Below are 144,179 nucleotides of genomic sequence, written 5' to 3'. Positions count from 1 at the left end.
GAAAAAAAGTCAGAATTCTGAGATTAAAGTCAGAATTCTGAGATTAAAGTCAGAATTCTGAGAAAAAAGTCAGAATTCTGACTTTAATCTCAGAATTCTGAGAAAAAAGTCAGAATTCTGACTTTAATCTTAGAATTCTGAGAAAAAAAGTCAGAATTCTGAGATTAAAGTCAGAATTCTGAGAAAAAAGTCAGAATTCTGACTTTAATCTCAGAATTCTGAGAAAAAAGTCAGAATTCTGACTTTAATCTCAGAATTCTGACTTTTTTCCCATGTTAAACTGAAATAAAATTTAAAAATCAGTTTACTTTTTTTTTTTTTTCAGTGGCCCTAATCCTCTTCCGTACTCCACTGCGCTCTGTCAGCCTGAGAAAAATCCGTCGCCCGGTTTTGCTGCTGCCGAAGCCGTTAAAGCGACTCTCCTCCTCCAATAACAAGTAAAAAAAAAAATTAAATAAAGATTTCCATATCCATTTTTTTTTTGTTTTGTTGTAGGATTTTCATCTACTTACCGCTACTGAGCATGGTCTACTTGCCGCTTACCGGGCGCAGCCATCTTTGTTTACATGCCGGCCTCATCACTACCGTCGTGGCGGATGGAATGACGTTGCATGAACCCCCCTCCCTCCCTCTGCGATTTCCAATGGATTGCAGTTGCCACACACGCACACTAAATGACAGAAAGATCCGAGCGTTTTAGTTTACCACAGATTGGTGAATTTAGATCAAGATATAAGAAGCATTATTTCTGCATAACATGGCATCAAATATCCTGTAGCTATAAGTAGCCTATAATAATCTACCAGATGAAAGTGCGCATTCAGCGTCTGCTCTGCCAATAATGCAAGCGTAGAAGAAGAAATGTGCTGTTTACCTGTGCAAAGAAAGAAACAACGAAAGAAAAATGTCTGAGGACTTCAGTGTTGAGGAAGAGCATGAGTTCTTTGCCGAGCTGAATGCGCTGGTTTGGTCTGCCGGCTTCCGTAGCGTCGTGAACGCGCATGTGCGCGCTTTCAGGAAATCCTATACACTACTGTTTATGCTCTAAAAACATTCTAAATGACTTCGTTTCGAGTAAATTCTGGATGCTACCCACTCAGGACACTTGGAATACATTGGACGAGCAGTATGGAGGAATATTGACACGTTTTTTGTGGACTTTTATGGACCTTTCTGTCTCGGGCACGATGGACCTCTATTATTTGAATGTCAGCAGACAGCAAGAAGCCTCCCAGATCTCCAGATGCATTTGAGATATCAAAAAAGTACTCCAGAGTGTTGTTCAGCATGGGGGTGAGTAGAAAATGAAGGCTAATCATGTTTTGGGTGTACTATTCCTTTAAATAATAGAGATGCAGATAAATAGAAATAAACAGTTCTCAGATAAGATCGGAGGTGTATGAAAAAAGATAATGCAGTCACTATGTTAAATTAATTCATTAACTTTATTTTATTCAAAAACATCATATCATCATAAGATTTTGGTTGTTTATGCAAATGGTCTCAATAAACTTTTCAGTTGACTGCAGGCCCGCAAACGTCACCTTTAGCACGGCAGAGCTCCCAAGTGCTGCCTGGTGGTTGTCCGGGTACATTGCAGTTCTTTTTGAAATAAAAAAACTGGCCTCAGGAAATACATCGTGATTCACGCAGGAATCACACAGGAAACCGTCCATTTCCAACCAGTGCCCACTGTAGAGCTTAAGAGATATATCTCACATGTGTCATGGTGGGATTAAGGGACCTAACCCACATGCAGAACACACTCAGACACGGAAGAAAAGTTCAACAGTTTATTGATTACACAAGTGATAATAAAGACTGATTCTGATAAACAGGTCTGGGACTGGTCACAACAGGGTTCTCTGCAGAGAGGGACAGTTTGGTTAGCTGAGATCCAGGTTCAGTTTGTTTGTAGAATAATGCAAGTCTGTACCTGTTCAGTAGTTGACTGAGCGGCAGAGGGAGGGAACCAGGAGGGTCCAGAGGCAGAGGGTGAGGAGAGGGCTTGGCAGTGGCAGGGCTTGACTTCAGACTTCTCTGTGTTCAGATCAGAGGTTTTCTCCAGTTCTCTTCTTGAGAGCGGGCACGCAGGTTCAGACAGTTTGATCCTCCAATGCTCTCCTGAGAGCAAACAGGTTGTAGCAGAAGAAAGAACTCTTCCTGAGTTCCAGGATTCAGTCAGGTTCTTCCTAAGAAGCAGAGAGGACAAAACTGGTTAGGTTCAGGTTCAGGAATCAAGGGAGTCAGATAATCAGACAGGTTGGTTGGCTCAGGCTTGCTAACCGAAACTGGCTTAACACTCTGGCACTGGAGTGTTGCGCTGCCACTGCTTATAAGCTGGTCTCCTGATGAGCAGATGAGGAGCAGCTGGTGAAGTCAGTTCCAGCTTCAGGAGACCCAGAACGACCTCTGGAGGAGAAAGGCAGACAGAACCCAGAAACCAACAGAAAAACAAATCCCCAGGAAGGGATCCTTGGCGCCCTCTGGTGAGCAAGCCTCCGGATCCCAACACAATGTTGTTTATAAGAAAACACTTGAATTCTTCTCCAGTGAACTGACAGCCATTGTCAGTGACAAGCTGTTGAGGCAGGCATAAAGTGACCTAAAGATGTTAATTGTGCTGGCTTTTGGTGCATACTTTACAGGAAAAAAATGTGGCCACTTTGAGTGAGCATCAACCACTATTAAAAACATTTGGTCCATAAATGGTTGAGCATGGTCTACATAGATGCGTTGCCAGGGGGTGGATGACCACTCCCACTCGTGTGCATGTGCTGCCTAGGGCTGGCGCTGTGTCTGCTGGCAACCTGTGCAAGACTTAACTATGTTCTCTATTTCACAGTCAATGCCTGGCCACCAAACGTAGCTCCTAGCAAGACTTTGTCCATGATGGACCCCCAAATGTCATTGAAGTGAAATCTGTATCCTTTTACATAGTAGGGCTTGTAACATATCACTGATTCCCCACATTACACATCCTTGGTAAACCTATATCTGCTCTTTACTGCTGGAGTACGCAGAGAACTGAGTGTCAATAGAACATTCGCATTCACAGTAAAATTGTATACTTTGGACAAGATTGTGCATTGACTTGTTTCTCTTTTTACACGAGCACTCGTAACAGGCAGAGGTTCCATTTGTGAAATGTGATACACAGTTTCTGGATCAGTAGTTTCTTCGGTAGTTTGTGTTTGTGGAAGGCGTGAAAGTCCATCTGTGTTTCCATAAAGTTTGGTGCCTTTAAATTCAATGTTGTAGGTGTGTGAGCCAAGGAACAAAGCCCATCGCTGTAACTGTGCTGCAGCCATGGTTGGCACACCTTTCTGAGAGTTAAAGATTGAAACCAGTGGTCAGTGGCCTGTGACCAGGGGAAAGTGTCTTCCATATAAATATTGATTGAACTTCTTCACTCCCCACACTAGACTTGACGCTTCTCTGTCTATCTGCGCTCAGTTATGCTCGGCTGCATTCAGGGACCTTGAAGTAAAAGCGATCGGTCTTTCCACTCCATCGGGCATTTTTGAGATAGCACAGCACTGATGCCGTATGGAGAGGCATCACATGCAAAGTGTATAGGAAGATTTGGGTCAAAGTTTGATTGAACCTCTTTTGATGTATGAGCTGCTTACCACTATTAAACACCTTTTCAAACTCTTTTGTCCAGTTCCACTTGACCTGTTGTTGCAACAGTGTGTGTTGCAGGTGCAGAACTGTCGAGAGAATCTTGTGGGAATACTTAATTAAGCCTAAGAATGTGCGTTACTCACTGACATTTTTCGGCTCTGGTGCCTTCAAGACTGAATAAAGTTACACCTTGATACTATCGCTGAAGTATAAATAGTATTATTGAATCTGACATGTATACTGTGGTATCTGAAGATGAGAATATGGGCTTTTTGTGTGGAAGTGAATCTCTAAGTACCTGGAGCCAAGCACCTGTAGTTGTTTGTGAGAGTGCATTTGTGCATGTAAAGTTTATCCAAAGGAAAAATGCTCAATAGTGGTTGTGAAGAACCAAAGACCCGCCCCGCCAGAGCACAGAGGCAGGCGCCGGGGATCCAAATACCCCAGATGCCCAAAGGGACCTCCAGAGCAAAGGCGCCCAGGAGGAGCCAACCCAGGAAATCTGCCCCCCCCACAAAGGGAAGAGGAGAGACAGCCCAGAGGAAATCCCCTAGCGGATGCAATGCCAAAGCCCTCAGGAGCCGCAGGGACGAGCCTGCAGGGTAGAGCCCGCAGGCAGCCGGCCAACCCGAAGTACACACACACCTACGGTGAAGGACCCGAGGCCCCAGGGGCACCCCGCCTCCCTACGGGAGCCCTGACCGGGCCCCGAAGCAGCCGCCAGGAATAGGCCAGTACCCGCACAGGCATCCACCACCAAACACTGAGCACCACCAAAGCACCAGCGGGCCAAAGCACCAGCCGGCGGAAGGGGGCAGGACGGGGGGAATGGGCTCCACACTGAGCAGGTATGATATGCTCTTGGGGGACGGAGCTGTTCAGACCCAAACCTGACAAGTAAACAGAAAAAAAAAAAATTTAGACAGTCTCAGTCACGCCTTCCTACCATGGTGTCCCCACTCGCAACACACAGACTTTTCAAAATAAAAAACAAAACAAAAAACGGTGTACTCACATTCGCACATAACACTCACATCCAATTATCCCAGGACTGAGGACCCGGCACCCCTTTGGAACACTGGTGCCCAGGATTACCGGATGACCCAGTAGGTGAACCCTACACCCAACCGCCATAATCCAATCCTTCTAGTTCCTGCTTCGGACACGACCCCCCATCCTACACTCGGACCAGATGACCCCTGGCATAAGCCCCCTGGGGACTGGCCACACAACCAGAACCTCTCCCACCCCCTAAATAACTCACAGGTCCCCTCCCTCCCCCTCCATACCCTAACCACCCCTCCCCCTTACCCATTTTGGGGAGAGCAGAATTGTGCACCCCAGTACTGGCAAGGCCCCAGGCCATGCAACAACCCCCCGCCAAGACCCCTGACCACGTGGGTCGCTCTTCTTCCATGCCTCAGACTCCAGGTGGCAACTGGAGAACAGGGGTGTTAAAAAGATCCTTATCTTTCCTACGCCCGCTCAAATGTTGGATTGTTGCTTGTTGTTCCCGAGTGTTTTATTTCAAACTAGGAGTATTAAATCGCAATTGAATTAATATGCCCCCCACCCCCCAAAGCCTTAGAGGGTCTTGATGTATTCGGGCTTTCTTGGCTTACACACCTTTTCAACATCGTGTGGATGTTCCAGACAGTGGTCCTGGACTGGCAGGCTTTGGTGGATCTCCTGCCTATAAAAAAAAAAACCTATGCCAGCATGCTGGACAGGAGAGTCTCGGTGATGGTCAAACTTCGGCTTCAGGAAGAGCAGTGCATTTTTTGTCCTGTATTTTGCAGTGGAAGAGTGGATCAGCTCTGCATTATCTACTTTTCTTGTCTTTAATGCTGCTTTTGCATATCTTGCAATTCTTTTGCCAAAAGTGCATGAGAATCAGCTTAAAATGTTTATGATATCTATAAATCAAATCAGTATTATCTTTCGAGCGTCCTGCTTAGAAACTTTATAGTTATCACAACAGGCCAGGTCTCTCTTGCAATGGTTCAGTCGCAGTTCAGAAACTCTAGGAATGCTGATTAACTTAAGTGGTTTCTTGTTTCCTGTGTACTTGGTGATAAAATGGTGGTATATTGTTGTTATCCTTATTATCTCTGCATGAGGTGAACTCAATCTGAGGTCACAAACATAATGAAAGATTTTGCAGTGTTTTATTTTCCAGGATAAGAAGCTTTGTGCCCCAACAACTGTGAGCTAAATTTTAAGGATCTGTCAAACATTTCAACCATAAACTTCACTGTTTATGTGTGAAGAGAATATGCAACAGAGCAAAACAAAGAAGCACAGAACAGTGGAGAGGGAAGAAAATAGACATATGGCTTTTGCATTTCTTTACAAATGAAAACCCATAATGTTTTGTGTACATTTGTAGTTAGCTAACCTTGCTTAGTGCTATGCATGATTATCTTTGTAGTTACAGCCACAGGTCTTCTGAGGCATGTGAGTTAAAACCCTTGCATTTGATAAGGCTCATCTATCTTCTTAACAACTTTGAACAACTTATTTTATCCTCTATTCCAGCGGTAACCAATAAAAATAAACAGGGTCTGAATAAAGAAAATCATCAACCAGTAAAGGTCTGGAGACATTTTTAATTATATGTTACTTTAAACATAATATAACACTGAAATAAAATAGGTTTTTATGCTTCCATGTTATACATTGAATTTTTAAATAAAAAGGTAAAGAAAATTTTCTGATTCACATATTTTATAAAAGAGATAAAATGATAAAATAAGAGAAGTAGGCTTTACACTGCCCTGCAACTCTTGAAACCTGGGTTTAAATGAGAGAGCCATTCTCAAGCACATGTCAAGGTTCGTTAGCCTGGATTGATTTTTATTTTTGATTATGGTCATGGTGGGGAAGCCAAACATGCTCAAAATGTGCAGGATCATCTTTGAGCACGCCATTTCACTTTTCTTTCACCTGTTCACTGCAGTTCTTCAAGCAGTCCTCACTTTCTCTGCTCTCTTTTTCTCATCGTCTTCTCTTACTTTCACATCGCCCGGCTTGCCACAGGTTTGCCTGCTCTGTCTAAAAGTGACTCGCCGCAGTGACCCAGACTGACACAGCTCATTGACTAATTTGTATCATGTGTAGCTTGGTCCCTGGCGCTCCGGAAGGCTTTACCATATTAAAAGGAGAAGCGGCACAAGGGAAGTTAGACACTGTCGTCGGACAATGGTAAACCATTTATGGTAATTCATAAATGTTTTAAATCAGGTGGCTCTGGATCCGGAACGCGGTCCACTAATCCGTGAACTCTGCTCTATTCAAGAGAACATCCCCACAGCTTATTGCTGTTGTTATCATGTTTCCATGCAAGGACTCTGGATAATTTGCAATGCTTTCTCCCTCAATTTTGATCTTAACTGTCAAGAAGTCGTTCTTCCACATGTTTCCTGTCCGTTATATAGGTATTAGAAAACTGCAAATAGGTCTTCTTATGGGTCTCTTACAATAATAAGTTTATTCTTGTCACTCTATAACTCAGGTGTGATTTGTTGAGTACACAATTGTCCTGTCAGGATATAAGATGTTGGTCTTTACAGCTCTTCCGGAGCTACCAATGGCTCCTTAAGCAACTTTCATTTGAAATATTGCTTATCTTACTTTTCTTAGCCTGTCATGTTTTGTGCGTGGCAGACATGGTTCTAAGTGAAAATATTAAAGCATGCGATGATAATGTATTTTTTAGTTACTCAACAAGTAACTAACTACTTAATATTCATACATTTTCATGTCTGTGTATGTCAGAGGCAATGCTACTGTACAAAGACATTTGATTAATTCATTTAATTTAATACAAATATTTTTTTTCAGTGCAGGTTAATTCTATTAATGTTTTGTATAGTGGTATTAGAATTATCTTTTTTGTTGGGATCCTCAGGCTTGCCCACCAGAGGGCGCCGAGGATCCTCTTCTGCTCTTTTTTGTCTCTTTCTCTTAGGGCTGGAGTCACTGTCAGGTTCTGGAGATTACCCTTTGCCTCCAGCAGAGTGCGCCGTGGGTCCTCCTGAAGCTGAGCCTCTCACACACCTGTGGCTGATCTAGTAATCAGGAGGACCACAGTATTTAAGCTACCTTCAGACCTGGATTCTACGCCGCAGTGTTGATCTTAGTTGGAATCCTGTTTCTTCGTGAAAGCTCTGGATGAGCTTAACCTCCTGTCTCCTCGTGAAGCTCTGGATGAGCTTAACCTCCTTTCTCCTCGTGAAGCTCTGGATGAGCTTAACCCCCTGTCTCTTCGTGAAACTTTGGAAGGGCTGTCTCTCTGGCAACCTGTCTCTGGCCTGCAGCTCTGGGAGAGTTGCACCACAGGAAACCAGTCACAAGTCTGAAGCTCAAGGAGAGCTAACCTGCTAACTGCCCTGGTGAGCCAACCCGAAGATTCCTACGTGGTTGAAACCTGACTACTTCTATGTGAAGTTTCCCTCGAGGTTCCCATGTGGATTTTTCCCTGATGTTCCCTGCTGATAGCTGGATGCTCAGCCTGAAGAATCCTCTGAGTTAATCCCCTGTTGTTCCCTGCTAGAGCTGGAAGCTCAACCTGAGAAATCCTTCGTGTTTCCCCTGATGTTCTCTGCTGTGAGCTGGAAGCTCAGATCCAGGACTGCCAGGCTAAGCCTGAAGCTAAGAGCTTAGCCTCACATGAACTCAGCTACCAGCCATCTCCCTTTCCCTGCACAGACTCCAGTGAACCAGCCTCCTGCCTGAACTGTTCCCTTCCCATTTCTCATGTTTGTGCCACAATAAACTCTTTGGACTTTTACCCAGTTTCTCCGTGTGTGTTTCTGCATCTTGGGCTAGCACTAATACCCATCATGACAGTCTTGTATTTTTGCTTGTATTTTATACACTGTAAGCATACACTGCTCAAAAAAAAAAGAAAAGAAACACTCAAATAAATGAAATATTCTCAATAAACACTTTGTTTTGTATGAAGTTGAATGTGCTGACATCCATTCATCCATTTTCCATCACACTTATCCCAAGTGGGGTTGCTCATTCCTGTATCAAGCTGTCTACGGGGTAGAGGCGGAATACACCCTGGACAGGTCGCCAGTCCATTGCAGGGCAACACTGAGACAAACAACTGTTTACACACACCTAAGGAGAATTTAATTATGCCAATTAACCTAAGAGTAATGTTTTTGGACCGGAAGTCGGAGTACCCGGAGAGAACCAACGCACAGGCAGAACATGCAAACTCCATGCAGAAAGACCCCGGGCCGGGAAACGAACAAAGAAGGATTGCTCCACTGCCCCATTGAGCAGCCCCAAAAACCATAAAGGAATAATAAATCTATTAACCAATGGATGGCTGGATTACATTATAATTAATGTGGAAAAACACACCACAGGCTGATGTATGTCCTTACAACAGGTCAAAATGAGGTATAGTATTGTGTGTGGCCTCCACACTCCTGATCCTGAGGGATCTCCTAAAGCATCTGCCAATTCCTGGACAGTCTGTGGTGCAATGTGAAGCTGGTGGATGGATTGAGATATAATGTGTTCAATGAATTCAGGTCTGGGGAATGGGCGGGCCAGTCCATATTGTCAATGCCTTGGTCTTGTACAAACTGCTCACACACTCCAGCCACATAAGGTCTAGCATTGTCATGCATTAGGGGGGGACCTAGTAGCCTGGGTGCCATTCCGTACTTAGTCCCGCCCACAAAGTTTGAGGTCGGGGAAGTTCGGTCTGGCTCTGCTCCATAGTAGCGCGAGTATTATCGCCCACTGTCAGGCGATCCAATCAAATTGTCAGGGTGGGCTTTATACGATGATGGACAGATGACCAACAGTAACGTAATCAACCACGTGACCAATGCGCGCTTGGGTGACAACAATATTGGCTGCCGCTGGAGAGTTTGGGTGAGTAGATTCTGCTATTAGGTCTGTTCTAGAAGATATCGACAGCAAATTAATTTTAAAAGAGGAACAGAGAAACGCGATCAAGGCTCATCTTCTTATTCTAGGCGTGCAACTGCACGCTTTGATTTTTGTTGACAACAACTATGCCTGGCTTAACATACGTCACGCACTCCGTTGCTCTTATTGGTTGTAGGTCTATCCAATTGAGTGCAGAGGCATTTTTTTTCCTGGTTCGTTCGAAACACGCCCCATAATCACAGCTCTATGGAGCAGCATCAGACTCATATTCTGACTAGAACTGAGTCGGACTACGTCAGGCTAGGGACCCAGGGCCAGACACACCAGCATATGTTCTCCCAAGGGATCTGAGGATCTTATCACAGTACCTAATTTCAGTCAGAAGCATAACCATTTATGCAGATACATACACATTTGTGGCCTGCTGGATGTTTTGCAGGGCTCTGGCAGGGTTCATCTTTTTCTTCCTTGCACAAAGGTGGAGGTGGCGTTCGTGCTGCAGGGTTGTTTCCCTCCTACAACCTCCTCCAACCTTCTCCTGGTGTACTGGCCTGTCTCCTTGTAGCACCGCCAGACCCTGAACAGTACGCTTACAGACACAGCAAGCGTTCTTGCCACAGCTCACATTGATTTGCCACCCTGGATGAGCTGCACTACCTGAGCCAATTGTATGGGTTGTAGAGTCCGCCTCATGCTACCATGAGTGTGAAAGCACCACCAACATTCAAAAGTGACCAACACATCAGCCAGAAAGCATAGGTATGTAAAGGTAAAAAAAGAACCACTCTTTTTATTGAGTGTGTCTTGCTTTTGTTTGTTACCTGCAGCACTTTCTGAAGTGTTTTTCTTTTTCTTTCTGGCTAGTATTCACACTGCACTTTTATATAGTTTATTCTTGTCTAACTTTGAAGAATTGTTTTTTTATTACGTTATTCTTAAATGCGCTTTGTATAAATTTGACGTTGACATTGATTTTTTTCTGCATTCCCAGTCATAACATACTTTGTTTACCTTATTTACCATTCTCCTAAGTCCACATTTAGGTGCTAATACACACAGCTTATATTAATAAACAGAAATTCCCCAAACTTAATGTAAATCTGTGCCGATCTACTGTAAGCTGGTGCTAGACTTCTTTCCAACAGAGAAACTCCTGGCCAAGCTGCTGATTCCCTCTGAGTAAGGTTCAGTTAGAAGAGGATTTTCCAAATGGGGATCAAACCGAGGTATGGTCAATTTAACTGGAAGGCACTGTATTCCCAAACTAGGAAATTAAAAGCTTTCATGCAAGCTGCAAATCACTTGTTTGATCCCATATTCTGGCATCAGTAAAGTACTGGAAAAAATTAAGTTTGTGCTTCTTGCACACAAGATGAGGTTATCCCACAACTCTTTTGGAGGTTTTTTTTTATGATTCTGCCCTTTGTTAGTAGGAGGAACATTTCCCCTTATAAAACTTATTTATATGTAAATATGTACAGTTATAAATTTAGGTGCACAGTCAGTGTTCCAAATCAAAATAAGATTCCACCCTAAAGCCATGCAGTGACTTAATTTTCAAAGTTCTTTTTTTACTTTACACCATATTAAATTTCTGCTGCAGTATATGGTCAGAGACAGACACTTATTAGGATGCTTCAAGCCCCTTTGTGGCATTATTCTCATTTCATGGCAAAGGGCATGCATATTTTTCAATACAGTGAAGCATTGATGAACAAGCCATTATTTCCCAACTAGCAGGATTACTGACACAATATTAACATTATCTCATGAAAAAAAGTCAACCCAGGAATGATCCTTCAAATTCTTTGCTCAAATTACTGCAGCACAGCACACTGTGGCTTCTTCTGCCTGCAGGCAACCTGAAAAGGCAAAGCACATCAGGAGAAATGCTGCCAGAATCTGTCAGGACGTTCCAACACATCTCAACACTTTAGATTAAACCCATAATTAAAAAATATTCAGAAACCCCTGAGCTGCAGTGATCCTGAGACAAAATCTCAAGTGATGGAATCACGTCAGAGAGTTTTGTTTTAGTTTCTTGTGTTATTGAGGTTGGATACTGACAGAAAGAGGAATGAGAAATGTGGAATTTTTGCACATCGTCAATCACACTGATACACATTGCAGACAGTGGTTTATGTAAGGCTTATGTAACCTAGTCATTCATGTTCCATTTACCAATTTTAACTCTGCTCTCAATTTAAAACAAAGACCTATTCATTTTAATTTGTTTAAAATGATCTGTTACTGGAATGGCTACAATAAGTGAATAACATGAAGTATTACATTTTAGGGAAATCCTATTTTAGATTTAATATGTCTCAGCACTGATATAATATATTTTTGTTGATCTCTTTTAATAGTTGACCAGAGTAGTTGCAGATACGGAGTCATTTTGCTATTCTTGATTAGTTTCACTCTTAAAAATACACACTTGTAAAAAAAATAGACCTTTCCTGAATAGTCAAAATTTAATTAAGCGTACCTGCTACATGAAAACTGTAAAAAAGACTATTTGAGTTTTTGTCCTTATTATGTAAGTATAGTACACATCATTAGTTAAATATAAACAAAAACTGTCAACTCGTATTATGGTCTCTTAGTTTTTCTTTCTTTTTTTATTTTCTTGTAAAATGTAATGTACCTGGAGCTCCAACAAGGAAAAAAAAATCCAAGGCATGCAATTAATATGATAAGTTAAGTGCATGGTAAATGCAGCACCTGAGTGCTGCATTTGCAGCAAATTAAAATCCCCTCACTCTTTGCATTTTGTATATATATATATATATATATATATATATATATATATATATATATATATATATATATATATATATATATATATATATATATATATATATATATATATATATATATATATAGTCATTTTTTATTATTTTGTTTGCATTTGCACATTTTTCACACAACAGAAACCAGAACAGCATAATTCTAAGGTTACAAGTCACAGAAAAATGGAATGTCAAGAGTTTCACACAACATACAGTTGTGAAGATAATCACTGTTGTTGTCACTGCTTGTTTTGACCTCTCAATATACACCATAGCCCCTGGATCATTCATTTGATTCTGGCTCTAACACATGATATTTAAGGTCTACACGTTGCAGTGAAACTGTTACATCTGTCAAAGCGGCACTGTTTCTTAGCCAAAATGTTTCAGAGTGGATGAAATGCTACAGAATTGATAAAGTTATCTCTTAAAAGCATATTATCTAACCTACAGTTTACTTAATTCTAATCACCCCAACAGTGGGACATTTCAACACTTCTTGTATGAGACTGTTCTTGCTATACCATTGGACCATCTCTTACTCAAGACATCTACACAGATACTAAATCTTTTGATGTACCTGTAATTGTTGTAACATGGTGTTCATTTCGGTAGTTTATGAAAGGAAAATCGACCTCTGGCTATTGATGTTTTTTGAAATTACTGTAATGGCTGAACAGAATCAGGACACCTGAAATCCAGCTGGCATAGGTAGCGTAGTAGCATTTAAAGGGTTATCAAAAGATGAACCAGTGTTGTCAGGACAGAAGCTGACTAGAACTTTAATCACTGTGGAGAGCGTTAGTGGCCAGGCACAAGTCGGTGGTGTTGAAGGTGCAGTGAATGAAAACCACTAACCTCAAATGCCAGGAGTTTGCACTGGCTCTGATTAATGATCTCAGCAGCTGTTTCAAAGAATTTAATCACTGGTTGACTGATCCAAATTTTGATGATTGAGTTTATTACTAAGGGGTACTAAGATGCAGGTACTAAGGTTATTGGGGAAGTCATTGTTAGTCTGCAGGTCAGTGCACAACAAATCACTCAATGGGGCAGAGGTTTGCAGAAGGGCTATACAAGATGGGAATCTATTTTTAGGGAATTGGTAAATGGATGCCCACAAACTGGGCAGCAATTTCCAGAGGGACAAATAAAGATCTGAGGACTAGGTTTAGGTAATAGACACAATCGACAGAACAATCCAGACAGTGGCAAAGGAGACAGAGTTGGTTGGGAGGCAAGGCAGGAGGGCAGAAGCAATCAAAAGTATCGAACAGGGGCGAGGAAGGCAAGAGAAACAGGAACGAGACAGATCAAGACTGGGAGTTCAAAACTTGGAGCGCTGGATGTCCTACTTGCACAAACATTTTTCAGGAATTTGGCTGTTACTCACTGGGGAGATCAGAAATATATAGTGCTCCTACCAGGTGCAGCAACTCCCAGTGATTGGAGCTGTTGCAGTTATAACTGCTCAGACCTGATTGCCATCACAGTAGAAGGAGCTGCGGGCGACGCCATGGGACTGCACACAGCAGCTCCACAGTCAGTAACTGTCAGGAATCATCACAGTTACAGTATTTACTCCATCAGATATTGTAGCCTTGGAAAGTCATTGACTAGCTAGCCAGGTACCCAAAAATTGTTTAAAAAAAATAATTAAACTGAATTTGTGCATTTTTATTTTATTCATTTTTTTATATCATTGCTTCTTGGTTGAACTTTAAAGAGAAGTACCATTTATGGGAAATGGATTGATTCAGCTATTTCCAAACATTCTAACCATATGTGTACTATGTGGAAGTCCTTCTTCTCAAGCCTAATCCCTGCATGTCAAAACAGTGAATAATCACCCCTGCTATGGAAAGAATGAGCACAGGACTCGTCAGCAGGGGTAGGCAATCTAATGACTTCTGCTGTTTCCCCAGGAAAGATATGCACATGCTCTGTGGCATTGTGGGGATTTAAAACATTGGATCACCTTTAGCATGTTGGCTCGTGAACTCCATGACCATGTTAAAAAAAATCTACACAGTTTTCACCTTGAGTCATTCTTCAGTGGCTACAGTAGCCAAATGAAGGAGGACAGCCCTGTCATTAGGTTGGTGTCTATTTCAGCTTCTGACTTTACTGGCAGAATATTTCAAGGCAAAAAAAATGTCCCACTGTATTTATGTTGCACCCAAATAAGTAGCTTTGGGCTTAGATGAATAAACATTTAAGCATAACAGGTCTAGGATTGACACATCTTTAGTTCACATTACGTAAGTAAGTTGTGTGTCTTGGATTAAACTTGACTTTCTTTACACATTGTCAAAATACAAAACGGACCTCATGCAGAATCCTTTGCAACAGCCTTGACGACATATTACTGGATAAAATAACACAGCTGTTCTTCAGATCATATCACCAGATCGTCCAGTCAAGTATCCAGCATTAAACCTTGACCAGTCTGGACAGCTCTTCTGAATTGCAGCTGTCCCACATTTTCACAGAGACAAATGTTTCACTCTAGACATACCACCATTTGTAAAACAACTTTTGTTTTTTGTAGCTGATCTTTAGATGTTAAATTTCAGTACCCTTCCAGGTATTTATATGAGTTTAAATGGTTGTAATAAAGTGTAGCACAAGCGTTCCCTTTAAGAATACAGGAACATGTTTTCTCTTAAGCTATAATTCTTAGTACTGATTTCGACTTATTTCATGTTTTACCTTTAGAAGGTAAAAACCTCTTTGCATTGTCTCTTTACACATGGAAAGACCAAAATTACCACTTCTTCATCTCTGTATAAAACTTACTAAGATTGCACGGAAAGTATCTATAAACAGGTCTGGACTTTGTCGGGGACATTATAATGCCTGAATATTGGATCTGAACCTTTCCTTTATCAATCTGGCTGAATAAGTGAGACCATTGTTCACAAGAAACAGAAATAATCAGCCGGTCTCGAGTCTTTTTGCAGCTTCTAACAGATCTTCTTCCTGAGGCCAGATTTCCCTCTAAGCCATTAGTACAAGTTATTTAAACATTACAGTAAAGATCTCAATCAGATACTACAGACATTACATAATACAAATACAGTTTGCAAAATGTTCCTATATTCAATCTTGGCCTGCTGGCAGGATATATTAGTTCTCTATGAATATTGACCGCAAATGTAAAAAAAAAAAAAAAGTGACGAATAATCACTGCATGACAAATTGTTTATGTTTTTAAAGCTTTTTATGTATTTCATTGATTTGCTTTTTATGTATTTCATTGATTGCTGTGTCAATAAATCTGTTAACAACAACCCAATATCAGGTCCTTTAATATGGCTTGTGATAACTGCAAATGGAACCTCTATCCTCAAACATTTCTGATCATACAGTCTTCCATAAAAGGCAGACTTGACATATTCTCCAACCTGAGCTGTTGAAATGTGCAGTTTCCCATACTGTGGTCCTTCCCTTGCTTGTCAGTTCATGTATTTACAGTAAAAGGTCCGGTCATTGGTACATTTGTAGATAAGCCAAACTCTATTTCCGGATGATGGAATAACCTGTGCTCCATGAATACTAACCTTTCTTTAAACTTCCTCACAACTTTTTTTGTGACTTCTCTCGCCTGTTCCTCAGTTCTCTCTGTTATTTATAACTGAGCACAGGTTCAGACTGGTAATCTGTGATACCGGGGTCCCAATTTCAGCGTGCGAAGGCTGGCCCTCCTTAAATCATACCGGCCACAACACTTACTCTCCGGCTGAAGCTCCTACCTGTGACAGTAAATAACTCAAGGAGCTCAAGAAGTAATACAATGTTAACTACCTAACTGATGCATGCAGTATATATAGCCCTTCCTTGTCATGCACATCGTTGTCACGGTTGGCATATGGTGTAATTTTCCATTTCTTCAGACTGTAAAATCCTTGCAACAAAAGTAAAATGCTTTCTTTAAACTAAACTACGAAGTTCATCTTATATTTGGCAAATTTATGTTCGAATATTTTGCAAAAATATATTGCGGTGCATGATGGAGTATTGCATCTAAAGGCTAACGTTTCCCGTCTTACGTGCTTCGGTTACCAAAGCCAGTTAAAAAGCATTATGGAAGTCTTGTGATGCTTAAAGATAGATCGGTTCATCCACAATGTCTATTCGTATTGTGTTTCACATTTGAGACCCACATGTTTGACTGTGCTTCAATGCTTCAATCAGATGGAAAAATGCCAGGGCTGAAAATCGTTGCCAGTCCGAGCTCGACTGAGCCACTGTATTTAGTGCAAGATAGACCTTACCAGTTAGTGTCACGATTTGGTGTTGGATTGAGGACCCAAAAGCAGAGGCAAGTAGGCAGAGGTGAATTTAGGTGGGTTTAATGAGGTTCACAGGTACAGAGGCAGGAATTAAAAAAATCCAACAAAAATAACAAACAAACAAGAACCAAGGAGACATCAGGGGAAACCAAACACTAGGAGCCAGGGAGAGAGGAGGTAAGCAGACAGACGTTAGACGAGGATCCAGCAAACAGGAACTGAAGAGGGAGGGCTTTTAACGGGGACAGAGACAAAGAGAGGGCTAACGAGACGATTGGAAACAGGTGAGGACAGAGCAGAAAACAGAGCTAGGGATAGAGGACACAAGAGGGCAGCAGAGGACAACAAATGGAAAACCTGGAAGACAGGAACTAACAAGAAAACAAAATAATAATTAAACACTAAAACAAGGAGCAAAGTAAAACTGAATACTCTAAATAAACATAACAAAAGACTGTGACAGTCAGGGGGTTTAGGCGATACATGGCAGGGTATTTATCAAAGGATATTGGAAGCTGGGATTAATGCAATTTTGTGCCAAACATTTCAGATTTTTATATCTGCTGTAGTTCAGGGGTCATGTATTTCAAAGGCTAATGTATTTCCCCTCAAAAACTAAAAATATGATTATTATAATGAGCAAAATATTCAATAGATCAAGGGGGTTCAATATTTTGTTCATCTAATTACACTCTAAAAAGTGAATGCATCTACAACATAAATTAATTGCTTTAATTGGTTACAAGTAGGTTAGTTGAATGAAGTTTATTATTTATATAAGTTGCCATGTTTAAAAAAAAAAGTTAAAATTGGAAAAATCAATTCAATTACTTGTTACCAAATGAAGCAAGTCATTTAAGCTGCATTCTGTTTTTAAAGTGTAGTTGTGCTCAATGGCATAATGACACAACAATAGGCCTGTAAGCAACATTATCTGGGTGGGCCCCATATGAAGTACATCACCCCATCCCCTAATATATGCTCTGGATTACCCATAATTCCGAGTCTTTGTGTAAGCAATGAAATACTCAAATACTTTGTTCTTTTAAGATCTTTATTGCAGTTTGAAACATATTAAATTAGTGCATTTTTTACCAACCGTCTAATGAACTATACACAGTTATTAACATAGTATTTAAAACCATCATGTTGAAATCAATCATAGTTCGGGTATAAATATGGTCCAATATGATAATATAGAATCAGGTGGGTTTAAGAGGAATGTCCTACAATTTGCTAGGGGGCCATACAGATGCCAGCGACGGGGCCCCTAAGCAACTGCAGTCTCTGCTTACCGATATTTACACCATTGGTTGTGCTGATATATTCTTGTTATCCCACATGCTGTTATATATTAATAAAAAGTAGAGACATGATTAATACTGACAATACTACAGCTACTGGGATCATATTTGTTTTTTTGTTTTTTTTATTTTAATCTAATTTAAACTTTAATATAAGGAAAATGAATAACATTTCTGTCAAACGTAATTTATGTCTAAGAAGTAAGACGTTTTTAAAGGTGTGCCACTAGGGAGTTATTAAAGGGCTGGTTAACAAAAGGGCATTTCAGGTTTATATATGTGGTCACTTGTATAATACTCAGGAGTGTAATAAACTTTGAGCATGTTTGAGCAAATTAATTCAAAGTTGGTCTTGGTTCTGGTTTGAAAGAGGCTTTTTTTCCCAGCCCCAGTCCTGAATGCAGCCTTTTGAAAATGACGGAGGCGCTGTAACATGAGAGCAGCGCAGAGGTATTATTAGTGAAAAGTGGAGCGCGGCTCTTGAAACGTCCAGATGTTGCGTTTGAGGCACCAGGCAGAGTCGGGAGCAGAGCCACGCCGGCGCAAACTTTTTCTCATTCCCCGCTATCCTGCTTGCCAGCGGTGATGCAAGCTGTCAGACTGGGTTAAAGGACGAGGAGGAGAAGCTGTGAAACAATTTGAAGCAACTTATTTTCCAGTTTGTTTGATTAGACGGACATTAAAGCTGCAGCTGCGCAGTTTGGAACCTGTTTGCAGCGCGCTGAACAAGGATAACATTTAAAAGTGCGTAATTTTGCAAATATTTAACCTCAGATTTGACACCTTGCAAGTTTCCATCATGATTTTTGTTCACTTGCTCCTAAGTGCCTGGATGTTGTCGCAGCCAGCTGGTGGAGCCTTTTACCGGGGGCCACTACATCCGGAGATGTCTAATGGCACTTTTCATCATTATTTCGTGCCGGACGGAGAATATGAGGATAACGACGACCCGGAGAAGTGCCAGATGCTTTTTAAGATGACCGACGAAAGGAAGTGCAGCCTGGATGAGGACCAGGACTCGGTCATAAAGGATGACTTCACCCTGATCAAGCGGCAGATCGAGGACTCGGCGCGGGTGTTGGAGGGGATCGGGAAGAGCATCTCCTACGACCTGGACGGGGAGGACAGCTACGGGAAGTATCTGCGCAGGGAGACGGCCCAGATCGGCGATGCGTTCACTAACTCGGAGAAATCCCTGCTGGAGCTGGAGGTGAAGTTCAAACAGAGTCAGGAGAGCGAGCTGAAGGAGGAGCACCGGCTCAGTGACGACTTTCTCACCATGATCGTTCACACACGGGACTCCCTGAAGGAGACCCTGGACATTTCCCTGGGCCTGAAGGACAAACACGAGCTGCTGTCTCTGATCATCCGCAGCCATGGAAGTAGACTGAGCAGACTGAAGAACGAGTACCTCAAATTCTAATGGCAATATATATATTTTAAATGTCAACACTTTCTGGTATTGGTATCACGCTGAAGGGGACAGGGCAGGACTTTAGAGAATGTTGGCCCTGGGCTAGATCCACTTTTGGTCCCATACCTTACGAGGTGTGTTCAATAAGTAATGTTCCTGGCCCGCTTCCAGATGTTTGATCGAGCTGAAATTTTGCATGTGAAGTATTTTAAACCTCTTTAGACTAAATAGCAAATTACAGCTCTGAACAAATTTTGGATTCTGATTTACTGGTGTTAAAATTGAGTAAAGTCTGAGTTTTTGCATTTGAAAGGACGCACACAAAGGGAAATGAAAGTAACTTATAGCGGTAATGTCCCATAATATAACCTTATAAAACATTTTGCAAGGTCATATAACGGGCACCATCACCATAAGTTACTTTAATTTCATCAAAAGTCTCCCTCTGTGTGAGTCCTTTCCAATAGAAATAGAAAAACACAACCATTTCAGACTTTACTCAGTTTAAACACATGTAAATCAGAAACCACAAATAGTTCAGAGCTGTAATTTGCTACTTTAAGAGAGATTTAAATAACATCACATGCAAAATTTCACCTCGATCAAACATCTGGAAGTGGGTCATAGAGATTTTAAGGCTATGTAAATGTGACAATTTGAAATAGAAACAAAAGTGAGAAATAATCCTTATGCTTATGCTTTCTGCAAATTTCATTGTTTAACCCTTTATAGGGCAAGTGATGGTTTATGATCCCCCTCCCGTCCCTCAGTGAAGCACAAGATCTATATCCAGCCATTCAGCAGAGATACTGCTACATGGCTGTGCATATAATTTTGGCATTTGACCAATTGGATGAGCCCTTGAATGATATATTACCTACTGTAAGTTAAGTTTGAAAAGAAAAGTCAAGAAAAAAGGTTAAATACTAAAAGTTAAAAAGTAAAACCAAAAAAAAAAATTTTTTTTAATTGTTTTTTCATGAATTTCTTATAGAAGCACTTTTGTTATTTTTCTTCATATATTCGGGCAAGTTGGTGTTATTACATTGACATTAATTTTGCCATCAAAACATCCATATTTTTTATGTTACAAAGGTAATAAGGTCTTTTCCTGGATTCCAATAATACTATTTCACTGAGTGCCCTATAAAGTGTTAAAGAACTATGGTCATGCTAATCAATAAGCAGAAGAGCACAAAGCTTATATGTAGTGTCAATGATTCATATTGGTAAAAAAAGAAAAAAAAACAGTAAATATAAAAAAAAAGTAAGCATAGGAAAAATTATCTTGGATTCTGTAATAATGAAATGTATTTACAATAGATAACAACAGAAGAATTTAGATTTCTTCTAATTAAACAGAGTGAAATACTCTTAGTTTAATTGACAGTAATTGTCACATAAATAGATGAAGTGCAATTGCCTCTTCAACACAGTTTTCATAAATAGAAACTGAGGACAATTTCCACCTCATACAATCAATTTACCTTAACATCAACAGTCCCCAAAGTAAACAAATATATTCAAACTTATGTGTAGAATAAAGATAAGATGGGTGCAATTAATTCACTTGGCCTCAGGGTAGTGTATTTTAGAGCAACCATGAGCAAAAAAAGATTAACTGTTGATTAGTCATTTTTTGTTTAGAAAAAAAAAGTTGCATGTACAGTGACTTCTTGTATTTATGACTTTATCCCACAGTATATGTAACTGCTTTGTGATGATGATCCAGTTTTTTTGGTGGGAAACAAAACTGCCAGATGGAAAAATAATCCGAATGGATGAAATAATCAGAAGTGCTGGCCAGGCAGTATTTCTGTTTGGCTCCGTTTAAATCAGAAAGAATCGTACAGAGCCAGCAAATATGTTCACGTATCATTTCACAATGTAGATTTTTCATTAGCTCAATTTAAAATGGCTGATGATTTGCACAAAATACTCTAATGCAAAACAAGACGTGGGTAACTGTATTTCCAATCCATATTCTCCAAATTTATGTAAGTACGTTTGTATGTTTTTATGTATGTAAGTAGCGTGCATGTATTCACATATGTTTGTTTGGATCATTGGAAGGATGATTTTTGTGCATGTAAGGACCTTTGGCTTTCAAAACGTTTATTTTGGAATAGAACTACAATCTAAAAGCATTCCCAGTTTATATGTCAGCTTCATTATTCTGTCCTGTATGTTGTCTGTTTGTTTTGTTTTCTATTTTAAATGCTCTATATTTTAAAGTGAAACAGCTGATTATAGTCTTGGTAAAAGATCATTTGATGAGGAACGGTAGTTGCATCTTTTTTAACCCCATAAAGGATGTTTTTCTAGGAAAAGCAAAGCTTGTTTACATGTATACAATGAAAGGTCGGTTGTAATTTCCTCTGGTTTTATTGGCTTGCAAATGTTGCACAGTTTTTACTGCACCAGTGCTGAAGGTTGTGACTTATGTTTTATAGTGTATTCCCCTTGCTGTGCAGTTTTGTACAAGGAGTATAGTCATGTAAAATATACAGGTTATTATTAAAAGTAAATACTGTGAGTACATTTATAATAGAATACCCTAATGTGTATTTGTATTTGTGTAAATTTTTTCAGCTCAAGGATCACACAGATCTTTTAACGGTTCAGGTGTTACCAAGATGTAATACTTTGACAGACAAGACTGCTGGCAGCACTCATGTAATTTTGAGTTTAAAGAATATTCTTTATGACAACATGCTTAATCAAACTGTATTGTGACTTTTCAAATAAAGTAATTAAGTACCAAGGACGCTTTTGTTGTGAAGGACTTTTGGGTTGCACCACAAATCAAATAATTTGTGCCATCATTCTTTTTATTCAGTAGTTTATGTCACTATAATGCAGAGGATTTTCATAAAGCTGTAGCAGTGAGGTTCTGTGGTGCAGAACCCCCCCACCACCAGCGATGCAACATTGGCATGCAAATAATTCATAGTATATAATATTGCCACATGGTTGAAAATGACCAAGTTCTCTGCATGTTTGCTTAACAACAGTTTGAGGTCTGCAAAGAATTATAATCTCAGGCACCAGCCTACTAATTACATGTGCTTTGAAGGAAGAAGCTGCTTATTGGCATTTATGGAAAACACAGATGTAAGGGTGCGTGCTTTAGGTGCTGCGGTCAGCCTTACAAACAGCCTCTTTATTTCTCATTCACTGAGCTGCAATCGGCTGCTTTTTTTGGGGGGGGGTTGTTTGTTTTTAACTATCATTAAATCTTTGGAGGCCACAGATAATGTTGCATAAACACACTTTGACTTAGAGGACTTAAAAGTATACTTATATAATGTAAAATTACAGGGGTTATAAATTATATAAGAGGTCTGTTTTACTTCAAACGACTTTGTGACTACAGATTACACACAACATGTAACATACAGCTGAAGAACTTCTAACCTACTGCATGTCTCTGCCAGAGGGAGGGAGGAAACACTTCCTTATTTAGGCTTAAATAGAACTATTAAGGGAAATAGTCAGATATTATTATATGTATATAAATATTTATATATGTATAATAGTTTTTTTTTAAAGAATAAGCAATACCCTGAAACAATTAACTTTTTTTCAATGTAAAGTAAATATTTAATTCATATATATTCTAATCTTACATAATTGTAGCAGTTATTAGTAGAGCTTAGTGTTGGTTTGATTTAGATAAAATAATTTACTGAAGTTTTCAAGCTAATCTCAGAGGACTTTATAGGGTGTAATTGTGAATCCTGTGTGTAGGTGCATTATTACATATTGATGTTTTCTGTTTTTTATCAATATATAAATTTATGATTGTTCCTGTCGAGATATTTTAATGCAGCAGGGTGGGGAAAAAAAGCATTGACACAGACAGTCTACGAGACTAAAAACTCCATGTTAAATAACATTTCAAATAACAATACAATAACAAAGTCTAATCACTTTCAATTAATTTCAGAAATTATATATATATATATATATATAAACTATTTGCCGTTCATTTGCAAGATTAATTCCACAGTTTATAGCTGCCTTACAACATTAAAGTTTTTGCAGCTTTGCAGTGAAAACCTCATTTATCACCTAATTTTTGTAGAAGCTGGCGGTGGTGTGTTTCATGTCGGTGCATTTGAGAGGAAATTACACTTCAGGCCAATGACTCTAGGCTCGTTATACAACAAATTACTAGCTGCAAAGGTGAGTGAGTTGTAACCATTACTCACCCTTTGAAATTTATCTCTACTACGTTTGGATTCTGGCATCTGTCCATGTTCATAGGTTAATTATTGCGAAACAATGCCTTTATAAACTAGAGCTCTGACATGAGCATGTGCCTTTTTGATAAACAACCACTCTGCACTCACTGGAACTGATCTTCCATCCAGCACCTCCAGCGCAAAAGGAAAGGATAGAAGTGAAAGAGGTAAAACTGATCACACATGAGCTTATGTTCAGGAGCGCAGCTAGATGGGGGGCCAGGGGTGGCCAGGGCCACCCTTAACCAATCATTTGCCATCCCTGTGGCCACCCCTACATTTTTTTCCCTCTAATACAGATTTTGGCAACAGTAATACTCTCAAGTGGAATATTCAAAACATTTAATTTTTTCATATATTACCAATTACGTGACAACAAAAACCCTTTGGTTAATTATGCTAATCAAGAAACTAACATTAAAGATGATAATTCATGCTCTTTTTTTAAGAACTACATTTTTAGTTATATGGGGTAAGGAGAAAATAATGTGTCTCTGCAAGTCATCTAGGAGTCTTTAGTGAAATCATAGATAAATAAGTCTTTTAATAAAAACGTATTAAATAATCAATTCATGTAGATATTAGTACATGTAAATATCAATTTTATGCCGAAGGATTATTAATAAAAGTAGGTAAGTAATGACAATGGAAGAGATGTTTGCCCCAGAGCTCAAACCTGAAAGAATTTTATCCACTATACCTTTAATTTAGACACCATGGATGTTTAAATATATATGGGGGGTGGGGGGTGGACAGCCCTATTATTTGCTCCTTTTCATGCATATCTATCAAAATTAAGCGCTATGTTTCCTGCCGAGGTCTGAGCGCCTAAGACAAAGTAATTGTATCAATAAATTTCTCCTAATTGTCTTTTCTCTTCATGTGAGTTTTTCAGATTGAAATAGTATTCTAAATGCAGGAAATCAAGTTGAATTGGTTTTGAGACATAAAAAGTTTGCAATAAATTAAAGTGAATGTGAAAGTATGCCTTCCTCCTGCTTTGCTAAATTAATTATACAAAAAATGGCAAACATTTTCTCATTACGGTCATGTATTTGACTCAAATTCAAAATTATCACTTTAATTCTTGCATTCCAGTTTATTTGTTAAACAGTATATTGGTAATTAAACTAGTATAGATTCTGGTTATGAAGGCAGTTCCACTGGTGATTTCTCAGCAGGACTGCGTGTCTGAGAATAGAAAGTAGAGCAAAGGTTTCAGCCATGCAGTGATGCTGTTGTCCCTATGCAGACCGGGTCGACCTTTCACCTACTTTCCTTTCAGACTGACAGCTGCTGCAGGCAAACAACTGCCCGGCATTTACAAACTACAGGTAACTTCTGTTATCGGCGAAGCTTTTAGTGTTTTCTTTGGGTTGTTTCAATGTCAGTTTAATTCAGAAACACCGGCGAAAGTAGGTAATAAGACGCGGGTATTGAGAATGGGTGGATGTTTGTTCCGGATGTAGCTTTGTAACCAGCGGCTCTGCTTCATGCTAACAGCCGGGTTGTTAGCTCATTCTTTCAGGCTGTTAGAGGCTTTAAACGGGACATTTCCACTAAGGCTGCTTCTAACTTAATAAATGTTGGCAGAATTCACAATATTAACTACGGAAGCCGTGTGTGGGCTGTCAAACACCGAGTCACCTGCTGATTAGGCTGTTTGTTTTCTTTAACTCGAATCGAATTACGTAACATGTATTGGACTAAATCAGTGGCGTAACTATCGATAAGCGGAGACTGCGGGTGCTTAGGGGCCCCGTCACTGACACCTGGTTGGCCTCTACGTAAATGTGGACTAGGACATCACTTTGCTGCTGTAATGGTGTGAAAAATTCATCTTAATTCACCATTTATACCACAACACATTTCAACATAATGGTGAGCTATTTAAACAGCAGACAGTGGTACTTTTAATTACTATGTTAATAACTGTGTATAGTTAATTAAACTCTTGGTAAAAAAAATATACACTCATGTAATATGTTTCAAACCGCAATAAAGGTATTAAAAGGACGATGTATTTGAGTATTTTATATTTTACACTACGACTTGGAATTATGGGTAATCCAGAGCATAGATTAAAAATATAACTGTTACGTACAATGTGTTAGCGGCAATGGATACCAAAAATAGGTACTTAAGCAAATTCCAGAAAATAAAAAGAGCTGCTGGAAGAATGGATAAAACTAACCAAAATAAGCACGTTCTCTCAAAGAAAAAAACAAAGAGAGGTGGACGTTGCTGCTACAGTGAGTAAAGAGTGTGAGCAGGAGATGAATGGAGAGAGCGTGGGTGAGGAGGGGGGCTGTGAAACTCAAAGTAGCCTGATAAGAATCATTTTACAGCAGAATACCGTAAATCCTCTAATATTGGCCTGTATCCATTAGCGGCTGGGACTCTAACAATGGCCCGCTCTGTCAATGGCAATGTTTGCTTAAGAATCCAAGCCATTATCATGGGAAGTCCCATGCTTACACAGAGATCATCGTGGCCTTACACAATCATTCCAATCTGAAAGACACATGTGATTAGTGGTAGGTCTGTTCCTGTTAGCCAGGCACATGCTGGCTAACACAACATGTGTTAGCCAGCATGTGCCTGACGTATGAAAAATCTGGCAAAAACGCTGGCATACTTTGAATAAGTTATGGGTTTAATTTTGTATAAGTTATGAGATCGCTCAATTAAGCTGGCATACGTCAACATACAGCAAGTATGTCAAGGCATTTTGAGCATGCTCAAAATTTTTGTCGTATTCCAGCGTATGCTGGACCAAGTTACAGGTAAGTTATCTGATCTTTGACATACGTTAAGTCTAAGTTACTCATAAGTCGTGGCATCTAGCTTATTTAAAACCTATGAGTAACTTGTGCATAACTTATGCGTAACTTATTAAGAACTCATCTCCAACGCATATCAACGTATCTGACATGTTCCAGACGACCGCTGAACGTGTTTCTAACTTCCAGCTACTGTATAATGGCGTAATGCCAGCGTTTTGGTACAAAAGGGGGTTCACAATAGGAAACTGTCTGTACTCCTCCAGACTGCATCCCCATCATAGGGTGAGCATGAAGGTGAGTGGGATGGATCCCCTCCTGCTTTCACACCCACAACCAACAAACTTCCTAGCAGAGATGATGCTGAAACTGCTGCGACTGCAAACCTTCTTTATTTCTTTTCGTGTTTTTATTTATTCTTTCTTTTAGGGTGGGTGGTAAACAGAAGCTATGTTAATACCACAATCATAGACATATTTTTATGCAAGCCGGGCGCCGCCAGGCACATTGCTGCCCCCCTCAAGGCACTGGCTTGTGACGTTTAATGGGCATTGCATTACTGCCATGTGTTTTGCATAATTTAGGCTGTGGTTTCACATAAGTTCCTGACTCGTTATGATTACTCTATGTATACGCCCAAAATTGAAAGAATACATAAAAAGTCCTGCGTATGCCAGCGTTTTATACGATTCTGGGGCATCAGGTATGCACTGGCTAAATCGTTAAGGTGTGACATGGGCTTTAGATTTTGTAGCATCAAATATATTTGCTGCTATGATTGCTAAGTATTTAGCTCCAGCCCTATTCCAACCAGCTGTGACAGAATCAAAGCACTGCAACAACATGATGATGCCATCACCATTTTACACATTTGAAATGGTGTATTAGTGGATGGAGCGTTAATTTTATAAGGACATATAGCATATTACATATATATATATATTTTCTGCAATAAAAGTTTTATTGTTTTTTTTATTGTAAACATCAGCATGGATAATTCTAATAATTTCCTTCTCTTTCTGGGCAGTTTTCAGTGCTTATCCTAAATCTAATTGGGGATCGGATTCCAAAATGTGGATGAGTTCATTTGCACGACTTGCCCGTCCTGTCCTGCAAAAGAGCGCCTCTCCAATGGTCTGCAAGGCCCTGAGGGCTTGTCATAGGATGGAGCTTCCTGGAGCTGCACCAAGCTTCTGCATAACTCCAGTTCATGTTCGCAGACATCAAACCCTCGGCTCTGCCTCCCTCCCCGTGGCCTGTCACTCAGTCAGGCATGTCCGTGTTCTGGAGGAGGAGCGGCTGATGGTGGTGGAGTGGGAGGATGGAGGACAGAGCTTGTACCCATTCACCTGGTTGAGAGATAACTGCCAGTGTCCAGTCTGCACCCTGCAATCGGCTGAGGCGCGCTTGCTGTTGCTGGCAGACCTTGATATCCATACAGGAGTGGATTCTGTGGAGGTTACCAAAGACGGCAAAGTAGGTCCTTACCATAATCCGACCTGTTGTCTAATACATGTAAACACAATAATAGTTATTAGTCTTCTGATCACTTTAATTTGGAAAAACTTTCAACAATTAATCCTAAACTTGTATTTAAGATTACATTATGTGGCATTGATCCACAGTGCGTATTACATACTGAGTTAGTTTCATAATTATTTCATACATTTATTTCCATGCAAAACATTCTTTATATTACATTATAATGAAAATTAGATTAAAGCTGTACAATTATAGAGCCAGCAAAATATTTTCTACAAAATAAAGTTTACTGCTTAACTCAGTTTTCGTTTTTAGTCCACAAGGGTCATTACAAAGTGTTTATTGCTTGTGTGAATATTATTTGTCATGTTGCCATGATATTAATGTACTATGGTAATTACTTTATAGCCCTGGTGTATGTGTTAGGGCTTTAATACATCTGCCTTTATTGGGTTCATTCAAGCCCTTTATAAGCTACTGTAAAGATAAAAAAAGACCTTTAGTTTCATGTTAAAGCAGCTTCACTTGTGTCCATCATTTTTTTCTTAACAGATTTTGATACCAGCTGTTGATCTTAATTATCAAGAAAGTTATTCGGTTATGAGCACGTATCCTTATGATTTTCTAGTTAATAGACTTTTCTGTGTTTTTTTATATTTCCAAAACTGATGTCTGTTTAATGACATCACAATCTTCGTGCTCTGATATTGTAAAAGCCTTCCAGGCTGGGAATGGCTCACCTATGAGTCCAGCTGCCCTGTGATGAGGTGCTGAGGTCAGGAAGGGAGATGATCTAATTTTGGTACACTCCCCCTGAACATTAAGCTCTCCACCAGAATCACCTCTGAGCTGCTTTCTCTCTGAGGATTCAGCTCTTATGGTTCTTAGCAGATTCGCTTTTTGATATTCCCAACAATCCAGGAGAGTCCTTCGAAGGAGTTCTCTAATTTTCATTTGAAATGAATAAAACAAACCCTATACGAACACTTACTGGTTACCTTTATTTTCCATTTTTCCTTTAATTCCTCTGACCATTCTTTGATCTAGTTATTTAAAATTGTATTTTAATCAGAAAATATCATATTAAAAACTTGTATGTAAAATTAAAATGTATTTCTTCAGATATGATTTCTTGATATGTCTTTCCATATGTTGACATAACACATTTCTATTTTTGAAGAAACAGATCAAGTTTTTTTTTTAAATATTTTATAAAGAAAGAAATTTTCATCACAATAGATTTCCTCCTAAACTGTACATTTGATCCAAACCACTGCTTACTCTATTAAAGAGTTGCCACAACTATAGGTCAAGAATTGAAAACACAAGAATGGCTTTAAGGAGATTTAATAATACAGTTATATTTGCTCAGGTTTCGATTGTGTGGCCCGAAAAACACATGAGTGTGTTTGATGCAGAGTGGCTAAAGAAGCGCTGTTTTTCTCCTGCTGCCAGGCAAGCAATGCGAGAGGAACTTTTCCTTAATGGTGAGTTTAGTTTTATCTGTTGTATAATAAAATATGTTTTCTCACATTTGATGAATCAACATCTTATATCCTCCTGTTATATCTACAATCAAGCAACTTTTCCTACAAAAACCAGACCAAATAACAGTCCCAAAGGTAGAATCTGTTGCGGAGCTGTTACATTAAAGTTTTATGACTTTCCCTTGAGGTCAACAGTGAAATTCTTTTATTTCATAGACCATGAAATATTGAAGACCTCATGTAGAATCAGAGGCCTGAGAGTTTGGGTTACAGTTTATACAGCTTTATTTAAACATGCACACATGAAAACGTTTTCTGTTTTTTAAGACGTAAAAGTCTTGATATTGACTGGGTTCAGTCAACACACTTCAAAAAATTTTAATCTACATAAGTAAATTTTTTCTTTAAAAAATTGCTTTTTTTTCTTGAATTGAGGAGGTGAGTGAGACATTTTGCCAATGGAACAAGACAATTTACCTTTAAAATAAGAAAAAAAACAATTGTATTGTGTTACTTCAAGTTCATATTATCTAATTTTCTTATTTCAAGAGCAAAAATACTCATTCCATTGGCAAATAATCTTGCCTACCTTCTCAAATTAAGGGTAAATACACAAAATCTTAAGAATTATTTACTTATTTCTAGATTTTTTTTGCAGTGCATACACTGATCATCAGATGCATCAAGACTCTACACATAACATTAAAGCTACAGTGTGTAATAATTACAGGGATATACAGTCAGAAATGTAATATATTATACATAACTATGTTATTTTATCATCATCTACGAGCTCAGCCTCTTAACCTTAATATTTGCGTTCCCTTAGAATTCGTTATTTATAATTACATAGGAGTGGGTCTCGCAGCCATGGAGGCAGACATCTTTGCGCTACGGCAGCGCAGAGCCAACAAACTAGCGATTGCGAGATCGCCAAAACGTCACAACGATGTAGAAAAAATAACGGGTATATTTATTATCTTAAGTCTACATGAAATCTATACCCTACACAGACTAATGAAATACTATCTGTAAAAAATACTATGTAAACAAACCTCATCACTTGAGAAGGTAGGTGATGCGGACGTCGTGGAAGACATTTTGTCCCGTAACGCTCGCCGTACTGTTGGGGGGGAGAAGCGGTGGGGGGGAGATGTTAATGTTGCTGCAGTCTGCAGTCTGACCGCTAGATGTCGCTAAAAGTTACACACTGTAGCTTTAATATGTAATACTATTACATTAAAATAAAAGGCTATGATTATTGTTGTTTATAAAACCCATTGCAACTAATCTATGGAAGAAACCATCTATAAACTGGAGAGAAAACATTCCAAATATCCTTTAAAGGTTACTTTAAAGGATAAAGTCAAGGGACTTGTATTAATTTAGTTACGTCCCTGTATTTACCATTCATTCAAGACTTGCTAAACATGCTAATATGTCCTGGATAATTAAAAGTTATAAAAAAAGACAGTGATATAACTGTAAAAAAAAAAATAGAGTTGTTCAACATGCCACCATATGTATCCATCATGTTTTCGTTCAGAGTTGGTCAGTGTGTCAGATCAAGTATTTTTATGATCTGAGACCCAGTTACGGTCTATGTTAATTTAGAAAATATGGTGCAGTTTTGTCAAGCATTGGTAAATGATCTCAACAGAACTGAGTTTTTTTTACACATATTAAAATGGTTTAAGGATAGCTTTCATTTTTCCAGTGGAAAGACAAGAGTCATGATGATGATCTAACAAAGTGCTGCAGGTATTTGGCTACTGTGGACTAAAACTGGTGATCACTTCCCAAATATTGTTGATCTAATGGGCAAACAAATTACATTTTAAGGAGATCATAAATCACAGCACAGCTGTCTCCTAATTAAAACTAAGAACAAACACTTTCCTGAATGACTTATTTTCAGGGGGCAATTTATCGACCTGCCAAACAGCAGGTGTTTTCTGGTTGTTTATAAGCAACAACCCAGCATTGGAGATAAAACTTATCACTCATGACAATTCTTCTTGTGTGACAATATGCTTTTTATTGATTAGGCCTATGAATTACCCAAAAAACTTGACTAAAGCAAACACTTTTTATATTCTCAAGGATATAACAAGTTCCCACTTTTATTTTAACTGGATATAGTTCAATGAAGGGGTAAAAGTGTTTTATATCAGGGACTATTTTTAAATGAAAATAATCTGTTTGGTTTCCTTCTGCATATTTTCCACTTTGCCTTTTTGTTTCAAAGCTACATTTTGTTAAACGTTCATGTTGGGTTCTGTGATTTTTCTCGCTCTACACCATTAAATTTAAAACTTTTCACAATTTGTCATCTAAACTGTTGATGGCTGTCATGGGGAAACTAGATGATATATTTCTTTTTACTAAATTACATTGTGTAATGCTTGGCCATTGGTCTCAGCTAGAAATAATTTAATACATAGAACATGTTTTTTTTTTCTATTTAGGCCTTTCTAAGCAGCCAGTGTGTATGTGTGCGTCTGGGAAGGAGACTATTAGGTCCTGCTCAGACATGAACATTAATGGCTTCATCAATCTGGTAAAGCGATTGTGTTCAGTCATTCATGCGTAGGCCACTTTTATGTTAATGTTCTTCCCTGTTTCATTCAAACAGTGACAAGAAGAGTCATAGTGTGCTCTTGATGTTGTTACCCATTTGCATATGTGAGTTGCTTCAGTCCTCATACAATTTAATATTTTAAACTTCTCTGGAAATGTCTCATTATATCACCATGAACAATTAATGGTTGTGAAATATGTTTGAAAAGCATTGAACTTCTGGATGACAATAACTCAAAATATAAATTTCCTTCATCTTAAAGGTTTTTCACCTCAAATTTGGATGCAGACAATTATTCATGTTTCCTGTTCTTCGGGAGTCAGTGGAGCAATCGTTCTATTTCTACTAAATGTTAAAATCAATCAAAAGCCGTCGTTCAGTGCACACGTCTGCTTTTAGCTTGTGAAAGAGTGAATAGATTCAAATGAAAGAAATAATTCTCTATACTAAAGGGACAGAATCGTTGGAACTCCAAAAGACACAATTGATCATTTATAGAATAGATATGCAGTTAGCTCAGCAGCAATTCAAAAAAGGAAGCATAGTGATTTAAACATAAATAAAAAAAACTATTTAAAGAAACTTCATGGATTTCATCCTTCTATATACACTATATTGCCAAAAGTATTTGCTCACCCATCCAAATTATTGGAATCAGGTGTTCCAATCACTTCCATGGCCACAGGTGTATAAATTCAAGCACCTAGGCATGCAGACTGTTTTTACAAACATTTGTGAAAGAATGGGTCGCTCTCAGGAGCTCAGTGAATTCCAGCGTGGAACTGTGATAGGATGCCACCTGTGCAACAAATCCAGTCGTGAAATTTCCTCGCTCCTAAATATTCCACAGTCAACTGTCAGCTGTATTATAAGAAAATGGAAGTGTTTGGGAACGACAGCAACTCAGCCACGAAGTGGTAGGCCACGTAAACTGACGGAGCGGGGTCAGCGGATGCTGACGCGCATAGTGCGAAGAGGTCTCCAACTTTCTGCAGAGTCAATCACTACAGACCTCCAAACTTCATGTGGCCTTCAGATTAGCTCAAGAACAGTGCGCAGAGAGCTTCATGGAATGGGTTTCCATGGTCGAGCAGCTGCATCCAAGCCATACATCACCAAGTGCAATGCAAAGCGTCGGATGCGGTGGTGTAAAGCACGCCGCCACTGGACTCTAGAGCAGTGGAGACGCGTTCTCTGGAGTGACGAATCGCGCTTCTCCATCTGGCAATCTGATGGACGGGTCTGGGTTTGGCGGTTGCCAGGAGAACGGTACTTGTCTGACTGCATTGTGCCAAGTGTAAAGTTTGGTGGAGGGGGGATTATGGTGTGGGGTTGTTTTTCAGGAGCTGGGCTTGGCCCCTTAGTTCCAGTGAAAGGAACTCTGAATGCTTCAGCATACCAAGACATTTTGGACAATTCCATGCTCCCAACTTTGTGGGAACAGTTTGGAGCTGGCCCCTTCCTCTTCCAACATGACTGTGCACCAGTGCACAAAGCAAGGTCCATAAAGACATGGATGACAGAGTCTGGTGTGGATGAACTTGACTGGCCTGCACAGAGTCCTGACCTCAACCCGATAGAACACCTTTGGGATGAATTAGAGCGGAGACTGAGAGCCAGGCCTTCTCGTCCAACATCAGTGTGCGACCTCACAAATGCGCTTCTGGAAGAATGGTCAAAAATTCCCATAAACACACTCCTAAACCTTGTGGACAGCCTTCCCAGAAGAGTTGAAGCTGTTCTAGCTGCAAAGGGTGGACCGACGTCATATTGAACCCTATGGATTAGGAACGGGATGTCACTTAAGCTCATATGTGAGTCAAGGCAGGTGAGCAAATACTTTTGGCAATATAGTGTATTTCTTCAAGCTTTCCATTAGTCATTTTAACTATTTAAATGGCAGAAACATGCTGCAGGGCAGGTTAGACTTCTGTGGACCACCCTGAACATGAAGCAGAGAGAGTAATGATCAGAGCTTTCTGACAAGCTTAGATCATGTACATCTGTAAAGGCTGTATGATCATCTCCTGCAGCTTCTTGTTCTTTTGACCACATCCTGAGAAAAAAACGTTACCCCAGGATGGTCAGACAGATGGTGCCTACAGTGAGCACAAAAAGAAGATAAAGGTGCATCTGATCTTTTACATTTAACCCACAGTTGGATCCACGGAGTAAGACTTAGAAATATGTCACAATAGACAGAAAATCACCAAATTTTTAAAGATGCAAAACAAGGTTCCTGGCAGAATGTATTTTAATGATGAGAAAAACAAGAGCTTTATGGCCAGACATATAAGATCTATGTTTTTAGTAGAAGTGAAGATTTAACAGAAAAGGATGCAGCTTAGCTACTGTAAAACATGGAGGGGGTTTTGTTTTGTTTTGGGGCTGTATTATTGTATCTCATTGAAGGTATATATAATCTTAGCAGGATACAATGAAGTCTGAAGGCTATAAAAACATCCTAAAGAGAAGCATGCTAATGGTCAGGAAGCTATAGCCCCCTAGCAGGTCATACGGTCTTCAAGAGGATAATGAGCCAAAACATACAGCGAAGAGCAAGGAAGATGAGCTCAGAATGAACTGGACTATAAATGGTCCAACAGAGATTTCCTTTATGCCCATGTCATCATGGTTTATGAAATCAGGTGAAATATTCAACCAAATCAACGCTAAAATAATGAATGTGAAGGTGAGAATATTGCAGCGAATGATTAACATGTGAAGGAGCTATCAGGACTAAAATATCAAAGACCGACAGCAGGCAAACCATGTGGAAAGTTATTATATGCATTGAACTCACCTTAACATGGCACAATTCGGTTGAAAAGTAAAGATAAGAATATGCATAAGTAACAAAAACAAAAGAGGCAGGCAACTAAGCAGGGTGATGTTAAGTAATGTTAGAAACATGTCTGCATATGTATACACAAGACACCAAACGACTAAAAGCACTCATTGTGAGCGCATATCCAGTTCAGAGCCGTGATTTAAATAATTCAGATGTAAATGTTGGGTCTTTATTTTACTGAAACATAATATTTCTCATCTTGTGTTCCATTGTAGAAGTCTGAAGGTTTTGTTCCACCGTTGACAGTTTTCTTTAAACTGTTCAATACTCCCTTTACCTTGGTTTAAGCTATAGAAAAAACTCTTCCGAAGCATGATGCTGCCACCACCATACAGTACATCTCTTTGGTCATGGTGTTCTTCTAGAGTAAAGGGTTGTTTTTACTGCATTTATCTTTTGGAATTGCATAAAGTTCAGCCTTTGTTTAATTAGACCTTAAAGGGCAACACTGTTTTTTTTACATTGGCCCCTTGATGACGTCATACACACTCCGCTTTGTTTTAAAAAATATAACCGCGGATGTCTGGGGGACAGTGATTCGCCCACATGTTATTAATGCTGGCGTACCATAAAGAACAAATTATGAACAGTTTAGTTTGTGCCTTTAAGTCGTTGCCCATAGAAAGAAGTTACTTGGATTACAAAACCGAATATCTTCGGAACAGCTCCAAATGACACAAAACTAATATGGGTGAGTAGAACATGATGTAATAACATAACGGTGTTCCCCTTTAATGCCTTTAAGAGACCTTTTTTTAATTTTTTGCTAAATGACATATTTTTTTTCACTTTAAGAAGAAAAACTAAGTCTGTTTTCCAGCCAACTCCATTGCCCAGGCTTTATAAAAACACAAAAGACTGTTGTTGAATTTAAGAAACTCTTCCAGCTCCTTAAAAATTGTTGAAAGGCTCTTGGCAGCCTCACATACTAGTTTGCTTTTTTTTTATAATTTTTTTTTTAGCCATCTTCTAAGGGATGTCCAGTTTAACATAATTTCACCGTTTTGCCTTAGTTTCTCCACCATTTTCATGGTGTTTCCTTAGGAAAATCTGTGTATTCTTTCCTTGACTGATATCTTAGACTGTGAAATCCCTCTGATGCCTTGAAAGCACCCAGCAGTCGACCGCTTTTGCTGTCAAATGCTAAAAAGAAAATGTCAGGAAACACCAACTAGAAAAGGTTGGTGTATTTTGGGATAATAAGGGACACTGAGCTGAATTTTATCTTTAATTAAACTTTGTCACAAATGCAGTTTTAAAAGGATGTGAATAGGTGCAAGTTACTCTTTTTTTAGTTCAGTTTCATCATTAAAGGTGGTGAAATCTATAAAATCATTTACAAAAACTGTTCTTTTTAACAGGGAGGTCATTTTTTTAAATATTCCCTATAGAAAGGATAATCGCACAAATCCACCTTTTACTTTAACTGTATGTTTTTAATAATTTCAGCACACTGAGCTGTTCTACTGCTCTCTATTTTAGTACGCAAACTGTTCCACTCAAGAAATAATGTTATCTGTTTATTTAAACTCTACTCATACAAACTGTATTTCAAACTGTATTTTCTGAGGAAACTTTTTTTCTTTGTTTTGAAGAAAGCTGGGGATCTAAAAGACTACAAGGGAACTCGTTTTACAGTCCATTTACAATACCTCAGTACACTTTACAGTCTGCCAGGCAGCAGAGGAGAAAGTTCAGCTGTAGAACAAGGTAGCAGCCCTTCAGTGAGGTGGGTCGGGGTGGGGTGGGGGTGACTGTAGTCAGTTTGTGTACGCACACACACGTGGTCCTGAAGGACCCACAGGGCTGAGCGGCTCTTGTTCCTCACAGATTAAGAGTTTATGTCTAAGCGTGTTTAAGTTTCAGAAGTCCTCCATTCATGTGGAAGTGTAAACAGATCCGTCTTCTAGAAATTTACAGATGGATAGTCATTTTAAGATCTCTCTTCCTTTTTTAAGCTACCTCTGAGCTATAATTACTCCAGGAAGAAGCTGCTAAGCCCCTGGGCTAAGAGACAATAAAACATGAAGTGAAACACTCATTGAGTTGGATTGCTTCCTCCTGACACCAATCTTTCATTCCTTAAACCAGACTAGAAAGGCCTGCTTTTCTGTGAAATGAATGATGCTTCGTTTTACTCAGTTTTCTCCTTCCTTCTCTGTTGTCCTAACTTCCTTGAAGAAAAGATTTTTTTTTTTTTTTTTTTTTTTTTCATGTAGCGCTGCCAGATTTTACAGGCCCGGGTCTGCCTGTTTAAGTGTTTTAGCTCTGAAAGTGTGGCATGTAGGGGACGCTAAGGTCAATATGATAACTGGAGCTTTGGGGTTATTATTCACGCTGTACTTTATCGTCTGTTTCAAGTTTGAGGTAATGTTTTCTTTCTCCGGCTCTTACGTTTCTATGGAGTTTTACACCGGAAAACACTGCGTGCAGTTCATCAGAGAGGCATGAAAAATGTATTTTCCGGCATGAGTTTAGATATGGTGCTTAAATTCTGAAGTACTTAATTTTAACTGAGCTGAATTATTTTCCCTGCACGTTTCCAACATTGTTTATTGTGTCTGCAAGTCTTTATGTCAGGTTTAGGAACCACTTGACAAACTGGATAAATCATGTTTTCAATCACCATCGGATGTTAAATTAAAATTTATATTTGCTCCTCAGTTGAATGTGATATTTCATCTCAATTTAGTCACTGCAGGTCTAATAGATGCACATGCCTTCATCTTTATATGCTTGTACGTACTTCAGAATAACCTGAACTAGGTAATGCTCTGAGAAATGCTATGAATCGGCGAAGCAGCAAAACGGCTGATGTCTGTATAACTGAGGGACTTATTCAGAGCCCTCCATCTGTCTCTGCCATATGGAAAACTGATTTAAAGTGAGGGTCAAGCAAAAAGCTGCATGTTCTTAAAAATACAGTCTCTCTCCTGTCAGTATTTCCTTTCATAGCAACGAACAGAGTGCTGAGCCTTAACATTCATGTTCCAGGAGTTCAAATTGAATTTTCTGGTTTCCAAAAACCCAGGAGTTCTTGCAGTCTTCTCTCTGATAATTTTTTTTCTTCTAAATTTGAGTCTTATTAGAAAAACGGCCTTCCACTTACTTTCTAAGATGGTAATTGTAATATCCAGTCACTTGTGGTTTGTCTACAGATAGTTAGTCGGACCACTTTTTAAATTGTTTGAACACATCAGCATTCACAGCGTGTCAATGCTAAAGGATGTATCTATTTAATTATCCTGCATTTAACTCTAAATCTTAAAGTATTTCAATTAAGATAGAACTTGCATTGTAAGGACAGAAGAATTCAATTCAGTTTATTTATATTGCGACAATTCACAACACGTCATCTCAAGGCACTTTACAGTTCACCAGATCATACAGTCAAATTGATTTAAAGTTTTCTATCTAAGGAAAACCAGTTGATTGATTGCATCGACTCATTGACTCGAAGGCAATCCCACACACTAAGCATGCTTGTAGGGAAAGTAGAGAGGAAAAACTCCCTTTTAACAGGAAGAAACCTCCAGATAAACCAGGCTCAGTGTGAGCGGCCATCTGCCGAGGCCGACTTGGGCTCGAGGAGACAGAAGCAGAGATACAAAAAGCAACCACTTCCAGGAAACACACAGCCAGGCAGACTAGCTCTGAGCCAGCTCCCATGTCAGAGGATGAAGAGAGCACATCCAGCCAGTCACTGTCAGAGAAACAGGATTACACTGAAAAACAGGCAGATCTCCAACATCTATAAACAAAGGTGTTGATGGCAGTAGCACAGCTGAAATTTCTCTCCCGGATGGTGTAACAGCCAACAGGAACAGACGAGGCGAAGCTTCTATGAGAAAAAGCAGAGAGAGCATAACGTTAGAGATTGAACTAATAGATTCTGCAGAGTGGGAGAATAGATAGATAGAATGATAAAAAGGGGTCCCTATGTCCTCCATAAGTCTAAGCCTATAGCAGCATAACTATTTGTAATAACTAGTTGTAGTTTTTGTGTAGTTATGCTTCATTCTGCAGCGTTCAGTAAACTCTGTAGATCGTCTCTGCTGCTTTGTCCCATGAAGCTGCAGCCAGTAAACAGCTCTGTTGTTATGGTACATGTCCTTCCTGCTCAGTCCTATTGGAAGCTGCCTCAAAGCAGGTACCAAAGAAATCTGTACCTTGCTGAAAAAAAGCAGTAATGGAAACGATTGCAGTTTGGGCAGAGTGAAGTGAAGTATAGACCTTGGACAAGGGCTGTTAGAGGCAGTGGCCCAGTTGAAATCCAGATGTACATTGATTTTAAAGTTAAGACTTGAAACTTAATGGTAAGGAAAACTCTTCAGCCCATCAGAGCTTGAGCTATTTTTAGAAGTTTTAGCAAAATTGTATTCTTTATGGGCAACAAAGACTTGTGCCCAAAGACTTGCTGAGTTGTAGAGATGATTCTAGAAAGACACGACTTGAAGACCCCTGCCTTAGAGGGTATTAACACCTCGATTTGAAAACCTTCTACCCCTTCTCTTTAATTTATTCCTTTTTTCTGGACTTTTTGTGCCAAACAACTGGATGGATGCTCACTTTTTGAGTTAGTCTTGTTGTGCTTCCAAACAGACTCAGGTGCAGTTTAGATAAAATAGAAATCGGTCAAAATGCAGAAAGCATACATATGTTTGGACTTAACAAGCCACCGTACTAGTGGACCAAAGGACTTTTCAGGAGTAAACACTCCCTAACTTCTCTTTATTGGTTTTATATCATCAACAGTTTCCTATGAAATGTATTGATTTTGGGAGTTGTAATGTGAACTAAAGTTCAGTAATATTAATACATTTGTAAGGGATGATACCTGAGGACAATTGTCTCCAAGTATCATTACAGTCCCTATCTCTCTGGCCAAAAAAATAAACCTTAAAGGAATAGTACACCCAAAACATGATTAGCCTTCATTTTCTACTCACCCCCATGCTGAACAACACTCTGGAGTACTTTTTTGATATCTCAAATGCATCTGGAGATCTGGGAGGCTTCTTGCTGTCTGCTGACATTCAAATAATGGAGGTCTATTGTGCCCGAGACAGAAAGGCCCATAAAAGTCCACAAAACTGTGTCAATATTCCTCCATACTGCTCGTCCAATGTATTCCAAGTGTCCTGAGTGGGTAGCATCCAGAATTTACTCGAAATGAAGTCATTTAGAATGTTTTTAGAGCATAAACAGTAGTGTATAGTATTTCCTAAAAGCGCGTTCACGGCGCTACGGAAACCGCGGCAGACCAACCCAGACGAAAGTGCGCATTCAGCTCGGCAAAGAACTCCTGCTCTTCCTCAACACTGAAGTCCTCAGACATTTTTCTTTCGTTGTTTCTTTCTTTGCACAGGTAAACAGCACATTTCTTCTTCTATGCTTGCATTATCGGCAGAGCAGACGCTGAATGCGCACTTTCATCTGGTTTGGTCTGCCGGCTTCTGTAGTGTCCTGAAAGCGCATGTGCGCGCTTTCAGGAAATACTATACACTACTGTTTATGCTCTAAAAACACTCTAAATGACTTCGTTTCGAGTAAATTCTGGATGCTACCCACTCAGGACACTTGGAATACATTGGACGAGCAGTATGGAGGAATATTGACACGTTTTTTGTGGACTTTTATGGACCTTTCTGTCTCGGGCACAGTAGACCTCCATTATTTGAATGTCAGCAGACAGCAAGAAGCCTCCCAGATCTCCAGATGCATTTGAGATATCAAAAAAGTACTCCAGAGTGTTGTTCAGCATGGGGGTGAGTAGAAAATGAAGGCTAATCATGTTTTGGGTGTACTATTCCTTTAAGGTTTGTGTATCAGGATTAACAATATACTGTCAACAATCTTTCCACCTGTAAATCGATCTGCTTTCATTCTGTATGGTATCTAGATATCTAGTGCTTTATTGCTATCATCCATCAGTAGAATATTTTACTAAACTAATGGATAATACTATTTACCTGTTTTTCAAACTTAAGATGGCTCACATTTAGATTTTATTTTCTGTTTTGTTTTGACAGTGTAAACTCTAAATGATTCATGACACCAAAAAGATCAAAGATTTTAAAGCGTCCTGGGTAAGCCTGTCACTCACAGTGCACTTCCCTACGATGACTCCTGTTTTCACCAATAAATCCGTCAGTGATTTACTCCCCGGCTGCCAGATGCTTTCAATATTCAAACCGTGTCATCATCTTAAGCCTCCCATTTTGTGCTTGTCATATTTGTTTAGTTGTGACAGGAATTATGACAAATTTCATGTCATCGTACATGCAAGGAGGTAAAATTATGCCCAGAGATTGATATTTAGTAAATGTATTCTGTCTCCCTGCTAAAGATCCCATTACGATCCTCACCCTCTACGAGGCGTAAAAACAAGTGTTCGTTAACAGCGTGAGTCATTTATTGGTTAGAGTTACCTAATTATGTTTTAATATTACAAGCAAGAAGTAGTGCTTCGTGTTCTGCGGCCCACCTACCCTTCACTTTTAGTGTGGTTTCACACATCAAGTGAACAATTGCTTGACTGGTAATTTGATCGCTGGAGAGGCTGAAACAAAAAAGGCTTAATGACTTTCTGCTCCATTTACATTTATCTTTTAAGAAGTGCTTCGCTTGGTTCTGTTGTTGAGTGCAAAAGAAATTGACATGCCCACAATTGCAGTACAGCTTCATTTTTCTGGCTAGACGGATATATTGCTATTTATTTTCTCCTTCGAGTATTTGTCAATTAGTATTTTGTGTTTGTAGCTGTTTCTCTCTTTTTTTTTTAAATATAAGGATAAAAGTTTGCATAAAATTCAGTCACATACTGAAAGGACTCATTTCATGAGAGTCAGGATTACAAAAAACATTTCCATTTTTCCAAATGTCAGAATAATGAGAGGTATGTTTATTACTTTGAAATGCTAGTTTATGCACATAAATACTATAAATCTTTCCACTTTATTACTAAATGCAATCAGTTAGGCTGGATTAGACTTTTTTTTTTATCAATTTGGATGCAGTTATTTTAACTTGGATCTTAAATTTGGATCTTGCTGTCAACTGGATTTTTTTGTGACCTAGTTCTATAAGAGACCTGATTTCTGCATGTCTGGACACGCCGTCCTGTGCCAAACGCCTGATGTCATTTCACATTTATTTATTTTCAACTGGATTTTCTTTTCATGTTACTTTTTATGAAGTTTCACAGTTTCTTTTTTCTGTTTTGTTTGTTTTTACTCGCCTCTTTTCCAGGTTTGAATGGTTTTCATAAGCCTATAATCCGTTTCAGATTCCCATCTATCATAAAGTCAGTGACTGGCCGGGTCCTAATTCCTGCACAGGACTGTTTGAGTTTGGCCTTTTCCAAATTAAGGCCGCTGACTGATTCTTTCAAGCAGCAGCAGATTTGTCAGTTCCCCATCATGCTGGTGGATTCTGCTCTCAGTCCGCCAGGCTCTTGGAAACATGACTTCGTTCCAATGGGAAATTTCTTTGTTCTTCCAAACATGAACATCATTTTACAAAACATTTAGTTCTTTATGAAAACCAACTTTTAAACTGTTGCTCTCAGGCATAAGTATGCGCTGTGTTATCAGCCTTAAAGTATTTGAGGAATTTGTACTGTAAACCACATCTTGGGTGTTTTTTTAATTTGTTATAATGACTTTTCACTGTTTAGTGTGATGTAATGGACATTGGATCGTTCCAGCAACTTTTCACATATTGGACTCAGTCTGAGGATTCAGATTTGTTCCCTTTCAACATTTTTTTTACTAACTCGCAGCATTTATCTTCCTGTAATTGTTCACGGATCACTTCTATTTAGAAGTGATCAGTTCCCACCTCTTTGTCATCTTTTGAATTTTCAACATCTTGTTCAGGCCACAGAGAAAGCTTAACGATCATAATGACTGGGGTTTTCACTTCTCTGGAAAGGCTTGATGCTTGAAGTAACACTGACAGCATCTAGTACCAGTTGCCAAAAAATGGACTCCTGTATGAGATACTGCTGCAGGGCTCGGCTAAGTTTTACGAACAGGCATTTGCAGATGGAGAAGCTGTTAAGTTTGCATTAGTGGGTTGGGGCTTGCAGCTCACTGAGAAAACAGAAAACACTTCTCACATTGTCTCCCTAAGCTTGGAATCCAGGAGCTGCACACTCATAATGCACCGTTGTTTTTTTTGTTTTTTGTTTTTTTTATAAATATAGTTTTCTTAGATCAGTAAATGGCAATGTGAGGTCTCAGCTCTGTAGTTTATTGAAATTTTATGTAAAACATGAAATTATAACAAATGCAATTAGGAATTAAAGCTGCACACAGATGATTGAGCTCAAAGCATTTGATTGTTGAAACGTCTGTGACGTCATGTCGTTCTTTCCAATCAAAGCACCCATTAGTTAGGTTAGAACAACATGAAGCCTGCAATTAAAAAACAAACAAAAAAAAGTCTTTAGATGCAGGTTTCCTTTTCTTTTTTTTATTCAAACCATTCAGATTCTGACCAGTCTGCAAAGGCGTGAAAGTCTTGGTCAATTTGACATGCAGAAAGACTGAAAACATCCATGCCAGTTAGGATAACAGCCTCCACCTGTTTTCTACACTCTCTCTGCCTATTGTAAGGTACTATTTAGTCAGATTCAAAGGGGTTCAGTTTGTTCATTCAATATATTTCCTGCTCATTAGATCTGTTGAATTTAGCCTCTGCTTATTCTCAGCATATGTGCTAAAATATCAAACACAAGGCTTTTTGGCATAATCATTGGAGCCTGTGATTGCATTTTATCATAAGCTATAAGGCTTAAAGCTACAGTGTGTAATAATTACAGGGATATAAAGTCAGAAATTGAATATATTATACATAACTATGTTATTTATCATCACCTATGAGCTCAGCCTTTTAACCATAATATTTGCGTTGCCTTAGAATTCGTTATTTATAATTACATAGGAGCGGGTCTCGCAGCCATGGAGGCAGACATCTTTGCGCTACGGCAAGCGCAGAAGCAACAAACTAGCGATTGCGAGATCGCCCATTACGCTCGAAAGTAACTACGGCAAGTTGGGAGAGATGAACTGAGACGGTACTGAACAGTAGATGGCAGTATTATGCCTGAGAAGCGTTTAGTCTGCCTGAAACCAAAGAAGAAGAAGAAGCAGGTATACTGCGCCTCAGTAACAAGAAAGGTGAACAAGGCGGCAGGCGTGAGTGACTTTGCAAACTGTTTGGCCAAACATCAGACGAATGGAGGATCATGCCTACTCTGTATCACATCGAAAAGCGGCGGACACCAAACCCCCGTCATCTAAGAAGCGGAAACACGACGAGAATAAACGCAAGCGTGACAAGAAACGGCAAAAAACACGGATCAACATTGGCACGGCATTTACACGATGGAAGTCACTGATGGAGGAAAAAGGTTTTCAAAGTGACGCTCAAGTTGCCAGTTTTCTGTTGGACAGGTAAGGCCACAGCTTCATAAAATTACCACAGCTGATAGTGGCGTGTGTGAGTGTGAGAGAGACAGATATATGAAGCTGCATATTAGCGAGCTACGGATATATACCTCGGTTACTTCTCTCTGGCTCCTTTGGAGATCTTCAAGCCTTTCCTCCTCTGCTCTAGTCAACCCCCGCTGGCACCTCTCTCTCGCCTGGCCCTGGCTGCACGCCCACCCCGCCCTCTCTGCCCTCTTCCTCTCTCTCTTCCTCGCGTTGTAACCCCCGTGCCACAAACAAGACTTGGACTCTGTAAACGGGGAATACATACCGGTATTCTTCCAGCGAACACAATCTCTCTGTTAAACTAATGACTACAATTACTTCGTCTGTTTATATCACCATGCAAAGCAGCTCACCAAAACGTCACAACGATGTAGAAAAAAATAACGGGTATATTTATCATTATCAAATCTATACCCTACACAGACTAATGAAATACTATCTGTAAAATTATCTATGTAAACAAACCTCATTACTTGAGAAGGTAGGTGATGCGGACGTCGTGGAAGACATTTTGTCTTGTAACGCTCGCCGTATTGTTGGGGGGGAGAAGCGGTGGGGGGGAGATGTTCATGTTGCTGCAGTCTGCAGTCTGGACGTTAGATGTCGCAGAAAATTACACACTGTAGCTTTAAGAACTGAGACATAACCGTCAATCCTCCACAATAAGAATCCTTAAACATGTGCTCTAAACTCGAAATGTCTTATCTGAAGGTTATCAAAGCGGCTTAAGGCAATGTTCCACAAACACTTTTAAGCAAGTGCTGCTTCAGTAATTACTGTGGTTTCAATCTGGCACCATACGGGCTGACAATTTAAACCGATAAATCAACACTGCTTGGATTTCCTTTTTTTCCCCCACGTTTTTTATCTTCTATATCTGTTGGTGTTTCATTCATGGCTGAAGGTTGCAGCTTAACTGTGTTTTTAATCCTAATTAAAGAAGCCAGAATTTTATATATAAAAGTTGCAGAAAATCTGACTAAAAGTGAGAAAGTTGGAGCTTTCATGCATAATTAAACCTTGAAATCATCCATCATGGACAACACCTTCCACCCTCTGCACCAGGCTGTAGAAGAGCTGAGCCATTAGTAAAAGAATTTTACTCCCTATTTGTAATAAAGAACCCTACCGCGGGTCATTCATCCCTGCTGTAACCAGACTCTGCAATGCAACTACAACTACAACGGCAATAACTTGCAATTATCCTATTCTGTTCCCCATTTTTTGGTATCTCTTTTATAACAGTCATGTACAGGTGCTGGTCATAAAATTAGAATATCATGAAAAAGTAGATTGATTTCAGTAATTCCATTTAAAAAGTGAAACTTGTATATTATATTCATACATTACATACAAACTCATATATTTCAGATGTTTATTTTGTTTAATTTTGATGATTACAAATGACAACAAATGAAAATCTCAAATTCATCATATCAGAAAATTAGAATATTGTGAAAAGGTTCAAAATTGATGGCCCCTGGTGCCACACTCTAATCAGCTAATTAACTCAAACCACCTGCAAAAGCCTTTAAATGGTCTTTCAGTCTAGTTCTATAGGCTACACAATCATGGGGAAGACTGCTGACTTGACAGTTGTCCAAAAGACGACCATCGACACCTTGCACAAGGAGGGCAAGACACAAAAGGTCATCGCTAAAGAGGCTGGCTGTTCACAGAGCTCAGTGTCCAAGCACATTAATAGAGAGGCGAAGGGAAGGAAAAGATGTGGTCAAAAAAAGTGTACAAGCAAGAGAGATAACCGCACCCTGGAGAGGATTGTGAAACAAAACCCCTTCAAAAATGTGGGGGAGATTCACAAAGAGTGGACTGCAGCTGGAGTGAGTGCTTCAAGAACCACCACACACAGACGTATGAAAGACATGGGTTTCTGCTGTCGCATTCCTTGTATCAAGCCACTCTTGAACCACAGACAGCGTCAGAAGCGTCTTGCCTGGGCTAAAGAGAAACAGGACTGGACTGCTGGTGAGTGGTCCAAAGTCATGTTCTCTGATGAAAGTAAATTTTGCATTTCCTTTGGAAATCAAGGTCCCAGAGTCTGGAGGAAAAGAAGAGAGGCACTTCATCCACGTTGCTTGAAGTCCAGTGTAAAGTTTCCACAGTCAGTGATGGTTTGGGGTGCCATGTCATCTGCTGGTGTTGGTCCATTGTGTTTTCTGAGGTCCAGGGTCAACGCAGCCACATACCAGGAAGTTTTAGAGCACTTCATGCTTCCTGCAGCTGACCAACTTTTTGGAGATGCAGATTTCATTTTCCAACAGGACTTGGCACCTGCACACAGTGCCAAAGCTACCAGTACCTGGTTGAAGGACCATGGTATCCCTGTTCTTAATTGGCCAGCAAACTCTCCTGACCTTAACCCCATAGATTTTCTATGGGGTATTGTGAAGAAGAAGATGCAATACACCAGACCCAACAATTCAGAAGAGCTAAAAGCCACTATTAGAGCAACCTGGGCTATCATAACACCTGAGCAGTGCCACAGACTGATCGACTCCATGCCACGCCGCATTGCTGCAGTAATACAGGCCAAAGGAGGCCCAACTAAATACTGAGTGCTGTACATGCTCATACTTTTCATGTTCATACTTTTCAGTTGGCCAACATTTCTATAAATCCTTTGTTTTTATTGGTCTTCAGTAATATTCTAATTTTCTGATATGATGAATTTGAGATTTTCATTTGTTGTCATTTGTAATCATCAAAATTAAACAAAATAAACATCTGAAATATATGAGTTTGTATGTAATGTATGAATATAATATACAAGTTTCACTTTTTAAATGGAATTACTGAAATCAATCTACTTTTTCATGATATTCTAATTTTATGACCAGCACCTGTATGTGGAAATCTTTTTTTTTTTTTTTTTCTGTTTTAGATCTTTATTTACCTTGTAAATTATTGATAGCAAAATCTCAAAAGAAAATGCTAGAACACCAAACCCTGGCTGCCAGTGGGAGGCTAGTAGGGGCACAATTTAGGAGCAATGATCTTAGCAGATCTTCTCTGCTCCTGAAAACCCAGTGCTGTCTCTGCCCTGTTGATTGTAGGTCCCTGCTGTAGTCAGACATCGACCTTTAATATTGTTGGTCATTTTGTCAATAGAAGGGGGGGAATCTCTTTAATTATAGCTTGTAAAAATAACAAGTTAATGAAAAAAGGTTGAAATGGTGAACCAGGTGAACCAAGGGTGATTGAAAAATCAGGCAGCTTTATTTTTTTAATTAAAAATCTTAAGTAGTAAAATCCTGCTTTGCTAACATCAACACTTGGTGTGATGTCTTTTTTCCTTACTTAAAAAAAAAAAAGAAGATTTTTGTTCATTTAGATATTTTTCTTTTCTAAAGATATTTATTTTCTTTATGTTTATCTTTAATCTAATTGATTTATCTTTAAATAAATATAATTTCATTCAGACATGAGGTTTAATTTCTCTATAAAGACCAGTTTTACCATTCTCTGTGTTCGATTTATATGTGATATAGGTACAATTAAAATATATTTATTTTTAATAAAATACTTGCTCTTCATGGAAAAAGTTTATGAGTTTTGAATATTCACTATAGATTAAAAACTATCCTTCATAAGATCGATAACATGGAAATTAGTAAATTGTGGAATTTTAAATGCAACTTTATGCCCAAATATTAGGAATAATTATCCAATTTGGTTGAAGATTATTCTTAAGCCCATTAGCTGCTGGTTAATACAGAGTGTTACCAAATTAACTACTTATTTTCCCTAAAACAATATTTTTTTTGTTTTACATGTAAATAATTCAGCTAATTTTGTTTCAAATCTCATTTTTAGTGACAATCTTAAAACTCATTTTTTATTTTTACATATTTGCAAATGTGTGTAAGAAAAGTTAATTGACTGGAACTTTAACACCTATTTGTTTCAAAGTAATCCTACTAAAGTGGAAAATGTTTTAATGGTCCATTAAACAGAGAGACCATATGAATGAATCCTGAATGCTTAAAAAATAAAACTCACTCAAATAGTCTGAAGCAGATGTTAGTGAAAGAAAACCCTAAATCTCTTTATCAAAAAAAAAAAAAAAAGGATGCAAAAAGATTTATACACGCTGTAGACTTCGGCTTTAATCACACAGGTATATTTGAATTGTTTGCAATAAAATCTCCCAAATAGCTTGAATACGTTTTTATGTGCTTGATCTCTTTAAACACAGTTATTTATACCATCTGGCTTTGAAGCCCTGTCGGTATATTCCAGACGGTCCACTGAAGTGAGGTGATCCAAGCTCAGAGATAAAACTTATCCAAGTCGAAACAAAAGCCCTGTGGATAACGGCAGTGATTGAAGCACAGCTTTAAAGGACTCCCACCAGAGGAGAGCGACACAGGCCTCCAAGCTTCCGCAGAGCACAGTGAGAGCAGATCCAAAGTACCATGAACTGCATAACAACCGCAGGAGCCTGGGCTTCAGGTTTCCTCATCTGGAAAAGCCACTGTAGCACACTACAACTGTGGGAGAAACAGAGCAGGGAATTTTGCACATATACTATATTGTCTGGCTGTCGAAAGTGTCCCTTCAAGCACACGGCAACCCTTTTCTTTCCGTGCATGCCAGAGTAATTTACACAAATGACCGCACAGAAAAAATCTCAAGGCAGTCATATAGTCTGTGACTATTTTATTGCTAGGAAGTTATTAAAGAAACCCTGATATTCAGTTTTTTTAAAGTTCTGTTAACCACATCTGGAGATTATGCAAGAAAAGCAGGTCTGTTGTTCAGATAATATTCTTAATATATAAAACATACTTTATCAAAGATAAATCATAGACAATCGTCCAACATCATGTTCTCAGAAAAACTCCAAGGATTGTTTTATGCTAATCTTTTAATTAAATATTCATGATGATGTATAAGTGTAAAATTAAAAATGTATTAGGGTTTTGGAGTTATAATTATACTTCTTGCTGAAGATTTTAATGTTTTTCAATTAAACTATATTAAAATGATTATTAAAAAAAAGCATTTCCGATGTGAGATGGGGGAAAATGAAAATAGCTGAATATCTTAACTCTCTGTTTTCAATTAAGTTTTTGCAGATTTAAAAAAAAGGAAGAAAAAAAAGCAAATAAAAAAATTATTTTTATAAAAATTAAGACTTGAAAATATTAGTCTGCAGTTTTGAATGTTTATTTTAGAAAAGTGCAACATGTACTGTTAGGGTGAAAGTTTGGTTTTTATCGATATAGGTGTTTATATTCAAGCACCAACTTTCCTGTTTTCCTTAATAGAAGATATGGCAGACCAATCTAAAGTAAAGGATGATTAAATGGACAAAAATGTTGCAGCATTTTCAAGATATATTTTTTGATAAAAATCCTAAAAATGTGGCTTGAATTTTCCATTTAATCTAATGGAAAATGCATTGCTATCAATTGGCAGCAGAATTCACCTAATTAATACCAAATAATGTTTACAGTTTAAAATGTTGCTTGTTGGCTTAAAGTAGTATTCCAGGGCAAACAGCAGTCTAAAGAATAAATAAGTTACAAAACAATGCACATGACAACCGCGTTAGATGTTACAAAACACCTGAGCATGGAGCCGATGTCCGTCCCTCAGCAGGACAATCACTTCTACATCCAGGTAGAGCTTTGATCATTCTGCTTAGATCACGGGTTAAAGTCTGCTTCTTAAGAGCTGGTTTCCTGCAAAATTTTGCTGCATCTTTGCTTTTAAAACAATCATATTTAACCAGCTTTACATATGAATTTAGAAGTGAGTTGACCAAAAGCTTTATTGCATAACAGGGAGGCAATCCAGCTGTTCAGCTACATTGGCGTGTCGGACCAGAAAACATCTAAAAGACTGGCCCTAGGACTTAAGCTGGGACCAGAGTTACACAGTAGTCTCGCTCTGATGCAATTTTCTTTCCTTTCCTTCTTCTGCTTTTTCTTTTCTCTTCACTGTTTCTCAGCTTTCATTCATTTTTTATGTGAAAATGTCGAGTCGTGTCAGAAGGGTTCATTAAAATGTTTGTTTCAAGTTCTTTTCCGCTCGCATGCATTAAATGCTGCCTGAACAGGTACAGTACACAAATCGCAGGTAGGAAAGCATGACTGAGCTTTTTTCTTTTTTCTCCTGGGATAAAAAATGAATATAAAGTGAAATAATAATCTCTTACACCAAAGGGTTCCTCATAATGTCAAGATTGCTCAAAACTTCAAGTCAGTTGAGCTTTAAATAAATCCTCATGAGCTGTTGGCTCAGTTGATAAGGCGCATCTCATGCTGTGTGCTATTGAAGCTGCTTGAGCTGTCTCACTTCGACAGCCTCAGTTGCTTTGCTCCCACTGCTCATTTTCATACTGCCTATGACTTCAATGTCATGTCTGTTGTCAATGACGCCTCCTGTGTTTCCTACCATCAAGGGCCTTTGCAGCTGCTCAGAATGCCTCTGGCTTAGCTTGTGAGTGCATGGAAGGACTGCAGCGTCCCAGAACAGAGTCTTACTGTACGTTCAAATGTTAATAACTGCAAGTGAAAAGAATAGTCTCTTTGAGTAAAGTTGTCTTGACTGAACTGAAATAAGGCTGAGGAACATTTGAATTTTTCATCAGGTTTCTGGTCATTCTGCGGTGTCACATCTGAATATTATAACAACTCTTCTTTTATATAGTGTATATGGGTGTATCTGAGGAAAATTTACTCTAAAACCACCTTATTGAATGTATAATCACCAAATGAGATGCAAAAATCATACATCTTTAGCGCATTGAGAATTGAATGAGTTTGGCTGTTAGGAAGGAGACTCAGAATCGAGTAAAAAAAGTTTTTTAAATATGTGATAAATCATCACAAAGTGCCTTATAAGTATGACATTAAAGTTATTGTTTAGATGGACTTTTAAAGTAATTTGGTTTCTGCCTATTATTTTGTATTTTTAAAAACTTTACTCTGTCCATCTTCAAATTAATCCAATTTTATTTGTTAAGCACTTAAAAACAGCCACAGCTTACCAAAGAGCTGTACAGAAAAATAAATAAGACATAACACCGTACAGATGAAAAGACAAAACAGCTAAAACATGGGTAAAGATAACATTCACAAAATCAAATCAATAAGAGTTGGTAAAAAATAAATGGAATAAAAGATTTTTAAAAAATACAATAGATTCTTCGTCTCAGTTGAATCCCCAAGACCTGGCCAGACCATCTTATTCCACATGACTATTGCGTTCCTTTTATGATGGTGGTGGTAGTGGATTTCTAATGTTTCTTTTCTGCCACTCACCCTAATAGGCCAGATTTATGGTATACACAATTAATAATTTTCTGTTAGCCAGATTCACAGAAAAGCTGGACTTAAGTTGGCATTAATTATATAATCTGTTTACTTAGGAAAATAAGTGACCTCTGAAGGCAGTCGATGTTATTCAGAAGAATTAGATTAAAAGCGTCTGAATACAGTTTTTTATTATATTGTCTTTTCCTTTCTTTTTACAGTTATGCATTACTTTTTGTTGGATGTTGTTTTTAAACATTTAAACTTGGGCGTATTTAGGAAATTCGGGGCCCTAGGCAAAGACAGGCAGGGGGCAACACATAAAAGAGACCCATTATAAAGATACAGAATTTGTTTTCCTCTCTATGTTTTGTGACTTTTCATGCTGTCTCAAAAGGAATGAAAGATTTTTTCCAAGCACTAAGCTCACTTAGCTGATTGCTTCTTTCTGTGTTTCCAAAAAGGTGAAGGAAAAAGTAAATAACCCAGTCCTTATTTTCACTGTAGACAAGCCATGATCTGCTTATCTGTTCTTACATTTTTCATTTGTATGAAATAATAGTTGCATCAATCTTGACGGCAGACAAGACAGAGGAGAGCAGGAGGCGGGGTTACCAATCTACTTGCTCTGAAGTGCAGAGTTTGGTGCTTTTATATGTTGTCGCCAAAGCCTCCAGTAGCAGAAAAAAGTTGCTAGATTTGGTGCTAGGTGCTTTTTTGAAATAAAAGTGCTAGAGGGGTCTGAAAAGTCAATAAATATATTGAGAAAGGCGCTAAATGGGCAACACTGCGCTTTGTATTTGTTTGTTTTGAAATGGTTTGCTGCTGTCTGTTTGGACCATTTTTAAACATGTGTAGGAAATGTCATTAGAATCATTAAATTATCATTTTTTTAAATTAAGGCCTTAATTGGCATTAAAATTCATTAAATTTGACAATTGTGGCATTAAAACGGCTTCGGAAAAGAAGCTTGAGGCGGAGAAAAGGCTAGAGAATAGGAAAATTGCAAATGTGAACCAAAGAACTCAGGACATGGCTGCAGCCTGTCCACGGTGAAGATGACGAAGGATTTTGTATATATATATATATATATATATATATATATATATATATATATATATATATATATATATATATATATATATATATATATATATATACATAGAAGTCATGGGTACAAGTCATGGTACTTGTTGATTTCATTAAGATTATTTCTAAGAGCATTAAAAAGCATTAAATAAGAGTTACTCATTCATGTATAAACCCTGTAATATTAAAAGCATTCTGATGCCATTTTAGCAAAGGATTTTTATAAAAACATGAAAAGTTGTATTAATCATACACTAGGCAACTGCCTAGTACTGCCTAATGGTAAATCTCCCCCTGCATATAAACAAATGCAGTTCTCTAAGGCTCTATTAGATTATGCATAATTAAAAATTAGACCTTATGATTAAACATGAAGCCTTCCTAAAACATCTTAAAACCATAAAGTCATGATGTTATGTTCAATAAATCTCCCCTAGCAGCACAAATACTTGTTTACTTGAAGTTTTATCTGTTTATAACTTGACCAGATTCTGAACTTTGAACTGTTTGGATTAAAAGGCCCATAATTATTTCTTTCTCATTTTGCATCTCTTCCCGTCACAAACAAGCTGCTTGGAGTCTCTGATTACATGATTAGACAGCAGATATATTCATGCAAGGTTCTCATCTTTTGTTCCGCCCAGCAGGCTCACTGTGAACTGTCCTGATAATGGTGAGCGTGACGAGTTTCAGAATGAGGTTTGTCCTGAACTGCAGCTGGGACTGCACACATAGACCGGACTGCCGCCCACAGCCAGGGCCGTTCCATAACGACCGACATCCGGAACTGAGAGAGAAAAAAACCTGAAGCACTGCTACACCTGTAGCCTCCCAATTAATTGTAGCATCCACGTTTTACCTTTTGCTCCAGTTTCTCCTGCTCTCTTTGTTTGCCTTCACCCTCATGACATGTTTTAACAGGCAGCCGGTCCTTGACCGTCCAGAACTGATCATTTGTGACAACAGCCTGGGGGGGGAAGGTCTGCGAGCCACAGTGATCACCGTGCTCCTGACTCATGTAGCCTCTGTATTTGTGCTCTACTGCTTTAAATAAAAAAAAAATGAGGTTAGGGAATCACCAGTTGACGTCTTTCTGTTGCATCTTTAAATCTACAATGACTCAAAAGGGGGGGCGTATTTTCTTTGGTGGTTTTGGACGTTTCAGATGAGAATAAATCATGGAGTTCAGCTGAAACAGTCAGACTGCTAAATCCTGGTGTTATTCCCATGGTTTGTCTGACAACTTTATCAGGGTTTGTTTTGAACATAGCGGTTGCTTAAAAGACACAAAGAGGCACCACAAACACCAGACAGGTAGACACTTTTACCCCCCCACCCCACAAAATGTACTTAGCAGATGTTTCTTAGGAAGTCACTGGAGAGAGGCTGCATGGAAAAAGGAGTGGAGCCAGCTGGGCGGAGAGCGGTGGAGGATTCTTTCCATTTGGGTCTGTCCGACCGAGACATGCTTACTATTTTTTGTCTTCTCAGAGAACCATTTGTCTTCAAGTGTGCAGCAAAGTTTATAAAATCATTCTGGTCCAATAAGCATAGGATGCAGTAATGGAGTTTGAGATAAATTACATCCTTTCTGGAATGAAACAAAGTGTCATACTTGATTTTGTCAAGTAGAAAAAAGTTTTTGGAGCTAAACAGCCAGAGCAAGGCAGTGTTTGAATAAAAAAATGTGTTCTAATCTTGTCTTGATGTATTTTACTAACAGTAAACAAACTAAAGGTTGGATGTTTTGCAATGTACTGACTCAACATGTGCTGCACATCTGGATGGCTGTCTTTTATCAGCACAGTCCAGTTTACATGGAGGATTTCTGAGTGCCGTCCATGTGTGCTCAGTTGTATGTTTGTTTCCTGGATTAGAAAAAGGGATTTATTTTTTCTTTTACAATAACCTAATGCTGGTTTACCAAACAGAAATAAAGAAACATCACAATGAATGCTATCAAATGGTCTTATTTTTATTTCACCCTTTGCATTTCAGAGCGTTTTTATTGGGACGCGTCGCTGCGTATTCCCAGGGCTGACTTCCACGAAGTTCTCCATGACGATGGCGCTGCCCTTGCGTGGCTCCTGGCTCTACGTCGAGTCGGCATCGTCCACCTAAAGGGGGCGCCTGCAGAGCAAGGCCAGGTGGCCAGACTGGCTGAGAGGATTGGATATCTTAGGCTGACGTTTTATGGGTGAGACTGTGATGTTTACTTCATGTTCAGAACTGAAAATCCACATGAAGCAGGGGATTTTGGTTTGTTTAATTAATGCAAGCCAGCTGAACATATGTTTGAAAGATCTAGTGCAGGGGACAAGTTTACACACACTGTCAGGGTCATAAGAAGTTAGGGCTCTTCAGGCTCGGACTGGGAACGATTTTCGGCCCTGGCATTTTTCCATCTACACCAGTCGACTTATGGACAATGTAGTTAACATTGTATTACTTCTTGAACTCCTTGAGTAGGATTTAAGGAGGGTCGACCCGCGCAAACTGAAAGTAGGACCGGCCCACCGGGCAAATAATGCCTGGTATCACAGATTACCAGTCTGAGTCTGGGGCTCCTGATGATACATTTGAATTATTCTACTGGTAGGATGGACTGATTGTACAACAAGTACTTTGGTTTAGTTTAGTGGGGGATTTGGATGCACAAGTTTTAAATTACTGTTTGGTCAGTTTTAACTTAGAAATGGCTCTTAGTTTTCTTACAACCCATAATAATGGGATAACTTTCCCTCCTCCAGTTTCAGTGCGGCCATCATTAAGCTGCTGGGTGTTTGTTTCCTGGATGAGCATGACTTTTAATAGTAGCTCCAAAGGTTTCATTGGGGATGAAGTTGAAGCTACTGAAGTAACTTACGTGAACCCCTTAGCAGCTGACCTTTGCTTAACTCCGCGTTTCTCAAAGTGTGTGGCGCGACCCACTGGTGGGGAATTGAGACGTGACAGGTGGGGCGCGCCAAGTTCCGGTGTGTGTGTGTGTGTGACTATAAATGTAGAACGTGTGAGAGCAAACTGTCCTTATAGCTGTATGTTGCCGCTTTTTAGACCAATCAAACCCACAAAGTAATCATTACTAGCCTACATGCAGTCTAATTAAAAGAACATTAGATATGAGAAAAATTTCACCTGGAACTGAAGTGCCAAAATAATGATTGACGTGACGTCGGCATATTATTTGTAACGGAATAAACTTCCGCGCCCCAGTGTTGCCAACTCAGCGACTTTGTCGCTATATTTCAGACCCCTCCAGCGACTCTTTATCAAAAAAGCGACTAGCGACAAATTAGCGACTTTTGGAGACTCTTACGTGAAAGCACGTATCGTTCCTTTTCTTGTCCTCCAGCGGCAGGTGCTGCCGTGGGGCGCCTCCGTCCCAACCCCGTTCTCCCCCACTATCGCAGGAGTCCCTCTCAGTGCTGCAGAGACACAGCATGTTTACCCTCAGCGTCCAGACTGCAAATAAAGCGCACATGCGCCGGGATTGGCGGTGCAGGTTGATCATAATTAACTGAATTTGAAATATTTTATCTTAAATAAATAGGACCAGTTTATTGAAATGACGTCTGACTCCACCCTGAGGCTCAGGTTTAATGCTCAGACTCATAGTGAATTCTGGTTTGGACTGGAGAGGGAGTTTCCACTCATCGGGCAGAGAGCTGTGTGCATTCTTCTTCCCTTTGCCACATCATATCTCTGTGAGATGGGCTTTTCAACTGTTGCTTCACTGAAAACAAAATACAGATCTCAGCTGAACATTGAGCATGACTTGAGAGTGGCAGTATCAAGCCTGCAACCCCGTTTTGAGAAACTGTGCAATGCAAAACAGGCTCATTGCAGCCACTAATGCAGGGATAAATAGAGCTGTATTGCCAGATGGATTTCACTTCTTTTCTTTTATTAACAGATTGCAGAGTGCCACTTTAATTTTTTCTATCTTTGAGCTTGATACAAATTTTGACACAGCTGCATTTTTATTTTCTTTATTTTTGAGCTTGCTGTTATTTGATGTAGATAGTTTGTATTTAGATACTACTTGTTACTTCAATAAAATTGGAACATTTTAAGATTGTTGCATATTTCATTAGCATTGTGTTGGGGCGATGGGGACAGGCGGGGCTTGAAAATTCCCCCTTGTCCAAAGTGGGGAATGACAGAAAAAGTTTGAGAACCACTGGCTTAACTCTATCGGCTCTAAGGACCACCAGTAGGATACGGCCAGGTTGTCCATTATTCCCCATTGGATGACCTGTCTAATTCATTGGAGGATAAGTATTTGGGATCATTGTCCTGTTAAACACCAGCCGGTGACCAGGTTTCAGTCATCTGACCCAGAATGGTCACACTGAGATGGGAGAAAGTTTGTAAAAATGGGCCCCGCAAAGGGAAATATGTAGGAACACCAAAATATAGGAAGGAAAACCTGCTCCCAAAATCAGCACTTCCAACCTCTGCTGCCCAGATTGTTTGGCTGAATGATCTCAAAAGAAAAATGTTTAAGGTCAGAAGAGATGAATGTTGAGCTGTTTGGCAAGTGAGACGGTAAATAGGTTGGGAGGAGTCAAAGTCAGATTTTAAAAAGCTAAGAACAGCAGCAAAAGTCAAGTCTGGCAGTGGTATCATCATGCTGAGGTTTTGTTCTGTTAGCAGTAGTACTGGGACACAGATAATAAAGGAGGACTACCTCCTAATTACCTTTACTTCAAATCAACATTTGAAACGTGGATAAAAGTTAGTATTCAGTCTGCCAACATTTAAACCACTTCCTCTGAGAACCTTCTACAATCGATTAATGTGCTCCACAGGCAGAAGATTTCTCCCTAAGGGGATGGGTTAAAAGCAGAGGACAAATTACCTCACTGCAGGACAATTGAGGGATATTGAGATAAAAAAAAAAGGTTTATTACAACATTATCTACAAATGACAGAGGAAAATATATTCCTCCTCTTTTTCAATAATAATAGAAGTTCTTTAAAAAGTAAAACATAATATTTATTAGAAATCATACGCTGACTTTTTCAAAAAAATCATTCTCTCAAACAGTATTAATGAACTTCATTAATTCTGATAAGAAGAACCAGAAAAAGCAAAGCTCCTCTGCATTTTGCTGAGGGACATTTTACCAACTACTACTGGATCTGACTGTCAATAATTCAGTCTCTACAATTAATTTAAACCCAGTTTCTATTTTTTTTCTTTTCATTAATGGAGCTTCATTATAAAATAATTTCACTTTTTAAATTAAGGTCAAATAGTCCTGCTCACGATGACTGAATATGAAACATTCAAAAAGAAGGCAAATGTTTTAAGTGTATGCACCAGTGATTCCTCTCTAGCCTTGGTTCGTATTGGCTCCAGAGTTGAGCTTAGTGAGTTTCTCTTCGCCCTTTTTCCATCACAGCAGTTCATCACTTTGACTTATTGCTGGGCTGATTGTTTCAGGACAGAAAAGAGAAAAACAAACTAAAAGTGTTTCATCTTTCTTTTTTTAAGTCGGAGGAATAACCTGGTGCACTCAGCTGCAACAGAGGTTTGAATCATAAAGCTCTTCCACTGGCGGTGGATGAGCTCATAGAGCAGGAAGTGAAAAGTCTGCAGAGGAAAACGGAGAGGTCTGCCACCACAGAAACTATTAATGACTCAAGCCTTGTCCAAAACGAGGCATACAAACAGAACATTGAAGATAACTTTACCTCATTAGCGCTCAACTCATGCTGCATCTCAATGAAGGATCTGCTTAAGAGTCTACAGTCTGAGCGTTCCTGTGAAGCTGCCCAGTTTCCCCTCAGGGAACCCTCCGAAGTTCATCTCATCTCATCCTTTTCTCCTAATTGTCGCTGCTGATCTTCTGTTGCCAAAGCGGAATAATTAAAGTGGGGTTTATTAATGAATGTTATCTTTGTCCTCAGGCATACATGGCAAGTCCAGGACAAATCCATGGCAAACAATGTGGCATACACTTCTGGGAAACTAAGCCTGCATACAGACTATCCTGCTTTACACTTTGCACCTGGGGTGAGTAAAATCGTTCTTAAATGGCGTTTAGAGGATTAAACAGGAATGGGATCGGTGATGAATCATGTCTTGGCATTTGGCCTTCATGACTTCAGAGGTTGGAAAGGAGCGTTTGCTCAGCATGTGTGCTTCGGACTGCTGTAGGTACAGTTCCTGCACTGCATTAACCAGGCGGAGGAAGGAGGGGAGAGCGAGGTGGTGGATGGCTTTCACATGGCCGAGCAGCTCCACAGAGAGGATCCAGAGGCCTTTCGGACGCTCACCTCACTCCGCATCGACTTCACAGACACCGGGACAGACTACTGTGACTTTATGCTACAGTCAAAGAACCGTATAATCGAGTAAGTTCTGTTAAAATGTCAGCTGTCTGTTTATCAATACACAGACATCTGATTTCACACAAAAGAAACAGCAAACTGTTCACCTTATGATGGTGTTCAGTTATTATATTCGGTGTGAGAACACTGCCCTCTGCTGTTCAGAATGATTCAAATATATATACACAGTAAAACTTTACATGTGCATTAGACAAAAACACAAAGCTTAGAAATATAACAGAATAGTGATAATCTACATTCCACATTAAATATAAAGTCCAATAGGCCGTAAAGATGTTTAAATTAATCACATCTGCTTTTTTTAAAATTTCCTGTTAAGCTAGAACTAAATAAAAATTGCTTCAGCTCTAAATACTAATATTTTGTCCTTCTGTATTTTCTGATCAGCGTTGACTCTGAGGGCAACATCTGCAAAATAAACTACAACAACGCCACCAGAGACTCTGTGCTGGACGTCCCCCTGCATCAGGTTCAACCCTTCTACAGGGCCCTGAAGGCCTATGTGGACATAATGAACAGACCAGAAAACGTGGTCACCTACCTCATGGAGCCAGGTCAGGTGGTCGCCTTGGAAACCAGAACTAGGAAAGAAAAATATACTCTGCCTCACATTGCTATTATTTATTTATTGAACTAAAACACAGTAAAAGTAGAATAAAAGACAAAACTGTCTGCATTTCCATATTTCACAGCTAAAAACCTAAAACTGCTACTATTGGGCTTAAATTCTCCTGAAGAATGTGTTTTCAGGCCAGTTTACATGTTTCCTTTAATTAAGTCTAAATATCTTGCAGAAAAAATTCACACAGTGAACACTGAATAAACCAACAGATACAGGTTTAAATGACTCAATGACTTCAGCTCTTAATATTTATAAAAATGAAGGTAAAACCAGTATTCTGCCTTGTTTGTGACACATTAAGGCCCAGGAAGTTATTGAGTGAACAGAGATAAGGCCTGATTCTGAATCCTGAAGGAAAACCAGGTCCGGATCATAGCCACCATCCTGAGATCTGTTGCAGCTATTGGTGTGCATTATAAAAACAAAATGGAGGCAGGAGACAGCCTAGTAATGAGACTGGAGCTAGATATTTACACGAACCACCTGGACGGTAAAGCACACTTGACATGTCTCCAACAGCTTTATACATCTAGACAAAGGCTAAGTAAAAGGATGATAATGAATGATCAACAAATTTAAAAATATTTCCACCAGGTTTCATTATAGATTTATGCCTGGGTTTTAAAGGACAAATGTGCTTTAATATGTTTCTGGCTTCATTTTTAGGGTTATTGAGTTTATAAAAAGTAACAATCCAGTCAAGCCTTGTGAAAATTCCCTCACCAGATTTTCTTCTAGGATGACTTTATATTAATCTTTACCTAATATTTGAACATCTCTGCTGCTGCTACAGTGGCGCAGTGCTGCCACTAACAGGGCATTTTTCAAGGTGATCCAGAGCTTCTTCATACACACATCTGCTAAAGATGAACTTTTCATGGTCACCTTCTTGACACTCTTCAACGGAGGCCTGATTTGTAGAACATGCAACCATGCAATGTCTGTCATGTTTTTCCACCAGTGCTGAGAAAAAAAAAACTATGAGATTAAATTTTACACACACACTTTATTTATTTTTTGGTGTCACTCTCAGATTATTTAAAAACTATTAACCTGCATTCATCCCTTTCCTTGCGGTTCAGTTATGCATATTTGTTTTGTTCCATCAGTAAAAAATTTTGTGGTTGTAACGTGACAAGATTAGAAAAGGGTTATGATGCATTTTGATGTGGTATAGTGTCAAGAAATAGATCACAAGGTGCTTTACAGAAGAAAACTAAACAATAGTTAATCAAAAGCAATTAAAATTGATGACTTTTTAGTTGCTTTACTATGTTGAAACGTAAAGATTTCAGTGAGGAGGATGTTTGTCAGCAGGATTCTTCAGCCTGTTGTAAACATGCTGATGGGCGTTTTTGTCATCATTAAGGTGGTAGTGACATTAAAACTTCACTGCTATCTTTGTCACTGTCGGCCAAATCAAGTTACCAATGTCTAGTGAAAGCCATGAAATGCATCTGCTGCTCCTAACGGCTGAGGTTCGGGACATTTATGTGGAGCAGGATGGATCTGCTGCTTCCCACTGTGTTATTTCAAGCTGTAAACATCCAGCCCATCAGTAACCGTGTCCTCTCTGCAGTCACTGAAGGACATCCTCCAAAGAATGATAATGGATAAAAACCTGATTTGTTTCTGTGGTATTTCAGATCGACAGCAAAAGCTCCCATGTCTGATCTTGAGTGTTTTATTTCAGGAGACATCGTGACCTTTGACAACTGGCGTCTGCTGCACAGCAGGAAGAGCTACGTGAGCAGACCAGACAGGCTGCGACACTTGGAGGGGGCCTACCTGGACTGGGACGAGGTGATGTCTCGTCTCCGAATTCTCCGCAGAAATGTCCACGGGGACGTTTGAGCCTTGGACAAAAGGTCACATTTATATAGGAAGCCTTAAAGCCTCAAATTAATCTGAAACTGCAACTTAAGCCACATATGGGTCTTAAAAAGTGCTTTAAATGTTGACAGAATCGAGATGTAACGAATTAGACGGCAAGCTAAAAGGAAAGTCTCCAACTTTGAACTTTATGCAACACAACAATGCAAAGATGAATCGGCCTAGTTAAGAGATTTAAAAGGTGCTTTTTCATTTTAGATTAAATGCATGTTTTAATATCCTTTGGGTACTTTGCAAGTATCATTACTAATTTATTTTTTATATCATTCCCTTTTCTTTACAAAGTATATCTGGCTCAAAATCTATTTTTATAAATATTACTTTTGTGCATTATTTTTGCTAAAGATAAATAAGTTAAACCATACCTTAGTTTTTTTTTTTTTTTAACTAAACAAAAGTTTGACAAAAAGGAAATGGACATTTTTAGCACTGTGCCTTTTTTTGAACATTTTAGGTCCCCTTTACAACTTTAATTGCAAAAGTAAATCTTAAAAGCAGTTTTTGGTGATCTTTTATATAGAAGAAAAGGCTCTTACCCATCAAAACAATCACTTATTCAGATTTGTTTAACATAAGTAGATTACATAATGTAAAAATGATTGTTCTCTTCACCAAATAAATTCAGGAAAAGATGAGAAAAAAGTGCAGGGAGTAAGCAGGCTGGATGAAGAGACCAAAGATCTATTAAGCATGTCGATAAGCCATTCAGGTGGCTGTAAAAAAAAAAAAAAAAACAGAACATCTAAATGCCTGCAGGCCTCATTTGTCTCAGGTGACAGTCGGAGGTCATGGTCCAGTAGAGACTGCGGAAAATAGTAAAATCAATGGGAAGTTTCCAAGGTTAAGGCTTACCAAAAAACAACAAAAGCATTCCTGAAAATCTTAATGATCTCAAAAACTTCCCAAAAAGGGAAAATATTTTGAATTGTGAAGAGATGTGGATATTTAGGAAGATTGGCCTCCAGGTCTTGTGACTCTGAAACAGGGTGGTGGTGGTATGATGGGCAGGATCTGCTTTAATATAGGAAATACTTTCCTGAAGGAAATTGCCTCAGAAGTTCATGACCTTAAGCTTAAGAAAAGGACAGGGACCCAAAGCACAGCAGCAAATTCAACTCCAAATGACTAAAGAGTGGCCTGGACTTGAAACTAATAAAAAAATGTGCTATTGCATAAAGAGACCTTGTGTCCCCAAACTCTGATGTTCTTGAATTAAAAACCATCCAGCAAAGAAGCAGGAGGCAAAATTCTCCAGAGATGTGAAAATCCACTCGATGCCGTTTTGTTCCAAAAAGGGAAGCAGAACCTTTAGGGGGCCGATACTTCATGATGGACCTGGAGGGTTTGGATTTATTTTTTTTTCCACTTTTGACACAAAAACTGCTTTTCCTATTTACTTATGTCACCTTTATCTTCTATTGAAATTAAAAGGCACATCAGCAGATCTTTTGAAAGGCTTTGCAGGCCAGTATGGTTACAAATGGGATATTTTCACAGCATTATTACATTAAGTCATTTAATCTTAGATGTGAACTTTATTTTGTCACAAAAATGTACATTTCTGCCTGTTAAGAGATTTATCTAGAAGATTTTTTTTTTATTTACATGAAAACCTACATAAGAAAACATTTCCACAGAAGTTAATCTTTAATAAGTTGGTTTCACTGCATGTAGAGCAGCTCAGGTCTCTGCTGTCTCTTTTAACCTCGTGTTCAGGGTCAAGTTGAACAACCATGCTTCAATTTCCTGCAATAAATCTTTGAAAAAAAAAAATTTAAAACCTTGTCTTTTGTTCAAGAAAAAAAAAATCAATAATCATTTAGGACAACTTTATTATATTGCCAAAGCTGTACATAATCTATAAATACATTTTTTCTCCTTAAATACTGGAAAGCTTACAGCTGGCATCTCTTTACTTCTTCCCTCCATTGACAGCAGCCAGTGAGCACAGTAACAGAGATGAGCTGTAATATTCCAGGAAAAAAAAACAAAAAACATTTTTTTTATTTTTTAGCTTAAGCAGAACGTTCAGATCCATTGTAGAGATGGTACAGCATCTTCTCAAAGTCCTTCTGAAAGTTCTTCTTTGCACATTTAGGTTACTAAAAATACAGGCATGTCAGGATCAAAATAAAACTCTTCCAGTGAATTTACCATAGCAATATATTGCTGATAGGAGACTGTTCACCACATGACCACACATGCGCTCACACACACACACACACACACTGTGGGTTTAGCTTGGACCTGTTTTTAACACTAGGAACAAACAAAGATCAAATGATCTCAGCCATGATTAGTTTGTCTGCTCTGAAACTTTCTAAGGGTCAAACACAGGAGAGAAATACGTTTTTTTTAACCTCTTTAAAGAGCTCGTAAGAGTGATGTCTTTTTTTTTTTTTTTTTAGAAGAAGAAACCGTAACATATGTTTCTGCATAAACTTTAGCGCCTAAGTTTGCTCTTCAGTTTTTATACATTTGCATTTATTATCCTACCTGGTAAAAAAAGTTAACTAAATGACATGAGGCTGCAAACATTTAGCATTTCATGCTAAGCATGAAATTATATTTCTGTACCTGAAAAGCAACCTAAGAGGATCAACCAACTAAACAGGAAGACAAAGCTTTGACGGCTCAGGATCAATTTAGCCTCTCGCTAATTTACACGTCCGTTTCGTTCTGATGCACTGTGGCACTTCCTTTATGAATAGTGCTTCAGGCCACAAGCTGAAACGCACTGGACAGCTAATAAAGCTGATTCCCTGCACAACAAGCTTTGATGGGGCTTTCAACCGACTGCGGCCCGTTAACATGCGAGCAAATTTATTTTACCAGACACCCTGAGAATAACCCAATATTGTGTTGTTGATCTAAACAAATACTGATTTAAGGAAACAGAACTTTAAACCCTTCATTCACCTAATGCTGATCTATGAGACGATGTTAAGAGATCCCCATCTGCATGCTTTCTTCCAGGAATATCAAAAAAAAAAAAAAAACAGCCCCTTTACCTCTAGGTTTAACAGAGTACGGCTGAGATGCTGTTTAACAATCATCAGTCAGAGCAGGTATGAAATGTATGAGTTGAAGAAAGAAACAAGCAAACATATAAAGGTATAACATGGAAAAAAAAAATAACTTCCTCTGCCTGCCTAGTACATTAAAACCATCTGCCTGTTGATGCTTAATGGAAGAAATTGTCATGAAATTCTCAGTTTAAGTGATGCTTCCTAAAGATGATTTTATTTGTTCACGAAAACAAAACAAAAATCTAACATTCAGTTGCTAAATATCACTTTGCAAATTCTTTAATTTAGGTAGAAATTGTTCAAGTAGAGCAGCAGCAGTCTGAGCCTCCAACCACAGTCAGTCTGTATGTTACTCATACATGTATCAGCCAGGGTTCATGGCTGTGCTTGTAGAGATTTGCTTCAGACACAGAACTGACCAGCCTCCTCCAATAACTGCAGGCGATTCTAATCTAAGTGATGAACATCAGAAAATCTTGTTAGTTTCTGTCTTGTGATTGACCCGTGATGAAGCGGAACACGATGACCAGTCATAACACACTGAATATTCAGCAAATCCACACTATAGAAAAAGAAACTCTTACATTCTTCACCCTGTGGAGCCAAGAGAACCTGGCTCTGGCAATGGCTAACTACTTCTTAAGTATTGCACATCTAGCAAATCAACATTTTGTAACTTTTTTTCCAGAAAATTTACACTCAATAAATGCATATATTAAATAAATACTATATATATATATAAATATATATAATATTTATTCCATCTTTATAGTAACATGCAGTTAATACCAGAGGAGCACAGACGAGAAGTTTTACAGCAGAACTAGAACAGTGATTCAGCCTGGTGGAGCAGAGGACACATCTGAGAACACCTGAAGTATTTTAGGACCAAACAGCATTAAGGAGAGTTTACATGCGGTGCTCTGGTGCTTTTCACTGCACTAACAGGGTCTCTGGATGCTTCACCAGTTTCAACTTGGACAAACTGGAACTTTACAGTAATCACGTATCACAGAATTACACAGAACTGTATGGAGACGAGCGGTGGGGTGGGGGGTTAGCTTCACTGCTGTAGCACAGGACCTGCATGCAGTCTGTGGCTCGGGCTAATCCCTCACCTCTGCACTACATGGGTCACTGAGGCTTCCACACAGAGCCCAGTCACTTCTCCAGATCCAAACAGGGCAAGCACACGGTAACTAGCTGGGCTGGAACATCGGGACAACAACCATGAGTTTTAGGACTTATTTACACAACATCACAGACTGGACATGTCTACACCGGTGGATCTAAAAAGGATCACAGGATTCTATTTACACAGGAGGGGAGAGCAGGAACTGTGTGCTTCGAGTTAAACAAGGGATTGTCAAAAATCTGGTTAAAGAGCAGAGATGCCATTTCAAGTAGAGAGGCACGGAAAGGGTGTAGAGGAGCGGGGGGGTTGCCGGGGGTGAAGACTAGCTGGGAAGGGGTCTTGGTGACAGCAGCTTGGGTTTTCCTTCCGCCTCCTTCCCCTTCACAGCCGCCACGTAGGAGAAAAGGCAGAGGACAGAGTAACAGATCTGATGTGCCTGCAGAGGGGGAGGGGGGGGCAGAGGTGAGGTCACACGGCTATAAAACTTCATATTAAACTAAATTCCACAAGTTAAACAGAAACTGAATTTACAATAGATTATTTATGGTTCCATCACAGTGATAAAAAGCATTACAGCAGGTTTAAGATCTCAGTTTTTATGAAAAGTAAGAAAAAAATAAAAACTTCAAATGTAAAATTTTGCATTGAAAATATTTTATTTGACTAAATATCAAGTCCTTTAAAATTTAAAAACCCAGTCAATTAGATGACAAAAAATATATAGTGCAAAATGAACTTTGTTGGGGGCATTAGCCTTTGTAAAATGTCTAAAACTTCATATAAATGTTCCTCATGGTCGTTCAGCCCTATTTGATCAGTTTGCTCTACTTGGCAGCTGATTTTTTCTCTTCATGATGAGCTGTCTAGAGGTCTGGAATGACAACAGCCCAATGTATTAAACCCACCTGGGCGACCTGCCATGTTAGGAACACACCGAGGATGTGATCATTCAAAAACATCTTTCAAACTAGCCGAGGAGGAAAGCTTTCAGCGGGATTTGGTTGTAATTTCTATACAGCAGTTGTGAATCAGCACAGGAATGTTGCACTTTAGTCTGGACAGCTTTGAGGAAAACAAAGCATCTCTCTTCCATCTTGGAAAAACCGCACCAGAAAATAATAAATATTTCAGGATAAATTAATATTGTGCCGTGCAAAAGGAAATATTTCATAATATATATGCCTAGAGTTGATTTGTATATAAAAAATAAAAAAAAATCACGATACAGGAGCTTTAAACCTTGAGCAAAGCTTCACAAGTTTGAGGGAAAAAATGTAATAAGGCTTTTTATGGACCGGAGGAAGAGAGTTACTGATGTTCTTTAAATTGGAAAAAAGTTTCAAGGCCATCTTGGAGTCTTTATCCAACAAAGTCATGATCAGGCAGGTCAGGGACAAACATAAAAAATAAAAGTGAAACTTCCTCTTAGGGCTCTGACAGCAAAGATTGCATACAGAGAGACTTTCTCCCTGAACTCATTGGAGAACAGGAGCAGAAAGCTAAGCAATAAAAAAAAAAAATTATCTCATTAGCTTTACATGTTCATCTACTGTTGAAGGTATTGAGAATTATGATCGAAGTAAACTTAAGTGTTTGACTTTAAAAGCAGGAACAATAACAGCATAAGAACCTCTGATGTTTGTAGTGTTCAGGAATTACTCTGAATTTTTTGTTTTTACTGAATCTGGCAAATGTTCAAATGTGTATCTGATTCTAAAGAGCACAAGTTAACACAAATTATAAAAAGCTTTTATTACTCATAGGTACGACATGATGCTAAAATATTCACACCCCTTGAGCTTTTGTTGTTGTAGATTGATAAAAACTAAATGTACTTTCTCCAAGTATAGTACCTGATGTCTAGATGATACTAGAACTTAGTTACTTTTACCTTAAAACAAATTTCAATAATGTCACCATCTATTTTTTGGGATGTTTCAGGGCCTTTGATTTTAGAAGAAAACCTTGAAACGTCAAAGCGTTGCTGTTTAATTGTACTACTCACTAAACAATTTAGAATTCCTTTTAAATTTCTTACTACTGTACAAAAATACATTATTACTGAAGGACAGGCTGTGAATTTATAAGAAAGCAATGGTTATTAAAAAGATTTAAAATATATGAAACTGTAGTAAAAGTTTGAACTTTTTCCTAATTAAATAGAAGCATGACATGATGCAGTTTAAATAAAAAGGAGTACAGCCTAACTTTAAAGGAATAGTACACCCAAAACATGATTAGCCTTCATTTTCTACTCACCCCCATGCTGAACAAAACTCTGGAGTACTTTTTTGATATCTCAAATGAATCTGGAGATCTGGGAGGCTTCTTGCTGTCTGCTGACATTCAAATAATGGAGGTCTATGGCGCCCGAGACAGAAAGGTCCATAAAAGTCCACAAAAAACGTGTCAATATTCCTCCATACTGCTCGTCCAATGTATTCCAAGTGTCCTGAGTGGGTAGCATCCAGAATTTACTCGAAACGAAGTCATTTAGAACGTTTTAGAGCCTAAACAGTAGTGTATAGGATTTCCTAATAGCGCCCCCATGCGCGCTCACGATTCTACGGAAGCCGGCAGACCAAACCAGCGCATTCAGCTCGGCAAAGAACTCATGCTCTTCCTCAACACTGAAGTCCTCAGACATTTTTCTTTCGTTGTTTCTTTCTTTGCACAAGTAAACAGCACATTTCTTCTTCTACGCTTGCATTATCGGCAGAGCAGACGCTGAATGCGCACTTTCATCTGGTTTGGTCTGCCGGCTTCCGTAGAATCGTGAGCGCGCATGGGGGCGCTATTAGGAAATCCTATACACTACTGTTTAGGCTCTAAAACGTTCTAAATGACTTCGTTTCGAGTAAATTCTGGATGCTACCCACTCAGGACACTTGGAATACATTGGACGAGCAGTATGGAGGAATATTGACACATTTTTGTGGACTTTTCTGTCTCGGGCGCCATAGACCTCCATTATTTGAATGTCAGCAGACAGCAAGAAGCCTCCCAGATCTCCAAATGAATTTGAGATATCAAAAAAGTACTCCAGAGTTTTGTTCAGCATGGGGGTGAGTAGAAAATGAAGGCTAATCATGTTTTGGGTGTACTATTCCTTTAATGTTTAACTCCATCTTTTAATGGGACAAAACTGAATCTGTGACACTTCGGTTCAATGTAGTCAGTTTAAAGCTTGTCCGACGGTGGAAGTTTAATCTTCTCTCAGAATAACCAATCACCACTTTCATGTCTAAATCTCTGGCAATAAAAGTGAGCTTAGAACTTGGTTAGAATGTCCAAACTGTCCAATTAGCCATTTCCCTTTGGTTCCTCAGCCCTCTGGTATGAATAAACTGATGGTATTAGGCATGTATGGAAGAAACTAAGGTTTGGCAATGAGACGAATCTATCGACCACTGATGATAGACCAAGTCCTTAAAGTTTGTTATTTTTAAAGGGTGATTTTTATTCCTGTTTTATTTTAGACCTACGGGTTAAGACGCAGCCCATAAAAAAGAAAAGAATTCAGTTTTTAATGGTACTGTACACAGAAACTTTCAGCTGCATCTTTCACCCCAGTGGCACGATGCAGCAGTGAGAGGCAGTTTTTTTAAGTACATTTAAAGGCCACTCTGTCTGTTATGGATTTTATTTTATGACAACAAATTAAAAAGAATATATATTAAATAAAAAAACTAATTATAAAGGAAAATCCTCCCTGCAGTGAAGCAGTGCGTTTTTCATAAAAAAAGAAAAAAATGTCCTCCTCAGTTTTCCGTCTCTTTGATTTTGCACATTCAGCTGAACGGATTGAAAACGATCAAGAACTATAATGTCTCATAAGACAGTCAGAAGAACTAGATAAGAGGGAACTATAGCCACTGGACGAAACATATATATTGATAAGAAAACTAGTATTTTTTACCTTATTGGGTTTTAGCGATGTGCGCAGGAGCTTAACAATATTACTAGCGGTGCAGAAGAGGAGCTTTGAAGCGGTGCTTGTCTACTCACAAAGTCACCTGCATGAATATATCGTCCATCGCCCTTTGTTGGACTGACATATATTGGCATGAACATTAATATTGCCAAACCTTAGTGGAAATCAGGTGGAGTACTAGTACAAATGTGTCTTGCCAACCATTAAGCATGGTGGTGGCAGTGTTATGGGCTATGGGGAGAGGATAAAGCCAAGCTTGAATTCCAGCTGGTGGTGTTTCAGCCTGAAGCAGAGCGTGATCCCATCCCTTCAGAAGCGGGGTCACAGGTCCGCATTAAATACAGTAATGACCCCAAAAACATCACTAAATGTTAAAGAGGGTAAAGCAGAGGTGTTAAAGTGGTTCCTGAAATGGCCGTGTGGCTGCAGGTTTTCTTTATATACAATTATAGATCATTAAAATGATAGCACTACAAATGAACATTTATGCTATACAAAAATATAAAACTTTAAAATGTATATTTAATTTTAAAATATTTAAAATAAATATATATATTTAAAATGCATAATTTAAAATATATAACATTTTTGTACTGCTATCATTTTAATGATAATAGTTTGTAGAGGTCATCAAAGGTCAGTGAACATCTGTTCATGTTGAAACTAAATTTTATATAAATTATAAGTTGCTAATCTATGAATATGATTAAATTTTAACCTGAAGAAAAAAAAATATAGCAACACAAAAGACAATTTTTGTTGCACAAACCAGCACTAACGGAGTCGAGTTAATTGACACTCATTTTGTCTGATTTGAAGGTGGGGGGGGCTGGTTGACCTTTGATGACCTCTAGAAACATTTCTTTATATCTTTAAAAATATAGCGGCACAAACGAAAAGTTTTGCTTCACAAACGTTTCACACCAATTTGGTCTAAAGGTGGGGGGGCAACTTCACTCAGGTATCAAAACCCTATTGAGAAACTCCAGGACACCATTATGTAGAGTAATACGAAATAGTTAATTTTGGTTATTTACTGTAAAAGCAAGAAGTCTGATGTTATTTGCATTTTTTTTTTTTTTTTATTTATTACATTTCTAATTTTTAGTCTGTTTTTCTTTAAAAATATACCTAATTTTTAATCTTCTTCTCAAAGTATCCCGTTTTTTAATGTTACGTAATTTATCTTTTTTATTCTCATGCTTCCCTTTGTATTTCATTTTGCTACTGTATATTTTTTTTTCTATGCAGTTTGTACACCGACTAGATTATAGTTTTAAAGTTTTAGATCTTCAGTACTTTCCCATTAAAAATGAGGGGAGAACTTGTTTTTGTGAGATACCGTACACATAGCTATACACACAGCAGCTCGTTTATCTACCTGCTGAGTAGACGCTCTCCCTATTGTTTAATAGCTTTTCTATTTAGAAGAACAGTCAGACACAAAACCCACACCTATTGAGTCACATCACATCCAAAAATACTTGAGGCTGAGGGAGCTTATGCTGAACAATAACAAAAGGCTTTTCAGCCCTTATTAAAGATGGAACAAGAGGACTCACCATGGGGGTCTTGTACTTGTGGATCACCACTTCTTTAGTTTCAGGAACTATGTCGGTGCAAGAGACAAAAGAAAGAATTCAAAGGCAGCAGGAACTTTTAGGAGTTCATGTTTTGGGAGTTAAAGGTTGGATTGTAATTATGTGTACGATGAGATGCGGACCAAGAAGTTACACCTAAGCAGTTAAAAAAAACTTGTGAATAATTATACAGAGATCAAAGGGTCAGTTTAGGTAAAATGGTTTGGTTCAATTTTAACAAAAAGATTATTTTTCTGATCAAATGTTAACTGGAACAGTAGTAGCTGGAGTCCGAATGTTAATGAAGCTGCAGGTGACACATTCATGGCCCACTAAATGGAAAATAAACCACACAAGTGTCTCAACAGTCTGTAGAAGTTAGAAAAGTTGAACACTTAATTGAAACATAAATCAGTAGAGATAGAAAGTTAGCCCCTTCCTCCCCTGTGATCGGACATCACAGGAAAGCAGCTAGATGAGGCTAAAACCCTGCCCAGAGGACAGGCTGACTTTTCATTAGTAACTGTGAACCCAGAGCAAAGATGAAGAGGCTGTGCTTGGAAAGGGTGATGGGGGGGGGGGGGGGAATGATGAGTCCCTTTGAATCAGCCGTCCCACCTGAGATCTCAGAGGGCTGAGATACAGAGGCGGACCTTCAGCAAAACACGACAACATGAGGAATGTCAGGGTGGGTGTTCAAAACAAAAGAGCAGGTGATGGAGGAAGCAGAGGAATACTTGTTCATACAAAGAAGGTGAAAACGTGTTAATCGGTGCAGTGATGGAATAAGGAAATAATCTGCATGAATCTAGTTTTGAAGAAGAAAGGTGGCGACACTTTACCTGCTGGAGAATGAAGGTTTTCATAGTGGCAAAGATGAGGGCAACATTACAAAAGCAGCACAGAGGCATGACAGTAACCCAGCCAGACATTCTACCTCCTGTGCTGCACTGTCAGAACCGAGTCATCCTTTTCAACTTGAGCTTTCATGTGTAAACAATGCTGTGACTATTCCAACTATTGATCCCGCCCGTCTGACCATGGGTGCAAAACAATCTTACAGTCATCTTTTCCAACAGCAGTGAGTATATTTATCCTTTTTGTAAGAATTCCTTCCATGCTTGTAGAAATGCCAATCAAATTTAAATTTGTCATTTTCAACCTCTGATGCACTAATCATTTTTTCTCTGTATAGAGTTCAGGACGTGCCACTGAAATCTGAACCGTGCTTCATTTATGTGCTGCTCATTTTTTAAAGGTTCATCAGCACGAGTTGCCGTGGCAACAGCACTGGGCGCAGAGTCTTTTTTTCTCTACACCAAGACGCTGCTGCTAGGAAACAAAGAAATCTCCTTCTGTATGCTGGAGTTGTTTGCTTTTGCTCATTTATGATAATCAAATGATGGCGTCAAAGCCTTGGATAATAGTGTGCTTTCTAACAGCATGTGGTGGGGAATTCACAGGGGGTCGGTGAGGCACATCCCAGGTTGTATGAAAATGGATGATAGTAACTTCACTAAGCTGAAAGAATCTTTCTTCCTACGAACAACCAGAGGGGGGGAAAAAAAAAAAAAGACATGTTGTCGTTAGGTATCTTAAATGATTCATCATCTATCCCAAGCCTCTTTCAGTCCAATTGTGTCTCTGTATATTAGGAACTGTTGTTTTGCTGATGGAGTGTGTAAAAATGAATGCCTACACAAAGGTTAAACTGGCTTCCGATCAGCTGCCTTCATTTCAAAAAGAAAAAAAATTATAACTGTCCCACACTTTGCTGCCAGACCTCTTTTCTACAGCTGATAGCATCAGAACTGATCTGTCTGCTGGACTATAGGTCACTAGTTCACAGAGGCTTTCATATGTCAGATTATCTTCAGGTGGACTTGTAGTCAAGATTCTTCTTCAAGGTCAAAGCAATGTAAGTTCTTATGGTTCAATTTAGTCGTAAATTGAATGGTTTTGAACAGGTAATAAAAAATAAGCTACAGAAACCATAAGTGATCTTTTGTTTACTAAAACTAAAACCTGTTTTCTAAAAAAAATCTATATATGGTTCAGGGAATATATTTAATAGTTATTTGGGAACATCTGTATTGTCTGTTGATTTCAAAACAAGGGATCCTAGAATAATATATTGTTCACTAGGTTAAATGTCCAACTTTAACAATAAAGCAAAGTTTAAAATATTCCTAATTATAGTATTCAGAGAAAATATTTCCTGTTGCAGCATTTTAGCAAAAGACTTCATGTTTACTGTCAAGACACAAAACTGACAGTATGACAGAAACGCAGTGTTTGCTGTGATTAAGGAACCTGAGAGCAACTGAAGAGTAACTGATTGGAGAATAATTTATTGTTGCTTTAAAGGATCGCTCATGTCTGAAAAAGTTTTTTTTCTGACTTATCTCTTTGTTACGGAATGTTCACCTGTTAGAAAAAGAGCAGATAAACCATCTTCTAATCTATCCCATCTCCAATCGTCACTCATTTTCCTTCCCATAAACTGCATTAGGTGTTCCTTTGACCTCTGTGTAACTGAAAACTAATCCTTTGTAAAATCATGGCCGTCTTCCCCTCCTGCAGACATCAAAAGCTCATCCTTCCTCAAACAGAATGAGGATTCAATTTAGCAAACCTTTCTAAGCTGTCATCAGTGAATTTGCCATAAAGCTGAGTTACTGCCGTGCCGAGTACAGGCCTAAAATCAATAGATGGTGTAATTACCAAATTCCTCCAGGACAAAGACTCCCTTCACTGTATTGCACTTTTTAATGTGACTCAGCTCTATGAAAACCTAAAAACAAACAAAAACAAACAAAAACAAGACAGAACATTATTAACTTAACAACACCGGATGAAGAGTAAACACTTCATATTTAGAAAACAAAAGAAATTAACCATGTTAAACTTGTTTCATTCAGTGTGAAAGGTAGAAATAAAAACAACTACACATGAAATGCAAGCGCTTAAAAGCTACCAAAAGAAAAGAAAGACACTATGAGAAGTTTCCATGGTCAAACGCATACATGGGCAATGAGAAGAAATGCATTTAGTCTGTTCAACACCAAGTCTGAATAACTCATTTGGTCAATGAAGCTCATCCGGTATAAAAAAAAACTTGTGGTTAATCATATAGAGATGATTTTTTTATGGCAATATGGCCCATATGATGCAAACATGGAAGTTCTATACAAAATGAAGACAAGGACAATAAATTAGACTTGCCATACACTACAACAGTAAAAAAAGAAAAACAGGTAGAGGAAACAAAAGGAACCCAATAAGATGTAACTGCTAATAAGCAAACACAGCAGAGGTTGTGTACCTTCCGCTCCTTGCAGGGGGAGAGAGCATGGGAGAGAAATGGTTTGGATTATTATCGGACAAAAGAGCACAAACACTCGACGACACTCCGAGAGGGCGCTACGTATCTGCAGGAGCCTCGTAAAGGTTCAAATCAAGAATCGGAGAGAGCCAATGAATAAAAGGAGAAAAAAAACCCACCACAGGAGGATTCAACCACAAGAGCTGGCAAATAGGAATAAAAGAAAGGTACTCAAGTTTGACAAGAGTGCTGAGAAATTTAATCACCTTTGTTTTCCTGGATTTTAAAACATCTCAGTCCCCCACAGCCCTCCATGCCTCCTCCTCCAGCAACAAGGGCTGGCACCAACATAACTCGCTCACAACAGCAGAACAGGTACGCGAGGGCAGAGCGTAAACCCCACTGGCATGTAGGATCTTTCCTTTATCACTTCAGAACAAGACATCCAAGCTCAACACAAAGCAGTCTGAAAAACTAGTTTTACAAAAAAAAAAAAACGGCATCCACATAGTTTTATCTAAATAGCAGACTTCTATCAGGTAATCATTTCTAAGAGAGACATAAAGGTGCCATATTTTATATTCTAGAAAAATGAGGCCTGAACAAATTCAGACTGTGAGCCTGAAGGAAAAAAAATTAATAAAATAAAACTTTTAACAAAGGTCTTAAAAGATTTTTTTTACCAGTCAAACATTTTTACCAGTCAAACATTTTACGCTTTGCCTTCTTAAAGACAAAAAACAAAACTGTCCGTTACTGGGATTTGACAGGTGGATTGTTAAGGAGTGCAGGGTAAACAACATCCAACTTTTTACAAATAAATATCTGAAAAGCGCGGTGTGAGCATAACTATTGACAGAAGAAAAGAATCCCCTTAGCATGATGCTGCCACTACCATGTTTCATCATGGAGATTCAGTGGGCTGTTTAATGTACATTTCCCTCCATGCATAGATGTACATGTAGGCTGAATAGGTCCTGTCAACAGTCTACCTTAGGAGATCTCTACAGCTTCTCCTGACTTGACATAGGCCTCTTGGTTTGTTTCTTATGTTAATCTACAAAGACATCCACCTACCTGACAAACTGAGCACATTAACAGTCGTGAGCTACTCTTTTTAGCACCAGGTGACTACCTAGATGATGCTCTGTAAGATTGTTCATTTGTTATATTGTTTTAACCTAACCCAACTTTATATGATTGCTCTTCTCTCTTTGACATTTCTGCCATCTTCCTCTTTAATCTTTGTGGTGCCGTTTGTGCTCTAGAGTTCTCTAAAAGAATCCCAAAATTTCAGATTATCTAAAGCTAATAAAATAAAATTAAACTTTTATTACAAATCAGGTGACTTCTGAAAGTATTAGCTTGCAACAGACTTTATTTAGGAGTACTAGAATGACAGGGACTGAAGGACTATGCATTAAAATAGGGGGTTTTCAGTGACGTCACTGGCCAGCTTCCGGTCCGCCATCTTGGGTGGCATATTATCGTATATCATATATATCATGTCGCGAATGGATAAGTACGCCAGCACGCTAGAGCCACCAGATCATGGAACATATCTGAGGAAATGTTCCGTGATCGACCATATGGACCCCTATGCCCTCCACGGTGCCTTGTTTAGCACTAATCCAGATGATTGGCCAAATGTAGAGCATGGTGACATAGTTCATTACCCGGTGTTCAGTGAAAACCCTCTGCACACTCTTGAGGAAATGAGAGCGTACAAGGGTCTAGAGGCTAACAACCAGTTCACATCTGGTTGGGTACGAGATGTCGAAGTGATGTACATGAGGAAATCGCCATCATACGTGGACGGGTGAGTTTTAATAAGATGGTAAAAATGTAAACAATCCGACGCAGGGCTCGCTATGCTAGGTGGCTAACAGCCGGCGGTGCGCGAACAGTTCCAAAGCTACAAGTCCTTGGAGTCTCATGTGCAGTTTACGAATGGATGGGTTCAGGAGCCGCAGCTCATAAAGCCAGCAAACAGTGCTAACCGTTAGTGCTAACAACCACTCAGGCATGTAATGTACTTTTAACTAGCTGCTATGTGTTTCAAAGGTTTGGTTAGTAACGTTAACTGCCAAACCTCCCTAAACCCTCCGGGTTTCTCACATATTTGAGCCTTTTCCCGCTGGGTTAAAAATCAAGTTAAGGTGAAATTAATCAAATTAAAACACGGCTGAGAGAGGGAGTCCAGTACGCGGTAGTCATAGGCAGTAGTCTGAGTAGCGTCAACATTTCGGCCACGGAAAGTAATACGTCATGACGCCCAAGCCCTATTATTAATATATTCTTACTTGTTTTAAATACTTGACAGTTAATAACCTGTGACAAAGTGAGCACTGCAGACTCTGGCGTATTCCAGCTTAACACCGTCCAAATCGGACCTGGATATCCGTGTCAGCCATAGGTGACGGCGTGGGTTCAGATAGCTGTTTTGTTTTTTCACATTGATTCACGATTACGGCTGGTATACGATAGAAAGAGCGTTGATCTCCACCTCCACGGGCCGTGCAACCAACAATTACACACGTTTTCACCATTTTTCACTTTCAATACTGCCTAAGGCTGCCACCCAATATGGCGGACGCGCTGAGTAGTCACGTGAGCGTGACGTCACCTGAAAACCCCCTATTAAGTCAATCATTTTTGTAAAAAAAATATTAAAAATAAAGTGAAGTTTCTGGTTGTAGTGTGTCAAGATATTCAAAAAAGGTTAAGAGTGATCCAAGTTAAATGCTCTTTTAGTTTCATTCAACCTGGGAAAGATAGGCTTCATGAATGAAGCTAACTGCTAACTGCCTTCCACAGTAATGTCACGTTTTAGTGACCAAAATGAGGCCGTCACACAAAAACAGGGTTAGAACTTCTACTTTGCAGACAAAGAAAAATTTTCTAAATATCTTAATAAAAAGATATTTATCTCAGCAAAAAATATCTAGAGCAGATACTTAAAAATAAACATATGCTACTTGTCAGGAGATTGTTCTTTCTTCAGTAATTTGGGTAACTCAGGTTTATTATTATCTTCTCTGCAAGTAGTCATTCATTGCTCAGTACGGGAGAGCTTGGCTTCAGTGTTTAGACATGGAAAGGTACTGTCCTGTTTCATTATGGAAATTTAAAAAAGCAAATACTAGAAAGGATGATAAGAGTTTCCAAATCATATAAAAGTAGTTGCTCATAATGTGAATAAAGGTAATAAAATTATACTTTTTGCTGAATTTAAGTCTTTGTTGACTGCGTTATGGATCCTATTCTTTCAGATCTTTTCCTCATGCTAATCAGCTGAGAAAATACACAAGCCCAAACTGTCACTGTCTACAGACGTGACGACAACACATGGCAATGTTGAAGGGTCCAAACTCAAAATGAAAAGTTGCTATTATAACAAAGCCAATTATTAATGAAAAGTCTTTGCTTTAGGTCATCTGTCTAATCACCGTTGCACAACAAAGACACACACACATACGCACAGATTAACACATCGTTTCTTCCCACACAGTAAATGAACATGAGGTCTGTGTACCACAGATGTCAAAGGAAATTGTGAGGTATGAGTTGACATTGATTTAAACACAAAAAAAAGGCATGCATCCATAAACACAAACGTTCAAACATAAAAAAAAAGAGCTAATCCAAAAAAAGCAAAAGCACAAACGGGAATTCTTCCTCTAGAGGAAAACACACGTCAATACCAGCCAATTAAGTATGTCAGAATGATTCACTTGAGTTACATTTTTATTAAGGTTTTTAATGACAATAGAGGAAGATGTAACAGGATGAAAGGAAATGCCATCGATGTGTAGGAGACAAGGAGAGATGGGGACAGAAGGACGGGATGAACTCTGAGCCATCATGAGTAATTGTTTTTATTCTCATGCCCTAATGTGAGATCAAACAGTTTTTATTGCTGTGGTGATGGCCTCCTACCTGGCTGTGCATGAACTTCAGGTTGATTCCTTCCAGCGTAACCTGAAGCAGTCCACCTTCACCAGTTTTCATGTCCTGGACAGGGAATTCACCGCCGAGCTCCGGACCTGAGGAGGAGATTCACAGCATTTTTTCTCCCCCCTCCCAAATGTCAAGTTTTCCTCATTTCCACTTGTGGACCTCTAAATCCACTTCAGACATATTTTCAGTTTAAATAGAGAATAACACCATTTATTGCAGATTACTGCAACAGTCAGGCTTTAAATGGATGGATGGATGGAAATAGAAATGAAGTCTAGAGATTTATTATGTATTCTGCAGCCCTGTTTTTTTTTTTCTGAATAAATCTAATAAAGAAAATGAGTAAACCAAAACAGTGTTCTCTCTACTCTCTCTGACATTGATTGTATCAGAAGTTTAACCTGGTTTAATGCTCTGCTGTCTCGCTGCGGCTCTCTCCATGCTGTCTTTAACACAATAGTAGAGCTCCCGACACTGAAATAAACAAAAGAAAGTTAGAAAAATTGATCCCCAACTTCCTCCCGAAAATCTTGCAGCGGCGCTTGGCATACAGCTTCAGACCTTTTTCGTATAGAACTTATTGAGCTGCGTCTCTTGGCCGTTACGTCTCCAAAGACACAGCACCTTGGTCTTGGGGCAGTACGTCATGTTAATGAGCTTCTCGTACCACCAGCGCTCATAAACTGTCCCAATGTTGCTGCGCAGGACTATGCAGTCGTCACAAACCTACAACAGTGATTAATGTTCATTATTACGAAAAAGAAAAACGGGATGCAAAATATGCAGCACAGAGGAACGCATTTCTTTACCTCCATAAAGAAGATGTCTCCTGTTGTATCAGTACCAGCGTGAACAACAAATGTTTGTTTCTTGATGTGACGACTCCCACTGGGCCTGATGGACAGCTCACGGCCGTTCTACATGAGATTGGTGAAAATAAATGGCAGGAAACCAAAAGAGGCTAAATGTAAATGATGACAAGTGGGAGACATAATCACCATATTGGCCAGTTTGTCAAGTAGCTCGTTAATCTCTTGGCTGTATGTGAGTCCGATGTGAGATTTGCCCATCAAACGTCTCACTTTCTTCCTGATATCATTTTTGCTTACCTAAATGAACAAAAATCAAACTAGTTCACTCGCATCAAGGAGAAACAATCAAAATAAAGAGATTAAAAGACTTCCGTACTTTCATCATAAGCATGTAAGCAATCATGTTGTGTAGCAGGGTGGCCAAGAGTCGGTCTTCATCATCCTCCAGACGCTTGCGATCGTGCTCTCCAAGTGACAGGTATCTGAGTTAACGTGTGAAACAGACTGCTTTAGAGAACAGATCGTCTAAAGATTGTCAAAAATAAACAGATATAGTTCAGACAACCTGTCAATCATTTCGTGGGGTCCCTGGTCCATCCCCATTCCTTCACGCTCCAACATCACAGCATCTAAGAAGGCATCCTCCCAGAACTGTACTTGATCCCAGAGGGTGGAGCGCTCCTTACCTGAAATTAATGATCTAGTTTGTCTTACAGCATATGTTACACCTACCAACATAAATCATTTCTTTTTAAGCATATATTTACTCTCTACTAGAAAACAAGGTGTGAAATACAAGTTGATAAAAGTAAACCATGTCTGTTCTGTGATGCATAGGTACTTCATTTTCTACAGTGGTCTAGAACCTGAACTTTTAGTCTCAGCACTTTTAAAAAATACATCCAAGGTTAATCCCAAAAGGCTTAAGGTCTTGAAATATCCAATAATTATGAGTTTTAAATCTGTAAAATTACGCAAGGCTTTGCAGGTGTCTTTGACTAAAATAATCTAATAACATTCATTATTTACATTTTAAATGTCCTTGAATCACAAAAAAAGTTAAATACCCTAATAAATAACCACGATATAAATGTTTGATGATATACAAAATTGTTTTTAGAGACATAAAATGACAAAAAGCTTGTTTTAGGAGCATATCAATCAACTGTGAACATCTGGGTCTGTTTATCAAATCAATGAGGCCTGGATTCCCCAATTACGACAACAGCCAGATTGATGTGCAGCTTCTTCTTTGGACTAATGTAAGCAAGTGTTTAAAAAAGGAAAAAAGGATACAAATGAAATATTAAGCTAAATCTAAATTAAAATCCTTTTATGGCAAATGAGGAAATGTCGGAGACTTTAATATGGTGACCTTTACTAGTCTCAAAGAGACACTAAAACAGACACCCCTTAACACTGCACTCTGAGGGATGTTAACACATCTCATTCTCTAAAATACTTCATATAAATTACTACATTAAATAATTTTATACAGACAAAAACATTTAATTGATTCTGCTTCCAAAAATGCTAAGATTCTTGACTAAAACTCTATCAATGTTATTTTTATTTGTCCATTCCAAATAAAATTCAGAAAAATAGATGTAAACTACATGTAAATCTTTGTATAAATGAGCCAATAACTTCCTTACACGTTCTATGTTAAAATAATCTATCACTCAATTCCTCATGAGAAATCTAAACCATCACTTTTCTTCCCCAAAACGCAGCCAAACATTTGACTAATATAAATCAATGACTAAGGTTGAGAAAACAACACAGGGATATGAAAGAAACACTTATTTATGCCTTCAAAATTTCACATATAATTAAGAATTTCTACATCTAATAATATAGAAATGTGTTTTATACAGTATTAAAATACTGATTTTATCTAGCCTATTAAACAAAACTATTTCAAACTTTCCTTAAAAATAATCAGAATAATAATTTTAACCATCACTTTAGGTATTTAATACTGCTACTTATAACTAGTGTTGCACCGATACAAGTATCAGCCGGGGCCCCGATCCAGCACTAATATTGTGGAATCAGTATCGGCGAGTACCAACAAGTAGGGCACCGATACCATTTTCAGAGCCAAAAGTTTATTCAATTATTGTGACCCATTCCAGGTAGGCAATAAAAGTTCTACTGGATTAACTTTGTATTAGTCTATTTCCTGCTTCACAAAGGCAGGCAGCAGCTTGAAAAAGCCACAATTGCAATTATTTTACATCCAAGTAGTATGCAGTTCTTTATACATATACACACACATCAAGATGGTATTAGTATGGTATCGGTCAATACTGCACAGCCAGGTATCGGGGCCAAAAAATGGCATTGGTGCAACACTACTTATAGCTCTAGAGGAAAAAGAACACCATCTATTAAGAAATTACTGGAAATATCCAAACCCATTTAAGTTATTATGCAGTGAAGAACCGTTGACATATGAACTACCGTAAATTCTCTAATATAGGCCCGGGCCTTTATTTCACTCAAGGGCATCGCGGTCCAGGCCTTTATTGGATAGAGGCCAGAATTAGAGACAGGCCTCTATTGCTATTTGAGCAAAACAGACTACCAGTGGAATGAATAAAAATGAGATTTTGTGTCTATTTGAACCTATAAAACACTAGGTTCATTTATTGAAAAAGTACAGTTACTATGTCTCGCTTGGTTTGAAGTAAAAAAAAAAAAAAAAAATCCTCCAATTCTGTTTAATTCTCCTCCTCAGTTTTTCTCCTCCTCTTCATCTCTCCCTTTAATCTCCTCATCACTCGCGCTCCTCCTCCTGTTCTGCTGCGTGTCTGTTCTCTTCCTCGCGCAGATGGGCAGCAGTCGGCCTGTCGTCCAGCTGCGCAGGGCTCTGGTACTTGTATGTTACTTACTACCACAAGTATAATGTTGAGGTATGCCCAGAAAAAACGTTTATAGCCCCGGCCTGTATTAGAGACCGGCCATTATTTACCTCCTCTGAGAGCGAGACCGGCCAATGTTAGAGACCCGGCCGCTATTGGAATACAGGCCAATATTAGAGAATTTACGGTATATTAAGAACTATTTAAAATTTTAAAGTTCAATAGAAATACAATCAGAGTTTGGGATGCAACAAATTGATACCCAAACTACGTAGATGTGAAATAACTTATAAATCAAGTCATTGTTCCTATCTTTAAGCAAATCTATTCCTGTTAGAATTTTTAAACAGTTTTAAACAAATATCACAGCTTCCCTATGGATAAAACCTTAACCATACTGCTGGCGCTTATTAATGGAGCTTATTAATGAACAGGTGTTTCCCATCAGATACACTAAAAGGCTGAAATTAAAGAGTTAGCCGAGTACCGAGGACAAAACACAATCCACAAGCACACACAAATAACCACCAACAAGCAAGAGATCAGCCCTACTTAGAGAAAAGGTTTCCATGGCCGCATCCTCTAGCTGATCCCAAACGGAGCTCTTATCCCGCCCTGGAGAAATTTTCCACGGTGAGCAGCAGAAGGAGAAAAAAGCAGCGAGAGCAGCACGGGGGTTAGGAGAAGAGGTGTAAGTTGGTTTGATGACAAAAAACGAGAGCAGAGCAAGCAGAGAGGCACACCACAGAAACATGACAGGGATTAATACACACACCACCTTTTTTTTTGTTATCTTTAAACACACCATTTAAGAGCCTTTGCATCAGGAAATTTCACAGACAAGAATAGCCATTGGGACTCCAGATGTGTTGAGTTTTAACCCAACTGTTTATTTTTTGTTTTTTACTTGCTCAATTTCCGTAAACACTTCTGACTTTAACTAGGACATACTGTTATATTCTACAGAATGATGCAGCTTTTTGGTGCAGTTTTACACAGTTCCTAAAATATGAATTCAATTCAGCTCCATTTCTTCTTAAACACATATAAACTACATTTGCATCTCTAATTTTTTTTTTTTTATCTGAAGAAATAACAACAAATAACTTAGTGTTTTAGTCAAGACCACACCGAACAAGGATTATCAAGACCAAGACCAAATGAGGTCTCAGTCTTGGCCTCGTCTTAGTACTCCTTGGTCTCATTGGTACGATCTTAAGAAACTACAGTACTGAGAAACTAAATATTAGGTCAAAATACATGAAATCACCACTGATAAACAACAGATGCAGAAAAAGGGACTACTTGACAAGTTGACATGAAGGATACATTCCCTTTAAACACCAGCAGCAAGAATCTATATAGTGGAAGTTTGTGGGGGAAAAATGGATGAATCAAGGAGCAGCACCTACCCAACAGGCCTTCAAAAAGATAAATCCTCATACTGATGTCCTCCATCGGTTGTACAGGAGGTGTTTTGACCATTACGGGTAAATGATTTTTGGCCCCGGGTTTAAGAGTATGGGTCCTTCCCTGTGGAAGGAGGAAAAGATCAAGTTAAAATGGTCGCATGATTACAAAGTTTATTTATATGAGAAGAATAAAACCTTTTGTAGTCCATTAAAGGCTTTCAGTTACCACTGAATACTCTGTAGATATAGTGTTAACTTCTTGGAGAACTGTTTATGATTGTTGGCCATTGTGGGCTGTGTTTCTGAGGGGAACGAGCTGGAGTACTGGTTGGTCATCATGGGCATTGTGGACTGGTGTGAGAACAACCACCTTTTTAAACAACAGTAAGACCAGGGAGATGGTGATCAACTTTAAGAGAAGTCCCCCACCTCACTCCCCCGTGAACATCCAGGGGCAGGACATAGAAACTGTTGAGTTTCAATTACCTTTGTGTTCACATCAACAATAAACTGGACTGGACTCAGAACACAGTATAAGAAGGGCAAGATCCTCCACCTCCTGAGGAAGCTGAGGTCCTTTGGAGTGAGCATGCCCCTGCTTTAAACCTTCTATGACTCTGTGGTGGCCTCAGTGCTCCTCTATGCTGTTGTCTGCGTAGCACCTGGCAACGCAGAGCGGGACATAAAGAGACTGAAGAGACTGGTGAGGAGGGCTACTTCTATCCTGGGCTGTGGAGGAAGTGGCCGAGAGGAGGGTGTTGTTCAAGCTTACATCCATCATGGAAACCTTCCACCCTCTGCACCAGGCTGTAAAGGAGCTGAGCAGCTCCTTTAGTGAAAGACTTATTCACCCCACGTGTAAAAAGGAGCACTATCACCGGTCATTAATCCCTGCCACCATCAGACTTTACAATGCCACTGCACTATAACCTTGTCTAATAAGACTGCAGTAATCTATTCTAAGTTGCAGTTACAATACTGAAAGGCTACCAGGGATGATTTAGATCATTATTTATTAAACAGTTTGACTGAATTTTGACATTCGGCAAAATATTAGGGTTTCCCTGTATTATTATCAGAGCTCTAAATTGAAATATTTTGAAGAGTTTGAGCAAGAAAAAAAGAAAAACCTGCTAAAATGTGGGCTGATCTTCAGAATAATCAGTCAAGTCACAGCTACAGTTTTTAGATACTTTTTGGAAGCAGCAGAAACAATGACAGAATGTTGGGCTACAACTACAGAGGGATTAAATTTAAAACTAAACAAAAAGCCAGTTCAACAACTTTAATCGCTCTGGTTGTTACCATTACAATCCCCAAACTGTCTGCCTAATTAACACTACTATTTGTTCCACTAATGCCCGATGCTAAAGGTAGTCCATTCATTTCAAGGCTGCATAAAATTGACCTTGAATTAAGCAAAAAGCAGTGTGTGATGCTCCTGCAAATAGCATATTGAGGTCATGATGCTGCAGCTGCTCACAACCAGAGCACTCTCTCTGATGATATTTATACATTAAGAAAAATTACTTGTACTTTAGGAGCGGTATCAGTGAAAATTCCCATAGTTATAAAACACTAAAGACGTTTCACTTTCCAAACCAGTAAACAAAGTCCAGTGGTTTGTTTTGTACTTTTTTGGAAGGCCTATGACCTGGATGACAGAGAATCTTCACCAATGTATCAGTAAAAACTTTTGTAGTTTTAATGGCATGAAACTAGTTGCTGGGCCACACCTACTATGTACATAAGAAAGTTTGATCCTTTTTTTTAATGAACTTACAAACACAGAGCTTGTGGCTGGATTGGTTTCGATCTCGCTGTCAGACAGAGTTCCTCTGGACTGATTCAAATGAGGAGCAGTTCTCCCTCCGAGACCATCTCCTGCAGTGCTGCTTAGGTCGCTGTCGGCTCCAAGGGTCTCTCCAGAGCTGTTGCTAATCTAAATAAGTAAATAAAACAGAGCATTAAGAAAAAAAGATACATGATAATGTCCTGCATGTAGAGTTACAGGTCATATAACATTCAGGGCAGTGTTGTTTTCGTCAGTGATGAAAAAATCATTTCGTTGATGCTCCTTTTTTTCATGACGAAACGAAAACCGACAAGTTAAACAAGGATCTTTGATGACAAAAACATGACAAGCCATTGGTTTGAGTTTTCGTCAACGAGACGAGACTAAATAAAAATATAGCCGGTCGTCAGTCAGACGTTTAAACTGCATCATTGTGCTGTAAACTGCTAAGCAGCATCACCCGTGCTGCTGCGTCATTGAAAACCAAAATAAATAAATGTGGATTATGTCACGTGTTTAGTTTTTGGATAAAAACTATAAAACTCTTCTTTTTAGACAAAGGTTATTATATCAAGGCCATCAAATAAGGGCACACATACCAAGCCTATAATAAATGTTATCTAAGTTGGCCGTGCCCTACCACTGTGCTGGCCTCCGAGTCCTGGCTGGTGCTTCTTGTGAGGATCGGCGGCTCTGAACTGGTAACAGACTCTGTGTCGCTCTTCTATACAACCAGAGAGAAATGAAGAGAAAATGGGTTAGTGCTTGGACTTGGTTTTCTTCCTAAAAGCTGAAAATAATCATTTGGTATAATCTGAGCTATCCCTTTCAATGTTCTGCATTCTGATTATTATTCAAAGCTCAAAGTGAAATGAAAACATAATAAACCCATGCTATGTACCATAAACAAACGTCTACGATTTTGCTATGGGACTGTGCATTTATTTAATTATGTTTTTGAGCTGAACCATGTACTTTCACAGAGCTGAATTAGGCGTACAAACCTGAGAGCCAGATGCAACACTAAGTCCACTATCAGCACTGATCTGTGATTTCTTCTCCTCTGCGTCAGTCACCTGCGGGCGCTGCTGCTTTCCCACTTCAGCCCCTGCAAATTAAATCTAATCATCAGCCTGTTTTACATGTGGTCTCATGCTGTCCTTACCTTGCAGGTTGGCCTCACTGAAAACCTACACAGCATAGAAGCACTGACTACATCCATGAGAAGGGTCAAAGGCTCTGCAGTGCACACATGATGTGTTGTTTAGGCAAAGCACACTGGATAACAGCAGCTTTACAAAGTTTGAGAAAAAAAAAAAACATTTCATATCAGATTAGAGCTGCTACCAGCTTTAAAGTACAGGGAGGGATTTTATACCTATTTTAAAATCCTGTCTAAACTATTCAGTTGCGAAACAAAGCTACCGTAAGTCAACTTCAAAAGAAAGAAGGGACAGAGCCAAGCACAGTAAGCTGTTAACATTGCAATTTAAAAAACATTACAAATGAAAACAAAGCTGCAAGAACAAGACATTTTTCAGTCAGTGTTGCAAATGTGGCCCAATTTACACCAAACCCCACGAACAAACACAGGCAGTTAGGCATGCAGACAAACTCATGGTCAGTAAAGGAGACATTTTCTGTTTCAAGTGTGACTGTTGTTTTATCATTTCTGTATGTGGATATGAGGCGACACGTTATTCCTTACAGGTCTGTGTGTAGTTCTCACTTTTTTGCAATATTTAACTTTGGCAAAGAAATTCATAATGCACCGGCAAAGTCTGAAATGTTGGCTGTAACATTACAGCAAGCCACTTGAAACTGGAAAAAAGTACAGTTAAAAAGAGCAGGACAGGGCAGCAGGTAATCATTTCTGCTTATCTTGATGCATGATTGCAAGAGAGAAAAAGAACATTTTAAACAAAAATACATTTTGCTTAGTTTAAAACAATCCTTATTACTGAAAGATGCAGTCATTTTTATTTTATAGGTAGCCAACCAACAACCTGAAGGATCTCGGAAGTAATTTGCAAATGTTTCTAAGGATTTTAACTTTTTCACATTTTGTCATGTTTTGCTTTGAGGGTTATCAAGTTGGAAAGTAAGATAAATGTTTGTTTTTTTACTTTTTTCTTTTACAAGTAAAACTAAAAAATACTCAGTTTTTATTTTGTCCCTATCTAAATGCATTTATCCATCGTTGTTTTGCATTTACAGCCACAAACTGAGGTTTGACTCTACCAGATTTAAACATCTATAGACTGAATACTTTGCCAAAACTTTTTTATCTAAGATATTTAAAAGGTTGACTCAGCCTGACTCAGGGGGATTCTTTATCAGTTTGGCTAGTGGACGTTGACTAGGCCATTCTTACAAATATCAGCTGATCTAAGCCATTCCATTGTAGCAATGGTTGTTGGTTTACTTTGACAGTCCAGTTGGAACATAAACATCAACCCCAGAGTCATTGCGTTTATCAGCTCAAACATGTTTTCTTCAACGATTGTCCTGTATTTACATTCATCTATCTTCAACTTTTACCAGCTTCCTTTTCCCCGCTAATCAGCCCCACATCAAATTCCTGCTATCTCCATGTTTTGGTAAATATGAAGACTTTCCTTTGGTTAACAGCTACAGTACCAGGGTCGGTAGCTACAAATGTCTGTTTCAGGATGTCTCAATTATTGCAGCGCTGTTGCCAGAAAAAAAGCAACAATGTTGTTAAATGGCAAAAAGTAAGGACTCTCTAGAGGTATGATTGCCTTTAGAAGGCACTGTAAATTTTAGATGATTTTTTTGTGTTTTGTAAAAAGAAAAAAAAAGAAAAAGAAAAAAGTGCATGAGAAAGGGTAGCTTTTGTCATTTCTCACAGTAATAAATCTAGTCTACTACCACTTTTATGAATGTGCATTAATCTCTAATTTAGTAAACAGTAAATCTACGATAAAACATCCTAAATAAAATGTGTAAAACAAGATCTCTCGTTCTAGATGTAGAAAGCAACTGAATCCTGATACAATTAAAATTTTCCATTAATAAGCAAATATCTAAAAAAAAAAAATATATTATAACTCAAAACATGACCAGAATTTGGAGGGTTTGTCAATTTTGATCTTCTTGGATCAGCGCTTGTTGCACTTAAAAAAAAAAAAAGACACGAGTGAAAGAAGAGGTAAAAAAGTGAAAAAATAAGGGGTAGGGAAAAATTCACTCCAACACCCCAGTCTTTTCTTTTTTTGGTGTGTGAAAAGTCTCTTACTCTGTTGTTTTTCCATAGCTTTTTGCTTATCCTGGTGCTTGCTCCACAATTCTACCCAAGATGCATTGCAAGCAAGGAGAGAAAGACAGAGAGAGAGTCAAAGAGCTGGTTGAAAAGGCATGTATGGTGGGTGAGCATTAAAATCAACTCAAAACAAAAGAAGCATTTTAATTCTGTTACGTTATTAATTGAGGTGTTTTGTAATGTTTGCATGTAGTGTTGATTTATTTTAAAACAAAAGTTTTTTTTTAACAAATATGCCTTGGACAATATTGGATTTACTATACAACAGCTACTTAGGTAACATTACAACACACCCCTAGCCCTCCACACAGAGACCTGGAGAGCCACACAGTGCTGTTAGAGAACCATGGCTCAGACCATCTACATTAGTCCATTGCATCTGTCTGGCTCTCCAGAGCAAAGGTGAAAACATGATGGCTGAGTGGGAAAGAGCATGGGATGACGTTGATAGGCCGGCTAGCCAGTGAGTGAAATGGAGTAGTTGCAAAAGCTGGGATGCAACTCTCACAGCATTCTGTAGAATTGAAGGTGCAACTTCTAAAAGGTAGAAAAGGGTGATGGTAGGAGAGGTGTGGGTGGACGAACTCAGAACAGTCCCCCGTAGACAGACCCAGAATTTCATCAATAAAAAATGAGTTAGAATTAAAGATGTAACAGAAAAAAACATGTCTGTTGTTCCAATTTTCTATATACTGGGACTGTTTACTGGGGAGAGATGGTTCCACCCTCCATGCTAAGAGCAAAGGGAGCTGTTGTTTTATTTTGTTTCTTTTTTTTTTTTTTACTTTCTACAGCACACCTTGAAGAAACCTGCAGTAAAGGCTCAGACAAACACTGATTGGACTATCGATGTGTATGACTATTTTCCCTCATCCCCTACTGCAGATTTTCACATTGCAAGAACAAAACAAACACATGCATTCAGGGTGCTAGTAAGCCAACAACAGAACCTCAAGGAGGAAAACAGCTTCACAGATGTTTAAGGAAAAGGGAACAAACACACACAATCCAGGCTGGAAACAGGACATATATTCCAGACACTTCAAAACTAATTCATATTCATTCAACATCTTTAATTTAATTTTATGCTTATTTCTAAAAGTAATGTGCATAAATAATTAAGTAGGTATGATTATCAGCAATAATTTCAGTTTAAGTGTGTGGAATATAAAAGCACCTGTAAGTATATCGGTCTGGGACAAGTGAAGGGAACTTTCTCTAAGACGGTTGGAAGTAGGGCGGGGGAGTATAAGGTTGATGAGCTTTTACAGGGGGGAAGGCAGGGAAAAGGGGAAGTTACACTGCACATGCAACCGGACTTGAGTGGTGTACACACCAATCGAGGCAATAAAGTTCTCCTCGTTCAGACTTCGGGTATCAAAATGGCGGGCTCCTTTGCCCATGGTGTGGTGAGGCAGCTGCAGCTGGGGGATGTTCAGGAGGCCCTGAGGTCTGGCTGTCTCCATACGACCAGAAGGACTCTCTTTACTCCCCGGGCTGCCAGCACTGTCTGTGGGGCTTCGCTTGCGCTTTTCTGGGTCGACCAAGTTATCAAAATTAAGGGGCCAAAGACAAAGTTCATCAAATAAAGGAGAAAGAAGTATATCAAAGGTTAAACTGGGAGGAAGAAAATTTATCTGACACAAGCAAAGAAAAGCTCAAGTTAATTAGTGAGATAGTTAAAGTCTGACATGCAGCACAAAGCTCAATATAAATGCATAGCAAAGGCATGGACAAGAGTAAACACCACGAGCACCTAAAGTTAGACTGAACACATAATCCTTGAGCTTATAAGATTGTAGAAATACTCCTCTATAGATCTCACAATTAGACATAAGCTTAATAAACAGCTGTTCTTAAGTGTTAGGACATACCTTTGGTTTGATAATGTGTGCGTGCTATTTCAAGCAGGCTAAAGACACTAGCCATTCCTCCAAGGCCAGCATTGGTATAGGAGTGCTCCAGACTGGACACTGTACACTTCAGAATGTCCAGCATGCCTTTGTAAACCTTCCTGTTCACCTCCTGGAAAGAAAAGGCAAAGAGTAGGTCTTTGAAAGTTCCCTTTTACAGACATAAACATAAAATGTGTAAATACAGGGAATATTTGTTGCTGGTATGGATGAGACCAGAGTTACTGGATTTATTTTATTCAGTGATTTATAACATAGGAAAAGGTTATTTTAAAACACTTTTACCAAACATAAAAGGAACTGATATATCCTTGAAGTTTGGTTTGTTGAACTGAATATTGCTGATGAAAACAAAAATGTTCAACATATTACCCCCTGATGTATTAAGCTTTCACTGACTCATGAATTATATTTTTATAAAGCACATTTAAAAAAATATCAAAGTTCCATGCAAAAAGAGAATAAGTAAAACTAGTGAATTAAACGGACAAAAGAGACAACAAAAGACCTCACAGTTTGCAAAAAAGAACACAGCTCTCACGCTGTGCATCAAACCAGAAACAAATGAGGAGTTTTCAAAAACGGATTTAAAAGAAGACAGAGGAGCCAGCCTAAGACGTAGAGGCAACCCACTTCACAACAAAGAGGCTACTACCACAAAAGCACAATCATGTCTGAGGTTCAGACTAATCAGCTGGTCGGCTGACCAACGAGACTAAAGGTAAGAAAGTCTGTGGCATACCATGAAGCGAGGCCATTCAGACATTTAAACACCACAATCTTTCAATCGATTCTGTAGAATACAGGAAGTCTATAAAAAGCATCCAGCAATGAAGGGCAGGATAGAGTCAAAATTGTCTTAATTTTGAAAATATCACAGCAGCATAAAGCTTTGTTTTAGCATAGAGGTCATTGTGTGTTACTATCCTCAAAGAAGGTTTCAAGTACCAGGTTCGATCCCCACAGCCCGCACTCTGGGTTCCTAAGCAAAACCCTTAACCCCACACTGCTCCCTGGGCGCCGCACAGCAGCCCACTGCTCCCAAGGGGGATGGGTTAAACGCAGAGACTAAATTTCGTTGCTCTGTACTTGTGACAGTGTAATGACAATAAAATGCTGGAAAAAGAAAAAAAAAAAAGGAAACCAAAGCCCACTTGGGCAAAATGAGATGACTGCAAACTTCTTATCAGTGAAGCTCAAAGAATTCTGGACCATCAAAGCTTTGAACTTATCTTGCTGCACAGGGAGTGAAACATGCAGCACTGCTCTAGGAAACTTTAATTATTAAGGATGGTGAAATGGGAGTACTTTGGCTGCTGACAGAAGACAGACGGCAACAGCCTGGAGGAAGAAGGTTGCTCTACGTGCTTGCAGACAGGGGCAGCCTTTGGAAGGCATTTAGCTAATAAGGTAGCCCGTCTGTGGGAGCATCACTGATGGCCATCTGTTGACTCAAATGTTAAGTTTATGCCATTTCAAAATGAACACGCTACCTTTAGCGCCATTACTGAAATAAGGCATTACTGAAATAAATACCACAGTGTTACCAAAGCAGGCAGCTTGGTCACTGTGCTGATTAGGAGCTTGTCAGGCTCAGATTTTTCCACCACCTTAGGGACAGAAGGACAAGGCGCCGCCTGCTCAGCTGGACACTTTGCTCTCTGAACTGAAGTAGGCAGAAAGAGAGGAGGAGGAAGGAACTCACTATAAGCATGAGGATAAGACAAAGAAAGCCATTAAGGTTGACCCTTATAACAATGAGTCAGGCCTCTGTGGAGATACTAACACCTATGCACTTATTGAGCAAAAACTGGAACAGCAACATGTCAAAAAAAAAAAGACTAACACACAAGATTCTAATGAACTTAACACAAACTCAGCAATAGAGAGCTTGTTCTAAGGAAATGGCTGTGTTATTCACCATCAAAAGATACCGTGATTCTTTGTGCTTGTAAAATGTCTTCATTTGTGAGTGCTGGAATTTAATGACTGTTAATTAAAGCATGAAAGCTGTAAAGTTCAGAGGAAAGCCACGGTTGCTTATCATTAATCAAATAGCAGATGTTGGGGCGGTAGACTCATAACTAAAGAAACAGTTTAATAGAGCCGGTAGTGGACAGAGGCCCTAGAGGCAGCTAGAACTGTAGTTAATTATTAGACCGAGTACTTGCCCCCATAAAGGATAGTAAAAGATATGTTGAGACTAACAATGGGAAATTATCTCCTCTGCAGGTAACAAAAAAAAAAAATTTTTTTTTATAATTTATCAATTTTATTATCGACATGTTAAGTTTTTGTTAAGTTGAGCCTTTAAGTAACAACTACAGACGCACAGTTCAGATAGAAGGACATGTTTTATAACTAACAGCTGTAACTGCAGCAAAAGGAGACAGGTAATTACTTGCAGAAAACACTTTTTTGTTTGCAGGTTGCTTCAGAAAATTTTGTTTTGTTTGTGTGTTTTTTTTTTATTTAAACAAATGTCAAACAGTTGAAATCACTGTATTATGCTTCCCTCTCACAGAAAAACAGGCATCTCACCACATCACGAATGATCTGCTGTCTGGCGTCTTCCTCCGACTGAACGGCTCTGTTCAGCTTACTCAGCACAAAGACGCGCAGCTGTTCGTTCTCCAGCAGTCGGCGCACTTTTTTCATGTTAAGCCAGCCGACGCCCTGTCCGTCTAGAACACTCTGGACAACTTCCTTCAAAAACTGCTGGTTCTCACTAGATCAAAAAAACATAATTTTGAACAGAATTAGGTTATTGTACAGCTCTCTAAATGAACCAAGTTATCAGCTTTATGTAAAAAAAAACACCCTAATCAAAGTAATAACAGCACACTCTGGTTTCTTAAGATAGTTGAGGAGTTTTATTACCTTGTGTTGTTAACTCGACCCTGTGGTGAGGGAGATTCTCTCTTTACAGTCGGGCTGTGTTTGATCACTGAAGATTTCTGGTCCACAAGTGCTCGAGGTGCACGTGCCCCTGGAAAAAATATTCAGATAAATGCACACTGCAAAAATTATCTAGAAATAAGTAAAAATGTCTTAAATTAAGTGTAATAATCTTTTATTAATTTGAGTAGGTAAATATGCTTTGCCAATGAAATTAGTATTTCCATTCTTAAAATAAAAAGACAGGTGAATAATTTGAGACAATTTCAATTTTCTTCAATTTTTTAAATGTAAATTGTAAGTCTCACCTCCTCAATTCAAGAAAAAAAAAAATCACTTATTTTTAGAAAAAAAATTGTTATTTATATTTCATTATTTTGCAATACATAATTACATTACTTAGACTAAAGCAGAAACTAGATAGTTCACAAAATAGGAGCATACAATAGAGGTTGGAGTAATTCAATGGGAATGTAAAGAGCCGTTTTCTAACAGCACACAAGAGACATCACATATTAAAAAGGATAGAAATATCTGGGATAAAGCAGACTAGGGTGTATTATAAAAGGAAAGAAGGACAAACCAAACAGCAAAATGCACACTCCCAAACACAAACAAAAATTTATTTGGTTCTTTTGGTAAGGGCATTACACATTAGCTGTAAAGAAGCTCAGGTCAGGGGAAGGACAATGTCAATTCTAGTTAGTCAATGAAAGGCACAAAAGAGAAAAACGGAAACAAAGGTGAGGTGAAAATGGTGTTTATATTACTGTTTTGTTAAAATGCAGGGGGAGGCTGACCATCTGTGTAAACAGCTGCTATATTGAATATCAGGGCTAGCCAGGAAACACTATGTACAACGAGACAGCTACAAATCACTGCTGTTTGTTGGAAGGCATAACCTTATGTCATAGAAGATGAATTAATAGACAAACTACATTTACATACTGTAAATTACACTTTAAGGAGGTCAAGACAGTTGGCCAATTAGTTGTTTAAAGATTGTGAAGACTGATTTCTTTATCTTCCCCATGTTCAAAAATGTAGTTTACATTAAAAAAAAATAAATAATTACTGGTCCTCTACAAATGCTTTCATTCAGGATCACTTTCCGAACACAAGAGCTGATCTCAGCTTTTAAGCATGATTGAAGATGATTACGTCACCAATAAAGGTACCCCATTCATTAGCACTGATAAAATTAGGAGAAAAATCAATAGTTCAGTTGTTTAGGGTAACTTTTACTTTGTGAAATCTACCAATTGTGGTTTGTACACATTGAATACCCAGATTGTCAATAAAATTAAAGAATATTTTAATCAAGACATCGTTCTCACAAGATTCCCAGATATTCTTGCATATACAAATTCAAATAAGCTACCGTTTCATAAGAGCATTAACCTGGGTTTAATTTTGTTTAAAAACCCAAATATACAATAAAAATTTGCTTTAAAAAAAAAAAAAAATCAGTAAATGTTAAACTAGGAATGACTATGAAAGGCCCTGGTATGTAAATATTGTGATACAAATAACCATATAAAATATGACATTTCAAATCATTTTTTGCACCTAAATTTCTGTTAATGAACTGTATCAACCAACATCCAAAATCATCAATTTCCCCCCTTTATTATACTCACTCTATGGATGTCCTGAAAACTTCAAACCTACACGTCGTTTAAAAATGGGCCCTAATCAAAGATCCCAGATCAGCAAAGCTGCGCGTTGCTGATCTGGGAGCTGGCAGTGAGACAGGCACAGCACTGATGATGCAGAGCGCTTTTAATCACTCTTGTGAAAAAGTTTATTAACGCATAAATTAAATCAAAATCCCAAAATCTGCCGGCAAAACATGTTCACTTTTATTATCCTGGTGCCTGCAGTTTGGATTACGTACATGAAAAATGCCTTCCAGCCACCGCGGCAAACCGCAAAGACACGACCAGGCCATTCGCTGCTGTTGAACGGGATTCCTAGTGACAGCGCACCGCCAGTGTATGGGGGCCTGAGCGGCTCTGACAGAAATTATATTTAAAGCAGGATGGTAATCTGGATGAACTGACTGCACTGACGATGTTTTCAGGTGGACTATCGTACTTCAAAATAGATTCAAAATACTTTTTACCCACAGATCTGGCAAATATAGCTGCCATTTTTATAGGCAAAGAAAAGATAGTGTAGCTTTGCCCAGTGCGCATCAGACCCACTTTTTCCACCGTGCAGCTAGAGCAGCAGAGACGCTTTAGCCATGCTTCAGAACTAAACTTGTACAAGCATAAAAAATTTAAGCAGCACACATGTTGTTGCTGCTCTTGCTGCTTTAGGTGTGAACGTAGCATAACAGTGGCTAGCTTCCACCCATGGCGTCCTGCACGTGCATTGGGGAGTCGATTCGTTCATGTGTAAGGGTATGCGCACAGGAGGGAGGGACAAGCAGACGACCATGATTGATGTGTCAGGAACCAATAGTGTACAACAGAGCATGTTTTGTAATTGGTGTGGGTTACACATTGATTTCATACAGTAGCGGGGACCATTTATTTTAATTACACTTCCAAACCTTCTATTTCACTGCTTGCTATGCGACTGTGGGGAGATCTTTTAGCCACATGGTAAAAAATGCGTAAGAAAAGATCTCCAACTGCACCTTTAAAACATATATAAATTACCACATGTTGTCCGAAGACAGTGTCCAACTTCACTTTTGCCGCTTCTCCTGTTCATATGGTAAAGCCTTCCGGAGCTTCCGGGACCAGGCTACACGTGATACAAATTAGCTAATGAGCTGTGTCAGTCTGGATCACTGGGGCGAGCCACTTATAGACACAGCAGGAAAACCTGTGGCAAGCCGGACAATGAGAAAAAGAAAGCAGAGAAAAAGTGGACTACTGGAAGAAGCGCAGTGAAGTAGTGAGAGAAGAAAAAAAAAAGAAAAAAGGGAAATGGTGTGCTAAAAGGCGACCGTGCACATTTGAGTATGTTTGGCTCAACCTACTGCCTTGAAACAGGTTTCTCCACCATGAACATAATCAAAAATAAATATGGATCCAGACTCACGAATGTTCACTTTGATATGTGGTTGAGTATGGCTTTGTCGCCATTCAAACCCAGGTTCAAAAAAGCCTTCCGGGGCAGCCTAAAGCCCACTGCTCTCAATAAGCCATAAAAAAGAAAAAGAAAATAACTAATGGTCATTTTAGGTGTTTCATAAAATATGTGAATCAGGAAATTGTCTATATATCAAACTGAACTATTATTGTTCTATACTTCAAAAACAATTTAGATTTTAAAATGGGAAAGAACTGTATTTAAAAATTCAATGTATAACATGGATGCATAAAAACATTATTTTATTTCAGTGTTTAATGCTGTTTAAAGTAGCGGATTATAATTAAAAATGTCTCTGGACCGTTTTCAAACATCAGCATGCACTGATCGTAGTAATGTGTGCAGCGTGTTGCCTTGTTTCTAAAGCGATTAAAATGAGCAATGACAAGGTGTTTGTAGGACTTCATTGCATTCTGAAGATGACATTGTGCCCATTAAGAAGAAGGGTATTATTCAAAGCATGATGGGCCAAAAAAGTGAGACATAAATGTATATAACTCTTAATTAGCTTCTTTATTTATTTGCTTTTGTAATATTAACCTTATTTATTTTTCTGTCCTTTATAATCTTCAACTTTATTTTTTAATTACTTATATTTTTAAGTAATTATTTATGTGCATGTTATAATATTTTTGTCTGTTTTATTCTTCCTTTGTATTTTTTTACCTTAGTTATTTCTTCGCCGCTGTTTATTTCTCTCTGCCCTTTTTACATTTCTCTCTGCCCTTTTTACATTTCTCTCTGCTCTTTTTACATTTCTCTCTGCTCTTTTTACATTTCTCTATGCATTTATGCCTCATTATGCAAATGAGGAGGGGGTGTGTCCTAGAGAGTCAACTTCTGCTCATTGGTTGGCTTGGCGGTCCATCTTCTTAACTCACAGAGCTCAGAGTACTAAGTTAAATGTTCTCTTTTCTGTTGCTGTTGTTCAATTAAAGTACGTTTTAAGATCATTTGAGGCGAGAACCTTATACTTTTAAGCATCACCATATGGCCCATTCACAGATTTAATGCGTAATTTAAAAGAAAATGTGACGAACTTGAGAGGACCGTGGCAACCAGCGGAGCTCCGAAGCTGACGGCAGCCAGGTCTATAGCCAGGCTATGATGGCGATTTTTTGTTGTATTTGGCAAAGTTTGGCAAAGTCCCTACTCAAGTTCTAATGACTTCAGACTCGACATCAGACTCTCCTCCTGTAGATTCGACCGATGTAGTAAAATGCTAACCAACACGCTTCACACACGGCTATGCCGAAAGAGGGCCTCTGCAACAAAAAATCGCCATCATCACCAGCGATTCTTCACACAGGGCTATTCCGAGAGAGGGCCGCAGCAGATGGGCTGTGGTTAGACCTGGCTGCCGTCAGCTTCGGAGCTTTGCTGGTTGCCACGGTCCTCTCAAGTTCGTCACATTTTCTTTTAAATTACGCATTAAATCTGTGAATGGGCCATATGGTGATGCTTAAAAGTATAAGGTTCTCGCCTCAAATGATCTTAAAACGTACTTTTATTGAACAACAGCAACAGAAAAGAGAACATTTAACTTAGTACTCTGAGCTCTGTGAGTTAAGAAGATGGACCGCCAAGCCAACCAATGAGCAGAAGTTGACTCTCTAGGACACACCCCCTCCTCATTTGCATAATGAGACAGAAATGCAGAGAGAAATGTAAAAATGGCAGAGAGAAATAAACAGCGGCGAAGAAATAACTAAGGTAAAAAAATACAAAGGAAGAATAAAACAGACAAAAATATTATAACATGCACATAAATAAATACTTAAAAATATAAGTAATAAAAAAATAAAGTTGAAGATTATAAAGGACAGAAAAATAAATAAGGTTAATATTACAAAGGCAAATAAATTAAGAAGCTAATTAAGAGTTATATACATTTATGTCTCACTTTTTTGTTGGCAACTAATTGTATGCTTATACATTTATTGAGCATTTATTTATTTCTGTATTTATTTTTAAATATGGCAGAGTTGGTCCTTCATAGCACACAAGGACTGTGTTTAGGTGTGACAAATACTGTTACGTAAAGACAAAAAAAAAACTTTGCATGGAAAACACTTTACATATTTAAGAGTTTTATTTTAGTTACCAACTATGATCCAGGTTTTGAATTGCGCCCCTTAGTGTGTCAATAATTCTCTGTCTTGGTTAGAAAAAACTCTTAATAATCCCGAGTCAATTTATGAAATTTGAAATCAGAGATCAAAGTTTTTTATCCATGTCTGTGGGAAAGATAAAAGGAAAGCCATGAACTAGTAGGAGCATAGTAAGTTACTGAAGACTCTTGTCATGTGGCAGTTTTATCAGCATCCCACTGTTCGTACCTTGTTATGCAGCCCACTGAGAAAATGTAATATTTTTCTAAGATATCATGAATTTAATACAGGGAAAACTCACATCACAATGACTGATCGATCCCGCCCGTGTATGGTGCTAATAATTCAAACCTTTGGAAGGATTTTTTTTTCCATGCATCATTTATGTATTAAATGTACAGATCCATTAGGTACGGCGTATTCCTCTTAATGCTGACCAGAACTTTGATTTAACCTTGTTTTCCTGTCGTCACATCCCTTTGTTCTTAAAACAATTACAGAGATCCAACCCAGCCCCATTTCATACAAAGGGAGCATGAAATAAAAACACAGAAAATAGAAAGTGATTGATCATTGAAATTCCAAGTCTTATCAAAATCATTGTTTTAGTTGTGGCTCACTTTATTTTATTTTTCCCCTAACTTACTATCAAATCTAGAAAATGTTATTTTTTGCACCCCTATTTTTGTAAAGCTACTTTTAGACATAGAAACAAACATTTTGTAAAGTGGAATATGTAATAAGAACAGGCAGATATGAAAAAAAAAAAATGGCCAGACAAAACACTGTGTTCCTTGTTGACTTCTGATGAAAGACATAACTGACATGAGAGTGGAAGACATGGTAGAAATGCTAGGAGGGTGTAATTGACTGGCTTGGAGAAGCATGCAGCTCACTCAATAAAAGGGGCAGAACCCACCTTCTCCACTCCCCGGGCCGGCCTCTGTAATTATCTCCATTAGAGAATTTAGCCCAAATACTGCACACAAAACTCAGAATTAGTGCAGCCAAAAGGTGGACGGAAAAAGAGACACCGGCCCAGACACAACCAGTCTGAACATCAACCCACCACACAACAGAAATGCACACTTCAAATGATATGAAAGTAAAAGAAAGTAAACAAAGAAGCAAAAGAAACTGTATGAGGAGCCTTAATGTGACCGATAAAATGAATAATGATCAGGGCTTTAAATGAACTCTCTGTAACTATATATATATATATATATATATATCTATATATATATAGATATATATATATATTTATATTAATAAATACATTGTTGCAATACAAGATAAAGCAGTTTATGTGAGCATAAATGCGGCAACTCCTAGCTATTTAAATTTTCACATACCAAGAAATTCTTGGCGAGGAGTAGCAACATTCTTTCAGTCTGACTTACTGATTACTCCAAAGGAAGTTAATAATTACAACTCTTTTGAACATTTAACCCTTACTGTAGTTTACCTCATCCAATTTGCAAAGCAAGAAAACCTCTTCTTTTTGTAACTTTGTATTGTCCACCAGTTCCTTACTCTGAATTTTTAGATGAGTTTTCAGAGTTCATTTGGTTCTGATTTGGTGTTAGACTGAGACACAGTTGAAGGTGATAGCTTTAGTGCAGCCGGTAATGCTACCCTCAGGATTACTTTAACAAAGTTCTCTTTCCCCAAAAGAAGGTATCACTTTAGCAGATCATTATCAGACAGTGCAGTTACAAATTTTACACTGAGCCTGGTTCTACTGGAGGTTTCTTCTTGTTAAAAGGGAGTTTTTCCACTACGAGCATGCTAAGTGTGGGGGATTGCCTTTGAGTCAATGAGTCGATGAAATCCACTGGTTTTCCTTGGACAGAAAACTTTAAATCAATTTGACTGTACAGTATGATCTGGTGAATATTAAGTGACATGTGTTGTGAATTGGCGCTATAGAAATAAAGTGAATTGAATTGCCTGGAAAAGTGTGAACAGTGCTGAACATTTCAACAATGAAAATAAATGGGTTATTGAACTTTAAAAAGTATGTACAAAACATATTTTCCATGCTAAGCTGTGAATGAACTCAAAACACAAACAATAGAGAGCAGTGGAGTTACTAAATTATTAAACAAACAAAAAAATAATACAGAGGGTTTGATATTTTTTTTTAACTAGAGAGAGATTTTTCTTTGAAAAATATCAGGTACTTTTGAAGAAATTAGGCTAATGCAGTTTATTAAAAGATGTCTTAATGTAGTAAGAGAGATGCCACATTAAGAAAAGTTTGCAGTCACAGAGGAAATCATTGTTAAAAAAACAGACTTCAAACAGCCACACAAACAGGAAGAGAGGAAGAGAGGAACAGAAAGGGAAGGTAGACAAACAGAGACACTAAGGGTTTAACTTTTATCTCAGCTCTATGCTGAGAACAGGTCTGAACGATTACAGAAACGTCTAGTTAAGAACAAACTATCACACCAGACATAACATACCCGGACTGTCAGGGGAATCTGAACAACAGAGACAAAAAAAAATGACAATCAAAGGAAGAGAACACAACTCTTTAATGGCAGCTATTCCACACTGAGTGGAGTTATTGAGTTATTTCACCATGCTTTGTTTTTATTTGTTTTTTTTCTCTCAGATAAAGAGAAAATCCAACCTAAACAGCTTTCACACTGACCTCCCAAATAGAGCTGGGCAATAAAACAACAATATTCTATTATTGATCAGAAAATAACAATACTGGGGTCGAGGACAGCCTTTAAAATTAAAACAAGATAAAAAAAAAATGTATGTGCCCTGGTAGACTGTATGTGGGGTTTTGTAATTGCTAAGTGGGTGATTGAGAAGTCCTTTTTTTTTTTATCTTTGCTTGAACCAAATAATGCTCCAATTACTGAATTCTGTGTTTATTTTGAGGGGGAGAAAATAAAATACTTATAATAATAACATAAACTTTGATTTATTCTTTTAATTTTTATTCAAACATACGTCTGTGAAACTGGTTTATTATTATTATTTGAAAATGTACTGCTGGAATAAAAATACTGTGATCTATTATCTCCACATCGCCCAGTTCTACTTTAACGATAAATATAAGAGCTACTTTAGTTAAAACAACAACAACAACAAAATTACAACAAGAAGAAAGGAGAAGTTCTCCCTTTTTAAAGCAAAATAAAGTCTGTCTTTGAGTGGATTTTCTTGAGAGAAAAGGTCTGATTTATCCTCAATACTCTCCTGTAAATAGTGCCATATATGTTTGGCAATCCAGTGGAAAGAGAGACAAGCTCTGAAATATGTTACAAACCTGATTGCTCCGTTTCTTCCTTATCATAATTAAAGTATTCTTTAAGCGAACAGGTAGAGAAGGACAGAAAATGTGTTTTTGTTATATTTAGTCTACATAATTAAGGTATTTAGCAATAAACAGACAAAGGTATATTGAAATTTATAAAGCAAAAATATCTAAAAAAAAAAAATGAAATCATCTTCATAAGCTTGATTTAACTTCTGATGTAAACTGAATCTAAATAAGAGCCAATAAGATGGCAGAGTCATGTCAGCCTTGAATCTATGCGATTGTTGTAATTGCTCGCCTACCTTTCAGGCTGGGAAAGGGCGTTGATTTCTCCCGCGCTGCTTTGTTAGGAAGGGCCAGATTGGACAGACTGAAGCTGGTGCCGTGGTTCTTGTATAGATTACCTGTGGTGGAATTACATAGGCAATCATACACTAAAGCATTATTAAATGTTTAAATTTACCTTCATTTATCCAATAACGTGTATTGTACAATTCCAGAGGTGGGTAGTAACACCGTTACCATTACAGTGACAGAAAATGGTGGATATTGTCAGTGGAAGTCCTTTACCCCACATTGTTATCACAAAAAGAATTAACTTTATAAGTTCTATTTTTTTACTAAACATAATATATCTTTTAAAATAAGTTTAGTTTTTAAAATACCAGACAGTCATCTAGAGAGTTGTGTGGAAGAGAGTAATTAGTATTTTTGGATGTTTTAATTATGTTCTGTTGGTTAATTCTAATGCTCATGCTTAATTATTCTTACTAGCAAAAGACATGAGTCCACCAAATCCATCATTGCTGCTGTTGGAGATGGTAGAATTTGGCGAACTGTTGCGAGAGTCTCCCTCTCCATCCGACTCTCCAGGAAGCCTTAGGCTGCTGGGGCGTAGAGGCCGCTGAGCCCTAAAACCAAACAAGTCTTGTGAGATTTTAATCTGACACACAAAGCAAACATGAAGGCTGAGGGATAAATGGAAAATGATATCAGGACTGCAACAACAAGAACGCATCTTGGATGATGAGAGAGAACGTTTAAAAGACAGGCATGTACTCACTTGTTGCCGTTTAGGTTCTGGTTGAATCGAGGGGTGTAGGTTTCAACTTGCTCTTCTTCGGCGTCTTCCTCAGTGGGGAAGCCATACTGAGGCTCAAAGTATGGGTTGTCATATTCTTGCTTTTTGTTGGCAGAATCCACCAGACCCACATCTGCTGCTGGTCTAAGGAATGGCTGGCTGCCCAGTACAGGGACAGGGTTCTGCAGAGCGGCACTTGCTGATGCCTCGATCTCAGGCGCTTCAGACTGCTCCTTAAAAAGCACATATACATCTCCATTGTTTAAATGCCTTCTTGAATACAACACATACTTTTTTGCATAAAAGTGATCCCTAAAGTTTACTTATGTTATCACACACATGATTAACTCCTTGGATAATTGTGCTAGGGCTTGAGCTTGCAGTTGTGCTAGAGCTTGAACGCAAAGGCTGACCGTCTGACAGCTCAACGGCTCCGTCAACACTGGAAGGACCATCTAGGTTATGGCTGTCCTTGTCATGGAAATCTTGAAACTCAACTTCACTAGCATCTCCAAGTGCAGCATGAGTGGGAGGATCCAAGCCTAAAAATATGAATAAATAAAGAAATTAACAGCAAGAAGAGAGAAATATGACAGAGGTATTTTGTTTTGTTTTTTAAATGAAAGAACATACTTGGCGTGTCCCCCTGGATGTCACCTTGAATCATCTCACTCACTAAGTCTCCAAGGGAGGAATATGAAGAGCTGGAGTCGTCATATCCATCACTGTCACTACCACTTTGGGAAAAGAACAGAAAATCTAAAGGTCCTCGATATGCTTATCTAAAAATGAGCCGCAGTAGGGTAGCAGATGAAATAACAGGGTCTAGTTTCCTAACCTGTCTGTGGGGTCAGAGTCATTGCCTTCATCTTCCAATGGAGCAGCCATCGCCTCCACCAGCGAGGAGCTTCCATCATAAACTCTGTAGACCACTGGCTGCAGCTGGTGTGCATACCATTTGGACTTGTCTCCGATTAAAGATGGATCATACACATCTAAAACAAATATGCACAGAGGCAAGTTTATTTCCACACAATAAAACAAAACATTCCAATCAAAAGAGTATTACTGAGCTAAATGAGCCTTACTGTTGTGTATCCTCTGAAAGGCAAGGTTAGAGGGATTGAGTGCCCACTCTCCGTAGAACTCTACTGCCTGTGTGTGGGACAGCTTATCGGCAAAACTGGAGCGGCGTGGGCGAGAGGCAAGAAAAGACGAGCACTGAAAAGCAACCACAGGTCGCGGAAACAGCCGCAAAGTACGCGTGTGCATTTGGAAGCCCTGGAGAACATTGGGTGAGTTGAAAAACCTCACCATGGCAACCCTAAAAAAAAAAAAACAATAGAATAATTAAAATGTCTTAGTTAAAAGAAAACAGAAAAAATATCCCATATATAGGAATAAGGGAGTGGCTGCCTGGTGGTTAGGGCATTGAGCTTGGAATCCAGAGGTTCTGAGTTCTAGCACCACTCACACAGACTGCCACTCTGGGTCCCTTGGAAAGACCCTTAACCCCACACTGCTCCCTGTGTCCCGCATGGCAACCCACTGCTCCCCAAAGGGATGGGTTAAATGCAGAGAGTTAATTTTATTGGTTTTTACTTGTGACAGTGTAATGACATTAAATCCCTCGTCTCTCCTGTAACGACAGGAGAACGGAGGACCTAGTCTATTCAGCCAGGCCAAAAATCCCCTTTAACGACGAGTTCTCAGACACTTAGATGGGTATGGGGCATTGCAGTCTAACAAAAGAAGATAAACGACCCCCATTCCAAATGAGTGGACCCCTTCATCATCCAATTTGTATGTTTTCAAAACAAAAACAAGGCTTTGTTGGGCTACTGTATATAACCCTGAACTCAACGCTATTCCTGACATTTTGAATTAAAGCTTCCTGGATGGGAAGCGAAATGTCTTCAAACTTGAAAACAAAGTCCAGTGGATTGTTTTTTTTATTTTCTTTTTTGGATTAACTATGACCTGGACAACTGAGAACCTTCACCGGCATAATGACAATAAAGTTGATTCTAATTCTAATAATGTGAAAAGTGGCTAGTTGCTGCACAATAATTAGAGTAACCCTACCACCAATTAAAATAATCTGCAGCCTACAAATAGTCATCCACTTTAGAAGTTTTGAATATTCAGTCTGGCATGTAAATTTGTCTATTTTAAACAGAGATCTGTAATCTGTAAGGTTTGTTTTTCCAATGCAAAAATTGCATGCAAGATTTTGTTGCTACCACAAGATGGCAGCAGTCAACAACTGAAAAAAGTTGACACTTTTTTCCCTCTGCCATTTCTGTAGGTTTTACAATAGCTGAAACCATTAAAACTAGTATTTTTTTTCATCTTTTTTATTAATTGCAGTATTTAATTTTTTTTTTTACCATTGCCAGTCTTAAAGAATAAGTAAAACAACAAAGTGCTTTTTCAATTTGTATTTTTACTTAAAATGGCTCCCATAGTCTTCAAACATGGCATCCATAGAGCTATCCTAATATATGGCTACTGACTGCTGCCCTTTCAGAAACTTTTAATCAAATTGGAAATGGAAGTAAAGAACTTGCCTGGTGGCAACATCCACAGAATCAACATCATTGCCATAGATCAGAGGGTTGAACTCAGTGGAGGACGGCGAAGCTTTGTCTCTTCCTGGTGGGAGCAGAGTCATCTCCTGGCCTTCCTGGAACTTCTCCAGGTTCAAAATGGGCTGGGTGTTCAAACTCATGCTGGCCAATGCCTAAAAGGCACCAGTGATACAAATTAAAAAAGAAGCTATGGTTCTGACGACAATACTGTGATTAACTACTCCCACTACAGGCATCAACAGTTTCTAGAAATTTAATGGGACATTATGGAGGTATATGCATTATTTAGAGGATGTAATAAAAGTAAGGAAATTCATATAGAAATTAAAAATTTACTTAAAAACATATCCCAATCCAGCAAAGGTGACAAAATTGTTTCATGGCTCCAAAATGATTCAATCCCCACAGCATATTTAGATAAATGACAACTTGTCCAAACTTGGAGCTTCTAAGTAAGTTAAAGCATGTTCAGTCTTGAATAATTATTGTCTTGAACGGTGTTCTGCAGTCTCAGAATTATTCAGAGCCTTCGTGACAAGCACCTTTATTAATTAGTGCAGCGCCCTTTTGCCGTTATGCCCTCCTGCAAATGTGATTCAAACACCTGCTTCTTGGAGGCAACCTGAGGAATCTTAGATAAACACTTATAGGCAAAAGCCTCCAGGTGAAGTAAAGCAAACAAAAATTTTTTTCTTTAAGTAGTTTTTTTCTCCTTTCCTTTTTATTTTTTTTGCATGCAAATAAGATCCAACTTTGCTTGAGCCTTTGGTTGAGCAGTGGTGTACATCCTGAAGCCTGTGTTGTACTGTGGAAACATCATACAGGGACACCTCAGGGCCTAATGCCACTGGGTCCTTACATTGGACGTCAGCAGTCTGAGGGGTACCATGACCCCAACTGCATCTCTAGGATCAGACTCTTTTTGTATCCATTCCTTACTAGTAAAGGGAAAAAAACTAACCTTTAGGGAACCTTCTTGGATCATGACAACCATTTTCTACTGTAACATACATCGACAGTCTAGTTCCACCTCAGGGACACTTAATTTAACTAATAAAGCTGCTGGGTATAACATACATTAGGCTTTCACAGCTGTGCCGTTACAAAACCTAATTAGAAGTTCTAATAATTCTGAGACAGCAGTCGTTATCTGAAGTCAGATTTAGTGTAATGTTCAATCTAAACAGTTAAGAGATTTCTTTGAAAACACCTAAACAATTTGGACCTAATTTGAAGTAGAGGGACAAAAATATACAAATATATATATATAATAATAATAATAATAATATAGGTGCAACTGTTCTATTTGGATATTTGTCATCTTTGTGGATTTAAATGAAAAGTAAACAGGGTAATACAGGAAAAGGTCATACAAATTTGCACATGTTGATGTCTGTGGTGGGTGCAGCGTTTTAGAGAGGAAACCGGAGGAAAGTAAATCACTATGCATGGTTTGCTTAGAGGGAACTGCTGCAGTCTCAGGAGTCGATGTTTAGCTTAGCATAATGGAACATTAATTTGCTGGGCCAGGATGAATGTTAACTTTGTCAGAGGGATAAACATAAGCTTGTATTGTCTTATTTTGGTTAACACTCACTATGCCAAAAACGGATGCACGCACATTCATACATGCTCAAGCCAGAGTTAAGCAGTGTATTGAAAACTGTGTTTCGCAACATTCTGAGATGTTCTTTTACATTTACTAGAGGTCAAGAGAAGAAGAGGTGGTAAGTAATGACAGGCAAACCAATGTGTGAGAGAGGATTTCCGTGCATGGGCATTACACATTCCACAGGAGGAGAAATAAGTAACCTTATTCTCAGAGGAGAAGATCTGCTTTTGGGTGATCACGGTCAATCTAACCAGACACTAGGAAGGGGAATAAGAAAAATGCGAGGAGAATCACATGAAGGCTGGAGATGACAGTTTTGTGACAGACTAGAACATCACATGATGGAAGGGTAACAGTCACTGCCTTTTCACTTTCTTTGTCTCCTTTTAGAAATACGTCCCACTTTTTCTGCTCTGTTGACAGCAAGCATGTACATTTTGTTGCCACAAAAATACAAGTTACTCAGAGCAGAATTCAGAAAGAACAGCCTTTCAGCTAGATTTTTCTGGGATAAAAGGCTTTTGTTTTATTTCATTTTTTTAATACATGACTAAATTTTGTCAAAATGAAAAAAGTGACAATTTTTAGTGAGACAAAGAGGATCGAGCAAACTGAGTCAATTCAATTTAAGAGAAAACCGAGAAAGTAAGGCAGGGGGGGGGGAGGCTGATGAAGACAAGGGAGGTGATTTTATCTCAAACATGATAGACACTGATAACCAAAGATTTACATCAATAACGATCAAAAGCCAGAATTCTCCAGCAGAACCCAGCCTTTGAGTGGCACAAGACAACCATCCATGGTGACCAATGGGAGAACCCAGTGGTTACAATGGAGGGGACATGATGGCAGATACAGTACAAAACTGCAGATCTTTTCAGAAACACACAAACTGCTTGCAGACCTCTGCATCTACAGAAAAAAAAAAAAACAATGGCAGAAAGAAACCTTAATTCCTCTATAGCTTAAAAAACCATCAGAGATTGCAAAAGAAAATAAATCAGTGTCTTGTAGAACTGATTTATTTGTAAAATGAAGAGCTAAGTGCAAGCATTTTCAGACGCTCCCAAACAAGCAGCATTAGGCATAGCATCTACGTCTTTACAGAAATCTGTAAAAGATATTCCTCTGTGCCTCTGTTTTTCTACAATTACAGAGAAAATGGTTAGCTTATATTATGCCAGCAAAAACTGAGGCTTAGCACACTCCTACAAACCAGCTTTTTGGTCTCACACACACAGAAAAATAAAGAGCTGCTAACCACACACTGATCAAACTGGCTCTGATTCAAGGTGGATAAAACCAACTGATGACTAAAATCAATAGTCCAATTGAGTTTTATCTGTGAAATTTTGCAGCAGGCAAAACAATGTCTAAGCAATAAACAAAGCTATTTGCCGAAAGGGATTAATTCATTTAAAACTGAGATAATTACTTGTAATTATACAACTATTTCTTTTTTGTTTCTGTTAAGATGCTATTAAAGTTTTTAATTTTCTTTTTTGGGGGAGAGGGTTGTGGGTTGCGCTTCAGGACTTTTTGATGAACTTTGATGAGCATCAACCCTATACATATACATAAACCTGCTACTTTTTCTGCTCACAACCCATTTGATGTGAACATAGTACCAGTATTAGGCTTCCTCTATAGGAGGCAGAGAAGGTGACTGGGGAGGGGAGAGTCTGGGTGTCTCTGCTGAGACTACTGACCACTGCAACTAGATTCCAACTTAGCAAGATGATGTAAGTTTTATAAGCTGAGCTTTATAAAGCTGTGCTTTAAAATTGTCCATGTCCATTCAAATGAAAGGCAAGACAAGATTTCAGTTGGGAGCATAAGAGTAAAGATAAGTGAAAACACAGGCACTCCAAAGTTCTGTAATTGTTTTTCTGTAATTGTTTTTTTTTTTTTTTTGATAACCAGCGACTGTTTCACTACAACATAACTTAAATCTAAAACCACAGTAAAAGATGTACACCTTTGTCAATGTTACATGAAAAAGTTCAACTACTGAGAATACTTTGTAAAGACACTACATCAAGGTAGACTGCTCTCATGAATCAGAACCAGACTCTGAAATTGTTAAATGGGGTTATAGGGGAAAATCAGTTGCCATCAGTAACACTAAGATTTATTTGGGTCCAAGTATCAAACTTTACCTCCAACAGCTAGGGCATGCAAACAAAAACAAAAGAGAAAAATAATAATGATGCGTTAGTGCACTAAAAACAAATCCTTTCAAAAGTCTTCACACATCTACAATACATACAACCCAGCTGAAGAAGAGGGCACCTACTCTTCAAACTGCTGAAAGAGAATGTTTACATGTATACAAGACTGTGGTCAAGTCACAATAAAAGGAGAAAATACATTAAAAAATAATAAAAATCACTTGTGTCACACTGGGGTCACTTATTTCCGGCTGCCACAGGGCAGTTCAGTTAAATGTAAATACAAATCAGAAAACCAGCATTGATTACCTGTTTTAAATGTTTCTTAAGCTCGCCTGCTTCAGGCTCTGGCAGAGGGGGAAGATTCTCTGCATTGGTAGGCACTATAACCTGCAACCAACACAAGTGTAAATTAGATACAAATGAAATTTACTTCCAAAAGAAATAGACATCAGATCTCTATGTCCGTATTTCTCCAACCAAATGGAAAGTTTTCATTATTAAATGTACATTATTCCACAGCAAGGATTTTGAGATGAAAGTAATTCTGGATAAATGCTAAGCCCTCCTTTATTTTAGGCACAGCCTTGGATCAACCAAGGCACATGTGTAAATCCTGATGTTGGCAAACAAACCTTGCTGCTGTCGAGGTCGACCAGCCAAACATCATCTGGCATTTTGAAATCCGACTTATAGAGGAAGAAGCTGGCTGGAACACCGATAATGTAGGGAGTGGGAGCGAGAAGGAGCTGTGAGGAGGAGAAAGCAGACCAGTGTGTACATAAAAGTTGATGTTCCAACAACAGATGGTGTTTACAGCTAGAAATAACAAGTGTGGGAAATGTTTGAAGTTACACAAAAATATGAACTGCCTATTTAACATCGATAAGCCTCAGTTCCACACTTACCTGCTCAGCAGAAGCCATACATGTAGGCAACAATGGGATGACAGGGAACATGTACTCCAGGGGGTAGATCATAGCCACAAAGGCCATCACACTCATGGACAAAGCATTGTAATCTCGAGATTGAAGAATGACCTTAAAAGGTAAAGATTGGAAACAAATAAAAAAGAAATGAAGAGAACCAATATCAATGGATCCCATTTTGAATATCGAATACTTGATCGTTATGATGTCTGAGCTTTCTAAGTAAAAAATTATGTGGTCGGTCTTCTAATAATTTCATTATCTTTTATCCCTTGTTGTAAAACTTCAATGCAAGAACAGCCCTTTTGTCTTGAGTTTGTTAACAGCATTATTAAAAGATGATTTTCAAGAACAGATGAAGGTTGGAGAACAAAAAGCTCAAAAGAGACATCAGCCTGACAGCTTTATGCTTTTAATTAGTTCAGCCCGACTGAATGACAAAATTGTCTAAAACAGATGAAAATAAGAAAACCTTCAACAGGCTCCTACTCGATTAATTTTTACAAAGATCTTCTAGTTTAGTGCATTATTACAACTTTAAAGCATGCAAACAAAACAAAAATATGTGGACTCCCAGCTATCACCCAATGTAATTATTTATTTCATAACTACAATGACAATGGAGAACAGAAGGAACAGTTTTTCAGCATTTTTCAACACCTAAATTAATCACTTGGCACACAGGCCAAGTACTGACCTGCTTTACAGAGACTGAAACACTCAGGCTATATTTCATTTTTCTTTGATTTTTAAGAAGACTTTTGGCTGCTTCTTGCAAACAGACAAGAGCTGCCTTCTTTGCAACAGTGGGGATGTTTAAAAACACTCAGATTTATACTTTTCTTTTTTTTTTTCTTTTTTTTTTTTAGGTGGAATATGTTTCTAATGGCAAACTAGTGTGTTTACTTAAGGCATGTCTGCTTGTCTGAAAGAGCCCCACAACAAGTTTTTTTGGGGGAGGGGTACTCTGAAGTCCTCTGTGCACCTTTATGTAAATAGACAGAGGCACATAATGCACAAATGTATACGGATTGTTTTGACAACTGTGGTGCAGGTTTTTCCATAATGCAGAGTGAAATTTAAAATTGTCCTTTTTTTCAATTTTTATTTTAATAATACATCCTATTGTGCATCTGTATAAATAAACGTATGCCAAGATAATTAGTCAGATTGCTATAAAAATGGCAAATGGGCATAAAAGGTGGGATAGCCCAGGAACTGCAAAGACTTGTGTATCTTTGGTCTGAGGATGCTTAAAAGGAGCCAAGGCATCTGTGCACAGCAGAACAAAAGTAAGAATACACAAGAAAAATGACCAAGGATTCTGATTAAATTTAAGTCAATATCTCAAGGGGTGAAAAATAGCAGATGGCAGAATGAGACTCTTTTCTCTGTGTCCAAAGCTGTGATTTTCTCCTCCTCTGCAAATGGCTTCAGAAAATAAAAACTGAATCTGAAAAATGTGACTCATTTTGGCAGATTTTAAAGGAGAAAGAGGGAATTTAGCTTCCAAGTCAATTCAAATACGAAAATGTTTTTTTTAGTGGTCTTGTTATAAATGAGCTCAGTCTGACAGCTCAACTGTGACTAACTGGCATTTCTAATCGCCAAGCACAGCAGGATATCAGGGGACTGGTGTAAAAAAGTATGACAGCACATCTCACCAAACACTAATTGTTTAAAAAAGAAACCAAGTGGGTTAAACTCCTTCACATTTAAGAATTAATATGATTATTGATTCAATCAAGTTACCTTTTCAACAAATCATAAAATACTGTGGTCTGCATGCTGTGAACTTACAAAACTTGCTCATTCCTTAGAATAAAATGTCCTGGGCTTATATTCAAAAATGTGATGCATGGCTATAAGATAGTTATCATGACAGCTAATCTAGATGTAAAGACAAGCCTTAGGTATGGCTAGTCTTTCATTTGAACTCCTGACCTGTTTCCATGTTTACCTTGTGCTCCAACAGGACACAGCTGAGGACCTGAAGACAAGCATCAACACCCAGCAGCTCCAAGGGCAAGTGCAGTGGGAAATCAACCAAGGAGAAACGAGAGTTGTCAGGCAAGGCGAATGTCAGCGGCCGTTTCAGTTCTTGGGGCAGCACCTCCACATCCACACGCCGTTGACCTGCCAATGGAACCGGGGAGCGCAGCAGCCGGTACACCCATGACTCGATGTCCCGTAGGTCAGCCAACAGCTGGCTACCTTTCTCTTCCACAGAGAGCGCTCCGGTAAACACCCTCCACATGGTGTCCCTGCATAGATACACACACAAATTAAACATCTAACACCTATAAATCTTTGAATTTAAATGTTGGTTAATCCTTTAACTGTTAATGTCAACATGTCTCTATGTTGCAAAATTTAATGAAGCTATATGAATGTTGGCGCAAGAGCTGCACTTAATTACAAAATAGTCAAACTGCATGGCTAAAACAGTCAAGCCGTTTAGTGTGAATAGTTAAAAAAAAGATGAAAGTTTTTTTGTTTTTTTTTCTAAGAAAATACAAAGCTTGTGTAATGTAAGCTTATTCTAAGATGCCAGATATGGTTTATCTTCAACAATAAAATACAATTATTCAACAGCACTTAAGTATCTAATTGACGTGTGAAATAGGTAGAGTTTGGCTGGGAAAATCTGACGGTTAGTTTGATGATGAGATCCTAAAGTGGATGGAACAATGGCTCATTTCTCTGCTTCAGACCGGTATCAAGCGGCATTTAAATCCCTTATCTGAAGGCCAAATGACACAGAGGCTCTTCAGTAATCACCAAAATATTGATTTCAAAATGCTCTACTTACACATTTAAGACCATTATGGGTCTTTAAGTGTATATCTGGCACTGTGTGGGTGAGAGGGAGTGAGGGGATACATTTGTCCTTCAGAGCCCTCCCACCTCAAAGCTGCTACCTAAAGGCAGCTGGAGACCTCAATCTGTCAGAGCTACCATAGTGAGAAATGCTCCAAGCCATTATACAATGACTCTCCTCTTTCTCTGTCACTGCAACATAACATTATAACTGGAGGAGCAAGAGAAAATAAAGAGCAACAAAAAAACTGCCTAGGCCAGTAATGTCTTTGGCTTTAATGCGCTGCTTGATGTTTTGAGATCATCATTTTAGACTGTTAATTAGTGGATAATCTCACTGAAAGGAAAAAGAATGTGGTGTGTAAAAAGAAAATTAGTAGACTAGAAGACACATTTTATTTACCAGCAATACATACAAGAAATAGGACTACTTGTTGCCTTTTATGCTTTGAACTAATATTAGTTGCACTACACTGGGTTGCATCACAGTGGGCTGCCATTGTGCGGCTCCTGGGGAGCAGTGTGGGGTTAAGGGTTTTACCAAAGAACCAAAAGTGGAGGCCGTGGGGATCGAACCGGGTACTTGCAACCATCTCAGAGCACAAGCAAACTGCTCTAACCACTAGGCCAAAACTATACTAGTAAGAATTAGGTTCTATACATCTAAAAATGTTTAAACATTTTAAGTGGCCCTTTTGACATTTATCAGCTTGACTGAATATGTATTCATGATATCTGAAATACATTTCTTCATACTCAAAATAATACAAATGCTGAGCAGTGATATTAGGAATATGGAAATCTGAAATTAATTTTTAGACATCCAGAATGTTTATGCTAGATGTGGAGATTTACATTTTGTTTGAATTGGTCATTTAGACAAAGAAAACATTTATTTTTCCAGATATCAGGAATACATATCCAGTAAAACTAGTACATGTCACAATGGCTTGCCATAGACTGTTATTACAAGCATGATATTACAGGATCATTTCTTAAATGGTTGTAGATCAATGTATCTATTTAGGTGAAATGAAGTCTAAAAACACTGTTCTAATATATACAACCTGTGCATCATCTCATGGGTCTCTCCTCATGTTAAATTGGTCTTTTTTTACACAGTAAATACTAAGTGGCTGTTTGCAGCTGTGCTTTGGATGTTATCCCAATAAATGGTTGTTATTAGCAGCTCTAAAGCCCATAGAATGCCTTCAGAATGTGCCAGTAGGCCTATTAGGCTTTTATGATTGAGTGAATCGTAATCCTAACCCTAAAATAATTCCTTTTCCCCCACAGAATTAATGAATCTATTTAAGTGTAATCTGAAAATTATTTCAATAGTTCTTCATGTACTGCAAATAGAACTAAATAAAAATAAAATGATCAGCATCTCGCTCATATTAAACAAACCAAAAACAAGTATTCTCATGCCCGGTCAACTGAGTTGTAGAATTCTCTGCTTATAAATATTTAGTTCTCTGTGAAAAAGTGCTGATCATTCTTTAATAAGACCCTTGTCAAACGGACATTTATGTTTGCTTTTAAAACCCAATGTTTGTAACGGACCAACAGTAATGAATGATATAAATATATTTTTCATGCACAAAAATACAACAAAAATCTGACTAAATCAGGAAGTAAAACAACATAATTGACTGTAAGGAGAGCAGAGACAGAGGACATGTATTAAATATGAAGATTCAAAAAGGATAGACTTAAAACTTTCCTTTATGATAAAGCTTATAGTTAGAGTGGCTCAGGTTATCCTGAGCTATCTCTATAGTTATGCTGCTATAGGCTTAGACTTCTGGAGGATATAGGGACCCCTATTTCATTATTTTGCTTCATTCTATCTCTATTGTTCCACTGCAGAATCTGTAGTTTAATCACTAACATTGTGCTCTCTCTGCTTTTTCCTCATAGTAGCTTCGCTTCGTCTGTTCCTGTTAGGCTGTGACGCCATCCTGGAGAGAAATATCAGCGGTGCTGCTGCCATCAACATCTTTGTTTATAGATGTTGGGAGATTTGCCTGTTTTTCCAGTGTAGTCCTGTTTCTCTGACTGCAAAGGTTGGATGTTCTCTCTTCTCCCTCCGGCATGGGAGTTGGCTCGGAGCTCGTCTGCCTAGCTGTGTTTTCTGGACGGGGCCGCCTTTTACAGTTGCTTTTTGTATCTCTGCTTCTGTCTCTTTGAACCCCAGTCAGCACACTGAGCCTGGTTCTACTGGAAGTTTCTTCCTGTTAAAAGGGAGTTTTTCCTCTCCACTGTTGCTACAAGCATGCTTAGTGTGAGGGATTGCATCCGAGTCAATGCAATCAACTAGTTTTCCTTAGATGGAAAACTAGTTTAATCAATTTGACTATATGATTTGGTAAACTGTAAAGTGCTTTGAGATGACATGTGTTGTGAATTGGCACTACATAAGCAAAATGAACTGAATTTAATTGTGGATCTGTTTGTATTTTTCTTAAACATCTCAAAAAAAAAGGAGACAAAATGCAGATATTCAAAAAAATATGGTTAACTGTAACCTAAACCTGTCCAAACTGATTGAGTAACACATCATGGGAGATAAAAGAAAAAGCAAAGGCTTCTTTATTAAATATATTTAACATACAGATCACGTTTGGATGAAGATGGGAGATGGAAGAATGAAGATGCAGCAATTAATCTGTCAGATATTAGAATCAGATTATCTAAGTGACAAGGCTATTTTTTGTTATTCATCACAAACTGTCTGAAAATCCATGCACTTTTTTAAATATGTAATATTCTTCCATGCAAACACTAGCATTGCATTATAATTTCCTTTTTGTTTGATCCAAAATTATGACCTATGTAAAAGAAGCTGCATCAAATATGTTAGACAGTCAGATGTAATGAGGAATAAGAGCGGTCAAGAAAAGCCTGATCAGTGCAGCTCTAATGGGTAGAAAAAGAACGACAGCTTGTGAAGTGTTGAAAATAGCACAACCAAAGAAAAAAGATACTTATTAAGACCAAAGGTGGGTATCTTAGGTTTGTGGGGTTTGGTTTTTTAGTAGTACTGTTGATATTTTAAACAGGTGCTTGTCAAAAGAAGTGCTGTCAACAAAATCTTTGTCCTAAAGACGTTAAGATGTATCGGTGAACACAGTTTTAATGGTAGATTGTGGAAAGGACTAACAACAAAAAAAAAATAAAAGCTATTTAGTCAGTAAAAAGCCTATTATAACAGAAATCTTGTTATCTACTCGTACAAAAACATGACCAAGCGACTCTGGCTAATCTAAGAGCTGATAAATAAAAAAATGTTAAGACCTCAAAAGAATAAGAATAAAAAAACAAAACTGTAAAGACATATACGTTAGGCCTCACCTTTGGGTAGCACGAGAGAGTCCAGCTCGCTGAGTTAGCCTCTGACTACAGCAGTCCACCAGCCTCTTCAGAATATACAGGCATTCTCTGAATGTGGTAAAGAAAGGGTAGTGGCTGACGATGCACAGCGACGTCAGCGTGCTGTTGCGGTTCCTTGCAGCCACTTTAGCAGCGCTGCGTTTGTGCTGCGGAGACTTGCCAGAGGTTTGCTCTGCACCTGGCTGCCCGTCCTCTTCTGGACGAGGTGGAGGTTTAGACTTGGAGCTGTCAGGTGCGGCTGATGCAGCAGTCTGGCCTCCACCGCTGCCATCAGACGCTTCGTTAACAGTCTCGGTTGCCTGTGCTGCAGTTTCTGTGTGGCTACTCTTATCTCTGGGACGGTGATGTCCACGCTGGAAGGACCGATAGAAGTTGACGCAGATTCCATACCGGGTAATACCAGAGTCCTTGTCGGTCAGCGTGAAAACAAATGAGGAGTCATCACGCAGGCTAACACGGCGCTGGCGTATACTGAGGCAGCCTTCTGGTTGGCAGAAGAAAACCACATCAGGAGCGAGCGGGAAGTCGTGGTGATCCTCCAGGGGGTAGCGTCGGAGGAGCTGTGGAGTCTGGGCCACACTGTCACTACTTGGTTGCCTGAGGAGAAAATACATAAACATGTTGATTCCTACATGTTTAACAATTCTGTATTTCTCCTGTTTGATAAGTTCTTTATCATCAATTTGCAAACAATTTTCTCTAAAGCAGTAAATTTCTATATTACATTGACGGTAGAATTGCACCGGTCAATTCACGTGATCGGCAACCGGCCGGTCATCGTGAAGACAACGAATTTTACGCACTGTTTGTTTTGTATTGTTGATGGGTTTTTCTTCGAATGGACACATTTTTCTCCTGCACTTTGTCCATGTTTTTTTTAGTCAGTGTCCATAACAGGGGAATGAATGACCTAAACAACACAGGGAAGTGGATACCGCATTTTGGGCTCAGAACAGTAGCAGCGGGGTAGCAGTGTGACACCACTGGGACAGAGAGTAACATAACCAGGATGAGGGGTCCCGTTTTACCCCCATCATGGAGCCAACGAACCACCGCGGTAAATTGCAGGAGCCAACCGGGCAGACAGTGCTCCAGAGAGAGGAGATAAGGAAGCTCAACAGTAGAGCAGAGGAGCACAGTGGTATATCAGAGAAGCGACAGGAAAAAAGCTCTAGAAAAAAGAACACTCAGAGTGGGAAAGAGGCTACTGCTGCCTGGGAGTAGGACCGCAGTACGTTGGAGAAGCAAGCCAGGAAGCATTCCCACGTCATCGTCTTTTTCAACATTATTTTCTCTATCTTCCATTTTAATAAAAAATGCTGCTGCCTCCTCCAATAAAACAGTGGTCAGTTCAGTTATTTTTCTTCTCCCTTATAATTTTGATACCTAATAATACAATGTCAACGTACATGAGACAGTATCTGAAGAATTTATGGATTTGATGCCGTGATCGGTGATGGGCAACTGGATCCCAAAATCCTGACCAATGCATATCTAATTGATGGGTTATGTTTCTACTGTAAAATATTGATTTTCACATTATGATACCCAAAACATACACACATATACATTATATATATATATATATATATATATATATATATATATATATACACACATATATATATACACACATATATATATACACACATACATATATATTTTAGGGGTGGAACGGTTCACAAAATCCACGGTTCGGTTCGATTCACGGTTTCATGGTCACGGTTTTCGGTTCGATTTGGTATATGTTGATTGTTACACCGAAATCCCATAAAAATTTATAAAATTAATGAAAAAATCCCCCAAAAAATAATGGATTGTAATTATTTTAAATGATCTGCGGAAACCCTGGATCATTTCCGTATGTTTTGCTGCTTTGAATTTAATCATCTCGCGCATGCTTTGCTTTGAGCAGCCGGTCTGGAGCGCGGAGTTGGGGGAGAATGAGGCGGAGCGGGGGTTGCTGACGGAGTATGAGGGATTTCGGTGTTAGCATGACATGTTGGCCATGTTGCTGTTAGCATAAACAAAACGTGTTGCCCAATGCTTGCACACTGTTGCACTTTTATCCACAACTTTCTTTCCGCCGTCATCGTAGGTCGCTCTAAATGCAAAGTGGTCCCATACAGCAGACCTATAAAGTGCTGCTGGCGCGTCTTCCAACTCCTGTTCTTTCCCACTCGACACAATTCTCCACAACAACTGATTTTTTTCCCTGCTACACCCGGCTAAGCTGCTTCGCTTCTTCTTCTTCTTGTTTACTACTGGTGGTTGGCTTTGGTCGCAGTACCGCCACCTTCTGCTCTGGAGTGTAAACGCTTCGCCTATGAGAAAAAGGAGCAGCGCATGACCCGAACGAAACACACGCGAATCGAACCGAGACAGTCGAACCGAACAGTTCGAACGGTTTTCATAAATCGTCCCACTCCTAATATATATAAATATATATATATATATATATATATTTATTAGGGATGCACGATATAATCGGCCCCCTATCGGTATCGGCCTTAAAACTGAATATCGGACATCGGCCACCCCGCCAATATTTAACCCGATATTTGATCAGCTTCCGAGTTTCTAAAGTCTAAAAAAAAAATAAAAAATACTACTTCTTCTTCCTCAAAAACGTCCTTTTTACAGACTTAAAACTTCTAAAGACGAGGGAAAAAATATTGATACATTAAAATATCACAATATCTTCATATGCTGATATATTGCCATTTAAAAACAATATATCAATCTCTTTTACTAATGAAATATTGCTATATGTCATCGTTATGCTACGAAATCCCTCGAAAATTCATGAAATTTTGCCATATTTTTATATGTTGATATATTGAAGCGGTATCGATCTATTTTACTAACAAAATCTCACAAGAATTTGCAAAATATCACGAGAGTTTGTAACAGAACGATGAAATTTCACAAGATTTTGAAAGTAAAATAGATCGATACCGCGTTTTTAAAAATCAATTTGATATCAGCATATGAAAATATATTTGAGTATATTATTTTTTAAAGTGTCAGAAATGGATAACAAAACTGCTATTTTCAATGACTATTTATTTGTGTCCAGCTTTAACATCGGTATCGATATCAGTTATCGGCTACATGAGTTTTAAAATATCGGCATATCGGATATCGGCTAAAATGCCAATATCGTGCATCCCTAATATATATATATGAACCACAAAATATAACATTTCAAATATTTACCTGCAGCACAGGTTTGAATACAAATTCGGAGATGGACAAATGGTAGGGCTATTGTACAACTATTAAATCAATTTGAATTTCAATGTTTTGAAACTTATTGCTATTAAAGAAACAGACATCATCTTAAAACAGAAGTAAAATAATCCTTAGGTCAAAAAAGATAAGGTTACTGTCTTACATAGTTTTTGAACAGCTATGACAGGTTAAAAACAAAAGAGCAGTGGGTAAAATCTTGAACTGCAATGTGGAAAAACAAAAACCTTATTATTTTCAAAAAAAAGCCAAAAAAAATAAATAAATACAAGGCAATACCCCACCAGTACCTAATTTTTATTTAACTGCAAAATGTTTTTTTTTTCTTTTTTTTCTTCTTCCTTTATTTATATTCACACATAAAACAAGCTCTAAGTGCGCTCTATATTATAACTGAAGTTAACTTTGCAGAGCTGTGTTTGTGTGGGACTTGCATTTTGCAGCACCTTCTCCTATGATTCATTTAAGGATACACTTAAGAAAATCATTGATTCCATTCAGCATCTGCACTTACCTTGCTCCAACAACCACTAAGTAGTCAAGAAGACGTGGGCACGATTTCTTTTTCTCCATTTTGGGATGTCAAGGCATCCAGGATATGCGTTTCCTTCTGGGTCAGTAGTGTATTTTGATCAGAGCATTTTTGCAGATCAATTTCAGGTCCTCTATAATCATCATGGCCATTCGCTTGAGACAAATCTGTAAAACACAGGAAAATATGCAATTTATGCATTTAAAAGTGAAAGGACAATTTTTTTTAAAAGAGAAGGACATAAAAAAAAATCCACAGGTTATTCTAATTGGCCAAGTTTCAGCTTAAAAAGCCCTTACTGGTGACTGATCAGAGTCCTATATTGGATCCAGATGTAAAAAATGTTTTTAGAGATGCTAGAAGCACTTAAGCAGTGATCCTATTTGGAATTTATAGCCAAAAATCTATGATCAGTGAACCAAAACTCTCAAATAACCTAGAATTCATTTTTCATCTAACAGTTGAAAAAAAAACTGAAATGGAAGCATCTAAATCAGGGATGCTCAAGTCCATTCCTCAAGACCTACTATCCTGCAACTTTTTGATGCAACCATTTTTAACACACCTGAATCAAATGAGTGGCTCGTTACCATGCCTCTGTTGGGCTAAATGAGGTTAGATTCAGGTGTGCTAGAGAAGAGATGCATCTAAAAGTTACAGGATGGTAGCTCTTGAGGAATGGACTTGGGCACCCCTGATCTAAATTGTATTTGCAATATAATCAAAATTCAAATAAATCCAACTTTCAAATTGCACAAGTGCACGATTTTTAGTCAGAAGACATTTAACAAGTGTAAGACACTAAACTACTCTCTCCAGCTCTGTAGATGGCGGTAATACATTAAAGTGGGTATGCTGTTGCACCGAAGGGAACAGTGAGTTGCAGCTAGCACATAGATCTATGCATCACAGCAGAAGTAAGAATTTAAAGCCCTGCAACACTGGATTTTGGACAAGCAGGCCCTCAAGGAACAACTGAAACCCTGGAATAAAGTTGGTTGTACTCAGTGCAAAAAATCGCAATATGGGGTGAAAATAATCGTAATTTTGATTTTTAGCTAAATCATTTAGCCCTTCTATATATTTGGGCTGCAACTAATTATAATTTTGCAAATAAATTAATTTGCTGATCTTTCAATTAATCGATTAATAATCGGTTAGCTAAAGGTTCCTTAAAGAAGTTCTTTTTACAAAATTAAACCAGGTGAAACTAAAACTTTTCCAACAGAAGAGTTCTGGATAGAGCATACAGATAGATGCATTTTTTTTTATTTTAAATGCAAATTTTTTTTTATATATTTTTAAAATTTTTGATCTAAATACTGCTCTATGTGGGTCACTTTGTCAGGCTAGAGTCTTTTTTTATCATTTGAAACAAGAGCTGGTGGATAGAAGGCAGACTTGCAATTTTAACTCTAACTCTATATAAAACATAACCTTTATAAAGAGGTCAGCTTTACCACCAACTTTGCTTTGCCTAGCAGGGAGTACTTAAGCGGCTAAATCCTATCCTTTGCATACATCCCCAATTCCCAACCCAAAAAATATCCCCAGAGTAACCCAGTGATTTGTCACCATTTTACCAAACTTTAAACCAAAGAAAGACATTAGATTGTCTGAAGGTTCCCTTTTTGTGTTCAAACACGAATACAGCTTTTCATTCAACAACACCACAGCGCTATCCTGCCTTACATTTCCCTTCACAGGAAATTAAAAAACACAATGCGCATGACAACATTGATCGAATCAATCTTTACTGATCAAGGAACATGAATCAGAAAGAGAAACTGCAAGAAATCTGTTTCAGCTTAGTTTGTTTTTCAACAATAACCCTATAATAATTATTCAACTCAGAAATTAACTTCAAATTCATAGTCATTATTTACAGCTAAGCATTTTAGAGTAACTTTTTTCGCTATTGTGTCAGCTGGTTGTTGTTAAAGGATAAAAAGAGGCTTGCTGATGTAGTAAGCAGCTTACAGGCTGTGGTAGAGTGTGAACCATTGAGAGCATGCACTATGGCCCTTAAAGCCCTGTGACTTACAGGTAACAGTTCTAACTCAACCAACTCCAAAACATGGACTTACCAACATTAAGTTGTTCTCTTTTGCCTTAAAGACAAAAGCTCAACTGAACCAATTTATTATTTCAGAAAAAAAGGTTTTAAAACTGCTACTTTATTTCTGTTATGCATATCAACAACAGCCAGAGAGCTTTATCTGCAGAATCTCTTTCCAAAGGTGCCTTTCTTGGAGCCTTGCCGTACCAAATACTCTCTACACCAAAATAATTAGACAAATATCAGCAATGAAAAGAAAAAAAAAAATCTTTTCTCTGATGTTTTTAAATATATTTTCATTAGAACAAGAGCCTTCTTTCAGCCAGCTGAGCTGTAGTAAACAACAACATGTGGGTCAGGATTGCCTTAATCTTTGCTTTAAGCAGCCCGAAGAAACACCAGGCTTTCTCTTTTCTGGTGTCTGGTAAAGAATGTCAAACCAAAGATGCTGCACAGCAGAACCATTAAAATATTGGTATACTTTTGTAAGACTAACTGCTTTAATACTACAATCCCAAACTAATGGGAAGAAAATATCTTTAAATCCTCTCCCATTGCACTAACAGCAACATATATGTGAAGAATCAACTCTCAGGTAACATGATCTTTTTGTTGCCATGGTGAATACTTTAGTGCAACAACAGCAAACACCTCAACACTATTCTGCAGAAACTTCACCCTTAAATGCAAACAGTAAAGCTGAAGAACATGTTTACTTGATGTTTCTACGCACTGATAAGTTTAAGAAGCTATTCAAGGAGCTATTGCTTTAGAAAACATTTTTTAGCTCACCAAGCAAGAGACATTTCATGTTTTTGGACATGAAACACCAGTGTGAAACATTCACCGTCAGTAGCTGGAATGTAACCATGTCCTTATCGGCACCAAGCGTCCTGCTAACTAACTAGAAAAAAAATGTATGCTTTTAATTAGACTATTTCAACAATTTTAAAACATGCCAGAGCTATGTCAGACCTTAATATCGATTAGGAGTATTTTCTGGCCGCATCACTGCTGCATAGGTACGGAAGACAGTTTTGGGATGTCTTTTGATCGCTGAAATAGCCATTTGGCAGCAATGTCATGAGTCAGATTGGAAGACCGTGTAAGAGGCACTTTCAGTAAGTAAATCACATCTGCTTTGAGGAAAATACAAAATAAAATATGTGAATCACAAGGTAAAACATTTAAATTGCTGACATTTGTAAACACACACTGTGTTTTTAAAGCAAGCAGGACGGACTTGGACAAACATCTATAATAAAGCATTTAAATAAACATGGTTGGAGCTCAGCACAGAAAAAAATAGAACGTGAAGAGACTCTCCTTAAGCTTCAAGAAAAGTAAACATAGGATGCCTATGGGGAACAACGTGGGTTACCCACTCCACTCTGATTGAAACAGAAGAATAGCTCCAGCAAACTCCATAGACAGCCCTTTGAAAAACACTTTTTTACTTGCCTCATCCAGTAGGACTGCAGTTTCTCTTCTTTAAATGTAGTTTCCATGATATTTTGTGTTATAAAATCCTGTATCTGTTTCGTTTTATTTTAAAAACATTATATGTAGGTTGGTTGTGACGTGGGGCACTGCTTCTACTTTGAATGACAGAACTGCAGCTCTGTTTTCTTTATATTTGAGTAAGATGGCTGTCAAATGATGTCCTTTTTTTTTCTTTTTAGAATTAGACCCAGTGAAATGTTTCAACTTGTAGGTAGGGGAGTGGCTGTCTAGTGGTTAGGGCATAAAGCTTGGTATCCTGAGGTTGAGTTTGAGCCCCACTCCGACAGAGTGCCACTCTGAGTCTCAGAGCAACTGGGTCCCAGACCCTTAACCCCACACTGCTCCACGGGTGCCGCACAACGACAGCCCACTGCTCCACAAGGGGATGGCTGAAATGCAGAGAGTGAATTTCGTTGCTCTGTACTTGTGACAGTTTAATAACAACAAATTGGGACATCTGCTCACCCTATGCATAGCGGGAGCCTCCCTGCGCACTGCAGCCTGTCTGACAGAAACAAAACAATCTCATCTGAGATTGCAGGGTCAGACACAAGCTGGCAGACCCAGCCGTTACATTGTGCTTGAGATCAAGAGGTTCATCAGCATGCTGCAGTGGAGCCAGGGTTTGTTTGTGTCCGCTCAGCTGCTGCCTCATTCAGGGGTCGCCGCATTGAGTCACTATGACTTGCTTGCAGACTTGGCAAAGTTTTAAGCTGGATATCCTTTTAGAGATCAACTGATACTGTTTTTTTTTTTTTTTTTTTTAGGCAAAGGCTGACACCGATTATTTTGACATAAGTCTAAATAATGCCTGATACGAGTGGATATTATTATTCCCCCCCCCCCCCCCCCCCTTTTACATGATAAAATGTCTAAATGAAAACAAATTTAGCAAAGGTCTCAATTGAAATAAAAAGACACATTTATTTAAAATATAAATATATTTAAAAACAATTCGCTAATAAAAAGGAGAAGCAAGAAATGCTGAAATACTTGATATCATGCCTGCAGAATGCACCAATTAATCAGCAAACACATGCACATATCAGCAACTATTGATACAAAGAAAACAAGACACTAATATCACAACAAAATATCAACCAGCCAATTTATTGGTCCATCTCTATAACCTTCTTAACACAGTCATTAAAACGTGAGTCTCCGGCATTCAGCCTAACAACTAAATTATGAGGCGCTGAGGTTCTTCATGCCATCCTGTTACAATGAACCAACTGTGCCACAAACTGAAAAAGACACTAACAGAATGGTCGCCAGAGCCTGCACCAAAACGACCAGAATGACAGTAACATGTGATGCATGGGCATCAAGAGCAATCCAGTCTTCTGTGGCATTAACTGCTCACTACATACCTGTGACCTGTCTGCTTGAATCCAGTGTTTTACAATCTCACATGATGCAAGAAAGCCACACAGCTGCAAATCTCAATGCCATATTTCCCTCCACCACTAAGGAATTGAAGCAGCCCGTCACAGATCTGGTGATTATGACTGATAATACTGCCAACATGCTCGCCACTTCACAAACCGACTATTTGGCATTTGAAAAAATAAAATAAATTGATTTGGATTGGATTCTGGCCCCAAAAAACGGGATTAAATCCCGAGAATAAATGATTCCCACCCGAACAACTACAGTATTATAAATTCAAAAATAAAGAATCTGATTTCATAAAACAGTCTATGTAAAAATTCAAAACTGTGAATAAATGTAGAAAAGCCAACATGACCTCGGCTTAGAAAAACAGACAAAACATAGCGAGATAAATAGAGCAACTGTATGAGCAGCATATTAAACAGAAGCGTGACACTTTATTCACACATCCTGGCCAGGGTAGCATCAACCATAGCAGATTGCACAAAGAGACATTAGACCATTAATGATAACTTCATCACAATTTGCCTCGTATGCATTGTAGCTCCTATTAGCAATGATAGCTCTTTTTTGCTTTGGAGAGACCGTTTACATTGGAATTGGGTCTTTGCAAATCAATTAAATTTATTAAATGTTTCAATTAATATTCGGAATGCAAAAGGTTCCTTAAAGAAGATCTTTTTACGAAATTAAATTAAGTGAAACCAAAACTTTTCCACTTGAGGAGTTCTGGATGGACCATAATGAAAGACAAAAAAATAGTTTTATCTTAAATGCAAAATATTCACATATTGTATTAATATAATTACTGCTCTAAGTGGGTCTCTCCGTCAGCTAAAGGCATGTTTTACAGTCTCTATACTCCAGTTAACATTTAATCATTAATCGATCTTTAAATTATTTGCCATTTATTTCAATTATGTCAGTAATTAATTAATTACGCTTAAACCGATTAATTGTTTTAGCCCTAATTGGAATACACAACCTACCTGAAGCAGATTGATGAGAAATATCTGATACACATAAGGTAATCATTGTTATAGCTTTTAAAATCCATGTATTTGAATTTTCTAGCATGGATAAATTAATCCTTTAATGTTTTTTGTGGGTTACAGAGAGGCTTTATAAGGACGGAAATTAAGCTGAAATATTTCTTCTGGAATCGACTCAATGTCAGCTGGCATCAAACGTTGTATAATCATTCAAACACGCGGAAAACCAAACTGTTTCCTACTGGCTCACGTATGTTAATGCAGTCACAGAACAATCAAATTATTCTGATGGCTCTGGTCAGAACTGGTGTTTTCTTCTATATATTTTGGAGCAATAATGGGAATTTACAGGAACTATATGTAAAACTTTTCAAAAGGGCTCAGTAATGTATTAGATTAACACATGGCAGCAAGATAAACCTTGTGAAAACGTGTTAGAATGTAAGAGGAAATAAGCCTGCCTTTTAGGAAATGTTGTGAAAGGCAGGGCTAGGCTTGCAGAAACTGTTCTCCAGTCCTTTATCTTCCAAAAGCATCAGGGCAATGAATCCACATGCTGGTCTGGCAACATGAAGGCTTCCTGGTGCCTTGCCAAAATGGTTGTTTTATGAAGCAGCAGAGCGGCAGGCAGACATCGAAAAGAACAGAACCACAGATTTATTTTTAGATGAGGATGGAAGGTCGGAGCCACCTCACTGATGGTTCTTAATAAGTGGGCTTGTTGCTGAACATTTTTCTCTCAGTAGCGTAAATGAGAATCAAGACATGTAATAACAGTCTTTAAAAGCAGGTGAATAATGCATTTTAACAAGACACAGATCTCTTTAAAATGACCGCAGGCAGCAGTCATTGCTTATGCAAGCTGAGAGATGAATGTGATTCACAGACCTGCAATATGGGATGGAGCTTAAAGTCACAGCAAACACATAAGCAAAGGGCCTGGTAGTTTTAGCTACAAAAAGTAGAAGCACAAACACAAGATTGATAATGTTAAGTAAAAAATAATCAAATCAAACTAATGTTCATTTGAGCAGCACCGATTTAACTTGGTGTTTGGAACGTTTATTATTTTTTTTCATAAAGCCAAGGGATTGTTTAATGTTTTGATATCAGACCAGACCAGACCAGTAATTGGACTATGGCTTTAATTATTTTCAATGCTACAGAGCTATGTTTTTGCAGACAAACAAAATAAATTAGATGTTAAGTGGAACGCTGTGCTTCCAGTTATATGGTTTCAGAAACGTCGAGATCCTACAAACCCTACAGCCTTTGACAAAAATGTAGGGTCATGAAACATCATTCAGATCCACTTATTAAAGATTCAAAGCCATAAAAATTACAGACAAAATGCTAATATGGAATTTAATTTATTTTCTTAGAAACTGTTTCAAAGAATGCATTTTTACACCAGCAGCAAGACACACCTTCTATAAATGAAACTCCTTCTAGGGCCAGGTGTCGCGAATCTGCCACTGGCTATAAAGACTGGCATCATATTGTTTCTTTCTATCCATCAAATAAACAAAGAAACAGTCTTTTTGTTTGTTTTTTTTATATAGTTTTAAATCTGGACATGTTTTACAACAGAGCTGCCCTTTATCTTTTTTGTAAAGAAAAAAAATGTTCTTTAAGTTTCTATCCAGTTCTTTAAGATTGGAAATGATGCTAGTGAACACAACAGTTTTTAATTTCCTTCAATCTATTCTATCCTATCCACCCTATCTGCATAGTAAATATATAAAAATGTATTGGTAAATTAGGGCTTTGCAATTTAGACAAAGATTTAAAATATTTTTTTTTACCACCAGGGTTTCATTGCTTAGATAAATCTAAATGCTCTCTTGTTTAAAGTCAGTGGACTTTTTTTATCACATGGAAAAGTGTTTACTTCAACTTGCAGTCATGGATCTGCGTGCTAGCTCCTAGTCTCTCTACCCCTCTGTGTGGTGGCAAACCCACTGTAAACCTACCACCAGTGAAGGTACATTCACACCGAATGTGAATTTCGCAGCTGAAGAAAAGGATTGCCCTGTTACCTCTATGTAGAGGGCGGATCTGAAGCGGAGCGAAGCTGAGCAAGGCGAAAGTGGCGAATCTAGAGCGGGGAACAACATGATTTCAACATCAATTTAGCAACATCAGATTGCCACAGTCTGGCCTGCCAATTAAGTTGAAAACTGAAATTTTGATTTCATTCACCTGTGAAATCCTGTCAGGGAATAGATTTGGCTGTGAGCAACACTGAAGAAGCACAGCGAGAAAACTATGTGGACAAAGCGATAAAGCAACAGCAAAGTTTTAGCCGAGTTCGTGTTCAGTGTGAACGCACCTTTAGAAAGTTTGTTTTTTTACCACCCTTAAATGCAAGCGTGAACAGAAGTTGTGTGTCGCTTCAATTCATAAATTGCATTTCAAATTGTGATTACATTGCAAATGCAATTAATGGTAAAGTCACCACTTCACTTTATTTCATCAGAATGTTTTTGTTTCTGTATCTTAACTGGCAGAAGAGTGTCAAAATGTAATGTATCAGTCTGCAGTGATCTTCGCTGTTACCCACTAATGTTAAATAAATTTGTTCTTGTATCCCAGAAAATGTGTATTAGATAGTGACTGCCATTCTGATGCTTCTGAGATATAAAAAGGTATAAAATATGTTTAAATAAAAAATTCTTTTCCTCAAGGTGCTCCATTTATTGGAATCTTAATTATAGCAAAAATGTATATCAATAGTTGTGATTCACCTTTCTATGAAAGAAATCTAATATCTACTTTGACTCTGGGTTTATTTGAAATGTATATCACCATAAGTAGATTCCAAAGGTAATATGATTCTGGGACTTGCAAAACTACACACAAAAATAAATTAAAATTGTAATAAATAAGGAAGCAGTATGCACAAATGCTTTTATTTTTTGATCAAATCATGTAGGCTAAATTCTTAGTTACGTTTAATATTCCCCCAATCCCTCCTATGTTAAAAGTGCCATACTTTTCCACAATTAGATTTATAGAGTTCTTAGTCCTTTAAAGAGACACTAGACAGTAGACTTTAAACACACAGTCTACTGTTTCTATATAGCTTCTGTATGTATATATATATATATATATATATATATATATATATATATATATATATATATATATATATATATATATATATATATATATATTCTATCTTATTTTGTTATTTTGTTTTGTTTTGGTTTTTTTTGTCTGCACCAACAACACCAAGTCAAATTCCTTGTAAGTGCAAACCTACTTGGCAATAAACTTGATTCTGATTCTGATGTTAAGTTTTCACTGAAAAATATCTTAAAATAGCTTTACTGTTTGAGGGTAAAATTAGCAGACTGACACCTCAGTAGTTCAGGGTTGATGTATCTATAAGCCTGCAGCCTATTTTCCTTTATTTACTTCTGGTCAGCTATTTAGCTTTTGTGATTCCAAGCGGATCCATGTTAAATGCGATCAACCTAGCAAAAAATCTAAACTTTCTATCCAAGATGATAATGTGGATGCTCAGAAGCAAACTGCATTCATCTCAACTAAGACACCAATAGCAACTCCACATAAGGTGAAAAAAGATTGTTAAAAAACCTTGATAAGTTTGAGCTAGAAGAACAAACTGAAGAGTGATGCAGTTCTGTGTTTGGCCACAGGAGGCAGTATCTTTAGAAAACTCCATAAAGCCTTTTTAAGATCTGTTAAAAGGTATAGAGGACGACCTTTTATTTCTGGGTGGACCATCTAAATAAGTGGTCCTTCTAATTCCTCCTAGTATGTTTAGGTAAGGCCGGCCTACGTGCTCGTCCCATAAGTTATCTTTTTCTGCGCACTTTCAGGCGTATATGCGTGGTGAGCTACGGTTTCAGACAGTCATTGAAGCTCACCTTTCTCACTAAGGTTCTTTGAAAATGGCCGAGGTTCATGAGAGAAAATTGTTTATGAAGTGTATGAGAAGAAAAGGCCTCAGAAGAAGCAGATATATGCCGGAATGCTTTGCACATAGAGCTCTCCTCGCAAAGCATTATGGGATTTGCTGTCACAGCGGCCCGCTGTTGCCATAGGCTGTCACTACCAGACAGCGGGGACTAATAACAAAGATGGCACAGACACCGCGCAGGGAGACTGAGTCACGTGACCAACGGGGAGCAAAAAGCAGTGATCATCTGTCAGAACGGTCAGTTAACTGAGTTCACTATTAAGTCCACTATATAGTCCCCGCTCTATATAGTGACTGAGGGATTTAGGGGTTAGAGCGGACATTCGGACACAGTAAGCTTGTATGAGCTATGAGAACAGCAACTTTTAAACAGAGCTTGCGTGAGGAGAAATGGGCTTGTGCACGCTCTCACAGAGTTTATACAGGAATACGTGACTCTAATTTAGTGCTTATTAATGCTTTTGTAATGTTCTTAGATAATTTTTATGTCATCAACAAGTACCCTTGATATGACACCCATAATTATATATATATATATATATATATATATATATATATATATATATATATATAAAAAATATGCTAAAATCCTTCGGCATCTTTACTGTGGACAGGCTGCAGACATGCCCAAAATCCCTTGATTTTCAGTCACTGTTGATGAAATTTGCATTTTCCCATTCTCTAGCTTTTTCTCCGCCTCAAGCTTCTTTTACGTACATTCGGCTTTACGATTTACGGGAAGCAGTTCCGCACAAAAGTATCGCAATACATTTGCAGGTGGCGCGGTGGTTAGTTAGCATGACCCATGTATGGAGGCCTTAGTCCTCGACGCGACCAAAAGATAAAGGAACAACATAAGGAGTGGATGGTGAACATCCAACTACTTCTTCAAGCTGTTTATGTTTTCCCTCAAGTTCAGCTATTTTCAAGATTTAGAAAATAACTAAACCTAAATCCAAACTAATTCATGCATGGGGACTTTGAAGCTGGATTTAAGTAGGCAACAGTAGGGGTCATGCACATACCAAGCTGTTCCAACAACAGAGTAAGACAAGGTTATATAAATATTTTACAAGCTCATACACCAGTTGAGTTGTACTAAAAATGTCCTTTATTGTAAACCAGAAGAGGATTGTGCTCCGAAGCACCGCTAATGATTCATTAATCCTCACAATTAATTCCCAAACAAACTAAAATGATTCTATCCTTTAGTCAATTTGTCTCTGTGTACATTTTGTCCTCAGAGCCGACCGTCTGCATCTCATTTCTAACTTAAAGAATATGTAATCTACATTATAAACAGGGACGTAGCTAGATGGGGGCCAGGGGGTGGCCATGGCCCCCTTTAGCCAATCATTGGCCACCCCTACCATTTTTTCCTTTAAATACAGACTGTGGCAGCAGTAATACTCTGAAGGGGAATGTTAAAACTTATTAATCATTTAAATTTTTCATATATTAACAGCTACTTGACAACAGAAACACTGCGGTTAATTATGCACATCAATATACAAACATTAAAGATGATAGATACAGAATTCATGCTCTTTTCAGAACTAAATTTTGAATTATTTGGGGTAAAGATAAAATTATGTGCCTCTGCAAGTAATCTAGGAGTCTTCCATAAAATCATAAATAACTACTTTAATAATAACATATAAATTCATTAAATGTGGATATTAGTAGATTTAAATATCCTTTTTTTTTTTTGTAGAATGATTATCGGTCTCCGCCAGTCACGTGACATTTGTTGCTAAGACGCCATTTTTGGTGGAAAAAGCGTAGTGTAAACAACCGCAGCATAGCTAAACGAAGGACTAAAGGATTGAGTTTGTTTCTCTGACTATATGGAAAAAAGTAAGCAGAATGCGAAATTACCGGACAGGTGTCGTGCCAAGGTAGTTATCCCTGCGAAAATTTGTATCCCCTCGTCGGGAGCGCGCACGGAATAGGAAGAACAACCCGACTTAACTCCACTTCAATTCCAACATGCAGAACTTGAAATTTGAAAGGTTTTACGTGTATGAAAGTTGAGCTTTACTGTTTTATTCTTTACTTCACATGTTATAGCAGAATATCGCCAGTGATATTGATTTAAAACTGATTATAAAACACAAACGTTTGCTTGAAAGCTGGTCGCTGACAGCAGTGTCTACTCCTCCCTCTGAAAGCAAACAGATCCTTGTTCTTTTCCACACGTTCATTAAAAAAATCTCTCATTGTTTCACAGTGTCCAAATGTTCTCATCCCATTGAAAACTGTTGTAAACCATATACTTGTAATAAAAATGAAATAGAAAATGGAGTGCACGTGTAATCATTAAAGACTATATGCAGAAGGAAATATTTTTTTCCTGGTTGAAATTTAGTACTTAAATCTATATTTGTGTTTATAGTAACGTACAATTTATCTATGTTGTACTATCCTTAATAAACTGTTTGTCTTCTAACATCAGCCGTTTTATTTCATCCTATTTTGCCACAATTGGCAATATGGGATAAAATAAAACCTGCTGTAATCTGTTCCCCCTGTCTCAATCAGACAAAAAAGGCCCCAGCTTTTTCATTTTTGGCTTATAAGCATCTTTTATGATGACAATTTATTCCTGAAACTTTGGATGTGATTGACCTTTATTTCTTAAAGTTATAAGGGGGGAACAAATTATAGCAGGCCACCTGCTGTAATCTGTTCCCCCCTGTCTAAATCAGGCCAAAAAGGTCCCAGCTTTTTCGTTTTTTGCATCATAAAAGATGCTTATAAGCCAAAAATGAAAAAGCTGGGACCTTTTTGGCCTGATTTAGACAGGGGGGAACAGATTATAGCAGGTGGCCTGCTATAATTTGTTCCCCCCTTATAACTTTAAGAAATAAAGGTCAATCAACTCCAAAGTTTCAGGAGTTAGTTGTCATCATAAAAGATGTTTAAAAGCCAAATATGAAAAAGCTGGGACCTTTTTTGCCTGATTTAGACAGGGGGAACAGATTATAGCAGGTGGCCTGCTATAATTTGTTCCCCCCTTATAACTTTAAGAAATAAAGGTCAATCAACTCCAAAGTTTCAGGAGTTAGTTGTCATCATAAAAGATGTTTAAAAGCCAAAAATGAAAAAGATGGGGCCTTTTTTTGCCTGATTTAGACAGGGGGAACAGATTACAGCAGGTTTTATTTCATCCCATATTGCCAGTTCTGGCAAAATGGGATGAAATAAAATGGCTGATGTTAGAAGACAAACTGTTTATTAAGGATAGTACAACATAGATAAATTGTACGTTACTATAAACACAAATATAGATTTAAGTACTAAATTTCAACCAGAAAAAATTATTTTCCTTCTGCATATAGTCTTCAATGATTACACGTGCACTCCATTTTCTATTTCATTTTTATTACAAGTATATGGTTTACAACAGTTTTCAATGGGATGAGAACATTTGGATACTGTGAAACGATGAGAGATTTTTTTAAGAAACGTGTGGAAAAGAACAAGGATCTGTTTGCTTTCAGAGGGAGGAGTAGACACTGCTGTCAGCGACCAGCTTTCATGCAAACGTTTGTGTTTTATTATTAGTTTTAGATCAATATCACTGGCGATATTCTGCTATAACATGTGAAGTAAAGAATAAAACAGTGAAGCTCAACTTTCATACATATAAAACCTTTCAATTTTCAAGTTCTGCACGTTGGAATTGAAGCGGAGTTAACTCGGGTTGTTCTTCCTCCTCCGTGCGCGCTCCCGACGAGGGGATACAAATTTTCGCAGGGATAACTACCTTGGCACGACACCGGGACTGGCAGCCTCTCACACAACACGATCGTGTCATTTCTGGTAAATAATTGTGCCGAAAGAACAGCCGCGTGTGGCTTATCTCGACTTTCCACCTATTATGGTGGTTTTCCCACGATGCACCGCGCCCGAGGTAAACATTGACGTCACCTGGCGCAGACCGATTGATAAAAGTAGGTAATGATGATTAAAATATGTTCCCCCCAGAACTCAAACCTGAAAGAATTTTTCCACTATACTTTTTATTTACACAGTAAAGCCTATTTGTTAGCAAATGCTGCAAGAAAGTAGTTTGTCTTTATTTAGAAAATATGGATGTTGTGGTTTTTCCTGTTGGATCTGTTTAGATTGACCCTGAGGTTCTGGTGCCTTTCGGCCACCCCTCCATGTACATTGGTTATTGACTGACCGCCCCTATTAGGATTTTCTGGCTACGCCTCTGATTATAAATGAATATTAAAAAACGCAGCCGTCACAGCGCGATGTTTCTGAAAAGCTGGCTATATTTAGCTAACAATAACACCCATTCAAATTAAACATCTTATCTCTACATCCTTCGGAAAGTCTACCACATGCCAGTTCGTGACCAATAGGTTATAAAAACTATCTACTGTGTCAATATTCAATGTATAACCGCAGAGAGCGAGCTGGTGTATAAGCTGCAGCGAGATTTCTAAACTAAATTATAAGAAGAATCGCTGGCAGATAGTCAGCTAACATGAGATAATATTTAAATATGATAAGGCTGTGGCTTATGCATCGACAGCCCGTCGTATCACCGTGGTAGAGCTATCTCTTTTAGATTCATATCGAGCAGCCCGGGTTTAATTGTCCTTTATAAGCATCCTCTCACCTCCCGTGTGTGGCTCTCCTGCGCCACGGATGGATTAGCTAGCGGGCTAACTAGCTATATGCCAAAGCTAACCCCAGTTTCACCACTAAACGCTTTTAAATATTTAACAGACACACACCGCGTCCGGTTGACACATGATACATAAGCATGCCACCAGCAGGCAGTGTGGGTTTAAACATACACGACGCGTGAAGATGACTTACCTGCTAGCCTGTTAGCCGCTAACGGTCCCAGCTGCCAAAGACGGACGGAACACGGCCTCCTGGGCGCCTCGCTCGGTCACAGAGACGGTGGAGGAAGCGGCGGTTATTTAAGCTTGGTCGTGTTTTCTCAAGGTTATGGCTGCTCATTAAAAAAAAAACGGACACGAAGAGTTAGTGGGAGGGTCTGTCACTACGTGCGACTGGTTGACAGCATAGTAAATGATGGAAATGCGTGTGTCCGCCTCCCTGCTGGGTGGATGAGTGGTTTGGTCAGTTACAACCTGCCTTCACAACATCCTCTTCCTCCTTCTCTCCGTCACCATCCTCACTCTGTACAGAACCAAAAAGGATTAAAAAGAAAATATGCATTATTAACTATTTGATTGAACTGTTGAATATTTGAATCGTGGGGAGTTTCTAAATAAATTGACTGATCATTTTATAGGGCAACGTACCTGTAAGACACTCCTCTGGGTTTATTTTAACCTGCTGATTTGCATTAGATGTGCTGGGAGAAGAATTTGACCATTTCCTAAAGTCCAAAAACCAAACCCCTAAACGTTTTTTTTATTATTTTTTAATGAATTGTATTTAAAAATGAAACTAATAGAATGAATATACGATTTATTAACTTAATTATTATAGTTTTATTTTTTTGTTTGTTTGTTTTGTGGGAGAATTTATAAATAGCATCGCGATCCACACTCCATTCCAGTAGATGGCGGTAATGCACATAAATAAGTTGCTTGCCAACCGCCATAAAAAAAGGAGAAGAAGAAGAAGAAGAAGAACGTCCAAAAAGTGTTCTAGAGCGGAGGTCTTCAACAAGGGGTCCGCGACCCCCAGGGGCTCCACAGAGGGACTGCATGGGGGTCACGAAAGTTTTGGCTGATTACACGTTTTTTTTTTTTTATATCCCCCCTGCAATTTTTTACACTAATTGAAATTTATATCATTACACATGAACATGAATTCAACAGACTGTAGCAAAAAGATAAATGGAGGCAGAAGATGTCTTTCAGTCATCAATGCACACTTTCAGCGACACACAGGAGCTCTTTCAAGCTGAACACCTTTTCATTCACAACACCTGTCCCATCAACCAGGAATCAGAATCAGAAATAATTTAATAATCCCAGGGCGAAATTAGTTTCGTTACATTACTCCATATGTAATAGAGTGACTTTAGGGCAGTGGTGTCAAAAGTACACACATTTGTTACTTAAGTCGAAGTATAGATACTGCAGTTTAAAAACACTCTAGTAAAAGTTGAAGTATCAACTTGACCTCTTTACTCAATTAAAAGTCAAAAAGTATGTGCTCCAAAAACTACTTAAAGTATAAAAGTATAAAGTGACCTTTAAAAAAAAAAAAACAGCCAGATGTCACTATATGACTTGAAAGTTCAATTTTTCGACTATTTCGAAAAATTCTTTAATAGGGCCAAGGGTGAGGGAGGTCTTGTTGGTCTCTGTCTCCATCTCCCGATATGCTCTTGCCTGAGTCCGACCTTTCAGACATTTTAACATCTTTTTCTGAACCCAACATTGTAGCATGGCATAGATGATTCACGTTTGCAGTTTGAAGAACACCTGCTTGCTTCTGATGATTTCCTTTAGCTAACCAATGAGTGTTTGCATTATATGACTCATGCAATACTAGTTTTCACTAGATGTGCATGGCGCCAATGATCTGCATTGGATGGCACATATGACATGAAATAAATATTATTACTATTTACCGAAGCCAAAAGTAACGAGTAACATTTGTTTTAAAATGTAAGGAATATAAAGTACAGATACTTGTGTGAAAATGTAATAAGTAGAAGTCAGAAGTAGGAAGAAAAAGAAGTAGTGGAGTAAAGTATAGATACCTAAAAAGTGTACTTAAGTACAGGATGGATGGATGGATGGATGGATGGATGGATGGATGGATGGATGGATGGATGGATGGATGGATGGATGGATGGATGGATGGATGGATGGATGGATGGATGGATGGATGGATGGATGGTATTTAGTTTTTTTTGTACTGAAGAAAAAACAAACATGTTTAGGTGTTATTTTTCTGCATAACTCTGTAAAACCTTCTACTATTTTAAGAAGTGCTTAGAGCCCCCTGCTGGTCTCTGATCTTAAAGATCTGTGGCATCTTTATGCTTGTACTTTTTAGCTTCCTGTTTTTAATGTTTTTATCTGCCTGTACAGTGTCCTTGGGTGTTGTGATAAGGCGCTTTCAAATAAAATGTATTATTATTAAAGAGGACAAGATAGAGCAGAAACAATTAATATGACTATCGGTAGTTGTTATTAACAAATTACTGAAATAATCATTCAATAATATAGTAACTGAATAATCACAAACAGAATATGCATACTCTGAAACATGCCTACTCAATGCAGCAAATAGAGCAAATTATGTGTGCTTGAAAGTGTACCTGCCCTCCCATTAAAGCAAATCATAAATCCACTCTAGTAATTTAAATAACACAAAACTGAAAAAGTAATAATATATAAAAATTACTAAATTATAATTTAGTGAAATAAAATATTTATTTTGAATTTATGTCCAAAAATACCTCTGAAAAGCAAATTGTCCCATACAAATGAAAGTACCTCACCTTACGTGTAAACAGGTGCAGATGTCTTACTGAACATTTTCTAAATATTACAGAAAACACCAGATTTTATTTGTGATTTCAGTTTCCTCAAAGTGATGCTCAACAAATTTAGGTCCAGGAGCTTCATTAGGATTGTTTACTCATTTTTTCTATTAATATTTACATATGCATGTATGTAAATGTATTCAAAATAAATGTAATGATTTTCATTTTTTGTCATTTCTATTTAATTTTACCTTTGTCAATTCCAATTTATCTTACTGGCAGCTTTTTTTTTTTTTTATGCAAAAATTCAAGCACAACTTATATGTATCAGTATACATAAAATGTAAAACATCTTTGTCTGCAAATATAAACCCCAGAACTCTTTGAATGATTTTTTTGAACATTAAACTCTGTTTTTCTAAGATGTTTTAGCTATGCAAGAGATATCTTGGGTTGTTAAGTTGAAACACTTGTTTATTGGGACATGTTAATTTACTTTTAGAATAGTTTAAAAAAATAATTGCTAGATTAGTTGATTCCTCAAATAACCGATGTATGTACAGTATATGGTGCGCACCAAACCCGGAAATGAAAGAAAAATACAATAAAGGGAGTCCAGCTTACAGGACCTCTGTTCTGAATATTTGTTCTATAATAGCAATTGTAAAATCATTGTCAAGTGCACCTGGATACATTTTATTCCTAATTTTGAAATAAAAACATCAAAGATTGAGTCCTACAAGCTTGACAATAATTACTGCATGCTGGCAGCAGGGTTGCCAAGGAACAGACAGCAGATCCAGTATGGTTTTAGTCCCATGTTAACTATAGTGGAGCGTTAAGCCCACATGACATTATCTGGCCTTGTATGCTTCATATTTCCCCCAGAAACAAACCACACCACTATTTGTTTGGAATAAAAAGACCACCTGTAAAACATCCGGTTGTTTGGTTCAGAACAAGTTTTGCTTCAGTGCATTCACGCTTGCACAAAACATCCAGACCAGGTGGAAAAACTAAATCTTGTCTGCTTAAGGCAGTGAAAAGGTGGCTAATGTAAATAAACATAAATAAACTCATAGTTAAGTCAAGTTATTCTTACATAACATACATTAAATTGTTTTTTTAATACCTGTTTTACCTTTTGCATAGAAGTTTGGATACATATTAAGTGAATATGTTGGTATACCTAAGGAATCTATAAAGGAAACCCAGCTGATTGTATGGAGTCACTGATCTGCAGAAGTAAACCCACCTTAATGAACGTGTTACACCACAAGACAGTCGCTTCAATTGTCATTGACTTTCCAGCAATACCTCATACAGAGCATGTATGTTGAAGTGAGACTTGATCCTAAAACAACTCCATTATATTTGACCTTTACTTTCCCCTCTTTTCATGGTTTGACAAAAAATCTGAGTCAACAGCTAAAAATATTAATGCAGTCAAAAATGGCTTGAATTCACTGTTTATTTAAAGAACAATGTTGTAATGAAGGACTTCCCTATTTGATTGTAAAAACCTCTGTTGTATCTTTCTAAAAATTACTGTGAAAATCATATACTAAATATGAACATGGGGAAGAAAATCAAAAATCTTTTAAGAAATACCTACTAATTAAACCAAAAGCTGTCTTAAAATAAAATTTAAAATATTTTGTTGTCAAACAATTGCTGGTATCAGTTATGCATTTTAATGCAAAAGTAATCAAGCGTGGCATTTTAAAAACGCCAGAGTCACTAATGGGGTTAGTATTGGCTGTAGTCTCCATATTATACAGGTGCTGGTCATAAAATTAGAATATCATGAAAAAGTAGATTGATTTCAGTAATTCCATTTAAAAAGTGAAACTTGTATATTATATTCATACATTACATACAAACTCATATATTTCAGATGTTTATTTTGTTTAATTTTGATGATTACAAATGACAACAAATGAAAATCTCAAATTCATCATATCAGAAAATTAGAATATTGTGAAAAGGTTCAAAATTGATGGCCCCTGTTGCCACACTCTAATCAGCTAATTAACTCAAACCACCTGCAAAAGCCTTTAAATGGTCTTTCAGTCTAGTTCTATAGGCTACACAATCATGGGGAAGACTGCTGACTTGTCAGTTGTCCAAAAGACGACCATCGACACCTTGCACAAGGAGGGCAAGACACAAAAGGTCATCGCTAAAGAGGCTGGCTGTTCACAGAGCTCAGTGTCCAAGCACATTAATAGAGAGGCGAAGGGAAGGAAAAGATGTGGTCGAAAAAAGTGTACAAGCAAGAGAGATAACCGCACCCTGGAGAGGATTGTGAAACAAAACCCATTCAAAAATGTGGGGGAGATTCACAAAGAGTGGACTGCAGCTGGAGTGAGTGCTTCAAGAACCACCACACACAGACGTATGAAAGACATGGGTTTCTGCTGTCGCATTCCTTGTGTCAAGCCACTCTTGAACCACAGACAGCGTCAGAAGCGTCTTGCCTGGGCTAAAGAGAAACAGGACTGGACTGCTGGTGAGTGGTCCAAAGTCATGTTCTCTGATGAAAGTAAATTTTGCATTTCCTTTGGAAATCAAGGTCCCAGAGTCTGGAGGAAAAGAAGAGAGGCACTTCATCCACGTTGCTTGAAGTCCAGTGTAAAGTTTCCACAGTCAGTGATGGTTTGGGGTGCCATGTCATCTGCTGGTGTTGGTCCATTGTGTTTTCTGAGGTCCAGGGTCAACGCAGCCACATACCAGGAAGTTTTAGAGCACTTCATGCTTCCTGCAGCTGACCAACTTTTTGGAGATGCAGATTTCATTTTCCAACAGGACTTGGCACCTGCACACAGTGCCAAAGCTACCAGTACCTGGTTGAAGGACCATGGTATCCCTGTTCTTAATTGGCCAGCAAACTCTCCTGACCTTAACCCCATAGAAAATCTATGGGGTATTGTGAAGAAGAAGATGCAATACACCAGACCCAACAATTCAGAAGAGCTAAAAGCCACTATTAGAGCAACCTGGGCTATCATAACACCTGAGCAGTGCCACAGACTGATCGACTCCATGCCACGCCGCATTGCTGCAGTAATACAGGCCAAAGGAGGCCCAACTAAATACTGAGTGCTGTACATGCTCATACTTTTCATGTTCATACTTTTCAGTTGGCCAACATTTCTATAAATCCTTTGTTTTTATTGGTCTTCAGTAATATTCTAATTTTCTGATATGATGAATTTGAGATTTTCATTTGTTGTCATTTGTAATCATCAAAATTTAACAAAATAAACATCTGAAATATATGAGTTTGTATGTAATGTATGAATATAATATACAAGTTTCACTTTTTAAATGGAATTACTGAAATCAATCTACTTTTTCATGATATTCTAATTTTATGACCAGCACCTGTATGTATCTTAAATCATACATCCTACTTTGGGTGTCCTGCCATCACTAAATGCTCAAAAAGCAATTTCTCAGTGGTTTAATATTTGTCCCTAGGATTCCATACCACATATTAATTCAAATTTAAGGCTTTTGTTGCAGAAAAAAAAAAAAATCAGAAATTTAAATTTAGCCTTATAGGTTGTAAAATTTTAGAAATAAACCAAACAAACAATGATTCTATACATTTTATATCAAACTTATGTTTGTAGTTAAAGAAAATACATATTTTTTATTCCAATATAGCAGCAACTAGAAGACTGTCTAAAATTATTTACTTTCACTTATGCCATTGGAATTTACAGTTTAAATACTGTATGTTGTGGGTTGGCTCCAGCTTTCTTCCCTGCCATTAGTTTAATTGCCTTTAGGAAAGACACCTATCAAAAAGTTGTCTACTTCTGTATGAGTATCTGCATTGCTGGAAATATGACTTCATAAAAAAGCACAGGTAAGCTTTATATATTTGAGATCAATCCATTACAATAAAAACAAATTTTTTCAAAGTTTTGCACAAAAACAGCTTCAATATCCTGATTGTACATCCTTTTTTGTTTTACTTTCCTTTAAAAGTAAAACAAATTTTACAAATGGTTTTTATTTTTCATTCTGCTTTTATTTTTCTTCTATTTTATTATCTAATTCGTGTGAAGCACTTTGAATTTGTCAATGTACTGAATTGTGCAATACAATTAAAATTGCCTTGTAGACTCTGCCTTGTTAAACTTCTCAGGATCTATCAGACTGAAAACGTCTCTGCTCACCAACACTTAACTTTGTTCTCTTGCAGGACTAAACCAATCTTTTAATTTCTCTCTTATTAATTCAATTCAATTCAATTCAGTTTATTTATATAGCGCCAAATTCACAACACATGTCATCTCAAGGCACTTTACAGTTCAACCAGATCATACAGTCAAATTGATACAAAGTTTTCTATCTAAGGAAAACCAGTTGATTGCATTGACTCATTGACTCAAATACAATCCCCCACACTAAGCATGCTTGTAGCGACAGTGGAGAGGAAAAACTCCCTTTTAACAGGAAGAAACCTCCAGCAGAACCAGGCTCAGTGTGAGCGGCCATCTGCCGAGGCCGACTGGGGTTCAAGGAGACAGAAGCAGAGATACAAAAAGCAGCTGTAAAAGGCGGCCCCGTCCAGGAAACACACAGCCAGGCAGACGAGCTCCAAGGCAGCTCCCATGCCAGAGGACGAAGAGAGCACATCCACTCAGTCACGGTCAGAGAAACAGGACCACACTGGAAAACAGGCCGATCTCCAACATCTATTAACAAGGGTGTTGATAGAAGCAGCACAGCTGATGTTTTTTTCCAGGATGACGTCACAGCCAAACAGGAACAGACGAGGCAAAGCTACTCTGAGGAAAAGCAGAGAGAGCAGAAGGTTAGAGATTGAACTAACAGATTCTGCAGAATAGGAGAACAGAGAGAGAATGAAGCAGAATGATGAAATGGGGGTCCCTATGTCCTCCAAAAGTCTAAGCCTATAGCAGCATAACTATAGAGATAGCTCAGGATAACCTGAGCCACCCTAACTATAAGCTTTATCAAAAATGAAAGTTTTAAGCCTAGCCTTAAAAGTAGACAGGGTGTCTGCCTCACGGACTAAAACTGGTAGTTGGTTCCACAGGAGAGGAGCCTGATAACTAAAAGATCTGCCTCCCATTCTACTTTTAGAAATTCTAGGAACCACTAGTAAACCTGCAGATTGAGAGCGAAGTGCTCTGTTAGGAACATAAGGAACAATCAGATCTCTGATATAAGATGGTGCTTGGCCATTTAAGGCTTTATATGTGAGAAGGAGGATTTTAAATTCTATTCTTGATTTAACAGGAAGCCAATGAAGAGAAGCCAGGATAGGAGAGATATGATCTCTCTTTTTCATTTTCATTAGAACTCTGGCTGCAGCATTTTGGATCAGCTGAAGGCTTTTAACTACAGTTTGTGGACTTCCTGATAGTAAAGAATTACAATAGTCCAGCCTTGAAGTAACAAATGCATGGACTAGTTTCTCAGCATCACCCCTGGACAGGATATTTCTAATTTTTGCAATGTTCCTCAGATGAAAGAAGGAAATTCTAGAAACCTCTTTGATATGGGATTTAAATGACAGGTCCTGATCAAAAATAACACCAAGATTTTTTACTTTATTATCTGAAATCAGTTTAATCCCATCCAAATGAAGTGACTGGCTAATCAGTTTCTTTTTCAGAGACTCTGGTCCAAAGACTATAACTTCTGTTTTGTCTGCATTCAGAAGCAGAAAATTAAGAGTCATCCAGGTTTTTATGTCTTCAAGACATGCCTGTAATCTATGTAATGGGTTAGCTTCATCTGGATTTATAGACAGATATAGCTGGGTATCATCAGCATAACAGTGGAAATTAATCCCATGCTGTCTAATAATTCTACCAATTGGGAGCATGTATAAAGTAAAGAGAATTGGTCCTAGCACTGATCCCTGTGGTACTCCACAGGTAACCTTTGAGCGTGTTGAAGATCTATCATTAACATGAACAAACTGAATTCGATCAGATAGATAAGATTTAAACCAGTCTAGTGCTGTTCCTTTAATTCCAACAAAATATTCAAGTCTTTCTAAAAGAATATTATGGTCAACTGTATCAAATGCAGCACTAAGATCCAACAGGACGAGCACAGATACAAGTCCATTATCTGAGGCCATGAGATTATCATTAGTGACTTTCACCAGAGCTGTTTCAGTGCTATGATGAGCTCTAAAGCCAGACTGAAACTCTTCAAAAAGTTCATTATGGTGGAAGTGATCGCAAACTTGTTTGGCAACTACTTTCTCAAGAATTTTGGATAAGAAAGGAAGATTGGATATAGGTCTATAATTGACCAAGTCATCTGGGTCAAGAGACGGTTTCTTAAGCAGAGGTTTAATTACAGCAATCTTAAAAGCTTTAGGTACATATCCCTGTAACAGAGATAGATTAATCACATCTAAAATGGAGGAGGAGATCAAAGGGAATACCTCCTTAAATAACCTGGTTGGAACTGGATCTAACATA

The 144,179-nt window shown here is 38.3% G+C and overlaps 3 protein-coding genes across 43 annotated transcripts; 2 read left to right on the top strand and 1 right to left on the bottom strand.

The window, feature by feature from the left end:
• The first annotated feature begins 18,409 nt into the window (after nt 1-18,409).
• fibinb (fin bud initiation factor b) lies at nt 18,410-19,841 on the top strand. The gene has a single exon (XM_038270576.1). The coding sequence runs from the start codon at nt 18,737-18,739 to the stop codon at nt 19,358-19,360; it is 624 nt and encodes a 207-aa protein (XP_038126504.1). The 5' UTR covers nt 18,410-18,736; the 3' UTR covers nt 19,361-19,841.
• A 4,952-nt stretch (nt 19,842-24,793) lies between these two features.
• bbox1 (butyrobetaine (gamma), 2-oxoglutarate dioxygenase (gamma-butyrobetaine hydroxylase) 1) lies at nt 24,794-63,305 on the top strand. Of its 2 annotated transcripts, none has more exons than XM_038270630.1 (8): nt 24,794-24,932; nt 27,409-27,857; nt 29,236-29,350; nt 54,656-54,854; nt 58,574-58,679; nt 58,824-59,020; nt 59,405-59,571; nt 61,333-63,305. In XM_038270630.1, exons 1-8 carry the CDS (start codon nt 24,845-24,847, stop codon nt 61,491-61,493), a joined length of 1,482 nt encoding a protein of 493 aa, XP_038126558.1. In that variant the 5' UTR covers nt 24,794-24,844; the 3' UTR covers nt 61,494-63,305. The 2 variants fall into 2 exon arrangements, with proteins under 2 accessions (XP_038126558.1, XP_038126559.1); XM_038270631.1 differs by having other exon boundaries at nt 24,832-24,932; nt 27,416-27,857.
• A 41-nt stretch (nt 63,306-63,346) lies between these two features.
• Nucleotides 63,347-135,380, bottom strand: madd (MAP-kinase activating death domain). 40 transcript variants are annotated; one of them, XM_038270592.1, is made up of 38 exons: nt 135,093-135,380; nt 120,341-120,525; nt 116,536-117,171; nt 112,319-112,622; nt 110,338-110,469; nt 110,065-110,178; nt 109,739-109,819; nt 109,418-109,426; nt 105,626-105,798; nt 104,144-104,379; nt 103,894-104,050; nt 103,689-103,792; nt 103,395-103,597; nt 103,038-103,288; nt 102,746-102,885; nt 102,277-102,378; nt 101,163-101,180; nt 93,458-93,566; nt 93,119-93,305; nt 90,539-90,689; nt 90,001-90,198; nt 88,641-88,691; nt 86,386-86,489; nt 86,022-86,105; nt 85,370-85,528; nt 83,587-83,707; nt 82,727-82,789; nt 79,873-79,993; nt 79,684-79,789; nt 79,494-79,604; nt 79,305-79,412; nt 79,057-79,221; nt 78,897-78,969; nt 78,475-78,581; nt 74,536-74,544; nt 73,935-74,004; nt 71,193-71,239; nt 63,347-66,132 (listed from the first exon to the last, which is right to left on the bottom strand). In XM_038270592.1, the coding sequence occupies exons 2-38, from the start codon at nt 120,397-120,399 to the stop codon at nt 66,019-66,021; spliced, it is 4,977 nt and encodes a 1,658-aa protein (XP_038126520.1). In that variant the 5' UTR covers nt 120,400-120,525; nt 135,093-135,380; the 3' UTR covers nt 63,347-66,018. The 40 variants fall into 40 exon arrangements, with proteins under 40 accessions (XP_038126520.1, XP_038126515.1, XP_038126516.1 ...); XM_038270587.1 differs by lacking the exon at nt 109,418-109,426 and adding an exon at nt 107,459-107,515; XM_038270588.1 differs by lacking the exon at nt 109,418-109,426 and adding an exon at nt 107,459-107,515 and having other exon boundaries at nt 86,025-86,105.
• Nucleotides 135,381-144,179: the final 8,799 nt, after the last annotated feature.

This window comes from Cyprinodon tularosa, unplaced genomic scaffold (genome assembly GCF_016077235.1).
Source record: "Cyprinodon tularosa strain WSP-4 unplaced genomic scaffold, ASM1607723v1 ctg77, whole genome shotgun sequence".
In the NCBI taxonomy this organism is placed as follows: Eukaryota; Metazoa; Chordata; class Actinopteri; order Cyprinodontiformes; family Cyprinodontidae; genus Cyprinodon; species Cyprinodon tularosa.
This window is presented reverse-complemented; position numbering and strand designations above follow the sequence as displayed.

Bases quoted from the DNA above. Each gene is read 5' to 3' on its own strand.
- madd (XM_038270587.1), bottom strand. From the start codon at position 120,399: ATGGAGAAAAAGAAATCGTGCCCACGTCTTCTTGACTACTTAGTGGTT. The intron at 78,970-79,056 runs GTCTGAAGCTGT...TGTTTATTTCAG, and splicing joins ATAAGTTCTATACGAAAAAG to TGTCGGGAGCTCTACTATTG. The intron at 78,582-78,896 runs GTTAAACTTCTG...TCTCCTCCTCAG, and splicing joins ACAGCAGAGCATTAAACCAG to GTCCGGAGCTCGGCGGTGAA.
- bbox1 (XM_038270630.1), top strand. From the start codon at position 24,845: ATGCAGACCGGGTCGACCTTTCACCTACTTTCCTTTCAGACTGACAGC. The intron at 27,858-29,235 runs GTAGGTCCTTAC...ATATTTGCTCAG, and splicing joins AGGTTACCAAAGACGGCAAA to GTTTCGATTGTGTGGCCCGA. The intron at 58,680-58,823 runs GTGAGTAAAATC...GGACTGCTGTAG, and splicing joins CTTTACACTTTGCACCTGGG to GTACAGTTCCTGCACTGCAT.
- fibinb (XM_038270576.1), top strand. From the start codon at position 18,737: ATGATTTTTGTTCACTTGCTCCTAAGTGCCTGGATGTTGTCGCAGCCA.